Genomic DNA, 118,053 nt, shown 5'->3' on the forward strand with positions numbered 1-118,053 from the left:
CAATCAGGTAGATATTCATATTCTACAAATTTTCAATCAGGTAAATATTCGTATTCTACAACTTTTCACAATTTTGGTTCCTAATTTAGAAGTGTTATCTTCAGTACAGTACTGTTATGATAAACCTTATCTACAAATGGGAACCTCCAAACTGCTGGCTGTTTCCAACCCGTCGCGACCAAACCTAACAGATACGACAGTCCGTATCACGTTTGCTATTGAACCAAAGTGTTCTACTCTTTCTCTCTAGCGGAGAATATTTTGATATTTATTGAAAAAATGCCAAATGTTTATCATTTAGTATGGAAACTCAAGTCGTAAACTTTAATTTTGACAAAATTATTCAAAGTTATCCTTTCCCATCCAATATTTTTGGACGTGCATGGTAAGTTGGTTCAGTGTCGTCCTTATCAATAACATATGACTACCATCCCAGCGGGCTTCTCCCGTCAGATACAAAAACAGCTTGTTAGAATTCGCACTTTCTATTTATAAATATATACAGAAATTCAGTTTATGAATACAGAACTTGTACTTTTGTATTGTTGATCGAATGGGATTGCTTAATCAGGGAGACGTGATCGGAATGACTTACTTTTCAAATCGATAAATACAAAATTGAAAACGGTACGCTATGAACGCGTCTTGGTACCGAAATAAGCATGATATAGCATGAGAATATTTGGGTGGCCTGTTTAGTCGTTGTCAGTTAAATGAAAAAGGACAAAGTATTCCTTATTTTGAACAGTATGAGTCTGCCAACTTTTGATTTGATGTTTTTTGATGTTTATCAATGGGATATACACGTTTTTCACTCATTGTCTGCTGAACAGTAAACAAAGCAAAAACTATCCTTTATTTCTCAAAACAATTAAGGGTCACCAAATTTATTTGTATAATTGGGTTATCTTTTAGGGTCACCAAATTTATTTGTATAATTGGGTTATCTTTTATTTGATATGTTAACGATAAACATTGTCAATTATTAAAATGTCCATTGTATGTCATTATTATGACGTTTTAGGTCTGCCTATATAGTAGGATATATGAGAAAAGCAACAAATAATCTACCATCTGTCCTATCCTGGATTCCCTAGAGTTTCTGCTATACATTTCAAAGATAACACTTAAATAAGATCAAGGAAACATTATCAAGTCGGTTAAAAACCTTAAATGACCCTGGCTGTTAATAGGACATTAAACTAATCAAATCAAAGTTAAAAACAGTTCGGGTTATCAATCGAGAAGTCATTGATGATTATTCAACAAGGACTACTTAGACAACCCTTGCACCAATCATCTATATTGCCAAGTAAACCTTAATAATTCGGACAAAAGACGGACGAAGGAACTATCAATGTTTAAGTTTATTTCAGTAATGAAGGAAGATGTATGTTGTTTTCATAAATGTTCAGAGACTAGATAAATGGACAAGATATAATGTAGAGGGGTAGACGAAGGAAAACTACCATGATTATGTGGAAGTGTATTAATTTTCCTTGTATTTAGCAAACGGAGGAAATGTGATCAATGGAAGTGAAGGCATCAGGTCCTTCTATAGAACAGATGGAATGGAAGTGAAGGCATCAGGTCCTTCTATAGAACAGATAGAATGGAAGTGAAGGCATCAGGTCCTTCTATAGAACAGATAGAATGGAAGTGAAGGCATCAGGTCTTTCTATAGAACAGATGGAATGGAAGTGAAGGCATCAGGTCCTTCTATAGAACAGATGGAATGGAAGTGAAGGCATCAGGTCCTTCTATAGAACAGATAGAATGGAAGTGAAGGCATCAGGTCTTTCTATAGAACAGATGGAATGGAAGTGAAGGAATCAGGTCCTTCTATAGAACAGATGGAATGGAAGTGAAGGCATCAGGTCCTTCTATAGAACAGATAGAATGGAAGTGAAGGCATCAGGTCTTTCTATAGAACAGATGGAATGGAAGTGAAGGCATCAGGTCCTTCTATAGAACAGATGGAATGGAAGTGAAGGCATCAGCTATACAGTGAATGGAAGTGAAGGCATCAGGTCCTTCTATAGAACAGAGAATGGAAGTGAAGCAGGTCTTCTATAGAACAGATGGAATGGAAGTGAAGGCATCAGGTCTCTATAGAACAGATGGAATGGAAGTGAAGGCATCAGGTCCTTCTATAGAACAGATGGAATGGAAGTGAAGGCATCAGGTCCTTCTATAGAACAGATGAGGAATGGAAGTGAAGGCATCAGGTCCTTCTATAGAACAGATGGAATGGAAGTGAAGGCATCAGGTCCTCTCTATAGAACAGATGAATGGAAGTGAAGGCATCAGGTCCTTCTATAGAACAGATGGAATGGAAGTGAAGGCATCAGGTCCTTCTATAGAACAGATGGAATGGAAGTGAAGGCATCAGGTCTTTCTATAGAACAGATGGAATGGAAGTGAAGGCATCAGGTCCTTTTATAGAACAGATGGAATGGAAGTGAAGGCATCAGGTCCTTCTATAGAACAGATAGAATGGAAGTGAAGGCATCAGGTCTTTCTATAGAACAGATGGAATGGAAGTGAAGGCATCAGGTCCTTCTATAGAACAGATGGAATGGAAGTGAAGGCATCAGGTCCTTCTATAGAACAGATGGAATGGAAGTGAAGGCATCAGGTCCTTCTATAGAACAGATGGAATGGAAGTGAAGGCATCAGGTCCTTCTATAGAACAGATGGAATGGAAGTGAAAGCATCAGGTCCTTCTATAGAACAGATGGAATGGAAGTGAAGGCATCAGATCCTTCCATAGAACAGATGGATTAATCTCAATTACGTGGGAGAATTAAAAATGAAGCGAAAAGTATGTATAATTAATTAAAACCGAATGAAGCTGAAGCTATAGAATGATGATTTTCATTTCGAATCGAGATGACCAGGGAAGTAGTTTCTTTGATTAATCCATCTTAGAGATAATCTATAATGATTGATTTAATTGTTTATTTGATAGAACTGTACATCGATCAGCGGTTCTCCTACCATCTCTAGTTTCATTAGATACAAAGTAACATTACATCAATTATAAACGTTTCGATGGTTATTGGGTAATACATTTTCTCGTGACATTTTGTCGTCAGGAATGAGACTATATTCGCTATACTGGTCAGCCGTGGACGGACATTGGTCATCAATTCTATTGCTAGCCACATTCATTGTTATAAGCCTCTGTAAATGAGAACTCGCGGGGTTTGTTAAACGATTATTTTCCTGCTGTGTACGACGGAAACATCGCTGTATTATCGGCTCAGATTTGCGGATTGTCAGGAGTAAAGCAGACGGACCCTTTCCTGTTGGATGTGTAAGGAACAGAACCGGGGCAATCCCATTGGAGACGGACTAATTAACAGCACGAGGCTACAATCCATTCCATTTTCGCGCTTAAACTAAATAGCCTTTGATATAGAATCCAATTGTAGTTACTGAAGGAGACAGATTTGATAATATAAATCGACTTGCCAACAGAAGAACGTTTTACGACAGAAAATAAAAATCATTTCCATGGAAAGATAAGGACTGTGGAGGATGGGAGGAGTAGTTAGCTTGGTTATCGTGGTGATGCCTCTCATCGTGTGGCACTCCAGACTATAGGAGCCATGCTGATGGGATGAGATTGTTCCGTTATTATTACGTTTATCTGTGTCTGTTTACTTACCCGGGTCAACATCTCAGACTTTGTCAAACGTGATGGCGAAACTAACTAACAATGCATCTCAGATCCTAGACAACATCCATTGGACAATTGAAAAACCCGATAATCAGTAAAAGGAAGTAGTAATTACGTAACCAAATATCGTGTTTGTACAAAACTGAATAAGTCTTCATACATGTTCTACCGAAATGTTTTACACATTACATGGAGAGCGTATTCACTGCTGCGTGATATACATCTGAATCTTGCTATCTCGAACTCACATAATTTGAAGTGAAGGCCCTGTTTATCTTGTTATCTCGAACTCACATAATTTGAAGTGAAGGCCCTGTTCAATTTGTGTGTTGTTGGTCCATTCCTTTGTCTTCATTAATGTTCAAGATTAACACGAATTGATATACTGATAACTCTAAATGTTACAGTTGTCTCACGAGTTTACAAAGTTTAACCTGATATTATGTGGAATATTAAGTATTTACACTTTGGTACAAAAAAATGATCATTTTACAGTAGTAGACTTAATGACGGTAAAAGTTTACAATGTACCCACACATACGTTTTACATAGCAATGCCAAAGTAAAGCAACTGTATATATATTATCAGATAATACAAAATAATGTATTTAGCGACTATATGAATAAGAGCCGTTTACCACTACATCCATGACGTTAAGTAGGGTATCGATATTTTTGAGAAAATGTCGGCTTAAAATAACTTGATGAATCACAACACTGATTAACACAAACAGATTTGCTTCTGCTGAGGTTGAAATAAACTTGAATCATCGCCATATCTACGCAAGCGTTTTCAAACTCAGCAATTTGTATTCTGCTTTCAGTTTTCGCGAGCAGGGGCGGCATGCAGGGTATGCTTCTGTTTCCTTTATTTTCAAACCGTGTTACAGATAAAGGGTTCAAATTGAAATCAATGGTGTTACCGAAGTCAACAAAATCTGCAAAACACACGCATCGTCGGTATCTTTGTTTGTTTGAACTTAAACTAGTTATCGATCTTTAACGTTTTGAACTTCCGGTGTTCGCTTCCTGTTAGGTGATGTTTATCTTTTTACCATTGCTCCTGTTTGATAATGTACGCATACGATCGAGTTGCACAGATAAATATGCGGTTGTGTCATTTGGGGTAAAAACAACCCGTTACGGCTAATTAAAGAAACCATTTTATATCACTGCAAATTATCATAGAATTATCTACGGTTAATGCGGGAAACAGATCACTCTCTTCGTGAACGATTTTATAGATTTTTTTTCTGTGATTTCTGTGAATCTTTTCAAAGAGTACTATAAGCTTTAAATCTATACCTCACGGTATTTTTGTTTTTTTAAATGTTGATTTTGTATTTTGTATAGCTTCTTACTTTTAATGCCGATGCCCGTGTGTAACTAAGAGGAAGTGTTACCCGTCCTCAGACCTGCGTACCTCAATGAGATTCTTACCATGTTGTGTAGTGATATTGATGAAATGACTGATTACCATTTATTTATAACAGCCTGTATTTTCATTAGACTGCTGCTTGATGCAATGATATTTGAATGTGTACTTTAACTTCGAATAAATATTTCAATAGTGTATTTCATTCCATTCTCCTTTTACAGCATCAATATTATTCAGTAAATGAAAGTGTTTTACGCATTTTTTAAAATACAATATGTTTGTATTCAGTTCCACCTTTAGAATAAAAATGAACTATCTCCATGTGCATAGTTTGTTAATTCACGCTAAAATAAAACACTAATCGATATCCACCGTCACAAACCTTAAGTGTGGTGTTGGCTTTCTCCTCGTGATAATTTGTATTTTGTCTTCAATACGACATGTCCTCACGATCGCATTTTCCGACAAAAAAAGGTTAAAACGGTGATATTTGTTATATTGACCTATAATTCGACCAATACATCACCTAAATCATTTCTTTACGATTAAGTTATTTTCTTGTCAGAAATCCGTTTTACTTGACATCAGCTTACGCCTAAATTACACGCGAGTGTTAGAATAAGCGATCAGTCACACTTGCCCTCTTCCCGAGGTTAAACTCTGAAGCCAAATTATTGGTGACAGAAAATGGTTCGCCCTTTTTCTGTTGTAACACTTTCTTTTGTTTAACGAATAATTGTAATTAGGGGAATTTCAGGATTCTGAAATCCGTTCCATTTTTTGAACTCAATAACACCCTACAACACAGAGCTTTCAAGTAGAGACAGCAAACACACAGATGCTAAAGAATTGCGCCTATCAGTTCTAATATTTTCCTAAACTTTCAGAGACCGATTTTTACTGTCCATGCTGTTGTCTACAATAATGTTATAATTTTGAAGACATGTTGCCTATGTACATACTGTAAAACTATTCGTGGGTAGTATTTATGATTTGGATCTGCGGGTAGAATTAGTTATCGTTTAACTATGTTACAATGGTCCACTACAATATCTACCAAAGTTTCTAGCCGCTTTTCAATAGTTACCACGAAACAATTAAGTCTTCTACCCAAGCTCAGATCATACAGTACATGTTTGTGTAAGATTGGTGTTTTTTCAGGAAAATGACTTGCATTTTGTTTAGATAAGAATTTTCGACCGAGAATAAAGGGGTTGGGACGACTGGTTTGCCCGTTGTCAGTATTATGTCAGCGGTGAGTGGGCTTTGGCGGTGCCTTGGACGGAATGCGTCTGTGAAATAACACAAAACTTGCACTATTACAAGGAACCACGAATATACCGTGGCCTCACAATGGTGAATCAAGGAGAGTGGATACCCTCTGGTGTTGATGACTTACTGTAACTTGAGTGGCACCTTTTTAACATTGTACAGATACGTTATGTAATTTTTAATATTCACGTGTGTCATTTTTGTCTATAAAAACACATCTTGACAATCGCTAAATATATAAAAGAGAAATATTGACTAGTTTTCTTATTTTATATGGCTACAAACCTGTAAGAAACTTAAATCTAATTTCCTATTTACTGGTCTTGTCTTGTCTTTAGGGATCCTTTGATCAATTGAAGTAGAGCATTGATTGACATCCTGTTCTCAATTATTGATTGGCTAATTCGTAACAATGTGGAACTCTTCAGCTTGAAGTCCAAAACAAATGTCGGACTGAGTGACTCGTGCCAACACAACAGTTATTTCTAGAATATAATCTGATTTTAAGTCTCACGTGCCAATTAAAGTATTCGGGTTAAAGATCAATTATTCAGATACTGTAGTACTTGGTTAGGAATACATCGATATTTCATTAGAAAACTGACAAAGTCTCGTCGACTGCGAGACATTGCAGGCGACCTCCGTGACATTGAGCATACCCCTAATTTCCAACTCAATAATCTGAACCGAGTTCGGAAAGTAAATACAAAACATCTGCCAAATCTGCCAAAGTTCTTCGATGTTCTCTGTCGAGATAAACTGCCGATTCTAATTATTATAGTTCATGGAGAAGCATATAAATAGATACCAGGACTTGAATCGGGAAAATTAATCATATCTCATTTGAAATTAACAGATAATGTGAAATTGATAACCTTTAGCCATAAATAGCCTAACTGTTGCATGGACGTTCAACCAAGATAAGACAACAAAAGCAAAAACAATGTAGCATTAATACAATTTCTATCTCTCAAGCGACGATGACATTATATGTAGTTTTTCACTGACGTTTTGATAGATTCGACACCAACAATCAATACCACTTGCTATGTTTAAACATGTGTTTTTTAATATTAAGAAGCATAGTTTAACCCAATGAATGTGGCGTATCATATTAAAATACATGATAATATGATGGATGTATCTTTTCTGAAAATAGAGGCAAAGACCACTCACGATGTCTCTGTGTCATATTTTCATTAATACGATTTTCGTGAGTTTCGATGACATTGCCAATACTTAGTTCGACTTTTCGTCGTTTTTTTGTTTGTTATTTATGCCAATAGAAAAAGAAAACAATCATTATTTCCAAATCTGTAATATCAATTATTTCTGTCTCACACAACACGCAATCTGATTAAAATACAGATCCTTATAATTACTCCATTCAATATAGGATCTGACAACATGCCATCAAGGGTCATGTTCGGATGTCCTTTATATCAAGTGTACTTCAGATCAAATGTATTTCTACACCTTACTATATCAATTGAAAACGTCATTTCGTTCCAATATACTTATTGATTTAGCTTTGTTGTGCTGTTTGGGCGAGATGACTACATAAAAGAAAAAAAAATCTGACAGCTTTGTCAAACTAATTCGTCCCCGATCAAGAGATTCTGGCAGCTTGGTTATTAGTCATCAGAACGTGACTCCTAATGGGATGGTAATATAGGATCTGTATTCAGATTGGCACAACACTCTTAAGTAGTTGTTCCCATAAATTATTACCTTAGGATAAACTTTGTCCGAATGTCATATGAATCTCATTAATAAGAAGAAAGTATTCATAGACAGAAAACAATTATTGACGGAAATATCACTGAAAATAAGATTAAAATCTAGACAGAGTGTGAATATCGTTTTTATATTGAATTTGATAAAGTCGATTTAATGTTTCACACAACTATAGAGCAAAACCACATGATTGGTGATCATAAACAACAATATGCGTATGGTTTTCCTTGATCTTGACACAAAACAGAATAATTTCCCTCAGTTCTGGCATGTCAGGCTTGAGTTTGAGTGTAAGTTAAAGAGTTATCTTCTTTTATCTATGTTGATTTCAGTGTATTAATGTATTGCAAACTGTTGACAAAATAAAAAATATAATATATAGACGTCAGCAGTGTATACCTCCTGTTCTATAACTGATCACACCACAGAAACAGATAGATCCAGATTCCTACCCGAAAACTTCACCGTGACATGTATTCCATATATATCTGTCAGTAACCAACATGACACGAGGAATAGTGATAAACACATAACGAAGAACATGCAATATTAGTTTTTATGAATACATATGCATGCCGCTCTTAATTCTCAATATTCCTACGTAAACTTTAATAACCTTTGGGACTTCTCAATGTATGGCCATTTGGCGCCATTTTGAATTATTACGTTATAACTGCCTCGTATGTTTGTACCTACTTTCAAACATGCATTTTACATTTTGACATTTCCTGCATAGAAATGATCGAATTCTACTTTGAGTAACACTTCATAATAGATAGAAAAGTCACTTATTCACCAATCACGTGCACGCACGCGCTTCATCACGCGATTTTGCTCTAACCTATTACCTATATATTTTAGTTATGTCATCTCGAAAGTTTCAGAGCTCTTTAATCATGATAAAAACGTCTTTGAAATTGACAAGCTTTGTGATAAAACACCTAATATACTACGTCCTTACGGGATGTTTAATGATGAAGTATGCACAATCCTTATTTCTAATCTGAAATAGGTTTATTTATATTCAGAATTAACCACACAATGGAGGTGTGGACTGTATTCACTCAATGCAATAGTGATCCCTGTATTGCAGTCTGATGTACTGTTTCACTCAATGCAATAGTAATCCCTGTATTGCAGTCTGATGTACTATATTTTAGGAAATATGTTGACCTTGTCGGTGCATGCAATGATTACGTTTAAAAAGGGGGATACAAGGAAGATGATATATCACAAAACTTCATGTCGTCGCAGACCTTAGTTAAAGAAAGAAGAAAGGAAGAAAAAATAGAAGATAGCAGATAGAAAGACTCCTACAATATCAGATTTGATAACCCTGTCTAGGAGTACGTCGAGTGCACGGTATTATAATTAATGGTGTATACGTCGAGTGCACGGTATCATAATTAATGGTGTATACGTCGAGTGCACGGTATCATAATTAATGGTGTATACGTCGAGTGCACGGTATTATAATTAATGGTGTATACGTCGAGTGCACGGTATTATAATTAATGGTGTATACGTCGAGTACACGGTATTATAATTAATGGTGTATACGTCGAGTGCACGGTATTATAATTAATGGTGTATACGTCGAGTGCACGGTATCATAATTAATGGTGTATACGTCGAGTGCACGGTATTATAATTAATGGTGTATGTTTTATAGAATAATGGTTGGTAATATTGCGAATCGGTCTTGTCTTATACATAAAATCGATACACTATATATAGCTACTAACCAATATATTCTGGTAAATTGCCATCCCGTCAACAGTATATTAAAGGTAAAATAAGTATTTCCTTTTTATTTTAGTGGAGCTACATACCTCACTTGTAAAAAAAATTGAACAATGTTCTCAAAGTTTTGAAGACATAAAGTGTGATTATGTATATTATCTTATTGTGGTGACACAGGCTTTATTTTACCGTAAAATCAATATTTGTGAACTTTTCAGTAAAATTTCTACTTAAGTAAGAACCAAATAATTTTAAAATATATTTCACGTTATTTTTTTAATTGGCACAACATGTGTGGAATTAAATTAGTAAGCAGAAAATAGTTAAAGAGGGGTGAAAAGGTATCATGACAGATTGAAGTATATGTACTAGTATCAATAAAGTCAGAGACGTAAAAAATGGAACATTCCTTGATTCTTGATGAATAGCCGTAATATTTCATCTGGTGAGGTGGAAACTTTAATATTCTATCTGGTGAGGAGGGAACTTTAATATTCCATCTGGTGAGGTGGAAACTTTAATATTTCATCTGGTGAGGTGGAAACTTTCATATTTCATCTGTTGAGGTGGAAACTTTGATATTCCATCTCGAGATGGGAAACTTTTATATTTTATCTCGTGAGATAGAAACTTTATTATTTCATCCCGTGAGGTGGAAAATTTTATATTTCATCCCGTGAGATGGATTTTTTTTTTATTTCATTTCATGAGGTAGCAGCTTTAATATTTCATCCCGTGAGGTGGAAAATTTTATATATCATCCTATGAGATGGAAAATTTTATATTTCATCTCATGAGGTGGAAACTTTTATATTTCATCGGGTTAAATGGAATTTTTTATATTTCATCTGGTGAAGTAGAAACTTTTATATTTCATCTCGTGAGGTGGAAAAATTTATATTTCATCTGGTGAGGTGGAAAATATTATATTTCATCCCATGAGAAGGAAAATTTTATACTTCATCTCTTGAGGTAAACAATTTTATATTTTATCTCGTGAGATGAAAGATTTATATTTTTATCCGTTTGTCACTCGTAAAAATATCAAACTCTCCACCCCACTAAGTGAAAAATAACTGTTATTCATGAAGAAACAAGGAATATCCTCTATATATCCCACCCTTTTACACACCACTTGTTTTGAAGTTATACTTCCACGTGTTTCTAGCGAACATGAATGATATTTAGTTATATCAAAGATAAATCAATTTTGTTCAATTAATTCATTACGTTCCAAAATAAATGTCGCAAAAAATATGTTTAATGATATTTGATAAAATTGGTTAAAATAGGTTCCAAGTGAAAGCATTTTAATTGCAACAGAAAAGAACTCAATATCTTGCGTGGATCACACACCTTATTTCGGAAAGAATATGCACGGACGAAGTTGTATACCATGAACACCTTTACAACAGATAGGGTCAGACAAAAGCCACGTATACACACAGTTAATACCTGTACGTAAAAATATAGGGTTTTGTTAAACACTTCCTGATAGAATTTAGATTGATTCACCTGGAAATACGAAAACAATATCAATAAGACTTTATAACAATATAATTTAGATTCACCTGGAATTTAGAAAACAATATCAATAAAATTTTATAACAATATAATTTAGATTCACCTGGAATTAAGAAAACAATATCAATAAGACTTTATAACAATATAATTTAGATTCACCTGGAAATAAGAAAACAATATCAATAAAACTTTATAACAATATAATTTAGATTCACCTGGAAATAAGATAACAATATCAATAAGACTTTATAACAATATAATTTAGATTCACCTGGAAATAAGAAAACAATATCAATAAGACTTTATAACAATATAATTTAGATTCACCTGGAAATAAGAAAACAATGTCAATAAGACTTTATAACAAAATAATTTAGATTCACCTGGAATTAAGAAAACAATATCAATAAGACTTTATAACAAAATAATTTAGATTCACCTGGAAATAAGATAACAATATCAATAAAACTTTATAACAATATAATTTAGATTCACCTGGAAATAAGATAACAATATCAATAAAACTTTATAACAATATAATTTAGATTCACCTGGAAATAAGATAACAATATCAATAAGACTTTATAACAATATAATTTAGATTCACCTGGAAATAAGAAAACAATGTCAATAAGACTTTATAACAATATAATTTAGATTCACCTGGAAATAAGAAACAATATCAATAAATTTATAAATAATTTAGATTCACCTGGAAATAAGTAAATTACAAATTTAGAATAAGATAACAATATCAATAAAACTTTATAACAATATAATTTAGATTCACCTGGAATTAAGAAAACAATATCAATAAAATTTTATAACAATATAATTTAGATTCACCTAGAAATAAGATAACAATATCAATAAAACTTTATAACAATATAATTTAAATTCACCTGGAAATAAGAAAACAATATCAATAAAATTTTATAACAATATAATTTAGATTCACCTGGAATTAAGAAAACAATGTCAATAAAATTTTATAACAATATAATTTAGATTCACCTGGAATTAAGAAAACAATGTCAATAAGACTTTATAACAATATTATTTATATGGTATATAATTAAGGATTAACTTGAATAGATTGTTTATGTTATAGATATATAACACAAAGATATGAGCGTACTCTAAATAAACCACGAAGCGGTTTATGATGAGAGTGCGCTCAGATTTTTGTGTTATATCTCCATAACATAAAAAATCTATTCAAATTAATCCTTATACATTCTGTAATTCAATTTACTAAGAATAAATTCTTCAATACTCAAAATTCATTTTGGGACTCTTTTTGTCTATGAAATAATTACGCCGTCATCTCAGCCAATCAGAAGCAACGTCACAAACGGCGACGCCATTTTTCCTTTAAGGCTCATAAAGTAAATTTTTAAGCCAATGAAAATGTTTGTAACAAGCAAAATTGAATTATTGAGTAATAAAAGGAAACTGTTGCTGCATTTTCTCAGTGGCTGTATCTGTAAATACCGTAATAAATGTGTAGTATTTACGTGGACGGTAGGAGTTATTCTGACTATATATCCATAATTATGTGTAAAACAACAGAACCAATGACTTTTAATAAGCCTGACTTTCCTATTGAAGGAGTCAGCAATTCTCTTTTCGTGAAATTTTAATTCTGCTTTGCTTGCCTGACCTTTGTTTATCAAACAGATTTAAATTATACTTACTACGCAGTGTTTAGTACAGTTTATTGCCCCCTCGTGAGTTGTTCAGAACAAGACCACGTGCCCGTTATGGCGGAACCGTTGAATAATACATGTCAAATCAAAGATGGCCGTGCCAGTCTCTATATTTCACCTGATGTAACAAGTAATGATTGTTAGAAGGATTGTGTTATAAGAACAGACAATCAATGACGCCCGAGGCAGATGGAAACAAAGATTTTATCGCTTTTCTGTTTTGTCTCAGTTCGTAAAGTTATTTCCAACTTAATTACAGGTTGTGAGCTTTTATTTTATTGACATTTATGTACGTTTACAAATTATTGCTAAATACTGATTTGCTTCTATTTAATTCCAGATTAGCTTCTTGAGTAATTCGTGTTCAAGTTAGAATACAAATCAGCGTGTGCATTTATCTGTGGACAAACTAGCCCCATGTATATTACACATGATCACAGTCCATTGAGTAAATGTTTAATATCTCGAGCTTAAAAAGGATATAGTGAAACAAGGACTTTGTAAAGACTGTCAGATTGTTTCTACAATAATGTTGGTGTAGTCCTTTTACACCAGATAGTGATTAATTTCGGTTCGAGAGTGTATAGATGGATGCTGCGCATCACGACATAAGACGTATTCCTATTCAACAATAAGCGTTTAATTACTTTTATTATCTTAGCGTGGTTATTCCATAAAAGTATTTATAAGGTAACAATATTGTAATCCATGTTCCACTTCCACTTCTTTCCATAGGTAGTTATTGAAAGAATCATCAACCTCCATTGTCCACTTCTGACCATAGTTTGGCTTACTTTGTTGTCGGTCGCTAGGAATTCATCAAATATCAAATATCGAATGGAGCGGGACTTTAGTTTGTCACGGCGCGGAAGTGACGGGAATGTGATTACGAGTATCGTAAACGGATACGTTTTCTTTTTCCTTGGGGTGTCCGATAATTAATTTTGGACCAGACACTATTAAACCCCAGTTTTGAAAACTCATCGTACAGTACTGTGACCAGTAGGGGACAATCTTTAACATGAAGTGATAAAAACTCTATCTAATTGTCTCACTCCTGCGTCTTTAGCTGTAGAGGATACGTGTGACGAGTTTGACCGTTTTCGTTATCATTTTGGTTTCGGTGTCTCGAAATCTTAGCTTGACGAGAAATCGTCCAAAATCAGGGAGACATGCTGAATTCCCTGATTTTACACTTCAAGATTAAAGCGTAATTTGATTATGTAATGACTGGATAAAATCGATAGGGAATAGCGATGCTTAAATCGGCAGGGATTCCTTTATATATTTTTTCCACACATAAAATTTACAAGAAATCACTTCTTTTCCTAATGATCAACGGTATGACGTCTTCTGAACGCTTTTTACTCTCTGAGAAAGTTCTGCCAAGGTTACCACGCGCTGACAAGGTCATCAATCACTCGCCATCTTTAACAGATGGAGTTGGTGAAATAAATTCGACAGCCAAACAAAGATTGAAAGATTTATCCGACAACGACTGGATTTTTTGCTTCTGATGCTTCCCCTCTAATGGGAAATGCTTCAGATGCTGAGAACTCCTTGTATTGCTGGGAATATTTTCCCCTCCCCATGGGGTTTCAATTCCGAGAGTCGCCTGCGATTGAACATCAGACCAAAACAGCATTGCCACCATTTTGGACCTGCGGAATCTCTCTGTATTTATCACTTGAGCGGTACATAAAAGTGTGTCATTATTTGATATTTATGGTTGTTATATAGTAATACATCTTCTTTAGAATGCGTTTTGGTGACATGTGTTCGAGAATGTGGCAAAAGCAGTCAACAGTCCATGACAGGTAATGTGAAAACACGACCCAGCTCGATCTGAATTATAACGCCATAACTTTCAACAGGGAGCGTTGTCAATGATTAATAAACGATACATCAAAGTCGCATATACTCTAAAATCTAGATATATGTATAACAAAGACTTCATTATAATCTGAGAAGATTGTGGGTAATTTAGAAATATTTCAAACGAGTTTCGAAGATTAGTAGATGAGATATCCATGTTGATATAATATATTAACAATCTCTAGATGTCCTTATTATGAAACTAGACAAGATGACGCCCGTCAACATGCCCCCTCCCAAACGAAGGAAACAAATGTGTCACCCTGGTAACAGAGGGTTTCGAGCATTCCCCTAACCCATTTCTATTAATCAGTAATATAACATATTACTTTGTCCCTATTAATCAGTGATATAATTTATTACTTTGACCCCTTTGGAGACCATAGTGACCACTATGGGTTGTCATACCTCTTCAATGTTAATGTTAGTCAGCGATGCAGCACACTCATGCACACTCAATGTATATGGCAATCAGACGGGTTTTATTTCGACCGCTTTATGGGTCACGCTGAGCATCTTGAATAGTCGGGGAAAATCAAACATCTATTGCATATCTACATTCCATCATCTCTTACCGTGTGCAACTCCAAATCATTAGGCCTATTGATTTTGGAGGAAACTCAGGAAACCAAATGTAGACGGACAGACAGACGGATACGATGATTATTACAATGTTCCCACACCCAATGTAGACGGACAGACATACGAATACGATGATTATTACTGTGTTCCCAAACCCAATGTAGACGGACAGACATACGGATAGGATAATTATTACAGTGTTCCCACACCAAATGTAGACGGACAGACATTCAGATACGATGATTATTACTGTGTTCCCAAACCCAATGTAGACGGACAGACAGACGGATACAATGATTATTAAAGTGTTCCCACACCAAAGGTAGACGGACAGACAGACGGATACGATGATTATTACAGTATTCCCACACCAAATGTAGACGGACAGACAGACGGATACGATGATTATTACTGTGTTCCCAAACCCAATGTAGACGGACAGACAGACAGATACGATGAATATTACAGTGTTCCCATACCAAATGTAGACGGACAGACATTCAGATACGATGATTATTACTGTGTTCCCAAACCCAATGTAGACGGACAGACATACGAATACGATGATTATTACAGTGTTCCCACACCAAATGTAGACGGACAGACACACGGATACGATGATTATTACAGTGTTCCCAAACCAAATGTAGACGGACAGACAGACGGATACGATGATTATTACAGTGTTCCAACACCAAATGTAGACGGACACACAGACGGATACGATGATTATTACAGTGTTCCCACACCAAATGTAGACGGACACACAGACGGATACGATGATTATTACAGTGTTCCCACACCAAATGCAGACGGACAGAAATACGGATACGATGATTATTACTGTGTTCCCAAACCAAATGTAGACGGACAGACACACGGATACGATGATTATTACAGTGTTCCCACACCAAATGTAGACGGACAGACATACAGATACGATGATTATTACAGTGTTCCCACACCAAATGTAGACGGACAGACACACGGATACGATGATTATTACAGTGTTCCCAAACCCAATGTAGACGGATAGACATACAGATACGATGATTATTACAGTGTTCCCACACCAAATGTAGACGGACAGACATACAGATACGATGATTATTACAGTGTTCCCACACCAAATGTAGACGGAAGACATACAGATCGATGATTATTACAGTGTTCCCAACCAATGTAGACGGAAGACATACAGATACGATGATTATTACAGTGTTCCCACACCAAATGTAGACGGATAGACATACAGATACGATGATTATTACAGTGTTCCCACACCAAATGTAGACGGACAGACATACAGATACGATGATTATTACAGTGTTCCCACACCAAATGTAGACGGACAGACATACAGATACGATGATTATTACAGTGTTCCCACACCAAATGTAGACGGACAGACATACAGATACGATGATTATTACAGTGTTCCCACACCAAATGTAGACGGACAGACATACAGATACGATGATTATTACAGTGTTCCCACACCCAATGTAGACGGACAGACATACAGATACGATGATTATTATTACGGACAGACATACAGATACGATGATTATTACAGTGTTCCCACACCCAATGTAGACGGATAGACATACAGATACGATGAATATTACAGTGTTCCCACACCAAATGTAGACGGACAGACATTCAGATACGATAATTATTACTGTGTTCCCAAACCCAATGTAGACGGACAGACATACAGATGCGATGATTATAACTGTGTTCCCAAACCAAATGTAGACGGACAGACCTACGGATACGATAATTATTACAGTGTTCCCACACCAAATGTAGACGGACAGACATACAGATACTATGATTATTACTGTGTTCCCAAACTCAATGTAGACAGACAGACAGTCGGATACAATGATTATTACAGTGTTCCCACACCAAATGTAGACGGACAGACATTCAGATACGATAATTATTACTGTGTTCCCAAACCCAATGTAGACGGACACACAGACGGATACAATGATTATTACAGTGTTCCCACACCAAAGGTAGACGGACAGACATACGGATACGATGATTATTACAGTGTTCCCACACCAAATGTAGACGGACAGACAGACGGATACGATGATTATTACTGTGTTCCCAAACCCAATGTAGACGGACAGACAGACAGATACGATGATTATAACTGTGTTCCCAAACCAAATGTAGATGGACAGACCTACAGATACGATGAATATTACAGTGTTCCCACACCAAATGTAGACGGACAGACATTCAGATACGATGATTATTACTGTGTTCCCAAACCAAATGTAGACGGAGAGACATACAGATGCGATGATTATTTCAGTGTTCCCACACCAAATGTAAACGGACAGACATACAGATACGATGAATATTACAGTGTTCCCACACCAAATGTAGACGGACAGACATACAGATACGATGATTATTACTGTGTTCCCAAACCAAATGTAGACGGACAGATAGACGGATACGATGATTATTACAGTGTTCCCACACCAAATTTAAAGGACAGACATACAGATACGATGATTATTACTGTGTTCCCAAACCAAATTTAAACGGACAAACAGACGGATACGATGATTATTACAGTGTTCCCACACCTCCGAATCTAGACCCTTAAAACAATCAGAATATTTTTTATAATTGGATAATGTACGTACCACGTGATACCTGATAACGTTTGTACGAGACTATTGTTTCTATTGGTGATGGAATGACGCTCAATGGTGGTAACGTCATTTCAGCGGGAAGATTGCAAATAGTTACGTTCCATCACCACTTAAGATTCTAGACCAGCACAAACGTTATCGGGTAGCATGTGGTACATGAATTTGTCTTTAATATTAATCTTGAACCATGACTTTTTTGGACGTTTGTTGGACATTTGCCAGCTTGCTGATGTCTCCCTATCATTTTAGAGTCTCTAAAACGTAGATACTAATTCTATGAAAACCTCATCGGTTTTTTTTGGCAGATAAATCACCAGGACCCAGTTGTTCAAATGGTATCGGGCTAATCACAGTTTAATGACAATTTTCAAATCAAGATAAAATAATTTCTGCCTATGCAAAATTTTACAAACTAAACTCCATTCCTACTTACTTGATTACTTAAGTGAAGAAGATATAGATATAATTACACATTTGTCGATGAAAAATTTACTAATCATATGATTAAGCTAATCATCCTTTAAACAACCGGACCCATCAGGTGATGGTATAATGTGACCGGTTTATAAAATAACATCAGGTATGTAAATAAAAATATACTTATTATATACCATATATACCATGACAAAGGTTCGATATCAACATCAGTTTGAATGCAATGGAAAGCATTGTGTTACTATTAAAAAATAAAAAAAAAATGAAAACATATGGAATAAATGGATTAAAAACGCTAAAGTTATTTTGGAACTATATTTTATTTACTCCCGGAACTTGACATATTTTCCCGCCAAATTGGAGCCAGCTGTTTCGCGATTCCATCAATTACTCAGCTGTTCTATCAATCGTATAGCGTTGAAAAAACGAAGGTTTATTTCACAGGAACACTGAATTTAAATGAAATGGTCGGTCGAAATGTAAATATAAGGAATGTTTTTAATTTTTGTTGTTTACTGGTGTGTAAACTGCCTTTTTTGTACAGATATTTCAACATGACGCGCTGACGCGCGTCATTTAAAATATCTATACAAAAAATGCAGTTTACACCCCAGTAAACAACAAAAAATAAAAATCATTCCTTAAATACCCTACACTCTAGAAAGGCCGTTAATAATGTTGCCGTATGGACAACTCTACTTTATGACTTAGAACGAGAAACCCTAATGGTCAGTGTACTGACCAGACGACTTAGCATGGTCTATCCCAACCCTAATGATTAGTGTACTAACCAGACGACTTAGCATGGTCTATCCCGACTCTCTCTAATTGACGACGTAACCATCGCTCCAGTACATTTGATATTTTAGCTTTTTGGAAATTAACACCATTGTTTAAACCGAAATCTCGAAATTCTATTGATTTGCAGAAGTCAGTGTTTCCGGTTACAATTATCAAATGGGTTACGGAGGCTGGAAGTGAAAACCAACGCCAGCAGTGTCGCCACCGATGTTGAGTTATGTAAAAAGTAATTACATATAATGAGCGCATGTCAAAAACCCCAGAAAAACTAACCGGTTATAGGATTGCGAAGCGCGCATGGGCAAACAACGACATGTATTAAGAAAGTGAATAACAAAATGGTTAAAAATTTTAAAACTGTGTTGGCACTACTATTTAATTTTGGTGACATCGTTTCTCCCGGGATGCCAGAGAGTTGTTAATGAGGTATCCCAAGAGATTTAATAACAGGATGCCATCATTTCCTTGCAGAATATTCATCTTGCAGAACTTGGGCATGCTCAGTGAGAAATCATGCGTACTACCCATAATTAACTAATTGTAGCTCATCGACACAACCCAATGTAGCACCAGGACCACTTCCTCCTCGTGAAAATCAATTTTATCAAAGTTGAAAGTTCATGTGCATCAATTCCATGACCGTATTCTTAATTTTCATTTCATATTTAACTGAATTGTTGCATGGAAAACAAATTAGTTAATATTTGTCAATATATGATTTTGAAAATTTATTTCTAAGTGGCGCCATTTCAGGTTAGAATCTCTCCTGACGAAATGATTAAAATGGAAAGTTCTTTGGCCATCGCTTTGTTTTTTACTATCAAAGATTTATATTCCTCTACTTTAATTGTATTTGTTTCTAATCCTTCAAAAATTATATTGATATTCCAGTAGGGTATTAATTTCACCATGAATAAAGCTCATTCTTTTGATAACAAAAATAACAAAACAAATTACTTTATTTATATTATCACGAAATCGGCATCACATGTTTTAATAACTTGATAATATTAACAGTTTTTGTGAGTGTGTAACTGTTGGTAGGATGTTAGATAGGGTACAGTTCCCGAGTTGTTGTTTGTACAGTAGATTGATGATGTTTTTGTAACAGATAAGTAAACATCAAAAAGTTTGGTTCGTTGAATAGGCTTTATCGCTCTAATATCTTTGCTGTACTCATCATTTTATACTAACACAAAGAAGCTATTTCCTTGTGTAACATAGGGTATTTCACACTGTTGCCGGATGGTACGGTAGTAAGGGATAAATTCTATTTCAGATAAACAATTAATTACTCCTTGTTTTACCTAATTTATTGGGAACTGTTAGTATGAGTTGACATTAAAATCACGAATAATCCATTATCGGACATTGCTGATACCATTTCCAAACTTTGGAGTTGAAGACACTGCTGATCAGTTTATGACAAGTCAAGTGTTTTAGCGTTTGTCATGGTGATCTCTCTGATACCTCGTATTTGCCATGGACTTCGTGTCTCAAGATGCTGAGATGTTTACAGTGAAAGTTGATACGATAATCAATGTTTTGGAAACAAATGCTCGTTGCTATGACAACACCACGTGTGACTGTCATGACTACGTATGTTATGAGCTTTCCGTCAATGGTTTCCAATACCTCAATGATCCAATCCCCTTCCTTCCTACAAAAATGATCCGACACTGAAGAGTCTACGTAAACCATAGTTACCTGCCTTTCTTTAATGTGTTTTTCATTAAAGTCGGTGTCAATGGAAAGCTTTTCGTTGTAGAAGAATTCGTTTCGCGTGACTTTTTTCTCCAATAGGTTCGGTGCGTGACACCATAGTGATCTCATGTCAAGCGATATTCAGATCTGTCAGGATTTCCTTGCCCCCAATCCAATCATCGATAATGATCCCGACGGTGCGGACATCCGCGTAGAGAGTTTGAGAAAAAAGGCGTGGCGCGTTAATTAGACAAATAAGTATGAATACATGAATTATAGTTCTAGTGGGTTATTAATCGATAATCAATAAATCAAAACCTGCGGCATTTGTATCCGTAATTATTTCAGAAATATCCCAATATAGATATTAAAACTATAGAATAACCCACCTGCCTTTTATCATTGCGGTGCTTGATTAATCAATGAAATCAAATGATCCGATTAACTCTAATTAAACAAATGAGCATCAATGCTAGCACTTCTAGCCGAACTTGTAAAGTACTGTGAGTCTGACAGACAATAAGTGTGTGTACAGGTCCTGGAGACTTGGTGGCACTGTAGACTGTTACAACGGGACAGCATACCTCGGCAATATCCCAAGTATTGAAAAGTACTGGGATGGTTTCCTACTGGAGTAAGTTGCTCCGTGAGATTGTGGGGCTACTTATCGGCTTGTGTACCTTTCAATAAGCCACACATGCCTATTGGACAACCACGTGGTCATATACGCGTATTGGACATTCACCAATTTGGGAAACATAGTCCTGTGCCGGAGACACGCGCGGATACATTGTTGGAAATTTGTTTCCAGTCTAAGTATTGGACTTGTAGTAGATTAACTTGTTGCAGTGTGAAGTTGTATAGAGAAGGGGCTGAGCAAGATGTGATTAAAATCATTGACGCTGGGCGGGCCATTGCCGTGCGTTAAGGTAAGAGGTTTTGTACTGGAACCAAAGCTAATAAAACTTTTAATCTAATTTATAGAAATTTTGTGAAAATTGGGATTTACAGGGAAAATTGAGTTAGGCTAATACAACAGTTGAATTGACTAGTTTGTCGTTGCTCCGTATTGATTTTTCAGTATATTCAAAATTCGGGTTGTCGGAGCTTCCTAAAGTTTTTTAATGTGTAATGGTGGGTTACAAGAGAAGGCTGAGAGTGTTCTGTGTGTAATCGTGGAGTTAGCAGGCATAGTCACTTCTGTCAAGGTCGCTGTCGAAATGTCATCTGACAAACGTGCTAAGAAACGCTAGTATCTAAATCAAACGTGCCTTCTCCGTATTCTGGGACCTCCAACTGAGCATTTGGTGTATTTATGGGGATTTGATTTTCTTCTAATATGATTTCAAGCGTCCCCCAACAGTACAAAAGTGTGACAATTACGCTGTTATACTCATTAATCAATATAAACTGGATTTTGAATGTATTTTTCAGAGTTCTCGGGAATAGAGTAATCCATTATTTAGTTAGCGGCAGGTTCATTTGGAGCGAATTGCAGTGCTAGTCCTGATACTATACGAGTTTAAACAATCTTCATTGACACATGCTATAAACTATGTAATAATTAAACAATAACAACGAATCAAGTTATATTGATTCATATGAAATCATCTGCCTAACCCTCTGACTATCATTACCGGTGAACACTGGTGTGTTGCATGCGTACTTCTTATTTCTTTATTGTTCATTTGAAATATTTTGCATGGTGTACTTTACAAGGCGTTTATCTCCTCCAGGTACATATTACATGTTTATTGTACAAGCACCTGAGTAAGGAATGTTACATCTCTCCTGATGTGTCGTTAGTAAAATAGGTATTCCTAAATGTTGAAGACGTCAGTAGAAAATGAAATATCCACAATTAAAGTTAAAATGACTCGAAGATTACTAAACTACATCCAAGTCTAGCATCATGGTCAGACAGAAGGACTTTATTCCTTAATTGAAAATTGATGTCATTGGGTTTGTGTAAGAACAGTACTTGAGTACAAATCGCTTTATTATTTTATATAGACATCAACTGATTGTTGATGAATGAAAAATAACAAAATAGAATCTGATATGGCTTAAAGATGTTATGACAACAGTTGTACTCCAGCTAACACTGGATCTTACCAATGTGTGTTTGAAGGATACAAATAATCCAAGTTGTGTGAAGGCAGTCCGCCACTTTCATCAAGACACACGGAAAAAAACCAAATAAGTTCACATAAATAAATATAAACAGCAGACAGAAAAAAAATATAAAGGATGGAAGGAAGGAATTAATTCTGAATGAATGAATGACAGTATTAATCAAGAATTAATTAAGCTCTTCTTGCTCTGTCCAAAAAAGCACTGGATATTTACCTTCTTGTATACGTATAACGACAGTACCAATTTTAGTATATGTATATAATATTGAAGATAATTATAAGCGGTGACTAAACCTGGCGTTATATAATCCCGAGATGAGTAAGTGGTTGGTGCAGTCATTGATCACGTGCTGTTCAACAAATTAGAGGGATTATTCTTTATTGACCTAGTATCTGACCAAACTTTGACCACTGTTTGTTATTACCGATAATTAAGGCCGACACTGCGACTTAGATTGTGCGAGCCCTGGACTGGCCACAATTTTAATTGACAATTTTATGTAGATAAGTCTGAATATATTAAGTGATATCGAACCCCAGACATGGCGATATGACCGCCAAGTGAACATTCAGGTAGATGTTGCCATTAGTAGGCTTTGGCACGAGCCAGCTCAAAGTGTTCTCTTTTGCTTAATGAGTGCTTGCTATACCTGGTTTAATTATACTGCTCTGTACACGCACCTGCTTTCCATACTAACACGATGAATATTTGATATCGGTATCCTCCTTTCCTGAGATAGCATCTCTTACAGCTTTCTCCACAGCCAACCAGACAATATAAAGCGTAGGTACGAGGTTCCGCTACCACATTTACTTTTAACAGCATATTTATGTTCCGTAGTAATTACGCCATGTACATTAAACATTGTAATTAATTTAATATTCGATATACATAGAAGCATGTTGATAGAATATTAGGGTGGTATAGGGCATCATATTTTAGTATTACCTGTCATCAGGTACACAAGAAAAAATCCCTTGTAAACTCTTAAACCTTTAGTGTCTTCTTTATGTAGGGTTCCTACTGAATCTAAACAGTCACGAGATCAAAACGGAACACACTGCATCCAACAGTTGTCGACATTCTTTACATTAACCAACAGACAAACATGCTTATAGTCCGACATATCGCGATGTTAACCACCACTGAATTGATGAAAAGATAAAACAAGAAATTCCAAGTATGAAGTAAACTCAATATATATAATTGTTGTTGGTTTACATAAATTCCACCTTGAACTTGGTGAAAACGGAAACCGGAAGTGACGTCATCACCTAATAGTTTTATTATCGACATCGGTAATTTTGCGTTACTACAATGTAATAATAATGTTACGTGGAAGTAGTTCTAGGGAATGACAATGGTGCTTATACTACAAAACATAACCTCGTCTGCTTAATCAATAGTATCCTAGCTCTTCGTGAGTTCAGACATTTTAAAGTCATAATAAAAGTTGAAAGTAAAATTTTAATTGGCTGTTTCCAATAGCAGATCACTCCTTAAATGTGCCAATTCCGATGTTAAATTCGCATGGAAACGTACATGTAACATGGCACCTACAACTTTAATTGAATACAGTTCCCGACCGGCAGTATGCCAAATCCTTGAAACTTACAGCATGCCTCTTGAACATTGGTTCGATAGAATTCTGTAGTTTTGTCTCCGGAATTTTTACTCTGTGTGGAGGATTCTGCTGCTGTAATGACTTTATGTGTGTCCTGCTACGTTTACTGTCAAGATGCTGTAGTGTAAATATTTAATGACAATTATAGCTAAGAAATGCCACTACGTCAGTTCGTAGACACCAATACAAAGACACATCCGGATCGTGTGACGAAAAATGACGTCACGATGATGTTTGACACTCACCTCGCTTCCTTTTGGACACATGATATAAATGTTCCTAACAAGATCAACAGTATGACATTGTAAAGCATATTATAATTGGCTGACCAAACACAACCCAAGGCCATCTTGGACATTTTAAGTAGTTTTCAATGACTTCTTCATACAAAAGAAAAGTTAATTGATGTTAATGAGTCAGGCATGTTGTTTTACACCCTGTGTTGCTGTTTTACACCCCGTGTTGCTGTTTTACACCCTGTGTTGCTGTTTTACACCCTGTGTTGCTGTTTTACACCCTGTGTTGCTGTTTTCATGACTTCTTTCTTGTTCTTTTCAGATAGAGAAAAACTTTGACACAGCAATGCATAGCCTGATATTTTTTTTTATGTCCATTGATTCTAACATTTGACTGCTCGCAACATTGAAACTTTGAGTCCGAGTATAGGAGAAAGGATTATAATTATAGTCTTAGTTGTTAATCCAGGAAGTGTTCATTTAAATACTTAGCAAAGCCAGAAAGCAAGCAGAATTAGTAAATGGAATTTCAGACTGCTTTAAAGGATTTAAATTCTCAACGTTTCGTTGGTATTGCCAAAGCTCTATAACAAATTGATGTAAACAATTACGGACACTCAGATTACGGCGAAATTACAAAAATGGCTAAACTCCACATACTCTACTGATAACCTACATGTAATAACAATATCTATTATCACCTTCAGATTTTTGTATCCAACTTATCGCCATTATCTTCATTATTATAGCGATTAACACCACGCTATACACATGTACTGTGTAACGACCCAGAGGGGATGGGTGGACAAGGAAAAGCACTTCGTTCTGTAACTTCTGGTATATAATTATGTAAAACGCTGCCTGTCATTTAGGAACCAGCAGTTTCACATAGTTTAAATATCGTTAATTTCGATATTCAAGTTGTGTCTTGCACGACATGATGCAGAATTAGCAATTCGGTTTGATATAATTTCTTACAAAAATACAAATCGTGAGTGTGAATGACTGACATAAAGAGAAACTAAAATCCCTTTATTAAGATCAATAAACATTTGTGTAAAATACAGATCGTGGGCTTGACTGTATGCACGTCATTATCCTTACCTCAGTATGGGAGTGTCCGGTGGTGCTTCTGACCAATATAACTTTTCCACTAATCGTGTTGAAATCGCTTTGTATCCCCGGGGATACATAGCTTCAACCCCATAGTTCCGTGTTTGCGCAAGTTTAAAACACGTTTTACAGTTTCTTTGAGTAGGAAGTGCGCTTCACACACGATATAAGTGCTCAAATATCCAACTTCTTGTTCATTACCATTGCCTCGAGATAAAAAACTACAAATGTATACATCTGTATGGTCAGACTAGGGTAGGGGTTTATACATTATTCATGACCTATAGTCTGTGATTCTCGGGAGGAAAACAAATAATACAGGTTTTAGTACAGTCAGATTTGTGGCAACAAACCGATATTTTTTATTCGCAATAACCGTATTCACGCCCACAATACCCATATTGATAATAAGTTTCGTCCTTTTTCTTGTTGTCGGAAACTTTATAGGAAATCTTCCCTATGATTGACCTTTGAAACAATAGCCTGAAGTTTTATAATTAAAACCTTAACAGTAATGTTCATAAAATTCCACCTTTCTACTATATTGGTAACTGGTCAGATCTGCCACTGAGACTGAGGACGTAGTGTAGTTCATAGAAAATGGTTTGTATGGCAGAATAAGTATTGACTATACATTATTTCATGGTCTGAACATTTTAAATAAACGAATAATATCTTCTATACACTGTACGGTTTTTTCGCAAGTTCTTGTTTCAGTCTTTGCAGCTTAAATATCATTTTTATGATTGTGGTTTGTAATTTTTGACGATAATAATTTAATAAATGTAGTTTGTAATTTTTGACGATAATAATTTAATAAATGATGAAAATACGTTGTTTTTTCATGTTTGCAAAAAATTATTTTTCGCTCTAGAAATATTTGAAAGGTGTTCTATAAGATCGTCTGGTTATTCTAACATCAGTAACATATTCTTACACTGAGTATATCTTGTTACTTCATTATAACATTTCTGAGCACTTTCTCTTCCTTCCTTACCAACCCCACACTAACTGTGTAACACTTTCTCTTCCTTCCTTACCAACCCCACACTAACTGTGTAACACTTTCTCTTCCTTCCTTACCAACCCCACACTAACTGTGTAACACTTTCTCTTCCTTCCTTACCAACCCCACACTAACTGTGTAACACTTTCTCTTCCTTCCTTACCAACCCCACACTAACTGTGTAACACTTTCTCTTCCTTCCTTACCAACCCCACCTAACTGTGTAACACTTTCTCTTCCTTCCTTACCAACCCCACACTAACTGTGTAACACTTTCTCTTCCTTCCTTACCAACCCCACACTAACTGTGTAACACTTTCTCTTCCTTCCTTACCAACCCCACACTAACTGTGTAACACTTTCTCTTCCTTCCTTACCAACCCCACACTAACTGTGTAACACTTTCTCTTCCTTCCTTACCTACCCCCACACTAACTGTGTAACACTTTCTCTTCTTCTTACCAACCCCCCTAACTGTGTAACACTTTCTCTTCCTTCCTTACCAACCCCACACTAACTGTGTAACACTTTCTCTTCCTTCCTTACCAACCCCACACTAACTGTGTAACACTTTCTCTTCCTTCCTTACCAACCCCACACTAACTGTGTAACACTTTCTCTTCCTTCCTTACCAACCCCACACTAACTGTGTAACACTTTCTCTTCCTTCCTTACCAACCCCACACTAACTGTGTAACACTTTCTCTTCCTTCCTTACCAACCCCCACACTAACTGTGTAACACTTTCTCTTCCTTCCTTACCAACCCCACACTAACTGTGTAACACTTTCTCTTCCTTCCTTACCAACCCCAACTACACCCACACTAACTGTGTAACACTTTCTCTTCCTTCCTTACCAACCCCACACTAACTGTGTAACACTTTCTCTTCCTTCCTTACCTACCCACACTAACTGTGTAACACTTTCTCTTCCTTCCTTACCAACCCCACACTAACTGTGTAACACTTTCTCTTCCTTCCTTACCAACCCCACACTAACTGTGTAACACTTTCTCTTCCTTCCTTACCAACCCCACACTAACTGTGTAACACTTTCTCTTCCTTCCTTACCAACCCCACACTAACTGTGTAACACTTTCTCTTCCTTCCTTACCAACCCCACACTAACTGTGTAACACTTTCTCTTCCTTCCTTACCAACTTCTCTTCCTTCCCCACCCACTAACTGTGTAACACTTTCTCTTCCTTCCTTACCAACCCCACACTAACTGTGTAACACTTTCTCTTCCTTCCTTACCAACCCCACACTAACTGTGTAACACTTTCTCTTCCTTCCTTACCAACCCCACACTAACTGTGTAACACTTTCTCTTCCTTCCTTACCAACCCCACACTAACTGTGTAACACTTTCTCTTCCTTCCTTACCAACCCCACACTAACTGTGTAACACTTTCTCTTCCTTCCTTACCAACCCCACACTAACTGTGTAACACTTTCTCTTCCTTCCTTACCAACCCCACACTAACTGTGTAACACTTTCTCTTCCTTCCTTACCAACCCCACACTAACTGTGTAACACTTTCTCTTCCTTCCTTACCAACCCCACACTAACTGTGTAACATTTTCTCTTCCTTCCTTCCTTACCAACCCCACACTAACTGTGTAACACTTTCTCTTCCTTCCTTACCAACCCCATCCTAACTGTGTAACACTTTCTCTTCCTTCCTTACCAACCCCACACTAACTGTGTAACACTTTCTCTTCCTTCCTTACCAACCCCACACTAACTGTGTAACACTTTCTCTTCCTTCCTTACCAACCCCACACTAACTGTGTAACACTTTCTCTTCCTTCCTTCCTTCCTTACCAACCCCACACTAACTGTGTAACACTTTCTCTTCCTTCCTTACCAACCCCACACTAACTGTGTAACACTTTCTCTTCCTTCCTTACCAACCCCACACTAACTGTGTAACACTTTCTCTTCCTTCCTTACCAACCAACCCACACTAACTGTGTAACACTTTCTCTTCCTTCCTTACCAACCCCACACTAACTGTGTAACACTTTCTCTTCCTTCCTTACCAACCCCACACTAACTGTGTAACACTTTCTCTTCCTTCCTTACCAACCCCACACTAACTGTGTAACACTTTCTCTTCCTTCCTTACCAACCCCATCCTAACTGTGTAACACTTTCTCTTCCTTCCTTACCAACCCCACACTAACTGTGTAACACTTTCTCTTCCTTCCTTACCAACCCCACACTAACTGTGTAACACTTTCTCTTCCTTCCTTACCAACCCCACCACTAACTGTGTAACACTTTCTCTTCCTTCCTCCTTACCAACCCCACACTAACTGTGTAACACTTTCTCTTCCTTCCTTACCAACCCCACACTAACTGTGTAACACTTTCTCTTCCTTCCTTACCAACCCCACACTAACTGTGTAACACTTTCTCTTCCTTCCTTACCAACCCCACACTAACTGTGTAACACTTTCTCTTCCTTCCTTACCAACCCCACACTAACTGTGTAACACTTTCTCTTCCTTCCTTACCAACCCCACACTAACTGTGTAACACTTTCTCTTATCATTTTTATATATTACATATTAGTTTAATTCTCAATTACTGACGCATTTCTTTTTCTACATATTATTACTTCCAAGGTCGATTCCAAATATATTTTTCTTTTTGTTGATACTTGACGCTAATATTACAATTATTGTATATAAAAAGGCAAAAAGGACCTGAAATCCACTCGTTATTTTCATTAAAGCTACCTTAACAAAAATTCTTTACAAATAATTTACATAACATGTATTTCATTCATACTTCTTTTGAGTAGAACGTGTGCTTTATATTAAAGCCACTTAGTTAAGATCTTAAACGACAACAATTAAAAAAGACACATTTTTCAAAAAGCGAAACATTGCTCTTGTTGATCTAACTCCATTCCGTTAATTCTATACTACCATTGACATTATCTCTAGACATTCTCTGACTGTGAATACAATCAGTAACATGCCAAATGCTTGAAGCAAACCCAAAATCACAGTTGTGGTCACACTGATCGGAAAATACCTTTATAAATGGACAACAATAAGGAAAGAAGCCTGCTTCGTTAGCTTTAATCAAAAATATGTTGAAATGATAAGGTCTTCTTGCCACATAGCACGGGTACTGTTAGAAAAGATCATGTTTATGTCAAGTGTGCTTTTGTTGGAGAAGTTAAAGGTGTAATGTGTTGTAATGTAAACATGAAAATGCTAAAATGAAGTGACAATTTGCTTAATCGGCAAAACGATCATTCACATTTCTAATATCCGTATCTTATTGCCATTTTAATGACTAAACATGGGCACCTGGACTACACTTGTGAAAGTTGCAAAGCATCATAAAACAATCGCGCCTACAAACATTGTAGGATTTACGACCAGCTTCATAACTTATTTGCATCGCCCGTCAAATCACAGTTTTATGCCAGCTAATAATGGCTTGTCAAATCACACGAGAAAACACGAGAGACAGATCGTGCCATTTCCCGCCAAATTCACTTTTTATACAAAAGTAGACAGAAATCATGGTAATACCCGTATATTTCCATATATGACAAAATCACGTCTACACTTTTCGTAAATGTTTTGACATTTTGGACATATTTGGAAGCTAATTTTGTATGCAAGTTTAAAAACGTGATATTTCAAACGGTTTTACGTCAAAGTAACAGCACGTAACTGGTTTGATATACAAATGATAGGTATGGATGTGGTTTAGGAACGCAGATCATGTCTGTATGATCTCAATATCAGGCATGGATCCAGAGAAAGTTGGTCAGAGTGTAAAATAAAAATAAAACGCTATAAACTGAGTTATATCTGTTGACAAGGATTAAGTGAGTGACACCAGAGTGTCTTTGAAGCTAGATATTAACTGTTAGGTTACTGTTGGTGTGAGTGTCTTTGAAGCTGTAGAGCGGGTGTCCTTATTTCGTCATTTTTTACTTGATTTTAGCGGAGTAGATTTTTATTCTATGTACAAATCTCAAATATAACGTATACATGAATTTGGTTTTCATCCGCTTTTACAAAATTATTAGTTCATCTAAAACATGGCTATAGAAGAGGGTAGACACTGCAGGTAAATAACGACCTAGATAACACATCGATGTACCATACAGTGACCTGTCAATCATTTTGTGTCACTAATCCTGAACACTCGTCAACACCGGGTCGCGCGGTGTCGGAGTGGTAACTCGGGTTTTGAGCCGGTGTCAGCCGGTGTTTCATCCGAGATTCAACCGACTGATTGGGTGGAAGGGATTAGACCGTGACACTGTGGCTAACAAACCACCTGACTCGTACTGTATATGAACTATAACAACAATTGATCACTCGTTTTTAATTAATTATCCCTACTTCCAGCATTTTCCCGTTCTGTTCTACGCGTTTTTGATACTTTACATATGCTGCTCGGCAAAAGGCGACTATATTTAGGACTTTGCTTCTTTGCACACACACCGAGGAGATAGGCGACTAAATTTTCATCCTGTACCAATGACACTATATATAAATTTCGCCACAAATTTGACGTCACACATGGCACGCTTTCCAGTCAACGCTCATATTTTAGCGTTCTGCCGAACAGCATGGATACATTTTGGTAGATCCGGCCTTCGGCTGCCACTTGCCGAAGGGTAAATTGCGCTCCATTGTGTTGTATAGTTAAATATTTGTCTACTTTGTCCCGCATTACTGTTCGTATCCTATTATGTAATAGTGTTCGTTTTGTATGTCTTGATAAAGGGGCAGATCGCCTAGAAAATTTGACATTTTTTTTGTCCACATGGTTGGAATTACATGTACTTCCTTGTCCCATATATGAACTATACTAAACAGTGTATATATAAAAGTCTCTTAAAAATCTTAGAAAATATAATTCCGTACAGATTTTTAATATTTTTGTATGTATAGGGTAACAATACCACACGATTTTTCCGCAGTGTCCATACACAAGACGATACAAATATCACAATATCATTAGGTAAATCTATTGTCAATGGATTCATGAATAATCAGACACGATGAACCACATTTTCTAACAAGTCAATCTCTTTGATCTCCCACAGGAAGTTGTCGCCCTTCCTTAGAATCGTGCCAGAATAAGGGTCTGACTGCCGATGCGAATTGTTTGAATATTGTTATAAGATTATCTCAGTTTCTTACTGATACTTAACGTCATGGTTACTTAAATGTAAATTGTTATCAAAAAAATGACGAAATTTGAGCCACTGACTGTGCGTTTGAGATGGATTGATTGAGTAACACACATAGGATGTGATCGCCTCTCAACTATAGTTTACGGCACCAAAAGCGTTCATTTGTTGTGTGAAAAAGAAACCAAACTTTGTTTCTATATGACTTTTAAAGCAAAATAAAAATGTTCGCGTGTGCAAAATTGTAGTTAATTCGACATTGAAGATTATTGAAATAAATGATGTTCGTATTATCACTGTGGTCTACTCTGAAATCATAACGGAGAAGTGTTCGATAGCAAGGAAGTAAATTTATCATGTTCACCATTTCAGAAAACTCGGTAATTCAGAGTAAACTAAAAAGAAACGTGAAAACAATCGCGGAAAGATTTGACGGACCGAAATTGTTTAATATTGCATTTCAAACTTAATCCTGAAATTAATTTTGAAACCTTATTTTTCTATATTTATGAATAGTTGTGTGAGTCTTACTGAAAACGTTGATTTTGGCAACTTCCACAAACTGTCCAATAGCACTCTTACACTAACAGTGGCCAAACGTTTGTATTATTAATCCCGCCTGACACCGTAAGTCAGACATATTTAACAAATGTCATATTTTAATGTCATCCATCACTATCGTGTGCCATCCAACTGTTCAGGTCAAAGGTCTACTTTGAATGTTTACTTCCTGAGGTTGTACCTACCGAAAATAATGAGTTTATAAATACCAACATTATCATTCCTTACCGTAATTGGTAGATTTTACTCCTAGATTCGAGGATCAATCATTTCCGCTTCAACGTAAGTGCCTCCGGTTTACTGAACTACGGCCGGATGCGATAGTCAGGATAAACGGTTTAAGAATAAAACATGAACTTATTTCCAGAAGACACTTTTTCAACTTAAACATGTCAATCATTAAGCATTCAAAGTTTTATTGTTAATACTTTTGGTAATTCAATAGCCATTTGTATTCGAATTAACATTTTGAACAGTGAAAAATGAATCATCATGCTTTACATATCATAGACACCTTTAAATCCATAGAGAATAAAAAACCAATGCTTCCGATCTTAAAATTACTTAAATTGTTTAGATTTCCGTGTGTTCAATCCCTAGGATTGATATGTCTATTATCTCCCTTGGATTGGTAATTCTATCATCCCCCTGCGGTTGATAAATTTTATTTTCCCCTTGGATTGGTAATTTTTATTTTCCCCTTGGATTGATAATTTTATTATCACTCTTGGATTGGTAATTTTATTTCCCCCTTGGATTTATTATTCTATTATCCCCCTATGATTGGTAAATTTTATTTTCTCCCTTTGGATTGGTTATTTTATTTTTCCCTTCGATTGATAATTTTATTATCCCCCTTGGATTGATAATTTTATTATCCCCCTTGGATTGATAATTTCATTATCCCCCTTAATTTGATAATTTTATTATCCCCCTTGGATTGATAATTTTATTATCCCAATTGGATTGATAATTTTATTATCCCAATTGGATTGATAATTTTAATATCCCAATTGGATTGATAATTTTATTATCCCCCTTCGATTGATAATTTTATTACCTCCCTTGGATTGATAATTTTATTATCCCCCTTGGATTGATAATTTCATTATCCCCTTTAATTTGATAATTTTATTATCCCCCTTGGATTGATAATTTTATTATCCCAATTGGATTGATAATTTTATTATCCCAGCTGGATTGATAATTTTATTATCCCCCTTAGATTGATAATTTTATCATCCCCCTTGAATTGATAACTTTATTATCCCCCTTGGATTGATAATTTCATTATCCCCCTTAGATTGGTAATTTTATTATCCCCCTTGGATTGATAATTTTATTATCCCCCTTGGATTGATAATTTCATTATCCCCTTTAATTTGATAATTTTATTATCCCCCTTGGATTGATAATTTTATTATCCCAATTGGATTGATAATTTTATTATCCCAGCTGGATTGATAATTTTATTATCCCCCTTAGATTGATAATTTTATCATCCCCCTTGAATTGATAACTTTATTATCCCCCTTGGATTGATAATTTCATTATCCCCCTTAGATTGGTAATTTTATTATCCCCCTTGGATTGATAATTTTATTATCCCCCTTGGATTGGTAATTTTATTATCCCCCTTAATTTGACAATTTTATTATCCCCCTTGGATTGATAATTTTATTATCCCCCTTGGATTGATAATTTTATTATCCCCATTGGATTGATAATTTTATTATCCCCCTTAGATTGATAATTTTATTATCTCCCTTAATTTGATAATTTTGTTATCCCCCTTGGATTGATAATTTTATTTCCCCCATTGGATTGATTATTTTATTATCCCCCTTGGATTGATAATTTTATAATCCCCCTTAGATTGATAATTTTATTATCCCAATTGGATTGATAATTTTATTATCCCCCTTGGATTGATAATTTCATTATCCCCCTTAATTTGACAATTTTATTATCCCCTTTGGATTGATAATTTTATTATCCCAATTGGATTGATAATTTTATTATCCCCCTTTGATTGATAATTTTATTATCCCCTTAGATTGATAATTTTATTATCCCCCTTCATTTGATAATTTTATTATCCCCCTTGGATTGATAATTTTATTATCCCGATTGGATTGATAATTTTATTATCCCAATTGGATTGATAATTTTATCATCCCCCTTAGATTGATAATTTTATTATCCCAATTGGATTGATAATTTTATTATCCCCCTTGGATTGATAATTTTATTATCCCCCTTGGATTGATAATTTTATTATCCCTCTGAGATTGATAATTTTATTATCCCCCTTGGATTGATACTTTTATTATCCCCCTTGGATTTATAATTTTATTATCCCCCTTGGATTGATAATTTTATGATCCCCCTTGGATTGACAATTTTATTATCCCGATTGGATTGATAATTTTGTTATCCCCTTGGATTGATAATTTTATTATCCCCCTTGGATTGATAATTTTATTATCCCCCTTGGATTGATAATTTTATTATCCCCCTTGGATTGATAATTTTATTATCCCCCTTGGATTGATAATTTTATTATCCCCCTTGGATTGATAATTTTATTATCACCCTTGGATTGATAATTTTATTATCCCCCTTGGATTGATAATTTTATTATCCCCCTTGGATTGATAATTTTATTATCCGCCTTGGATTGATAATTTTATCATCCCCCTTAGATTGATAATTTTATTATCCCCCTTGGATTGATAATTTTAATATCCCCCTTGGATTGATAATTTTATTATCCCCCTTGGATTGATAATTTTATTATCCCCTTGGATTGATAATTTTATGATCCCCCTTGGATTGATAATTTTATTATCCCCCTTGGTAATGTTGGTTTGGTTCATTATATTTACATCCTATTACCAGTATTATATGATGTGTTTTTGTATAGTGGAACTCTTGTCCTTTTTATAGTGCTATATCACTGAAGCATGCCGCCGAAGACACCAAGCAACAAACTCTAACGGTCACATTATACTGTCAATGGGTAAACCAGTCGTCCCACTCCCTTTATGACTGTGTTTGCTAACTTTTAAAAGTATCACCTTTTTGAATGTTGACTTCATTATTCCCAGTTGGTAGGCATTTTTTATAACTTATGAATGGGATACTTACCCTCCCTTTGTTGGTAGCTAACTCGCTTCTCAGTGATTACCATTATCCACAATATATGGATAGATCGGTTATCTATAATGGATGGGGACTTATGGTTATAATATTTTCGATTCCCTTATACAGTTATAACCTTGTTGATTCCCTTATACAGTTATAACCTTGTTGACATGTTACATCGCCTGTTATAACTTTGTTGATTTCCTTACACAATTATAACCTTGTTGACATGTTACATCGCCTGTTATAACCCTGTTGATTCCCTTACACAGTTGTTACCTTGTTGACATGTTATATCGCCATTTATAACCTCGTTGATTCCCTTACACAGTTATAACATTGTTGACATGTTACATCGCCTGTTATAACCTTGTTGATTCCCTTACACAGTTATAACCTTGTTGACATGTTACATCGCCTGTTATAACATTGTTGATTCCCTTACATAATTATAACCTTGTTGACATGTTACATCGCCTGTTATAACATTGTTGATTCCCTTTCACAGTTGTTACCTTGTTGACATGTTACATCGCCTATTAAAACCTTGTTGATTCCCTTACTTAATTATAACCTTGTTGACATGTTTCATCGCCTGTTATAACCTTGTTGATTCCCTTACACAATTATAACCTTGTTGACATGTTACATCGCCGGTTATAACCTTGTTGATTCCCTTACACAATTATAACCTTGTTGACATGTTACATCGCCGGTTATAACCTTGTTGATTCCCTTACACAATTATAACCTTGTTGACATGTTACATCGCCGGTTGTAACCTTGTTGATTCCCTTACACAGTTGTTACCTTGTTGACATGTTACATCGCCTGTTAAAACCTTGTTGATTCCCTTACTCAATTATAACCTTGTTGACATGTTTCATCGCCTGTTATAACCGTGTTGATTCCCTTTCACAGTTGTTACCTTGTTGACATGTTACATCGCCTATTAAAACCTTGTTGATTCCCTTACACAATTATAACCTTGTTGACATGTTTCATCGCCTGTTATAGCCTTGTTGATTCCCTTACACAATTATAACCTTGTTGAAATGTTACATCGCCTATTAAAACCTTGTTGATTCCCTTACACAATTATATGGCCCTGCAGGTAGGGCGTTAGAATTGTACCTGCTGCCCCTATTGCATGATCGTAAAAGGCGACTAAATTTAGGATCTTATCTTTTCTCTTCTTCCAAACTGACTTTATCTTTCCTAATGCCTCCCTTGGCACCGCCTCACTTTTGGCTTTGAGTTGAGCGTTCGCCCCTGTGAGGAAGGCTCTGGGTTCTGCCCCCTGGCTGAGACACACCAAAGTCTGTAAAAGTGGGTTTCTGCTCCTGCTTAGCGTTCAGCATACAGGGAGTGGGACGACTGGTTCGCCCGTTGTCAGTATAATGTGACCGCGTGGGGTATGTTGCTTGGTGTCTTCGGCGGCATGCTTCAGTGATATAGCACTATAAAAAGGGCAACAGTTCCACTATACAAGAGGACACAACACGAACATACCGCAGTCTCCCAGTACACTCACCTCACACAACATACACGCAACACACCGCATACATGGGAGGCCGTCCTTACATGACCATAGCTGTTAATAGGACGTTAATAAATCAAACAAACAAACAAAAATTATAACCTTGTTGACATGTTACATCGCCGGTTGTAACCTTGTTGATTCCCTTACACAGTTGTTACCTTGTTGACATGTTACATCGCCGGTTATAACCTTGTTGATTCCCTTACACAGTTGGTACCTTGTTGACATGTTACATCGCCGGTTATAACCTTGTTGATTCCCTTACACAATTATAACCTTGTTGACATGTTACATCGCCTGTTATAACCTTGTTGATTCCCTTTCACAGTTGTTACCTTGTTGACATGTTACATCGCCTATTAAAACCTTGTTGATTCCCTTACACAATTATAACCTTGTTGACATGTTTCATCGCCTGTTATAACCTTGTTGATTCCCTTACACAATTATAACTTTGTTGACATGTTACATCGCCGGTTATAACCTTGTTGATTCCCTTACACAGTTGTTACCTTGTTGACATGTTACATCGCCTGTTATAACCTTGTTGATTCCCTTACACAATTATAACCTTGTTGACATGTTACATCGCCTGTTATAACCTTGTTGATTCCCTTACATAGTTGTAACTTTGTTGACATGTTACATCGCCGGTTATAACCTTGTTGATTCCCTTACACAGTTGTTACCTTGTTGACATGTTACATCGCCTGTTATAACCTTGTTGATTCCCTTACACAATTATAACCTTGTTGACATGTTACATCGCCTGTTATAACCTTGTTGATTCCCTTACATAGTTGTAACTTTGTTGACATGTTACATCGCCGGTTATAACCTTGTTGATTCCCTTACACACGTGTTACCTTGTTTACATGTTACATCGCCGGTTATAACCTTGTTGATTCCCTTACACAGTTGGTAACTTGTTGACATGTTACATCGCCGGTTATAACCTTGTTGATTCCCTTACACAGTTGTTACCTTGTTGACATGTTATATCGCCTGTTATAACCTTGTTGATTCCCTTACACAGTTATAACTTTGTTGGCATGTTACATCGCCGGTTATAACCTTGTTGATTCCCTTACACAATTATAACCTTGTTGACATGTTACATCGCCGGTTATAACCTTGTTGATTCCCTTACACAGTTGTAACCTTGTTGACATGTTATATCGCCGGTTATAACCTTGTTGATTCCCTTACACAATTATAACCTTGTTGACATGTTTCATCTCCGGTTATAACCTTGTTGATTCCCTTACACAATTATAACCTTGTTGACATGTTTCATCTCCGGTTATAACCTTGTTGATTCCCTTACACAATTATAACCTTGTTGACATGTTTCATCGCCTGTTATAACCTTGTTGATTCCCTTACACAGTTATAACCTTGTTGACATGTTTCATCGCAGGTTATAACCCTGTTGATTCCCTTACACAGTTGTAACCTTGTTGACATGTTATATCGCCGGTTATAACCTTGTTGATTCCCTTACACAGTTATAACCTTGTTGACATGTTACATCGCCTGTTATAACCTTGTTGTTTCCCTTACACAGTTATAACCTTGTTGACATGTTACATCGCCTGTTATAACATTGTTGATTCCCTTACACAATTATAACCTTGTTGACATGTTACATCGCCGGTTATAACCTGGTTGATTCCCTTACACAATTATAACCTTGTTGACATGTTTCATCGCCTGTTATAACCTTGTTGATTCCCTTACACAATTATAACCTTGTTGACATGTTACATCGCCTGTAACCTTGTTGACATGTTATATTGCCGGTTATAACCTTGCTGATTCCCTTACACAATTATAACCTTGTTGACATGTTTCATCTCCGGTTATAACCTTGTTGATTCCCTTACACAATTATAACCTTGTTGACATGTTATATCGCCTGTTATAACCTTGTTGATTCCCTTACACAGTTATAAACTTATTAACATGTTATATCGCCGACATACCCTTTACTACTAATGATAGCTTAGTTGTATGCTGCCTAGGTGTCCAGAGATATAGTGTCATAGAATTATCTCCTTTATTAGTTTACTCCAATGGAGAAATTATGCTTTTGATATTGCTAATAATACGAAAAGTGAGAGGCGCATCTCTTTTGTAAAACGAGCTCACAATAGCTGGTATATATATTGCAGGTTAGCTATATACGGTAACGATTATGAACCTACAAAAGACCTTATATCAAAAGTACATGTGGGTATTATTTCAAATGACGAAAAAGGGGACTTATAGCGTAGTTAGACGACTGTTTATTATTGAAATGTTCAACTCGTTTGCCTGCATTCAGTTCAATAAAACGGTTTAAGTTAATGTTGGATTTTTCTATCTGAAATGCCTGTCTTGGTAACATCCCCATTTTTGTAGTATGTTTCAGTAGTTCTGCCCTGCCGTAGCCTTTATACATCTGTCTTGTATCCACAGTTATTAGAACACCCGAACAGCTGTACGTAGGATAATTACTCCAATAAAACTGCTATACCCGATCAATATCATGTAAACACATAGAATCTCTAACTGGCCAGAACTGCAATGTTAAATATAGGTAAACACAACGCCAATTACCATGGCCAGAACTGCAATGTTAAATATAGGTAAACACAACGCCAATTACCATGTCACAAGCATTTATTTGATGACTTACTAAAGTGTGTGTCATTCTAATAAATATTAAAACGTTTAAACAAATAGTCATTTGTTCATGATTTTAAATAAGCTTCGCAAACATTGAGGGCCATATTCAATAATTGTTTGAGTGGATTCCCGATACAGTTAACAGACATATTGATTATGACCTGCTGAATACCAGTCTGCACCTGTTGTAGTCTTTATTTATCTTACTGTAATTACAGATATATCTGGTCACAACGCGCCACATAAGAACGCGGGGGTATGGTGGTTGGATGGGAATGGTGGCATATTAACATGTTGTTTCCCAGGACATCGATCAAGAGTAACAAAAGCCATCTTAGTCCATTCATGACATTATCTTTTCGGAGTTTTTCCTTTTTTTCAATTTGAAGCCTCAGTAAATGTTAATATAAATAAAAGAGAGATATCTCAAGTAAAATAACGTACAACCACAATATGTCCATTTTCCAAGAACATTGAAGTTGGTTTCATCCAAATTCGCAAAAATTAATATCTTGCTAAATTCATCAGAATAATCTTTTCATATATCAGAGACTGTCATGTAAATGACGATTTGAAAGGCTGTCAATTTAATTCGTGAACATAAGCCCCCGCAAAAAAAGCTCCAATCAGTAAATCGCGAAAGTTTTCACTCCGTCGTTCTCCTGTTCTTCACCTTTGTTATTCTTTAAGTGTAAGTGATCAGAATAAGTGATGAGAATTAGAAATGAGGATAAGCAATAATAATAGGTAATAAAGATATGTAATAAAAATAAGTGATAACAATAAACGATAAGAATGTGTAAAAAAACAAATAAATTTGACCCTCATAAATTTCGAAATCTTAATCTATTAAACAGTCCTATTCGACGTCATATCCGGTTATACGGACGTGTTGAAATGTAATGGCGTCTCTGTCGTGGTAACATAAACATGTTATATAACACACAGTATTCATTTGTCTTAGTCATGTTAGTTACTACACCATGTATTATATCTCATCTTGTGTTTTATTAAACAATCTTGTCAAATGATTACGTAACCTTCTCAAATGAGATTGGTGATTAGCTGATATTGAAGGTCAAAGTTCAGTTCAGTGTTGGGAATGGTTGTTGTACACCCATATATGGCATGTTGTAATATCAGTCGTTTTTATACACAAAGTGGTAACTGGTATTCGTCTGTGGACTTGCGTGCATGAATAAAACCCTTCATTTACGTGAAAACAAGCACTTAACTCGAGAAAATGGATCATAGATGTATGCGTCCATGTTTATTAGTACCCTCTAGCGATTGCCTTTCTGGAACACGTGGTAATGTGAGAATCCCGAATATTCTAAACTACTATCGCCGTTACATACATCAATTCACAATAACTATTTTGTTGTAACACCTGTTGACTATCCGGTCCAAGGCTGTGCTCCATGGAGTCATTTGGTATTTTTCTTTTTCTAAATGCGGATGTTTTAAGATACTAAAATTTTACTTTTGAAAACACAGTTTAATTGTTGGAGGCACTTTGTAAACGTATGGCATAATTGATGTTGCAAGTCATATCTGCAAAACAGTTTCAAATTTTAAAGTAATAAAAAGATACAAAAATTACTTATATCATGGGAAACAATATTATGTTGATATATAATATCTTCTATTATTTTTACGCATGGCTTGGTGCATATCCGATATTTATCAATTTAGTGTGAATATCTGTATATATTAGAGCAGAACCAATTTACCGCCAGATCTATTATTACATAGAGCCAAAACATAAGTACATCATATGAAAATACATGCTGTATATAAACGTTGAATGGAAATTCTTCACAAAGCTGAATGAGACATAAAAGTATTAGCACGAAAAGACATCGTTTACATCGGTTACTCCTTCCTCTTTTAAGATGGTATTCCTTTGGTCACTCTCGTATATTTGGTTTGTTTATTTTTACGTCCTATTACAGAACGTCAAACTCCTGTGGCCAGGGTCATGTAAGGACGTGCCAGGTTTGTTGGTGAAGGAAAGCCGGAGTACCCGGAGAAAAACCACCGATCAGCGGTCAGTACCTAGCAACTGCTCCACATGGGATTCGATCCCGCTTCCCAGAGGTTGAGGGATTGTGGTAATATGTCGGGACATCTTAACCACTCGGCCACCGCGGCCCCAACTCTCGTATATACACCATGATGAAATGATGGAATTAAAGATTTATTCTACCAAGTATACATGTTTTCTGCTCGTTGTTTGTTTTTAAGACTGCAGTATGGTAAGAACTACCAGCTATTTTGTAGCGCCACCCGACTAAAGCACTGCCAAATGTGTCCAGCTCTGTAGGAAGTTTACCTGCTTCACTCATTGACTGATGTAACTGATGTAAAAGGCAAGTTGATTTGTAATCTTTTCTTTTCTCGTCTTCAAAAAAAATTGTCTTCTTCTTAGCGATTGAAATGACATAATCTCACTTTTGATTGAACGTTCGTCGAATAGACCAGATTTTAGGGAGTTTTCAGCTGATTACCAGTACACTGTGACCGACAGGCTGGGTGTGCTGATCGGGATCTTTAGCGGTATGTTTTAGTGAACTGATACTATACTGTCGGAAAGCGTACCGATGATCTCCATAATACATATTGCATACAGATGATATCGTTCTTAAACTTAGCTGTTAAAAGGACATACGCAAATTAAAACTAGAATCAAAGCGAGGCCACGAGCAGTATACTCCATAGGGTCACATCAGACTAACGAAATAAATAACATTATCTGTATTCCGAGCGATTAGAAGGACCTGCAGATATCATGTTTGATTATGATATAACATACCCAGGGGACAGAAACCATGGACCTATTCACATGGGTACAGATTACACCACAAGCAGCCATTGTGATGTCACCTGAAACCTATTTAAGAAGAAGGGAGATCAATCCCAAATTAAGTCTTTGTTTCGACTTACAATAGGGTAGTTGGTTGATGGTTGATCCTATTTACAGCTACTGCCTTTTGAGGACGTCTCCTGTCCTGCAGGTAGGGCGTCAGTATTGTTCCTATTGCATGATCGTAAAAGGCGACTAAATTTAGGATCTTAACTTTTCTCTTCTTCCTAACTGACTTTGTTTCCTAATGCCTCCCTTGGCATCGCCTCACTTTTGGCCTCGAGTTGAGCGTTCGCCCCTGTGAGGAAGGCTCTGGGTTCTGTCCCCTGGCTGAGACACGCCAAAGTCTATAATAGTGGTAGTTTCTGCTCCTGCTTAGCGCTTAGCAAACAGGGAGTGGGACGACTGGTTCGCCCGTTGTCAGTATAATGTGACCGGGTGGAGTGTGTTGCTTGGTGTCTTTGGCGGCATGCTTCAGTGATATAGCACTTTAAAAAGGGCAACAGTTCCACTATACAAGAAGACACAACACGAATATACCGCAGTCTCCGAAAACACGCACTTCGCACTTCACACACACTACACACTCTATACATGAGAGGCCGTCCTTACATGGCCCAGCTGTTAATAGGACGTTAAAATAATCAAACAAACAAACAAACCCCCAGAGAAAATTATTCCCAATTTTAGTCACATTTTACAATCATACTTTTTTTTTATTTTACGACATATCCGACAGTGAAAACGTCCTAGGAACCACACAACAGTTCTATAAGAAAACGTTTAACTTTTTACCCAGAGAAGATAATAACAATATGCTCAGTAAACATATACTAACAAGCTCCAATCTGTGTGTACTTACGTTGACATGCGTGTCACGGCTCTATAACATGTAGCGTGATGCATGCTCAGTTAGGAAGCTTACTTAAATTTCGCCAAATTTCGGTCATTTCCGGTAAACAAATGGATATCAAAGGGAATATTACGTTGGATACAAAATGGACGCTCGTGTGACCTGAAAACGAACATTTACAGTCTTGAGTTCAGAGGGAAGAGGTAAATACTTGCTTTAAACCCATTATTCGTCAAGCTTTCATCTTGTTTTGAGCTCTATCCGATTCCATGTCTGTGTTGTATCCGACTCCGAGTAACTCTCTCCCAGTCTGTCGGATCAAAAGTCGAGACCGGCACGTCATCCGTACTCTGGGAAATAATGCATTTTATAGATTTATGATTTCATACTTCGATGTTCTACTTGTTCTGTGATACTTTTATTCATATCAACTGCTCTGAGTTTACTATTGGTGTTACTTTGTATAGTACATTTGTATTGGCCGATCACACGACACTGATCGAATGCAATTAATTGGAACCTTTGGAATAAACGTATGTGCGATCTAATTACCTGCTACATGAAAATCAGGATAAATGACACTTTACAAATGCTTTAATGAGATTTTGATATTTTTATGCTTGGCATGCGTCGTGGAAGGAAAGATGTATCAATTGTGATCGAAACCTTTGTTGATTTGCTCAGAGTTTTATAACGGTAACATTGTATATTTTTATTGTAAATTTGTAAAGCATTGTAGATGATATGTATGGTGAGATGTTGGAGGTTAAATACATATTGATTATGTATTAGGTGCCCAGTCCTTACTTAGTACACAGCCACACCAGACACCTGAGGTATGGCAAAAACTAACAAGATCAATACACAAAGCTCCCCAGGTCCTCGTATCCGGGGTGTTGGTATACATTTATATATATAAATGAGTAATACATCTTTACTTTCTCTTGAATGGTAGTCAGGTAAATAGAAGAATTGGCCAATCTTATAATATTCACCTTTTCAAATAATTTTGTATTCTAAAATTCCCGGATTTCAATAATCTAGACATTTGACCATAAAATTACATCTTATAGGCGACATAAGAAGGTACGTAGTCTATAAATAGAATGGTTAATTGTCGGCACTGTGTACAGCCTCGGCTACCGGTGAATACGAACGTTAATTACAGCACGTTACCTGAACAATACCAGGTAATTACCTGTCTGAACTCTAATGGCAGCAGTCGGTCACTGTTTCCAATATTCTCTACAAGGCGCGTCAGTTCTACTGAACCATGGGTCTTTGATTGTGGTTTGGTGTCGTAGAATTAGGTAAGATGGGGAAATTGTTTGGTGGTTTGAAGAGCTGGTGGAGTGGTTAGGTGGTCCGATAATGTTGAAAGTTGTCAAGTATTTTGGTAAGATGATGCTAACATTGGCTTGGGGTAGCAGTACCATTCCAATGCCTTATCTCCAAGACAGTAAAATATACCAAACCCATACAGGAGGTGGTTTAGTTGGGGTTAGTCCCATATACACAAAAGTGATTTATTCTATCAAAAGTAGACTCGAGCAATTAACCAAACAAGAGGAAATAAGTGATTATCTATGTGTAATAATATATATGTTATATTACCTTTTCCATACAAGGTACATCTGGTATAGAACAGCTGAGAAACACAGTATCATGAACCAAATCATGTAGTTTTAACTGGATATAGGTTACACCGTCAAATGTCAGCCAACTTTCGGGTTTTACAATATAGAAATATTACATCGGAGAATACTCAGAAGAAAATGAGAAAAGTGTCACTTATTTACGATTGTTAAATTTCAGCAGCACAGTTGCTAATGTTTTAATGTGTTAAAGTGAAATTGATATATACGTTAACTCTAGGTATTGGCATAACTCTCGACGGTAGCTTTATCGCTGCATGTAGATCAAACATCTCGTCAATTCCATATAAAACAACGCCGCTCGCACATTCTTTTAATCATTATTATGAAAATAAAGTTCGGAAAATATGCCGGTGTGATCTAGCAATGATAATTTTACGCAGAAATGAGTTGAATGTCTTACATATAAATGCAAATTATAACTGTTTTATCCTACCCTGAATACCAACTTTACATTTTGAAAGATAATTATTACAATGCAATTTTCCAAATATAGATATTCAGGTAATGTTTCTTGGTTTCATCCCAATTACTAGCTAGAAAAAAGATCAGTAAATCGCTCCCCATTACAATCATCGGCCTTTCATTAAAACTACAACAACATGAACATTTTATAATGGATATTATATTCTTTACGAGTTTTGCCAACAATATGACCAATTTGGGTTCCAGTTTAATTCCAAATATCATGGTATAACGTAGGTTTCCGTGAATTTACACAAAATGTCGTTGCATATCAAGCGGAAGGTAATTTTCTAGATTAGCATGCGTACCAGGCCTTATCAGCTTCACCCATTTCGTGGTAAAACGAAAAAACTTCTAGGCGTCACAGCGTTATTGATATTTCAATTTTATAATTATATTATATTAGTATATGTATTCATATTAATGCAACTGCGTTTGTTTCGGAGATATATATTATAGAAATGTAACAACGAGGAATTCTTACCGACATATTTTATATAGAATTATTGGGAAGCTAACCATACGTTTACAATCGTACTGCTGGTCGTAAAACCTGGCGGCAGCGGCGGCCTTTCTGTAATTTACACATAATATGAGGCAATTTTGATGACGCTTTGTATAATAACGACTTTATCGAATTATATTTCAGCAGCTGAACAGAGTGGTGAATTTCTACGCTGAAACCTTCAACTTTATACAAACATTGAGGTACCGGAAGTGCGAAACTTCTCTGTTTAAAAATGTTTTATGATTGTATTAGGGAAAAAATATTTTAGAAAACAGCGGATGTTAGAAGGTTACAGTGCTGACATTGAACAAACAAGGAGCTGTGTTATCGAATCTGGGTAGTGAATAGGGGAGTATCGGGCCCTAACAAAGGATACCCGGGATACGCGGCCCATAATGGGACAACACTCCCCAAACTAACGGAATATTCGATTTCTTTGTTGTGGAGATTTAAAAATCGTTACTCTGGAGATCTTAACCTTGTGTCATCTTATGCTACAAAGCACGTCAGTGCATTCCATGAGTTTAGCATGTCTTATGAAATAAAACTTAAATGTTGATCTTTAAATGCGTTGGACACGTGTAAAGTTTTGGACACACGTGTGGAAATCGAAATTTTCGTCGTTTGTTGTGAATGTGTCTACAAGTGCCCGATCTAACACATGTCCACATGGAGTCGACATCTGATATGTCAGCTCCCAAGGTTTCAGCTCCACAGGCGGACGGCTCTACGAAGGCAAGAGATTAAACCTAAACAGGTCACGTCTCGGCTGCAGTGGTTGGTTAGACCATTGATAAAGTAGTGAAAGTGAAGTTTATCCTTTATTTACGTCGGACGCCGTGAGTGGTCACAAGTTTTCCTCTGGATATAAATATACAGAACTCAGTAAGCTTGGATTTATTTGTGGCAAAACAAGTGGTTAGGGAGTGAAAACAGCGCGTGAATTGTCTGATCATTTCTTGTGAAATTTCTATAAATTGTGACGACATCCTAATTGTGTATCCGGATTATATCTAGTAATGTATCCCAGGACCCCAGTACTCCACTTCTGTTCACATTGAACACACCACTAATATGGAGCCTTCTAAAATGCCAGAACTTATTGAAGTGAGTATACTTATTCATAAATTTCTGTTAATAATATTATGACACAAGGTTTTCTTACTGGTCTCGAGCTATGGGACGTCTAGAATTCCACATATGGTTTCAATAACTTGGTAAGTATGACGTCTGTGTAGAAATTGGAACTTGTTTATGTACATTTTCACAACTTGTAATAATAATTTCTCCTTTTAGTATTTCAGTTAATTTTCGTGCGAATTTAAGGGTAATGAAAAGATAAATAAACAAATATAAAAGTTTTAATTTGTTTTGAACTGCATTTCTAGGCCTAATTATGTGAAATTGTCTAATGTCTATATATTAAACTTAACATAATGTATATCCTATCTAATTTGACATTATTATATTTTAAAATGAATGTAAATAATGTCCTTTTGACGTCAAATGTAAATAAATTTTTTGACGTCGAATGTAAATAATGTCTTTGACGTCGAATGCAAATAATATCTTTTTGACGTCGAATGTTAATATCTTTTTGACGTCGAATGTAAATAATATCTTTTTGATGTCGAATGTAAATAATATCTTTTTGATGTCGAATGTAAATAATATCTTTTTGACGTCGAATGTAAATAATGTCTTTTTGACGTCGAATGCAAATAATATCTTTTTGACGTCGAATGTAAATAATATCTTTTTGATGTCGAATGTAAATAATGTCTTGTCTGACACCATGCTGACATCTTAACCAGTACATGTAAAGGTTGAGACTTGATACAGAACAGAAGGGCTCTCAGTTGCTTTGTTTTCAATATGGGGGCTCATTAAAGACGTTCGTATATATTTTAACTTGACAAGTACTATACCTATATAATAAATATATTATTTTGTATGTGTAATAATACATACAAGATGTTTTTAAATTTACATGTGATTTATAAAAGCAATGTCACAGTGGGAAAAAACGTAACATTCTTACGTCATTTTTGTAAACAAAACATGTCGGCCATATTTTAGGGGATGGACATTGTACTGTTAGTACAGCGCCCTAACAAACACCAGCCCCTCGTGATCAAATTACCATCTAATGAGGCGTTGATACACTTGTACAAGTGGCAGTTGAACATTGTACATGTGTGTCTACATGTGTGGCTAGCATGACGTGACTACAAGAGTGTAAATAACGCACACAAGTAAGCGGTTTATGAATGAGTAAAATAGAGTCATTTTGATGTGTTACCCTACATCCTCCATAATTCTGAGACCAATTTCATTCATTTCAAAACTGCCAAGTTGATTACATTTTAGTTGTATTTAATCGAGAAATATATATATATATTTAGTTTTATTAATGAGATGAATAGGATAGTATAGATCGTATTACACCATGAGAATATACGCCCTCCTCTCAGCACCCGTCTGTCATTATATAACCATGTCTCTTGAGGCTAAACATGTACAGGGACATTTCTGGACTGAAATAAGAGAAATGATAAAAATGCTGTCTTTTTGAAAAAATGATATTGTGCAATCTCGGGACGGAAATGATATTTGATAATCCCATACGACCGTCATCACGTGGAATGTTACAGGAGTGTTTGATCCTCCCAAACCTAAATCGATTGTTAAGGCATTAAGGAGGGGTTTATTACACGTTCCGATACAGGTATAAATTCTCCGTCCGCGATTTTTATTGTCATTTAAAGTTAAAGCGGACTGCTCAGCTGTCAGGATTTCAGGTATTATAAATTCATGTAGCAGAGAAAACGATTGGAGGAGTGAGGAAAAAATAAAGAAAATATATCAATTTTGAATGTGAAAATTCTTTAGAATTAAAAATCATGGTGTGATTTTATCTAGTTAATGTATCTAGTATGTTTACAATAATATTAGTTTCACAGAACCTCGCGATATTTGAATGAAATACACTAAAATTGTAAAAAGTGAAACATGTTTAAATGTCAACAGAATTAATAAACTTGTAATGTTTATAAAGAATAAACTTGTCATGCTTATGTGTGGTGCAAGGATTTTTAAGTGAGTCCTTGGTGTCTCCGTCTATTGCCATATGGTGTACTTTGTCAATTAGAATAAAGATGACGTCACAGTTGACTACATCTCACCTGTGCCAGCTGTAATGAGGTCTATTTTTAGCTCTCTTATACCTTTACCGGGATAAGAAAAATCAATATTAGCATTCAGGTCATGATCGTTTCCGATTATTTTCCTTTAAATGGAGGAAACCACTGGACCATGAGAATAAATTATCTTATTCTACACCTTGAGGATATCATAACTTTACAATGGCTAACTTGGAATGAGGATGACACTTAAACTTATTAACCTAATGATAAATAAGTAACTGACAAGTTAATATACAGTAATGATGTTTGACGGTGTCGTATATTTCATTTAAAAAAGAGTGCAGTGTTAATAGACAATCTTATTAACCTTCTAAGTAACATATAAATTCCGATAAGGAGTTGCTGAAATTAGCCTAAATATCTTATTTCACAGTTGGTGTCGTGTTGTCTAATGAAATGAGGTTGATGGGTAAACCGCTCTTTGGTGTTGAATAGACCAGAGAAAGGACCCTTAGACATAGGATGTTTTCTCTGGCCCATTCTACACCAACGAGTGGTTTAACCAAAGTAAAAACAAATCCACACCCTTTTGAACCACCATTGGATAGTTGAATATATATATAGAACTTATAAACACATACGGGTAAAGTTTTTCATTTGGCTTATCACAGTTACATTACAGGGTCATCAGAATGGATTTACATGCAGTTTATTGTGATAATCACTCATTAGTTAACGATCCCAAAATGTTTCTGTGAATTATATTCTTGTGGATATCAAAGGAAGATTTAACATCGATATTTTATGATGAGGAAATTATAAATTCCAAGGAAGCAAAAGTGTTCTTGGAATCCAATTCATGATTGGGAACTAAACACGCATTTAAAGAAGAGTTGCAAAAGATAAGTAAAATTGGATATGATTTGACACCTTTAGATCCAACCCACTAATGGAGAGGTGTGGTGTCCTGCACACACAAAAGAAATTTTAAAAAGAATTTAAAATCTGGATTCATTGTGTTCATTCTGCTTGAAGAATGATTTTAAAAAAAAATTATGGGACAAAGGAATATTTGTTAATTAATTGATTTTTTTAAAAAGTTAATTTTGTTTTTTTTCTAACGCAATATCTATAAGTACATGTACAAGTATTGTATATTCTACTTACATTTCTATCACAGTAAAATGATCCTTTGTTTCAAAGTGGTTTTTGTTCTCAATGCTTAAAAAATCATGCCAATTTATCTCCAGAATGGAACTGTTGGATATTGACTATCCCATGGTAATACTGCTGGATATTGACTATCACACGGTAATACTCTTGGATATTGACTACCCCACGGTAATACTCTTGGATATTGACTATCCCACGGTAATACTGTTGGATATTGACTATCCCACGGTAATACTGCTGGATATTGACTATCACACGGTAATACTGTTGGATATTGACTATTCCACGGTAATACTGTTGGATATTGACTATCCCAGGGTAATACTGTTGGATATTGACTATCCCACGGTAATACTGCTGGATATTGACTATCACTGTGATGACTTCACACGGTAATACTGCTGGATATTGACTTTCCCACGGTAATACTGCTGGATATTGAGTATCCCACTGTAATACTGTTGGATATTGACTATCCCACGGTAATACTGTTAGATATTGACTATCCCACGGTAAAACTGTTGGATATTGACTATCCCACGGTAATACTGTTGGATATTGACTATACTACGGTAAAACTGTTGGATATTGACGACCCCACTGTAATACTGTTGGATATTGACTATCCCACGGTAATACCGTTGGATATTGACTATACCATGGTAATACTGTTAGATATTGACTATCCCACGGTAATACTGCTGGATATTGACTATCACACGGTAATACTCTTGCATATTGACTATCCCACGGTAATACCGTTGGATATTGACTATCCCACGGTAATACTGTTGGGTATTGACTATCCCACGGTAATACTGTTTGATATTGACTATCCCACGGTAATACTGTTTGATATTGACTATCCTACGATACCGTTGGATATTGACAATCCCACGGTAATGCTGTTGGGTATTGACTATACCATGGTAATACTGTTGGGTATTGACTATCCCACGGTAATACCGTTGAATATTGACAATCCCACGGTAATACTGTTGGGAATTGACTATACCATGGTAATACTGTTGGGTATTGACTATCCCACGGTAATACCGTTGGATATTGACAATCCCACGGTAATACTGTTGGATATTGACAATCCCACGGTAATACTGTTGGGTATTGACTATACCACGGTAATACTGTTGGGTATTGACTATCCCACGGTAATACCGTTGGATATTGACAATCCCACGGTAATACTGTTGGGTATTGACTATACCATGGTAATACTGTTGGGTATTGACTATCCCACGGTAATACTGCTGGATATTGACTATTCCACGGTAATACTGTTGGATATTGACTATACCACGGTAATACTGTTTGATATTGACTATCCCACGGTAATACTGTTGGATATTGACTACCCAACGGTAATACTGTTGGATAGTAAACTATTATATGAATAGGCCTACTACCTGCATTAGAGGGTGACAGTGCCTTTGCATTATAAAAAAAGAATACTCACAATAAGCATTTGGTGAACATTGATGTTGTCTTGTTTCCTGCGTTTGTTAAAATCTTAACGTTTTTGTAAATCTCAAAGAATTTTGGTTTCGTCCCGTCGTCTGTTTACAACATAAGCAACGTCACGAAGACGCTTGAAATCGCATGTCTTCCGTTTACCTATTCACCGACAGGTTCTTAAAAACCAACATATAGCGCTGGACGGTAAGTGAAAAGGTGTAAACGGAAAGCTCCGTCCTTAATTTAATAAAAAATTTATAGATAAATAGACTAACTTGGCAAAACTATTACTAAATTGCTCTAGATAAATTTTAAAGCGTCGCTTCAAAAAAACAAAGATGGCGTCGATAAAAGAAACGAGTGCGCATATTTTTCGGGCGGTTAATATTTTGCACTGTCAAACATACACTATCACCCGTTGCTAGGGGGTTGCTACGAACATGTCTATTGTTTCCTATTGTGCTAATGTTACCTACCGTGTGATAGTGTAAAATACCAAATATCTCTCGACCAATCAAAATGCAGGATTCTCACTTGAGGTATAATAAAGTAAACTATCCAACTGACCATCATTGGTTAGTGAAACTATACATCTGTTGTACACAATGGACGACGTCACAGGAATTTTTTGAAATCTTAGATTGTTTCATATCCCACCAATACATCTGGCAGGTATTTCCTATTGTCATCTGTCAGATATTTCCTATTGTTATCAAATATATTGAGTGTTTTATTTGTATTGTCAGAGTGATCCAAGTCCAAGTAATCATAGATCAATGGCCAATAACTTCGAGGAAAGCAACTCCTTACCGAGGAAGCCGGATGCTCAGTGGGTAAGTAATTTGTTGTGGTTTATTACGTTAGTGATCACTGTTACACCTGTTGGTGGCCCCTACTACCCACCTGGGGTCTCTCTATAACTATCTGAGTCTCACTGTTACACCTGTTGGTGGCCCCTACTACCCACCTCGGACCTCTCTATAACTACTGAGTTTCCCTATCTAACCCCCGTAACACCCCACCTTGAGTTGAACCTCCCTAAAGCTATCTGACCCCCTATACACCCACCTGGAGACTCCCTATCTGACCCTCTATACACCCACCAGGAGCCTCCCTATATCTGACCGCCACAACGGCCTCCCTATTTGGCCCCTTCACCCCATCCCTATGTTAACACTCCCAATCCCCTACTGTTCCCTCCTACCACCACCAGAGATGTGCCACTCGGTGCGTTCTCCCCTAACCCGTGTAGGGCCGCTAACACCAAACAGTTGTTGTTGTACATGACAAACGAGACAAGCATTATCATTGTGGCAGGTCGGTATTGTTATGTAACATGAAAGCAGTTATTCAAAATGTCTGGAATGTTGCGACAAGTCTGCTTATATTTAATGACAATAGAAAAGAAAGCTAGCGTGAATTTCTGTCCAAATTAGTCCCGTACATATCATTTATGGATAATGAATGCATGCAATCTAACATGGGATTCGACAGTCTTATTTGGAAAACCATATTTGCTTCATTCCTTGACGTACTGAAGACAGATTATATATATTCTAATCTAATTCTAATCTGAATATGTAAAAAGTAACCACATACTTGAATATGATGTCAAGTCAATGTCCCGTGAAATCGCGAAAAAAAACCTCTACGAACATAATTTTAAATGTATTCCTTGAAATAGGCGATGGCTATGGTTTAACTAGATATATACTAAGGGGCGGAGAACATCTCCGCTTATTAAACGAGTCATACAACAAACATAGTTATGATAAAGTGAACATGTAGGCGACTCCGACAACAGAATCCCACGCTTCTAAAGGCTGTGTATTGTAAAGGACAAGCTTAGTAAAGCTGGGGACATGTTACATACATGTACGACTACATGTATAATGTACGAGTACTGTATATGAATGCAGATTTTGTTCTCATAGCGTTAAACAATAATTGCTTGTTTTGTATGATGGCCGTATATTGTTATATATGGTTATGGAAATACATATCATAATTAATGGCAATAAAGGGATAATAAGGGCATTATTTTAGGGTTTTCATTAGTTTTCCATAATAATAACTTACAATATTATCTGAATTATGAAGAGAACGGAGCACGACCCCTGTTTGAAGGTCGACAAATTTGAGTACATGTAACTCTAAATTTAATATGGACAGAATAGTGCTACCTTTTCTTTCACAATCTAATCTTCCCATAGAAAGTCATGCACTCATTCGAAGTTTCGAACTCACAATCCTTACAACGGGTTTTACTGAGAAACGATTTTTTTTTTCTGCGAGTGTGTATCTTGTCTCACTCAAAACAAGATGTCGGAGGCAAGACCGGAAGTAGTTATTAAATATACAGGAAATTACATATCTGTAAAGAGAAACCGGAAATAGGTTTCGTTTCTTAATACATATTCCAAGTCATAATTCAAGAGACATCAATTAAAGACGTGTTAGCATCAACACTATCCAATATTTGCAACCATAACACATATTTTCGGGTACTATTAATAATAATGGCGAAGTGGAAGGTTTCCAGCTGAAACCTGACAATGAGTTTTAGCGACATACATCAGCCGAATCACACACAAACTTACACAATCGGACCCTACTATGGCAGTGTTTACCCCGTGGGATGTGTGATAGCCACGTTCTAATTCGAACGAGAGTGATATCGTTTCCTCACGGGTGTGGCTATTAAATTTTCTGCATGTCAAATTGTAGTATATTGTCAAATTAACTGTGATTAGATACTATAGAACAGGCGATATGCATGTAACTGGCGTACGACTTGGATAGCTCGGGCACAGAGATACACGCCAATGTACCGTGGTCTATGTTTCATTGGCCGAGATTTAATTAAGGTGGATCAAGTAATTGGTTAACATATATATATTGGCATTTTGTAACAGTGGAAAAAGCAATAGAATTGGTACAATTCGATTTATTTACAATAAAAAACACAATGTGCTATCTGTTTGACAGCGCTGGGACGGAAAACATTGTTTCTACATTTACGCCTTCGTTAAATTATTGAAAATTCAATTTTTGAAAATGGTATAGAAAAACGTAATAGACAACATGACAATGATACTTCGTCGCTGTTCATATTGAATGACCGAAACAGGCACAACTAGGCAAGGAACAACACACACACTATCAAATTATCATCGAGGCTGAGCTATGGCTTCTCGGAACGAAACGCGCCGTAATTGGCAATTAATTTTTATTAAATGTGATTTAGATAAAACACCAGTAATTGCACGAGAAGTGAACGTTCTGGGGAGGTCGTGACGTATCGAGGACTATCACGCCATCAGAAACACTTCATATTTGTCGTACGCAGTGTTCTTGGTACACATGATCGACAGTTGGTATTCACGCGAAATAAGATTACGACAGAATTTTGTCAGAATTGACCCCTTGGGATTCAGCACATTTTTCAAATTGTCAGTTCACATCGAGACTTAGGGCATTATTGAAGAGAGGTTCGATATTCTTGTTACCGCTAGTACAACAGCCTTCAGTGACTACACCCAACTATCTAGGTAGCAATTATCCCGACATTTATCAGGATGCTATTGATGAACACACAGTCAAGTCTCAGTTTATATCATTTCAAATGCATTCATCTGACCTGATCTCTTTTTCAAATCATTAAACTTATAAAATGTATGCGACCGCAACCAGTTTTCCCACCTGAATAATAATTTACCAGTAAGATTTGACACTAGATGAAGATTGAAATACAATTTGTAAGGGTAACTCCAGTGCTGTATCGATTCCAATGATAATTCAGCATTAGATGTATATGATGAAATATCTTAAGACTGGTAGCTCTGGATTAAATGTATATGGTGAAATAGCTTAAGACTGGTAGCTCTGGATTAAATGTATATGGTGAAATAGCTTAAGACTGGTAGCTCTGGATTAAATGTATATGGTGAAATAGCTTAAGACTGGTAGCTCTGGATTAAATGTATATGGTGAAGTATCTTATGTAAAACGACCACCATGTTGTACCTGAATCTGTTCACACATTAAACCACGGTTTTATCATTTCTTTAAATATGAAGCTTCCTTATACATTCATCACTGTTTATCAAAATGTCAGTTTTCTAAAACATATCTTGAAATTTCAAAATGTGTGATTATTGTTACCATGTTGTATTGTTGTACTCTTTTTCTCTAGATCATAATTACTCGCCTTTAGTTTTATCTTATATTTGTTAAGTTTAAACTTCTAGGTTTTATCGACTTAGAAATAAAAGCAGAAGTTTTAAAATATTTTACTGTGATTGGAGAAAACACAGAACAAAAGTGGAGCTGGACCCAGCAAAGCCGAATACAATGGCAGATCTGAGATAACATCAGCAGCTTCAGTTACAGGTTTTAATTAAAGCATGCCCTGTCATCAATAACTTCAAAAGCTCAGTTATTGATAATATAGGTGGGTGAGGCCGGAGATGTTTATTTGCTACTCTGCGTGATGGTTATCTGTAATAGTATTGTTTAGAGAAATCTAACCCACACAGTGACAAAGATATAACAGTATTGTTTAGAGAAATCTAACCCACACAGTGACAAAGATATAACAGTATTGTTTAGAGAAATCCAACCCACACAGTAACAAACATATAACAGTATTGTTTAGAGAAATCCAACCCACAGACTGACAAAGATATGAAGATCAGCATAAGTCAGGGGTTATTAAACTGGAAAAATACAAATGTTCCAAATAAATGACCCTTTATGCCAGGAATGCAGACCCTGGACAATAAAACTACCAACTCCTGAAAGAGTAACTACGTACTCTAATGTGGAGAGTGGTGTCCTGACACATGACCCAAGAGTGAAACTTCAACAATAACAGTCTATTTAGATCAATTACATCTACATATGGACTCTGTTCAGCCATTCACCTGATATGGTGGCTCCTACAGTACCATTCAGCTCTATGATAATCTATTTTAGAGATGAACAAGTGCTGTTTTTAATGAACACTACAAAGGTAGAGCTATTTTTCATCACTGCAAAATTTAAGTATGTCTTAATTGCCTCTCTAAAACGCTTTACCTTTGCGATGTCTTTTTAAAAGTTCTGAATCGTCAATATCAGTCCCAATAATGACAATATCCCTACATGTACTGAGATTATCAGATGAGGGCTGATCGTCAATATCAGTCCCAATAATGATAATATCCCTACATGTACTGAGATTATCAGATGAGGGCTGATCGTCAATATCAGTCCCAATAATGACAATATCCCTACATGTACTGAGAATATCCATGTACTGAGATTTTCAGATGAGGGCTGATCGTCAATATCAGTCCTAATAATGATAATATCCCTACATGTACTGAGAATATCCATGTACTGAGATTTTCAGATGAGGGCTGATCGTCAATATCAGTCCCAATAATGATAATATCCCTACGTGTACTGAGAATATCCATGTACTGAGGTTATCAGATGAGGGCTGATCGTCAATATCAGTCCCAATAATGATAATATCCCTACGTGTACTGAGAATATCCATGTACTGAGATTATCAGATGAGGGCTGATCGTCAATATCAGTCCCAATAATGATAATATCCCTACGTGTACTGAGAATATCCATGTACTGAGATTATCAGATGAGGGCTGATCGTAAATATCAGTCCCAATAATGATAATATCCCTACATGTACTGAGATTATCAGATGAGGGCTGATCGTCAATATCAGTCCCAATAATGACAATATCCCTACATGTACTGAGATTATCAGATGAGGGCTGATCGTCAATATCAGTCCCAATAATGATAATATCCCTACATGTACTGAGAATATCCATGTACTGAGATTATCAAATGAGGGCTGATCGTCAATATCAGTCCCAATAATGATAATATCCCTACATGTACTGAGAATATCCATGTACTGAGATTATCAGATGAGGGCTGATCGTCAATATCAGTCCCAATAATGATAATATCCCTACATGTACTGAGAATATCCATGTACTGAGATTATCAGATGAGGGCTGATCGTCAATATCAGTCCCAATAATGATAATATCCCTACATGTACTGAGAATATCCATGTACTGAGATTATCAGATGAGGGCTGATCGTCAATATCAGTCCCAATAATGATAATATCCCTACATGTACTGAGATTATCAGATGAGGGCTGATCGTAGTATTGTTTTACTAAACAAGACAAATAAATATCACGCCATGAAAACAGCTCATATGAAAATGCTTAATGGCCTGTTAAACTGATGACAACACTTGAAGATGCTTTAGCCATCTGTGCACCACAGGATAAACTGTAACTGGACGTGCTATATATGGCGACTCTGATCTGGATGGTGTTAAAGGTTGTCTTTAGACTTTGTTGTTGTAATGAGGTAAAAACGGTTTAAAGCTAGTATATTAATAATCCGAAATAAAAGGCCAAAATAAATTCAAAGTAAAATCAAAATCATTTCTATGGAATCTTCAGTCCAAAATAACACTAACACAACGTGTCTGATGTTTTGTTATTTGATATTGTCATGTAAACAATGATAAGTAGATAATTTACGTTTAGCAGAAAACGTTAATTGTTGTCATCTTAATAGAAAATCATTGAGAAGCGGTCAGTAGCTTTAGCGGAAGTGGCAGTGCAAACAGTAGCGTTATTAACGCCATTAAACTAACTACTGGTTATCCTGATATAAGTGGATATTAAACAAATATTTGTTAAGATAATGTATTCCATAAATACCAGTTTGGTGTATGTTTTTGTCCCGTAATACACCATTGTACCGGAAACAGGATTGTAATATTCCCTGTGGAATGTCTGGTTACGATGCTGACCTCTATGCTAATGTATCTGTATATAAAACTGATATAGAAGTGACCCCACGACGAAGTTAAGCATAACACATATAATCATTCATCATATAGAAGACCTTATATCTGATTCAAGCAATTTTATTTTAAATGAACGTAATAAATCTATTTAAGGTACATGTGTATGTTTCCTTGCGTTTATCTTACCAGACAAAAGAGAACAAAATCATCTCTAGTTGCGAGCATTCTACACAATTTAGATTATAAGATGGTTATAAACTCCATTCTCACGGACCCCCAGAATGTTCTAAAGCAAGAGAAAACATGAACCTTTCCTCAGATTTTATCATGATGTTACAAGGGAAGCGTTTTATGTAAACATCAGTTAAAGTGCTTTTGTAAAAACAGCGTGTCACACTATTGAAATAAGCGCTACATTTAGCTTTCAAATAGCCGGAAGTAAATTGTTTGAAGATATAGGCGGCTTTTAAAACATATTCATTTGTGAAACTGTAATTAAAACCCAGGGGAAATTCTAATTTATACATCTCAAATGTTGACATAAAACTTAAGACAGAGTAGCAACATTGATTTTTTTCAGATTGGTTGGGTGTTTTTAGATATCGACAACTAAAGCGATATCTTTGAAACACTGTTCAATATATTTGTTCGTCAAAAGGCTTTCGTCTGTATATGTGAACCCCGTTGTTCATTATCGTATGACCGTGTTAGACTTGTTTTTTTTAATTATACCTAAGTCATTAGTATTTTATTAGTATGGGCGTGACTGTAAGGTCTGGCAGTTTTAAATATGGATCAAATTAGTTGTATATGCGCTTGTGAAGTTTTATCTTAATTTCCAATTACTTTCCCTTAGATATGTCAGTGTACTTACAATACCCCTCTCTATTACGATGTAAAGTACTCTGAGTGTTCTGATCGTATAAGGACCTCTGAACAAGCAACTTTGACATAAGAGTATTTCTTCTTATTTACATTATTTTTCATAAAGTGATTTCATATTTACCTTATTTCTACGAGAAAATATTTCGTCATATTTACATTATTTCGATATAACTAATTTCTGATTTATTTGAGGGTTATCTAGATATGTAATTAGAAATCACTTTTCGAAGTTGCGTGTACAGTTTCTTATCAATGTATGGACTTTCGAAAGTTAAGTCATGGAATGTTTAATACGATGTATTTTGTTTTTACATAGGAATAAGTGTTCTTCTTTTCTAAAGCAGACATAGTTTGTGAATGAATAATATCTGAAATTTAATTTTGCTTGTATTAAGCATTTTCATATGTTATCCCATAACGTCGAAAATGACAAATGACGTCGCCTTTTATAACGTGGCATTTGATTGGTTGATATGACAGCGTAATAATTTCTGAGAGAAAAGAGTGCTTCAAATCTTAGTGTATTATCATATTTATTTACAGAATACTCGGACTTATGTGTTATATATCCATAACATAAAATATGTATTCAAGGTAATTCCTAAGTAATTGTTTTTGGTTTTTATTATGGATAGAAAATATCAACAAATATGTCTAAGTGACACACACAACACGTTTAAGGTGTAATCATCGTTCTGGTGTTGATCGTTTGAAGTATGCCATGTTGTCTATTCAGTTCGAAGTTTTATTGTTTTTACACGTGGATCGTTGGTTTTCTAAACAATGTTAATCTGCACGCTGTTGTTGAAGGATGTCCGTTGTAAGATTACTTATTCATGTTTTGTTTTTGATCTGCCAGACAAAAGACTGGGTATCACGATAGTACGTGAACCCTCCCATCTTTTCGATACCTCCTTTACCTTCACCTACGTCACAATGCTCACACCTGGCACACTTTTACAGACTCACCACAAGTGCTAGTGTTTGCTGTCATTGATCTTCATCACTTGCATTTTGAAATAAATGTAACGTTGAAAAACGTCAATCCGTCCTATTCAGTATTGAGTATTCAGTATTGAATTTTAGGCGAATACATATCAGTTGATGTGGTCATTTTTTTCCTTTTCGTTGTCAAAATAAGTATTTCAAAAACAAATTCTTTACTCAACATTAGACTTTCCGATCAGCTTTCAAAAAAACACACGAATCAAGATTTTAGAGTGGTTTGGTGTTCTGAAACCATTTTACCTTAAAAGTTGTAAATTACTCATATAATAATTGCATTTTATATCCAATGAATTTGAACGGTTCATGACAGAAATAGATTACCTTATTTTGTTCATATTTTTAAAAAAAAAAGTCATAAGCATAGAAGGATCCGAGAGATACCGTTGAAGTGTGTTAATGCTGTCCATGTTTCTACGTGAATGCGTAATGCCTTATACTTGGATTAACACAACCCCATCCCCACGGTTGATATCTCTTTGATGCAACTAGAATGATAACGTCAATTAGTCAGTTTATCTTTAATGTCTCTTTACTTCGCTATTCTTAAACACCACCATTGTTAGTACACACGACGAAAATATCAATTCTGTTGTCGAATTAAAAAATGTATTTTAACAAAGAAACAACTTTTTAGATAGACGTTTACATCCCCAAGCTGATCTCACTTCTATACCTCAACGCCATTGTCTCTGGCGAACGTCCAAAATTCCTGCGTACGTTAAATTTCTGCATATGCAAAAATGGGTACAAAGTTTATTGAATCATGTACAAATATCAATAAGATGTATGTAAATTTGTTACATTTTATTCTATAAAAGTTTAGGAAAAGCCGATCTCTGATATTATCAAAGAGTCTATGAAAATAGAGATAAATCTTCATTTGTTGGCAGTTTGTCCCGACACTGAACGCTGTCCGATTGTGGCCTCGCCGATCCATCCATTGCGCCGTCTCACACAGTTATTTACAGAAGTAATAAGTACTCGAGAGCTAGTTTAACCTTCGGTGACATTTGTAAATGGATCCTGGCCAGCCAATCAATCGTAGCTTGGCGGAGTGGTGCTACCGAAGCACTTCTTCAATCACGACAATACAATTACACACGTCCAAGAGTCCAAACTGTGGACACTGGTCAACGACTGGACACCCCATCTCCCTCCCCAGTCTCCTGTTATTACCTAAAACTTCCGAGATATGACACAGTGGTAACACGGTTTCAACACTATTACTTGATTTTTGTTCCTTAATCTTAGTTATTTACAGTGGCACAATACTGTGAAATGTCCTTGCGAATTGACAAAGGCCAATCCATTACCATTATTAAAAGCCGTCTGCAATTCTTTAAGTTCGATTTGCTAGATTGTCCAAGCCTGAAATTCCTTTAATCAAAGTATTTGTAAGTACGCATTACTCTTAAGGTCATGCTGATTAAACTATATAGATATATGTGAAATTGGACGAGATCAGTTGACCTTAACTTAATAAGGTCAAGGTTAAATTACTCTAATTGAATGGAGTTGTGATTAGCGGACGCCTTGTAGGTACTGTTAACAGTCCATTGGTATTCCCAAGGAAACATGTGCTATATCTATATAGCGTTTTGTTGTTTATCAAAGCATTTTAGGTTTAGAATGATCCTTCGGTCAGGATGACCTATTGTCATCGTGATTCGTCCGTCGTCGTGCGCCATCCGCCGTGCGCCATGCGTAGTGCATCGTGCGTAAGACTATTTATACAAAAACCTACTCCTCCTTAACCCTTGAATGGATTGCATCCATATTCAGTGTGAAACGTTATTGGGGAAGGACAATCATATTTTATATGAACGAGTGAGGTCCGACACAATTTTCTTATTTTAGCTTTAAAATCCTACTCCTCCTTCATCCTTTGATGGATGACAACCAAATTTATTTTAAAACATTGTTTGGAAAGGGAAATCATATTTTATATAAATGAGCCTGCTCCGACCTCTAGGGGCTGAGGGGTGGGGCCCCAAAAGGGGAAAATTTCCTAATTTTAGCTTTAAAATCCTACTCCTCCTTCATCCTTTGATGGATGACAACCAAATTTATTTTAAAACATTGTTTGGAAAGGGAAATCATATTTTATATAAATGAGCCTGCTCCGACCTCTAGGGGCTGAGGGGTGGGGCCCCAAAAGGGGAAAATTTCCTAATTTTAGCTTTAAGATCCTACTCCTCCTTAATCCTTGGATGTATTTCATCCATATTTGGTGTGAAACATCATTGGCAAAGGACAATCCAAATTTATGTAAATAAGCCTGGTCCAACCCCTAGGGGCTGAGGGGTTTTGATCTAAAAGTGATAATTTTCTTAATTTTATATTTAAAATCCTACTCCACCTTAATCCTTCAGTAGATTTCATCCATATTTGGTGTGGAACATCATTCGGAAATGACAATTATATTTTATATAAACGAGTTAAATCCAACTACTGGGGACAGAGGGGCGGGGCTCAGAAGTGGGAACTTTGATGACATGATGCTTTGAAATCCTACTCCTTCTTAACCCGTGACGGGATTGCATCAATATTTGGTGTGAAACATCATTGGGGAAGGACAATCATATTTTATATAAACGAATTAGGTTCGACTTCTTGGGACAATGGCACGGGGCTCAGAAGGGAGATCTTTGACGAGATTTGACCATATAGTCCCTATAGCTTGGTATCTATTTGTGCTGCCTTTTTGATGTTCTGCCAAGCCTAATGTTTTCTATAGCTATAGCTTGGTATCTCTCTCTACTGTCTTGTTGCTGTTCTACCAAGCCTCCTGTTCCCTATAGCTATAGCTTGGTATATCTCTGTGTTGACTTATGGATGTTCTACCAAGCCTCCTGTTCCCTATATCTCTGTGTTGACTTATGGATGTTCTACCAAGCCTCCTGTTCCCTATAGCTATAGCTTGGTACATGTATCTTTCTATTTTGATTTATGGATGTTCTACCAAGCCTCCTGTTCCCTATAGCTATAGCTTGGTATCTCTCTGTGCTACTTTGTTGGTGTTCTACCAAGCCTGCTGTTCCCTATAACTATAGCTTGGTATATCTCTGTGTTGACTTATGAATCTTCTACCAAGCCTCATGTTCCCTATAGCAATAGTTTGGTATCACTCTCTGTGCTGCCTTGTTAATGTTCTACCAAGCCTCCTGTTCCCTATAGATATAGCTTGGTATCTCTCTGTTCTGACTTATGAATGTTCTACCAAGCCTCCTGTTTCCTATGATATAGCTTGGTTCTCTCTGTTCTGACTTATTGATGTTCTACCAAGCCTACTGTTTCCTATAGATATAGCTTGGTATCTCTCTGTATCTTTATGTTCTACAAGCCTTTGTCATTTATGGTATCCTCTGTCTGACTTATATGCACAAGCCTCCTGTTCCCTATAGCTATAGCTTGGATATCTCTCTGTGACTTATGGATGTTCTACCAAGCCTCTGTTCCTATCTAAGCTTGGTATATCTCTGTGTTGACTTATGATCTTCTACCAAGCCTCTGTTCCCTATAGCTATAGTTGGTATACTCTTGTTGCCTTGTTATGTTCTACCAAGCCTCCTGTTCCCTATAGATATAGCTTGGTATCTCTCTGTTCTGACTTTGATGTTCTACCAAGCCTCCTGTTTCCCTATAGCTATAGCTTGGTATCTCTCTCTACTGCCTTGTTGATGTTCTACCAAGCCTCTGTTTCCTATAATATAGCTTGGTATCTCTCTGTTGCTTTGATTTACCAAGCCTCATGTTCCTATAGCAATAGTTGGTATCCTCTGTGCTGCTTGTGATGTTCTACCAAGCCTCTGTTCCTATGTATAGCTTGGTTCTCTCTGTTCTGACTGATGTTCTACCAAGCCTACTGTTCCTATAGTATATATAGCTTGGTATCTCTTGTTCTGACTTATGGATGTTCTACCAAGCCTCCTGTTTGCTATAGCTACAGCTTGGTATCTCTCTCTACTGCCTTGTTGATGTTCTACCAAGCCTCCTGTTCCCTATAGCTATAGCTTGGTATCTCTCTCTACTGCCTTGTTGATGTTCTACCAAGCCTCCTGTTTGCTATAGCCACAGCTTGGTATCTCTCTCTACTGCCTTGTTGATGTTCTACCAAGCCTCCTGTTTCCTATAGATATAGCTTGGTATCTCTCTGCTCTGCCTTATTGGTATTCTACCAAGCCTCCTGTTTCCTATAGCTATAGCTTGGTATCTCTCTCTACTGCTTGTTGATGTTCTACCAAGCCTCCTGTTTCCTATAGATATAGCTTGGTATCTCTCTGTTCTGACTTATGGATGTTCTACCAAGCCTCCTGTTTCCTATAGCTATAGCTTGGTATCTCTCTGTACTGACTTGTTGATGTTCTACCAAGCCTCCTGTTCCCTATAGCTATAGCTTGGTATCTCTCTGTGCTGCCTTGTTAATGTTCTACCAAGCCTCCTGTTCCCTATAGATATAGCTTGGTATCTCTCTGTTCTGACTTATTGATGTTCTACCAAGCCTCCTGTTCCCTATAGATATAGCTTGGTATCACTCTCTGTGCTGCCTTGTTAATGTTCTACCAAGCCTCCTGTTCCCTATAGATATAGCTTGGTATCTCTCTCTACTGCCTTGTTGATGTTCTACCAAGCCTCCTGTTTCCTATAGCTATAGCTTGGTATCTCTCTCTACTGCCTTGTTGATGTTCTACCAAGCCTACTGTTTCCTATAGATATAGCTTGGTATCTCTCTGTTCTGACTTATTGATGTTCTACCAAGCCTCCTGTTTCCTATAGATATAGCTTGGTATCTCTCTGTGCTGCCTTGTTGATGTTCTACCAAGCCTCCTGTTTCCTATAGCTATAGCTTGGTATCTCTCTCTACTGCCTTGTTGATGTTCTACCAAGCCTCCTGTTTCCTATAGATATAGCTTGGTATCTCTCTGTGCTGCCTTGTTGATGTTCTACCAAGCCTCCTGTTTCCTATAGATATAGCTTGGTATCTCTCTGTTCTGACTTATGGATGTTCTACCAAGCCTCCTGTTTCCTATAGCTATAGCTTGGTATCTCTCTCTACTGCCTTGTTGATGTTCTACCAAGCCTCCTGTTTCCTATAGCTATAGCTTGGTATCTCTCTCTACTGCTTGTTGATGTTCTACCAAGCCTCCTGTTTCCTATAGCTATAGCTTGGTTATCTCTCTCTTGCTTGTTGATGTTTACCAAGCCTCCTGTTTCCTATAGATATAGCTTGGTATCTCTCTGTTCTGACTTATTGATGTTCTACCAAGCCTCCTGTTTCCTATAGCTATAGCTTGGTATCTCTCTCTACTGCCTTGTTGATGTTCTACCAAGCCTCCTGTTTCCTATAGATATAGCTTGGATATCTCTCTCTGACTTTTGATGTTCTACCAAGCCTACTGTTTTCCTATAGATATAGCTTGGTATCTCTCTGTGCTGCCTTGTTGATGTTCTACCAAGCCTCCTGTTTCCTATAGATATAGCTTGGTATATCTCTCTCTACTGCCTTGTTGATGTTCTACCAAGCCTCCTGTTTCCTATAGATATAGCTTGGTATCTCTCTGTGCTGACTTATGGATGTTCTACCAAGCCTCCTGTTTGCTATAGATATAGCTTGGTATCTCTCTCTCTACTGTCTTGTTGATGTTCTACCAAGCCTACTGTTCCCTATAGCTATAGCTTGGTATCACTCTCTGTGCTGCCTTGTTAATGTTCTACCAAGCCTCCTGTTCCCTGTAGATATAGCTTGGTATCTCTCTCTACTGCCTTGTCGATGTTCTACCAAGCCTCCTGTTCCCTATAGCAATAGCTTGGTATCTCTCTCTCTGTACTGACTTATGGATGTTCTACCAAGCCTCCTGTTTCCTATAGATATAGCTTGGTATCTCTCTGTGCTGCCTTGTTGATGTTCTACCAAGCCTCCTGTTTCCTATAGATATAGCTTGGTATCTCTCTCTGTGCTGCCTTGTTGATGTTCTACCAAGCCTCCTGTTTCCTATAGATATAGCTTGGTATCTCTCTGCTTGTTATGTTCTACCAGCTCTGTTCCTATAGTAAGCTTGGTATTCTTCGCTTTGATGTTCTACCAAGCCTCTGTTTCCTATAGATATAGCTTGGTATCTCTCTGTCTGCTTTTGATGTTCTACCAAGCCTCTGTTTCCTATAGATATAGCTTGGTATTCTCTGTGCCTGCCTTGTTGATGTTCTACCAAGCCTACTGTTTCCTATAGATATAGCTTGGTATTCTCTGTGCTGCTTGTTGATGTTCTACCAAGCCTCCTGTTTCCTATAGATATAGCTTGGTATCTCTCTGTCCTGCCTTGTTGATGTTCTACCAAGCCTCTGTTTCCTATAGATATAGCTTGGTATCTCTCTGTCTGATTATGGATGTTCTACCAGCTCTGTTTCCATGTATAGTGGTATTCTCTGTCGCTTGTGATGTTCTACCAAGCCTCTGTTTCCTATAGATATAGCTTGGTTCTCTCTCTTCTGTTTTGATGTTCTACCAAGCCTCTGTTTCCTATAGTATAGCTTGGTATCTCTCTGTCTGACTTATGGATGTTCTACCAAGCCTACTGTTTCCTATAGCTATAGCTTGGTATCTCTCTGTCCTGACTTATGGATGTTCTACCAAGCCTCTGTTCCTATAGCTATAGCTTGGTATCTACCTCTGTGCGCCTTGATTATGATGTTCTACCAAGCCTCCTGTTTCCTATAGATATAGCTTGGTATCTCTCTGTGCTGCCTTGTTGATGTTCTACCAAGCCTCCTGTTTCCTATAGATATAGCTTGGTATATCTCTGTGCCGCCTTGTTGATGTTCTACCAAGCCTACTGTTTCCTATAGTATAGCTTGTATATCTTCTGTTTCTGTTATGGTTCTCGCCTCTGTGCTTTGATATATAGCTTGGTATCTCTCTGTCCTGACTTATGAATGTTCTACCAAGCCTCCTGTTTCCTATAGCTATAGCTTGGTATATCTCTGTGCTGCCTTGTTGATGTTCTACCAAGCCTCCTGTTTCCTATAGATATAGCTTGGTATATCTCTGTGCCGCCTTGTTGATGTTCTACCAAGCCTACTGTTTCCTATAGATATAGCTTGGTATATCTCTGTGCTGCCTTGTGGATGTTCTACCAAGCCTCCTGTTTCCTATAGATATAGCTTGGTATATCTCTGTGCTGACTTATGAATGTTCTACCAAGCCTCCTTTTTCCTATAGATATAGCTTGGTATATCTCTGTGCCGCCTTGTTGATGTTCTACCAAGCCTACTGTTTCCTATAGCTATAGCTTGGTATCTTTCTTTTCTGATTTATGGATGTTCTACCAAGCCTACTGTTTCCTATAGATATAGCTTGGTATCTCTCTGTTCTGACTTATGGATGTTCTACCAAGCCTACTGTTTCCTATAGCTATAGCTTGGTATCTCTCTGTTCTGACTTGATGTTCTACCAAGCCTCCTGTTTACTATAGATATAGCTTGGTATCTCTCTCTCTACTGTCTTGTTGATGTTCTACCAAGCCTACTGTTTCCTATAGCTATAGCTTGGTATCTCTCTGTGCTGACTTATGGATGTTCTACCAAGCCTCCTGTTTACTATAGCTACAGCTTGGTATCTTTCTGTTCTGACTTATGGATGTTCTACCAAGATACGCGAATAGTAAGAATCACGTACTTACCATGAACTGTAGTGTTAATGATGAGTGATGTCTGTATATTTCTGACCAAGAGTTCAGATATGGCCGTGAATCGCCTAAACGACTGCAACAAATCAAAAGGGTTTCACTAGCATTACATCTTATTCAATTAAATGCTTGAACGATTCGGAGTTATCGATGCCTACAGAATTCGCTAATCCCCCGTATAAAACTCGCCTAATTATAGTCACATAAAGTAATGGTTAAGATGTCTTTTTCCAATTATTCCCAATTAGTCTGTGATGGATCAAGGATTCGTGGATACAGAGGTTTTTCTTCAATGGTTGCCGGGCACTCGATATTGGACAATTTTGACGTGTGTGACGTCACCAAACAATATAGAATTACGTCACGATCAGACTGCTGACATTATGATTTGCAGCGCGAAATATACTCGTATGATGACAAATACCTGTAATGATGACCGAACTAGTGAAGATAGTTTCTGTCAGAAACCTTCAGCATTCTCTACCTTGAAATTCTTAAATGATGATTTATGGTAGTAACATTTTATATTATTTTCTACCCACAAGTCATGCTCCAATTGAACAAAGTTGTTGAACACTTTACTGTTCACCAAATGGAAGCTAAGTTAATGTCCTTGACTATTTTTGCTGGCATAGTACATGTACCAAACCTGCCAACACGTGGACGAACGTGTCTGTCTGACTGGCATGCAATAAGAAGATACACAGCCAATTAGGCGTAAAATTGGACTGGGGATCTCAAACAAACTTCCCTGTATCATAAGATTGTGAAAGTGGACCAAAGGTCAAGTAGGCTCAGTCATTAAGTTCTCCTCAAGTAGCTATATTGTGGTGAGAAAGTGGAGGCAGGAGCGGAAATGACGACACGGGACGTACAAGTACAAATTATAATAATGTAGATTTTACATATGATACAGCGATAGGTTCTCTATGAATAAATATGAACTATTTAGTTACATATTAACATTTACTTTAGTAATCCCAGTATAGATATGGAGTGTTTGTGGGACAGTATCGCATCCTTCGTTTTCTTTCATTAAATTCCTCATGTAATCCTGAGGCAGCCTCTCTATATGCTGTAGCCTGAAGCGCCTTTAATTTCAGTCTGATTTCATAACAAACTTATGTCCTGGTGCATGAAGATTAATAAGTTATAAATGTTTCAACAATAATAAAATTTCATGAAAGTATTAAAATGATCATAAATCTTCAACTATCGATGAAGTCACAAAATGAACAAAATGTATTTGTATTCGGCCATTCCTTGTGTAAATGAAACATTCCTCTTAGCCATCATACACAATTAGTTACAACCAGAATGGTAATTTTAAACATTTACGTCCTTCTCACAAAATCTTCTGCTGCGTTCAGCACGCTGTTACAGAACACTTTACACAAGTATTAAACAATAAACCCCTCGTTATTGACAATCTCACTTGTCCTGTATTTTTTAAGTTAGCGAGAATAATTAAAGCCTGACAATTGCGACTATAATATAACTCTATCGGAATCTGTTCGCCCTGGCTCTTCCATTAGCTCCATACAACCTCTGCGATAAACTGGCTAGTTCATGATCAGTCGTTATTGACATTTTAAGGTTTTCTTCCACAAAACCAATTTGCTAGTTCCAAATCAATGTGAACTTAAAAAGCTTCCATTAGCTGGTCGGGCAGCATTGTCATACTTGGAATAACCTTCCCAAAATGTTCCGGGCCATTTCCGGACTCCACGTCCGGTTAACATATCCGGTTTTTAGACTACGCCTTCAACCCTCCCCATAAGGATTGTGTGTAGGTATTGAATATCCTTTTCAAATGGTAGTCTCCTTGTCGTGCTTTCCTAGTGTTTAGATTAACCTTTCGTGGAAACGGCAGCAAATCGACTGAGTGTTTTCTTTGACATAAAAGCATTACGCCGACAGAAATTAGAACTTGTTGTTTGTTTATCTTCCACCTATGATATATATTGTGATTGTTAATGATTGAATAACTCAACGTTTGATATCCATTCTCATTCTATATTTATGAATAAGACAGTAAATATAGAGAAAATATCAAGTCTGATAAATAAATGTTCGTTTAGGATAAATGCCGTGCCTAGTTTTACACTAAATCGTTCATCCAGTGCATTCCTTTATATCGAATGCGGCGTTTACCATTGTACCTTAGAACAGAGTCCGAGGTCTGATAGTGCTTGTCTCCTTGGGATAGGGCGGTTGTGATGTCAACATTATATTGCTCTATCATTGAAATGTACTGAATATACTGACTAGGCAAAGTAGAACACCGCCTGACCACTGACATCAGGACGTAATACAAAAGTAATCAACAACTGAGTTTAACGGTAATCTAACAATTCATGCTAACACGACCTTATAAAACCCTCCCCAACACCATCCTTCGTAAGAGGGTATTTCCTGGCCATATTCAAACAGAGCCATCTAGAGGATTCCAGATAACACCCAACATTTATTTTAAGGTCTCACACATGCAATCTTACTAGGCGAGAAGTATAAATAGACATAATACTTTCAGACTTTTACGTTTGTGTTGAAGCCATGCCAAGTGAATGACATCGCTGTCTGATGTTCTGGTCATGGCAATCCATTTAGCAAATGCAGACTCCAATCCTCAATGTAAAATAAATTAGTGATTATATATAGAGTTATATTTACATAATAAAACCTTGTGTAGCTTGTGGAAATAAACATTAATACATAACTTTTACAGCAATGCATAAAGAAAACTTCTTTAAAATCACTCGATGATGTGTTAATTGTAATGGCTATTATCACCCACATTCAAGATGTAACACCTACTTTTTTCTCTGTACCGTAAGTCCTTTTGTTCTTGTTATACCGGATGTATTATATATAAAGTAAATTCATTCATATTTGTCCATGGTCACCAGAAGCCAAATCAAAAGTTTCCCTTGATGTTTGAAGGAAATAAAACAAAACTGTGAATTAATGCCTTGAGTTACTGATCACGCAGAATGCGTTAATAGTGATACGTATACATCATTCAACAGAGGTTAATCGTTAGGTATACTGCCAAGTTTACCAGCGAACATCATTCAACTTTCTTTGGCGTCCTATTAACTCGCTATTGTTAATATTAAAAGTAAGATGTCTTGCTGCAATGCGCCATGTTGATATAACCTACTCTGAATGATCACGTTGTATTTACGTGTGGGTGGGTGTACAACGAAATTACATATTATTTCCTCTAACTAAGACTGCATCCGACAAATTCCGCATGAATATTTATTTCATTTAAACTAAAAATTTATAATACAGTGTCTAGGAAATTTGTCAAAAATTTTTCAACATGGAAATAATGAAAATGATTTTCCTTTTATTACAAAAGATAACAATGTATTGTTTCGTTCATGTACTTTTGAAACTTTAAATATTGGTTTTGTTAGATTACCAGTTATATTTTTTAGACCTAACTTAAAACGTTACCCTAAGCACATAAATAACTGGTTATATTGTTTAGACGCAACTCAAAAGTTAAGTTGAGCACCTAACTCAACAGTGATATTGTTTAGACCTAACTTAAAACGTTATAAAACGTTATTAAGCTGAGCACATGAATCACCAGTTATATTGTTTATACCTAACTTAAAACGTTCAGTTGAGCACCTAACTCAACAGTGATATTGTTTAGACCTAACTTAAAACGTTATAAAACGTTATTAAGCTGAGCACATGAATCACCAGTTATATTGTTTATACCTAACTTAAAACGTTCAGCTGAGCACCTGACTCAACAGTGATATTGTTTGGACCTAACTTTAAAACGTTATTAAGCTGAGCACCTGACTCAACAGTGATATTGTTTAGACCTAACTTACAACGTTAAGCTGAGTACATGTGTTTGTTTGTTTGATTAATTAACGTCCTATTAACAGCTATGGTCATGTAAGGACGGCCTCCCATGTATGCCGTTGGTTGCGTGTATGTTGTGCGAGGATGCGTGTTTTGGGAGACTGTGGTATATTCATGTAGTGTCTTCTTGTATAGTGGAACTGTAGCCCTTTTTATAGTGCTATATCACTGAAGCATGCCGCCGAAGACACCAAGCAACATACCCCACCCGGTCACATTATACTGACAACGGGCGAACCAGTCATCCCGCTCCCTGTATGCTTAGCGCTAAGCAGGAGCAGAAACTACCACTTTTATAGACTTTGGTGTGTCTCGGCCAGGGGACAGAACCCAGAGCCTTCCTCGCAGGGGCGAACGCTCAACTCAAGGCCAAAAGTGATGCGGTGCAAAGGGAGGCATTAGGAAAGATAAAGTCAGCAAGGAAGAAGAGAAAAGATAATATCCTAAATTTAGTCGCCTTTTACGATCATGCTATATGGGCCGCAGAGTTATATTATTTAGACCTAACTTAAACGAGTTTCATTTCTGACGTGGTTCTATTGATTACGTAACCGGTATTAAATGTGTCTGAATCCACTTTTCTCTACAGTTGTCAGTTTGTAGTTATACCAATCCACTTTTCTCTACAGTTGTCAGTTTGTAGTTATACCAATCCACTTTTCTATACAGTTGTCAGTTTGTAGTTCTACCAATCCACTTTTCCCTACAGTTGTCAGTTTGTAGTTCTACCAATCCACTTTTCCCTACAGTTGTCAGTTTGTAGTTATACCAATCCACTTTACTCTAGAGTTGTCAGTTTGTAGTTATACCAATCCACTTTTCTCTACAGTTGACAATTTGTAGTTATACATGTACCAATCCACTTTTCTCTACAGTTGTCAGTTTGTAGTTATACATGTACCAGTACACTTTTCCCTACAGTTGCCAGTTTGTAGTTATACCAACCCACTTTTCTCTACAGTTGTCAGTTTGTAGTTATACCAATCCACTTTTCTATACAGTTGTCAGTTTGTAGTTATACCGATCCACTTTTCTCTACAGTTGTCAGTTTGTAGTTATACCAATCCACCGTTCTATACAGTTGTCAGTTTGTAGTTATACCAATCCACTTTTCTCTACAGTTGTCAGTTTGTAGTTATACCAATCCACTTTTCTCTACAGTTGTCAGTTTTACTACCAACCACTGAGATAGCACAGAATATCTAATGGAATATAACCACGTAATTCTATCGAATTTACCTGTCATAGGAGATTATTAATTGCTAGAGATGATCTCTAAACTGCACTGATTGTTCTGAACGTTCGCAGCGTCCGTCTACATTTAAATGACGGGATACGTCCCCTAAGGCCCTCACATAAACCTATCACTGTGAACATGTTGGAATGGTGCGATTACTGCATGTGATTCGATGGTTTTATCACAACTGACTGTTTGTAAGATAATTGAAATATAGCACGTCTGTCAAAAACGGAAATACAGATTTCTATTTATCATATCATCTGGATATAATTCAGTATAATTTATTTCAATGTTGCGCTATGAACACATTTTATCGGTGCTAGTGTTAGCGCTGGTTTGATGTGATACCATTGTAACATGTAGATGTTTGAGTGACACTTTCAGAGCACTGTAATTCTCTAATTAAAACAATATGTAAAAACATGTAAGAATTGTTGGAATGTTTTTGATGTATATGATCTGATGAACTTATAATTAACTACTCATATTTATGTAAATATTATTGTTATATAATCCGGTCATGTTGTAGAGCTGTTCTAAGAGCCATGACCAATTGTGATATATACATTCAGTTATTCACAAAAATTTCGAAAATCGACTGCTCTTTTTAATACGGATGATATCTCCGGAACATATTTTATTGAAGAGAAAAAAATGTTTGGTATAATTCCCCTATGTTTCATCCAAATCTGACCTAGATTTGACTCAGATTGGTCTAAATGTCCGAGGCTTGACCTACATGCAGGTCTCGTTCAGATTTAATCTAAAATTAACCTTTTGACACGGATTTGACCCAAATTTGTCAAATGTTTGACCAAGACTTGATCCAGGTTTGTATAGTAGGTGTTATCTTCCAAAACGCCTGGTCTCAGTCTTGTATTTACCGATGTTCCCAAATAGATTTGCCGTACTTTTCCAAAGGATTTCGATTTGAGATTCATGATGTGTTATTTTTGACAGGGTGACAGCACCGCTTCTAAACAACCATCGGACGAACCGCCTTATTATCGGGAGCCACATCGAGGCCGATACCAAGACACGTCGCGGAGCATCAGACATGCGCATCATTCTGAAATGGACATCATGGGTAATGGAACACATGTACGTATATTATATCAAGGACACATGTACGTGTATTTTATCAATTAAAGGTGTTCAAGGTGCTAGTACCGTAGTTGTCATTAGAACAAGTAAAACACATTAGGTAGCTAGGAGAGTGATGGAATGAAAGCCTTTACATAGACATCTAATATTTCATTTTATGATAAAAAGATGATTTTACAGTCAAAATATGTAACATTAGCACATCCAAGAATGTATTCCTTTAAACCTTCTCGTATCCGATATCTGTTTCAATAATTACTTTCAAATATCAGAAATTATGATGTCTCATTAAAACCGATAAAAACTGTTGGGTTTATGTCATAAATCCTTGTATAAATCCTATTAACTCACTCTAATAACCACATGAATCCTATCTATACTGAACTATCGGAGTTTGTAGGCTTCACTCAACAGATTATACCCCCATTCGTCTTCGTTAAGACCATTATAGTCTCGCTAATACGTGAACACCTGCAGCTACATGCTGAAATATGATTCCGTGTGTGGTACTAGATAAAGACAGAATATACAAACTTTCTGATTTATCAGTCTATCGACACTTTGGTAAATCATAAGCAGTGGAACATTCTGTATGATAATGTTATGGTATTTGATGACATAACTCACAGTACCTAAGCCTTGTTGTTAGTAGAAAGTAAAACAAACAAACAAGCCTAGCTTCTTATTCTGGTGTATTCCTACATAATACGTACTTCCGGGGGTGATGTCGAGATATTACTGATAGTCTCCGTGCTTTCAGTAATTATTAAGAAAGTATATTACTAATATCTATTTGTTAACCACAACTTTTAAAACGTAATTAAATCGGACCATGGCACGCGTTCCGATATCAGTTGTGAAAGTTTAAAGTGACACTTCTCTTAACTTTCTCGATATTAATAGGACATGTGTACTTCTATTGAGTTCGAGGTTAACATGAACATCTGTTAATCGGAGATTTTTCATAAATTATATCAGAGATAAGTACATATCCATTAGAGAGAGACGATTTCCAGAATATATATACATTTTTGTAGGTCGCCTCTATTAAATAATCATTAGGAGTGTTAATTTCTCTAATTCCAATATCGCTCTTAATATGTAGCATGCTTTTACAGTAAGAGGATAGTATTCTTCATATTGGATAGGATCGTTTATTTGGCCAAGGAGTAATATCAATGGCTATTAAACAAAGTGTTTTACATTTACTATCAACAAGGACGCTCAACATCAACATTTCTTACCATCTCGTCACTCTAACATTACATATATCTTACCATCTCGTCACTCTAACATTACATATATCTTACCATCTCGTCACTCTAACATTACATATATCTTACCATCTCGTCACTCTAACATTACATATATCTTACCATCTCGTCACTCTAACATTACATATATCTTACCATCTCGTCACTCTAACATTACATATTTCTTACCATCTCGTCACTCTAACATTTCATATTTCTTACCATCTCGTCACTCTAACATTACATATTTCTTACCATCTCATCACCATGTTGCCCTCTAACACTACATACAGATTACATATTTCTAACATCTCGTATACAAAAACGTATGAGACATTTCACTAGGAAAATTGAATAAAGTAAAATATGTATACATTTACATGTGTATAGCTTACTTTTTAAAGTTAATCCTATGTTCATTCGTAATATTTTTGGTACAGACAAAGGTGGCAAAGAAAATGTCAGACAATTACGTGTGTATACTCTCATTATCGTTAACTTTCGATTAGTGCCATGTATAACAAGTACAGTCATATTCGGGGATAGTTATAACATAAAGGGACATAACTCCATGGTCCATTATAGTCTACTCTCTGCAAAGGTAAGAAAGGCTAAATCTGAAAAGAAAACAAGAATATGCTGTTTTTATTTGTGAACGGAAGTTTATCTCTTGTCAAATAATGGATTTATCAATCAAACATGATTTTCAAACTTACTTTGTACTACATACTTATCAACAATGTAAACTGGATTCCGGACCCCGGAATAGTCCTATTCACTATAATGGGTGTGTGTACTTCACCTTTACGGGTCCCTGTGAACATCTACCTGTAAACGGTCAGCCGTGGCTACTACCCCCGGGACATGTACATGTTACCTACTCACACCTGGTATAACTAGGGTCCAGGTAAACACCTCCGGCCATTCTGACGTAATGCTTGTCTATACGATTTGATGAACGATAACAGACTAGCATTCATTACCACAGTAAGGCTTTATTAGGAGAGAACACGTATTAAAAAGGGAAATCTATTGAGGCCGCTTTTGCTATCGATCTTTTCCAATAGCTTTGCTTGTACCCATCTTCACAACGGACAATCATTCTATACTAAGAACGAGTGTAGCTCAACCTGACTGTGGGATCTCGCGGCAGTATTTACCGGTACGGCAAAAGAGAACAACTTTTCGCTTCATCAAAATAAGGAACAAGTGGTATTAACAGACAATTGAATTCCGAAGCCAGCATCGTCAACACCAACTCAACGAACTCCAGAACTTAAGTGGCTGACCGAAATTTTATGTCCAAATAAGGAAAATGTGATACACGGAAAAGTTATTATTAAATATCTCAAGATATGTTTGTGAAGTGGATTACTTACTCCCTGTATAAGTCGGCCTCAAGAATAACTAATGCGTGAGTCGTCAGGCTATTCCGGAAAAGGATACTACAGTTAAAGAAAGGAGTGCATGGATTGTAGAATACAGCTTAGTCCATTCATAATGACATGACATTTTATTGTTTAGTCTGCTCACCATTGGATGTTTGTGATTTTTGAGTGCTTTGACAGTTTTTCTTAAAACAAAAGGACCGTCATGTTTACTAAATCAGGACTATATCGACTCCCCGGGCTAGCGGATGATTCGAAAAAAGAGGTAAACCGTATATACTTATACATAACAATTTTACAATACCAATTATATATTATAGATAGTATATACTACCTGAGTCCTTAGTACAACGTTCAGATTGGTTTTGTAATCATTAACATTCCTCCGTGTTTTAGAGAAAATATTTAGTATAATGCGCCATGGAATTTGTCTTGTTACAATTTTCTTTCCTCAACATGCATGGATATAGGAACATATATATCTGGCAATGGTATACTGAGTCAATGTATTATATTACGCAATGTGTCCATCTATTACACAACATACCCTTCAATGCCTTTTGGTAAAATCTTTATATGTATGTACATATAGGTAAGTACTGGTCACACACAATACACACTATTTTGTGTCGTTTTCCGTGACTTTTCAAATGATACCCACTTTGAGTACCCGGACAGGATTGCGTCGGCAATTTTTATTGGATAAACAACATGCGGATATCTATGACAGGTGATTACTGATTGGTCTAATTTTGTAAAACTTTATCTTTATTTTGTAACACCCCTACCTTTCCGACATAGGGTGTAAAATTATATTCGTCTCAAGAAAGTATTCTCTCTCATTCGTTCTTTACATTGCTGAAATAAAAAGACTTTGGGTATGTAAGGGGGGATTTTAATTCTCTCATCTTCAGATGGGTAGTTTTCTAATCAATATTATCCATTTGGAACTCAGAATTGGATTTCAACTTTTTCAATTTTAATGTGTAAAGAGTCTGTAGTGAATTTTATGAGCATGACCTTATAACTGGCACGTGGCATTTAGACTTTCTTTATAACAAGGACGTTTCGGGATGATGGATTTACAGAGATCGCATTGAATTGAATTATTTTAAATTTAAACCCACTGTTCTAATCGATATGGTTTAACGAAAAATCCCCGTACATGATGATATGAATTTGAAAACATCAAGAAAATTTATAAAAAAAAATATGTACAAAAAATATGCAATAAAACTGGTTACACATCTTGCATTTTCACACCCAGCTGTATTACACATCCATGATGAATTTGTGTGGTAGGCCGTTTATTGAAGGACACCTAAAACGGCTTTAATTAAAAAACAAAACATCGAAATAAAAATACTGGAGCCTCCGACAAAGATGTTTAAAGTTGTTTCAGCCAATAAAGCCCGTTTTGGTTGTCCTTACCCGTCACACATAGATAACTAGTCACGCCCAGGAAAAGTTTGTCTGATTTATAAGGATTGTCGACATTTTTAACAGACTGATCTATGATGTTGAACACTGATGTTTTCTCATTTTTCTTCGTTTTTTGTTGTTTTTGCTGCATGTCAAATATGTTTATAATTTCTTATTTTCCATCCTATTGATAACAATATATTAGAATGGCGCTTATCGACGGAATGTCGTGTGGAGTATCGTGGTTACATTAGTTTCCATGATTTTTTCTGATTTAAGTTGATTGTCATGATTACCCTGATCTCAGCCGCTTGATGTACAAAATGATTCTTATCTAAAGATTTACTGTATATTTAAAAATTGTATGGATTGCCTTGTTCTATTTAAAACTAATGATTGTGTAAATTGTCTTGTTCTATTTATATTTAATGATTATGTGGATTGTCTTGTTCTATCTATAGCTAATGATAATGTGGATTGTCTTGTTCTATTTATAGCTAATGATAATGTGGATTGCCGTGTTCTATTTATATCTAATGATTGTGTGGACTGTCTTGTTCTATTTATAGCTAATGATTATGTGGATTGTCGTGTTCTATTTATAGCTAATGATAATGTGGATTGTCTTGTTCTATTTATAGCTAATGATAATGTGGATTGTCTTGTTCTATTTATATTTAATGATTATGTGGATTGTCTTGTTCTATCTATAGCTAATGATAATGTGGATTGTCTTGTTCTATTTATAGCTAATGATAATGTGGATTGTCTTGTTCAATTTATAGCTTATGATCATGTGGATTGCCGTGTTCTATTTGCATCTAATGATTGTGTGGACTGTCTTGTTCTATTTATAGCTAATGATCATGTGGATTGCCGTGTTCTATTTATATCTAATGATTGTGTGGACTGTCTTGTTCTATTTATAGCTAATGATTATGTGGATTGTCGTGTTCTATTTATATCTAATGATTGTGTGGACTGTCTTGTTCTATTTATAGCTAATGATTATGTGGATTGTCGTGTTCTATTTATATCTTATGATCATGTGGTTGTCGTGTTCTATTTATATCTAATGATTGTGTGGACTGTCTTGTTCTATTTATAGCTAATGATTATGTGGATTGTCATGTTCTACTTATAGCTACTGATAATGTAGTTTGTCTTGTTCTATTTATAGCTAATGATTATGTGGATTGTCGTGTTCTATTTATATCTAATGATTGTGTGGACTGTCTTGTTCTATTTATAGCTAATGATTATGTGGATTGTCGTGTTCTATTTATATCTTATGATCATGTGGTTGTCGTGTTCTATTTATATCTAATGATTGTGTGGATTGTCTTTTTCTATTTATAGCTAATGATTATGTGGATTGTCGTGTTCTATTTATAACTAATGATTATGTGGATTGTCTTGTTCTATTTATAGCTAATGATTATGTGGATTGTCGTGTTCTATTTATAGCTAATGATTATGTGGATTATCTTGTTCTATTTATATTGTCACTGGAAGTATAGTACCCGTAATTATGACACTTGCATCGATTGCAGTAACGAAATACATTGCTGATGTTGTATATAAACTTAGATGCTTACGTCAAAGTTCCTCTATACATGAACCAATAGTTAGATAATATGGACTCTTGTACAACTCTTAAACTTTGAAATCAAACAACTATTATGTTGTTCTATAGTTCGTTGCGGTGACATTGTATCATTGTTCCGTCACCGACCTTTTACACTTGAAAAGGAAACCGTTATTCCGAAAGTCTGTATCACTCGAATAGGGATTTCAATTGTTCTTGACCTGTGTTGGGTTTAAATGTCGATGTTTAAATATCAAAGGAGAGATAATGTGTACGACTTGTACTTTGACCTCGTCATCGCCAGATCATAAGTGAAGGAACAAGATGTGTTCCTTTAGTCCCAAGCATCAGTATAGTACAATGGCGAACGTTATATAACAAAACGGCGAACATTAGAACAAAAATTACAAACTGACGAACAGTATAATAAACTGACGACCATTATAACAAACTGACGACCAGTATAACAAACTGACGACCAGTATAACAAACTCACGACCAGTATATAACAAACTGACGACCAGTATATAACAAACTGACGACCAGTATATAACAAACTGACGACCAGTATAACAAACTCACGACCAGTATAACAAACTCACGACCAGTATATAACAAACTGACGACCAGTATATAACAAACTGACGACCAGTATATAACAAACTGACGACCAGTATATAACAAACTCACGACCAGTATATAACAAACTGACGACCAGTATAACTAACAAACTCACGACCAGTATAACAAACTGACGACCAGTATATAACAAACTGACGACCAGTATATAACAAACTGACGACCAGTATAACAAACTGACGACCAGTATAACAAACTCACGACCAGTATAACAAACTGACGACCAGTATATAACAAACTGACGACCAGTATATAACAAACTACGACCAGTATATAACAAAACTGACGACCAGTATATAACAAACTGACGACCAGCATAACAAACTCACGACCAGTATAACAAACTGACAACCAGTATATAACAAACTCACGAACAGTATACAACTGACGACCAGTATAACAAACTGACGACCAGTATAACAAACTACACCAGTATAACAAACTGACGACCAGTATAACAAACTGACGACCAGTATAACAAACTCACGACCAGTATATAACAAACTCACGACCAGTATATAACAAACTGACGACCAGTATATAACAAACTGACGACCAGTATATAACAAACTCACGACCAGTATATAACAAACTGACGACCAGTATATAACAAACTGACGACCAGTATAACAAACTCACGACCAGTATATAACAAACTGACGACCAGTATATAACAAACTGACGACCAGTATATAACAAATTCACGACCAGTATATAACAAACTGACGACCAGTATATAACAAACTCACGACCAGTATAACAAACTGACGACCAGTATATAACAAACTCACGACCAGTATATAACAAACTCACGACCAGTATAACAAACTGACGACCAGTATATAACAAACTGACGACCAGTATATAACAAACTCACGACCAGTATATAACAAACTCACGACCAGTATATAACAAACTCACGACCAGTATAACAAACTCACGACCAGTATATAACAAACTGACGACCAGTATATAACAAACTGACGACCAGTATATAACAAACTGACGACCAGTATATAACAAACTGACGACCAGTATATAACAAACTGACGACCAGTATATAACAAACTGACGACCAGTATATAACAAACTGACGACCAGTATATAACAAACTGACGACCAGTATATAACAAACTCACGACCAGTATATAACAAACTGACGACCAGTATATAAAAAACGACCAGTATATAACAATGACGACCAGTATAACAAACTGACGACCAGTATATAACAAACTGACGACCAGTATATATAACAAACTGACGACCAGTATATAACAAACTGACGACCAGTATATAACAAACTCACGACCAGTATATAACAAACTCGACCAGTATAACAAACTGACGACCAGTATATAACAAACTGACGACCAGTATAACAAATTCACGACCAGTATATAACAAACTGACGACCAGTATATAACAAACTGACGACCAGTATAACAAACTGACGACCAGTATATAACAAACTGACGACCAGTATATAACAAACTGACGACCAGTATATAACAAACTGACGACCAGTATATAACAAACTGACGACCAGTATAACAAACTCACGACCAGTATAACAAACTCACGACCAGTATATAACAAACTGACGACCAGTATAACAAACTGACGACCAGTATAACAAACTCACGACCAGTATATAACAAACTGACGACCAGTATAACAAACTGACGACCAGTATAACAAACTGACGACCAGTATAACAAACTCACGACCAGTATAACAAACTCACGACCAGTATATAACAAACTGACGACCAGTATAACAAACTGAAGACCAGTATAACAAACTCACGACCAGTATAATAAACTGACGACCAGTATAACAAACTCACGACCAGTATATAACAAACTCACGACCAGTATATAACAAACTGACGACCAGTATATAACAAACTGACGACCAGTATAACAAACTGACGACCAGTATATAACAAACTGACGACCAGTATAACAAACTGACGACCAGTATATAACAAACTCACGAACAAACTGAAGACCAGTATAATAAACTGACGACCAGTATAATAAACTGACGACCAGTATAACAAACTGACGACCAGTATAACAAACTGACGACCAGTATATAACAAACTGACGACCAGTATAACAAACTGAAGACCAGTATAACAAACTGATGACCAGTATAACAAACTCACGACCATTATAACAAACTGAAGACCAGTATAACAAACTGACGACCAGTATAACAAACTGACGAACAGTATAACAAACTGACGACCAGTATATAACAAACTGACGACCAGTATAATAAACTGACGACCAGTATAACAAACTGACGACCAGTATAACAAACTGGAGACCAGTATAACAAATTAATGACCATTATAACAAACTCATGACCATTATAACAAATTGACGACCAGTGTAACAAACTGAAGACCAGTATAACACAATGACAAAATTTAATACACTACGCATTGACAAGGGAGAGACTCAGACAAAACTGATACGGTACTATAGACAGGAGCAAGATAAATGTTTCTCTCGTGACAAGTACCATATGACGATTTTGTGGAATACCAAAGGAGATATATATCAGAATTGTTAAGTGTCCGATCGCTAACAAAATTTAAAAAATGACACAGTTATCGGTATACTGTGAAGAGAAATAACACAATAAATTTAAAACTAATAAAATTGCGCAACTCCATAATCTGACATCAGGTCTACGACATAGCCCAGTACACCCGATCATGAGCTCGGTGTTATATGCTTCGTACAACTACAGTACTTCCGCCTCTGGCATTTCTACGTTATTACCAAAAACTGATCAACTCTTCTAATACTTGAACAGGTCACTGTTTACTTTTTGTATTATGGTGTTAAATGGCGTCCCCGCTGAAGACAACCTCCTTTAAACCTGAGTAGCCTTTTTGTTATTTTTCTCTCTCAAAATAACCACATACGATATACATGGTGCGAGCAATTAGGGGCCATTATTGGCATATTATCGTTCGCCAGGTCTTACACGTAATTGCCTTTTGATACTGAAGCGTAACCTTCCAACATTTTGTAGTCTACATTTGGTCCTTTTTAGTCATAATTACGCGACAATTGTATCTCGTAAACGTAATGATAATTCTGTCTCGGTTCTGCATTGCGGTATGCGATATCTGAAGTACAATGACGTCTGTAGACCTTTTGTAACTCATTTTATTTGTCCTCGGATCAGTTTCCACGACTGCTCCTTTAAAAACGCCATTGTTTTTATGTCGGGAACAATGGCCAACACTGAGGATACCTACTGTTACGTCTTTGGTGACATCCTGGCAGCACTTCCGGTGCGTTTGATTTGTAATTCTGTTTGTGTGGGCCAATTTTTTGTTTGTTTTTATGTCACATGCTTCCTTGAAGACAATTGATGATACGATGTTCTTGTATCCATATGGCCATTTCGTGTCTACGTCTTGTCCAGTGGAGATACGTTTTGATTAACCCCGTTCTGTCTGATCGCTTAATGCATGGAATGTAAGACACGATTTAGGTAGGTTCGACCATGAATCTCTAAAATAATCGAAATTATGGCCATTACGGGTACTTAACGGGGTTATTTACAGCTTGATATGATGACACCTTGCGAACCCTCAACACTTTTCGTGTATCAGATTTATTCGTTCATTCTTTTAAATCTTTGTTGCTAAACATGTTTACAAAGACCATAGATATCAATGGTAGTTTGTTGACACGTTAAATGATAGTTACCGTTTATTATTTGCACGTCCATTTGTACAACGTTAATTGCTCTGAATTTTTCAACAAGGTTATTTATATTAAAAGTTCCACGGTACTGCTTTACTGTAGTTAAACTGTGTTTGTAGAATGAATTGTACGTACTTTCCAGCTAACAGTATACACATGTGTCAAGTATGTTTTTCTTTGGGATCGACATTTGAGTGACCACTGGTCAGTTCTTACCATTGTGATCGACATTACCACCATTTATTATGCCCTTATTAGATTGTCGAGGAGGTTTCTGGCAGAAGAACTGGTAAAGAGTTGATATCTCAAAACAAAATAAGTAACAACTACCAACAGGAAATTCGTTATTCACGTAATATCGTAGTGTTGTAATTTTACAATTTTATTGTGATTCAAAAGAAGAAGTGAGATGAGACAGACTATTATATCTTTGACTGTGGTATAGTGTTCGGATGTGTGTAGAGATGAGACAGACTATTATATCTTTGACTGTGGTATAGTGTTCGGATGTGTGTAGAGATGAGACAGACTATTATATCTTTGACTGTGGTATAGTGTTCGGATTGTGTGTAGAGATGAGACAGACTATTATATCTTTGACTGTGGTATAGTGTTCGGATGTGTGTAGAGATGAGACAGACTATTATATCTTTGACTGTGGTATAGTGTTCGGATGTGTGTAGAGATGAGACAGACTATTATATCTTTGACTGTGGTATAGTGTTCGGATGTGTGTAGAGATGAGACAGACTATTATATCTTTGACTGTGGTATAGTGTTCGGATGTGTGTAGAGATGAGACAGACTATTATATCTTTGACTGTGGTATACACCTGGAGATTACACACTATTCCGGACATTTGTCTGTGTTAGAATAGTACATGTATTTTACTGGAGATTACACACTATTCCGGACTTTTGTCTGTGTTAGAATAGTACATGTATTTTACTGGATATTACACACTATTCCGGACTTTTGTCTGTGTTAGAATAGTACATGTATTTTACTGGATATTACACACTATTCCGGACTTTTGTCTGTGTTAGAATAGTAAATGTATTTTACTGGATATTACACACTATTCCGGACTTTTGTCTGTGTTAGAATAGTACATGTATTTTACTGGAGATTACACACTATTCCGGACTTTTGTCTGTGTTAGAATAGTACATGTATTTTACTGGATATTACACACTATTCCGGACTTTTGTCTGTGTTAGAATAGTAAATGTATTTTACTGGATATTACACACTATTCCGGACTTTTGTCTGTGTTAGAATAGTACATGTATTTTACTGGAGATTACACACTATTCCGGACTTTTGTCTGTGTTAGAATACTACATGTAATTTACTGGAGATTACACACTATTCCGGACGTTTGTCTGTAATGGAATAGTATTATCAGTGACGTCATTAGGATAAATCTACAGTACCAAGGAAGGGATGTAAACTATTGGTATTTTTCACCATTCTTATCCATCTCTTTTTATTCCATGTGTATTTCTATGAATGGTCCTGTATGAATACTGAATACGGGACAACACTATTTTGTAGTTTACCTGGACAGGTACTTTACCTGGACAGGTAGTTTACCTGGACAGGTGATGGGTTTAGATTATTATTAGATCACAGAAAACTGGTTTTATCCTGTGTTTATCGGTTCCATAATTACGGTTGAACACTTAATACTCGTATGATCAATGGTAATATGATGATTAGTATATTTGCGTCTCGATTTTTGTAAACTGGATGTCTCTGACATTTTTATCTGACTATTTACCCTTCTGGAACATTCAAAACAAGAATTTTGTATGAATCCTATCGACATGTTCAAAACCTTCCTTCCTACCTAGACAGTTGTGGGTTATTTGTGATCGAAATGGCGTACTACTTTGTGAATAATTGCTCTGGATGTATTGTTCTAGCGTCAAAGTGACGATCTTACTTCACTTTCGATTTTAAAGACGAGGACAACTTAAACTGTTTGTTGATAGTTTAATTTCGAGTATGCCATACTAACCGTGTTGATTTTGTTTCAGCCCCTAAGTCGAGGAACGTCGTCTAGGAAACACTCCAACAATTACCATAACAACCACACTCACCGAGGCTACATGGAGCAACAGAGGCACCAGAAAATCCGCCTAAAAAGGGAGCCCACACGGAACTGTGTCTCTTATCTCACGGGGATTTTACACTGTTATAACGTGTTTCTACTGGTATGTAACATTTACATGTACACGACCTTCAAATTCCATCAATTAGCAGTATCTTTAGTCGTGTCCTATTTACATCAGGATTAGCCCTTCGCCTCGACAGAATTAATACCTGTCTTGATTTTTTGACTATTTGCCAAGCTGCTATAATGGTTATTTTGGCTCTCTATAGAGCTTGTATATTTGTCATTTAATAGGTCTAAAGTCTAAAGAAGCATACGCGAAGTTTTATTTCTTGAAAGTAAAAATAAAAAATGAAGTATTTGAGAATTAGTGGGAGTAGCTAATGTATAAGAATAACCCTAGTCCGCTTAACTTGCCTATTATAGCATAATTTATGTATCAGAAAAAAACCACCTAATAATTAAGGCAGGTTTTGCGGACTATAGTAACACATGTTCGATCTAGTCGTTTGCTGTGAGATTGTCCTGAAACCGAAATTAAAAAAAAATATAAAACACTCGAGTACTAGTATTACAGTTGTACTAATAATTTTAATAACTTTCTAAAACAAGGGACATTCACAATCATGTGCTGAACAAGAGAATTTTTACAATGCTCATTTATCAAAATTCAATATATAGTATACAAAGTAGATACAACATTGTACAAACATTGATTATCATGGAGAGATAGGCGTAGTTATAAACATTCCTTCTTTCCGTGTAGTAAAGATACGTGATATCCCCCCATCTCTTGTACAAGAACTGTCCGCGATAAAGATCTCGGCGAAACATGCATCATGTCGATAATAAAACATATTGAGACGTCGAAGTAGCGGAAAAGGTCAGAAAAATGACATCAGTAAATTAAAACTATATATGTGGTTACTCTAAATTTACAAATGGCGTGTGTGTATTTGATCGATGCAGCCGGTGTTAAAGGTACATAGTCCATTGTCTATATCTACAGGGCCTCGCCATGTATTCCATCATGACATCTATTACCAAAATACAATTGAGTTATTACATTTCACGTGAACAACACAAGCATCTCAAATTATATTCCTGCTATTTTGATTGATTTTCAATCATAAAGACATTTGACGGCCATCTTTAAACGTTTTCATCTCCGGTTACACCCGCGCGCCAAGCGCGAATATTTATAGGTGGCTACATTGTAGCTATAGGTCGGGCGGGAAAAGGTTTTTGATCCAGATCCAAGTAAAATAATAAATATTAGCGACTTCCAAAGCTGATCAAGTACTATGTACAATAAATAAGAAAGTTGTAGTAACGTTTGTGTGAAAAGCGATGAAATAATAATGAGTGAGCTGCATACTTGGAACACGAAATCAGACGTAAGGTAGTCGAGTTACCCGTAGAGATATTGTGTGTGTAAACAAAGTGGGGGAACATTCAGACAATGTTACTAGAAACGCAAGGCGTGTGAACAAAGTGGGGGAACACTCGGGCAATGTTACTAGAAACACAAGGCGTGTGAACAAAGTGGGGGAACACTCGGGCAATGTTACTAGAAACACAAGGCGTGTGAACAAAGTGGGGGAACACTCGGGCAATGTTACTAGAAACACAAGGCGTGTGAACAAAGTGGGGGAACAGTCAGGCAATGTTACTAGAAACACAAGGCGTGGAAACAAATTTGGGGGGGGGGGGGGGGCATTCAGGCAATGTTACTAGAAACACGAGGCGTGGAAACAAAGTGGGGGGAACATTCAGGCAATGTTACTAGAAACACGAGGCGTAGTAACAAAGTGGGGGAATATTCAGGCAATGTTACTAGAAACACGTGGCGTGGAAACAAAGTGGGGGGAATATTCAGGCAATGTTACTAGAAACACGTGGCGTGGAAACAAAAGTGGGGGGAACATTCAGGCAATGTTACTCAGCAATGTTACTAGAAACACGAGGCGTGTAGAAACAAAGTGGGGGAACATTCAGGCAATGTTACTAGAAACACGAGGCGTAGTAACAAAGTGGGGGAATAATCAGGCAATGTTACTAGAAACACGAGGCGTAGTAACAAAGTGGGGGAATATTCAGGCAATGTTACTAGAAACACGAGGCGTAGTAACAAAGTGGGGGAATATTCAGGCAATGTTACTAGAAACACGAGGCGTGTAAAAAGTGGGGGAATATTCAGGCAATGTTACTAGAAACACGAGGCGTAGTAACAAAGATGGGGGAACATTCAGGCAATGTTACTAGAAACACGAGGCGTGGAAACAAAATGGGGGAACATTCAGGCAATGTTACTAGAAACACGAGGCGTGGAAACAAAGTGGGGGAACATTCAGGCAATGTTACTAGAAACACGAGGCGTGGAAACAAAATGGGGGAACATTCAGGCAATGTTACTAGAAACACGAGGCGTGGTAACAAAGTGGGGGAACAGTCAGGCAATGTTACTAGAAACACGAGGCGTGTGAACAAAGTGGGGGAACATTCAGGCAATGTTACTAGAAACACGAGGCGTGGAAACAAAGTGGGGGAACATTCAGGCAATGTTACTAGAAACACGAGGCGTGTGAACAAAGTGGGGGAACAGTCAGGCAATGTTACTAGAAACACGAGGCGTGAAACAAAGGGGGGGAACATTCAGGCAATGTTACTAGAAACACGAGGCGTGTGAAACAAAGTGGGGGGAACATTCAGGCAATGTTACTAGAAACACGAGGCGTGGAAACAAAGTGGGGGGAACATTCAGGCAATGTTACTAGAAACACGAGGCGTGGAAACAAATTGGGGGGAACATTCAGGCAATGTTACTAGAAACACGAGGCGTGGAAACAAAGTGGGGGGAACATTCAGGCAATGTTACTAGAAACACGAGGCGTGGTAAACAAAGTGGGGGAACATTCAGGCAATGTTACTAGAAACACGAGGCGTGGAAACAAAGTGGGGGAACATTCAGGCAATGTTACTAGAAACACGAGGCGTGGAAACAAAGTGGGGGAACATTCAGGCAATGTTACTAGAAACACGAGGCGTGAAACAAAGTGGGGGGAACATTCAGGCAATGTTACTAGAAACACGAGGCGTGTGAAACAAAAATGGGGGAACAGTCAGGCAATGTTACTAGAAACACGAGGCGTGGAAACAAAATGGGGGAACAGTCAGGCAATGTTACTAGAAACACGTGGCGTGTGAACAAAGTGGGGGAACAGTCAGGCAATGTTACTAGAAACACGTGGCGTGTGAACAAAGTGGGGGAACATTCAGGCAATGTTACTAGAAACACGAGGCGTGGGGGAACTCACAATGTTACTAGAAAAAGGCGTGGAACAAATGGGGGAACATTCAGGCAATGTTACTAGAAACACGAGGCGTGGAAACAAAGTGGGGGAACATTCAGGCAATGTTACTAGAAACACGAGGCGTGGAAACAAAATGGGGGAACATTCAGGCAATGTTACTAGAAACACGAGGGCGTGGAAACAAAGTGGGGGAACATTCAGGCAATGTTACTAGAAACACGAGGCGTGGAAACAAAGTGGGGGAACATTCAGGCAATGTTACTAGAAACACGAGGCGTGTGAAACAAAGTGGGGGAACAGTCAGGCAATGTTACTAGAAACACGAGGCGTGTGAAACAAAGTGGGGGAACAGTCAGGCAATGTTACTAGAAACACGAGGCGTGGAAACAAAGTGGGGGGAACAGTCAGGCAATGTTACTAGAAACACGTGGCGTGTGTGAAACAAAAGGGGGGAACAGTCAGGCAATGTTACTAGAAACACGAGGCGTGTGAACAAAGTGGGGGGAACATTCAGGCAAATTTACTAGAAATACGAGGCGTGTGGAAACAAAGTGGGGGAACATTCAGGCAATGTTACTAGAAACACGAGGCGTGGAAACAAAGTGGGGGAACAGTCAGGCAATGTTACTAGAAACACGAGGCGTGTGAACAAAGTGGGGGAACAGTCAGGCAATGTTACTAGAAAACACGAACAATGGGGGGCGTGAACAAAGTGGGGGAACATTCAGGCAATGTTACTAGAAAGTACGGGCGTGTGAACAAAGTGGGGGAACAGTCAGGCAATGTTACTAGAAGTACTGGGCGTGTGAACAAAGTGGGGGAACAGTCAGGCAATGTTACTAGAAGTACTGGGCGTGTGAACAAAGTGGGGGAACAGTCAGGCAATGTTACTAGAAGTACTGGGCGTGTGAACAAAGTGGGGGAACAGTCAGGCAATGTTACTAGAAGTACTGGGCGTGTGAACAAAGTGGGGGAACAGTCAGGCAATGTTACTAGAAGTACTGGGCGTGTGAACAAAGTGGGGGAACAGTCAGGCAATGTTACTAGAAGTACTGGGCGTGTGAACAAAGTGGGGGAACAGTCAGGCAATGTTACTAGAAGTACTGGGCGTGTGAACAAAGTGGGGGAACAGTCAGGCAATGTTACTAGAAGTACTGGGCGTGTGAACAAAGTGGGGGAACAGTCAGACAATGTTACTAGAAGTACTGGGCGTGTGAACAAAGTGGGGGAACAGTCAGGCAATGTTACTAGAAGTACTGGGCGTGTGAACAAAGTGGGGGATCAGTCAGGACAATGTTACTAGAAGTACTGGGCGTGTGAACAAAGTGGGGGAACAGTCAGACAATGTTACTAGAAGTACTGGGCGTGTGAACAAAGTGGGGGATCAGTCAGACAATGTTACTAGAAGTACTGGGCGTGTGAACAAAGTGGGGGATCAGTCAGACAATGTTACTAGAAATACTGGGCGTGTGAACAAAGTGGGGGAACAGTCAGACAATGTTACTAGAAGTACTGGGCGTGTGAACAAAGTGGGGGATCAGTCAGACAATGTTACTAGAAGTACTGGCGTGTGAACAAAGTGGGGGAACAGTCAGACAATGTTACTAGAAGTACTGGGCGTGTGAACAAAGTGGGGGAACAGTCAGACAATGTTACTAGAAGTACTGGGGCGTGTGAACAAAGTGGGGGGAACAGTCAGACAATGTTACTAGAAGTACTGGGCGTGTGAACAAAGTGGGGGGAACAGTCAGGCAATGTTACTAGAAGTACTGGGCGTGTGAACAAAGTGGGGGAACAGTCAGACAATGTTACTAGAAGTACTGGGCGTGTGAACAAAGTGGGGGATCAGTCAGACAATGTTACTAGAAGTACTGGCGTGTGAACAAAGTGGGGGAACAGTCAGGCAATGTTACTAGAAGTACTGGGGGTGTGAACAAAGTGGGGGAACAGTCAGACAATGTTACTAGAAGTACTGGGCGTGTGAACAAAGTGGGGGAACAGTCAGGCAATGTTACTAGAAGTACTGGGCGTGTGAACAAAGTGGGGGAACAGTCAGACAATGTTACTAGAAGTACTGGGCGTGTGAACAAAGTGGGGGAACAGTCAGACAATGTTACTAGAAGTACTGGGCGTGTGAACAAAGTGGGGGAACAGTCAGACAATGTTACTAGAAGTACTGGGCGTGTGAACAAAGTGGGGGAACAGTCAGACAATGTTACTAGAAGTACTGGGCGTGTGGCGCAATGTTACTAGAAGACGGGCGTGTGAACAAAGTGGGGGAACAGTCAGACAATGTTACTAGAAGTACTGGGCGTGTGAACAAAGTGGGGGAACAGTCAGACAATGTTACTAGAAGTACTGGGCGTGTGAACAAAGTGGGGGAACAGTCAGACAATGTTACTAGAAGTACTGGGCGTGTGAACAAAGTGGGGGATCAGTCAGACAATGTTACTAGAAGTACTGGGCGTGTGAACAAAGTGGGGGAACAGTCAGACAATGTTACTAGAAGTACTGGGCGTGTGAACAAAGTGGGGGAACAGTCAGACAATGTTACTAGAAGTACTGGGCGTGTGAACAAAGTGGGGGAACAGTCAGACAATGTTACTAGAAGTACTGGGCGTGTGAACAAAGTGGGGGAACAGTCAGACAATGTTACTAGAAGTACTGGGCGTGTGAACAAAGTGGGGGAACAGTCAGACAATGTTACTAGAAGTACTGGGCGTGTGAACAAAGTGGGGGAACAGTCAGACAATGTTACTAGAAGTACTGGGCGTGTGAACAAAGTGGGGGAACAGTCAGGCAATGTTACTAGAAGTACTGGGCGTGTGAACAAAGTGGGGGAACAGTCAGACAATGTTACTAGAAGTACTGGGCGTGTGAACAAAGTGGGGGAACAGTCAGACAATGTTACTAGAAGTACTGGGCGTGTGAACAAAGTGGGGGAACAGTCAGACAATGTTACTAGAAGTACTGGGCGTGTGAACAAAGTGGGGGAACAGTCAGACAATGTTACTAGAAGTACTGGCGTGTGAACAAAGTGGGGGAACAGTCAGGCAATGTTACTAGAAGTACTGGGCGTGTGAACAAAGTGGGGGAACAGTCAGACAATGTTACTAGAAGTACTGGGCGTGTGAACAAAGTGGGGGAACAGTCAGACAATGTTACTAGAAGTACTGGGGGTGTGAACAAAGTGGGGGAACAGTCAGACAATGTTACTAGAAGTACTGGGCGTGTGAACAAAGTGGGGGAACAGTCAGACAATGTTACTAGAAGTACTGGGCGTGTGAACAAAGTGGGGGATCAGTCAGACAATGTTACTAGAAACACGTGGCGTGTGAACAAAGTGGGGGATCAGTCAGGCAATGTTACTAGAAGTACTGGGCGTGTGAACAAAGTGGGGGATCAGTCAGACAATGTTACTAGAAGTACTGGGCGTGTGAACAAAGTGGGGGAACAGTCAGACAATGTTACTAGAAGTACTGGGCGTGTGAACAAAGTGGGGGATCAGTCAGACAATGTTACTAGAAGTACTGGGCGTGTGAACAAAGTGGGGGATCAGTCAGACAATGTTACTAGAAGTACTGGGCGTGTGAACAAAGTGGGGGAACAGTCAGACAATGTTACTAGAAGTACTGGGCGTGTGAACAAAGTGGGGGAACAGTCAGACAATGTTACTAGAAGTACTGGGCGTGTGAACAAAGTGGGGGAACAGTCAGACAATGTTACTAGAAAGTACTGGGCGTGTGAACAAAGTGGGGGAACAGTCAGACAATGTTACTAGAAGTACTGGGCGTGTGAACAAAGTGGGGGGAACAGTCAGACAATGTTACTAGAAGTACTGGGCGTGTGAACAAAGTGGGGGAACAGTCAGACAATGTTACTAGAAGTACTGGGCGTGTGAACAAAGTGGGGGAACAGTCAGACAATGTTACTAGAAGTACTGGGCGTGTGAACAAAGTGGGGGAACAGTCAGACAATGTTACTAGAAACACGTGGCGTGTGAACAAAGTGGGGGAACAGTCAGGCAATGTTACTAGAAGTACTGGGCGTGTGAACAAAGTGGGGGAACAGTCAGACAATGTTACTAGAAGTACTGGGCGTGTGAACAAAGTGGGGGAACAGTCAGACAATGTTACTAGAAGTACTGGGCGTGTGAACAAAGTGGGGGAACAGTCAGACAATGTTACTAGAAGTACTGGCGTGTGAACAAAGTGGGGGATCAGTCAGACAATGTTACTAGAAGTACTGGGCGTGTGAACAAAGTGGGGGATCAGTCAGACAATGTTACTAGAAGTACTGGGCGTGTGAACAAAGTGGGGGAACAGTCAGACAATGTTACTAGACGGGCGTGTGAACAAAGTGGGGACAGTCAGGCAATGTTACGTGTGAACAAAGTGGGGGAACAGTCAGACAATGTTACTAGAAGTACTGGGCGTGTGAACAAAGTGGGGGATCAGTCAGACAATGTTACTAGAAGTACTGGGCGTGTGAACAAAGTGGGGGATCAGTCAGACAATGTTACTAGAAGTACTGGGCGTGTGAACAAAGTGGGGGAACAGTCAGACAATGTTACTAGAAGTACTGGGCGTGTGAACAAAGTGGGGGAACAGTCAGACAATGTTACTAGAAGTACTGGGCGTGTGAACAAAGTGGGGGAACAGTCAGACAATGTTACTAGAAGTACTGGGCGTGTGAACAAAGTGGGGGAACAGTCAGGCAATGTTACTAGAAGTACTGGGCGTGTGAACAAAGTGGGGGATCAGTCAGACAATGTTACTAGAAGTACTGGGCGTGTGAACAAAGTGGGGGAACAGTCAGACAATGTTACTAGAAGTACTGGGCGTGTGAACAAAGTGGGGGAACAGTCAGGCAATGTTACTAGAAGTACTGGGCGTGTGAACAAAGTGGGGGAACAGTCAGACAATGTTACTAGAAGTACTGGGCGTGTGAACAAAGTGGGGGATCAGTCAGACAATGTTACTAGAAGTACTGGGCGTGTGAACAAAGTGGGGGAACAGTCAGACAATGTTACTAGAAGTACTGGGCGTGTGAACAAAGTGGGGGAACAGTCAGACAATGTTACTAGAAGTACTGGGCGTGTGAACAAAGTGGGGGAACAGTCAGACAATGTTACTAGAAGTACTGGGCGTGTGAACAAAGTGGGGGAACAGTCAGACAATGTTACTAGAAGTACTGGGCGTGTGAACAAAGTGGGGGAACAGTCAGTACACGGTGAACAATGTTACTAGAATGTTACTGGGCGTGTGAACAAAGTGGGGGAACAGTCAGACAATGTTACTAGAAGTACTGGGCGTGTGAACAAAGTGGGGGATCAGTCAGACAATGTTACTAGAAGTACTGGGCGTGTGAACAAAGTGGGGGATCAGTCAGACAATGTTACTAGAAGTACTGGGCGTGTGAACAAAGTGGGGGAACAGTCAGACAATGTTACTAGAAGTACTGGGCGTGTGAACAAAGTGGGGGAACAGTCAGACAATGTTACTAGAAGTACTGGGCGTGTGAACAAAGTGGGGGAACAGTCAGACAATGTTACTAGAAGTACTGGGCGTGTGAACAAAGTGGGGGAACAGTCAGACAATGTTACTAGAAGTACTGGGCGTGTGAACAAATGTGGGAACAGTCAGCAATGTTACTAGAAATGGGCGTGTGAACAAAGTGGGGAACAGTCAACAATGTTACTAGAAGTACTGGGCGTGTGAACAAAGTGGGGGAACAGTCAGACAATGTTACTAGAAGTACTGGGCGTGTGAACAAAGTGGGGGATCAGTCAGACAATGTTACTAGAAGTACTGGGCGTGTGAACAAAGTGGGGGATCAGTCAGACAATGTTACTAGAAGTACTGGGCGTGTGAACAAAGTGGGGGAACAGTCAGACAATGTTACTAGAAGTACTGGGCGTGTGAACAAAGTGGGGGAACAGTCAGACAATGTTACTAGAAGTACTGGGCGTGTAAGGTCATCATCTTAATGGCATCATATAAATATCATAATAATATAATAAAGTAAGTCCTTAAATAGTACAAACCTCATCAGATCATTTAAAGCATACACGTATACGTTATACATTGTATCCTAAACGACACAAATAACGATTAATAACATAGCATTTACATACGAAATTAGCGAATCTATAAACAGTATAAAAAGTACTTTATATACAACGTGGATGTGGACTAGCGATATTGGACTAACCGTTCTTTTTCTAAAACCTCCTTGCGAAGCAGTAACCTTACAGTGCTTGCATGACATTTCTTTGCATTATAAAATGCATGTAGTCTCGTAATTGGTTTATTTTATGACCAAAATTGACAGAATGAGTGCAAAACTGAATATAGTTTTAATAGGTGTTGAGAGTTGATAACACGACTCACGCTGCCTTTTACAACTCTTTATAAACTGATATTGGCATCACCCGGTTCCTTGTCCACTTTATAGTTCACCAGCCCCGCCTTTCTAAAGTCATCCGTCATCAACCAAAATACTGTAATAAATCGGAAATTGTTACGACTTTAAGACACAGAAACATTGCTTGTGGATATAGTTTCATCAGAAAGTCTGATTGAAGAAGTCCTGAAATCCTGTTCTATCGATCTATGAACGTAAGAGAGTTTATTGTACTCGCTGAGTCGAGTCGAACATTTTCTTTTTATTGTCTTTATCTGGGTTTTGGACAAGTGACGGTCTGACGTCCCCATCGATATTCTTACCTAGACTGGGTGTGTAGCAATCCGTCGATAGGCGCAGATTGAAGTAGGGCTGCATCAAGCGTAAAGGAGAACTGACAACCATTTGACAATGCTTGGAACGCTTGCTTTGGGAATTTTACGTGAATTGATGCCAAGTTTTTCAAAATGTTCGTCACTTGTCGAGATCAAGCGTTAGATACAGAGAATTGTTTGGCGATTTTACTCACCGTTCCGCGATATCGTATTGATATAAAAAATGCCGTCCTTGTAAAAATATAACGATAAGATGTGCACATACTGTCTTCCAATACAAGTAATAGCCCATATATGTTTCAATACAAGAATCCAATGTGAAATTTATTCTATCAAAAACTGAAGCTGATATAAGGAGATAAATATATCCATGATATTTCGGGTGCACATCACAATGCTAACGTTACAGCAACAGTATGACCAATGATTGTAGTACCAAATGAGCATTATCTTTATAGATATAATACTATTAACTATTGCGTTTTCTATGACACGTTCAATATCATAATAAAAAGTCTATTTAATGAAATAAGAATATAGGGCGTATTTTACAAATAGTTTTAGTTAACCTCCGTGTTGCTGTTAGAAGTGACACACTGTTGCCCTTTTACAGATACCTTTCTATGAGCCTGTCTGTTAGTGATGGACCTTGTTACTATAGTACATGTAGATACAGGACGTACAAGCATTGGGGACCTCGTTATCGACACTTGACAAAATACACTTGTTAAAATCCTACCGACGTATTTCATTCCAATTAAAACGTGTCGGAGATACTCTTACATTACAGATAACCTCAGTAAGTGGAGTTTCTGGGCGAAAACTTCACGCGTTATATTCAAACTCCGATTGTTGTTTTACTGTAAAATTGGTCAAACCGATCAAGGTACGTACACGATAGCGGAGAATAATTGTATGTATTCGTGCGGAACTATTGCAATGTTCTGTCGGTGCTGCTCCAAGGATGACGAATCCTTCGTTGGTTTTAATCACCACATTTCCTCGGACGAACCAAGCACGTTGTCATTGCCATTAGGTGTAAGACGACTCCTTGTCGATGATGGATCTGCTAGTCTAACGAAAGGAACGCAACGCCATGATCGAACACGTGATCACAGATTTTCTAATCAACAACGAGGTAACGGATCCGGATATTGCTGCCGCTCTGCCAACACACACGATTACGGATTGAACAGCTTACTCACTTTTCCTATCTCTCAATTCTTTGATAACCGTAGAGGATGTCTATAAATTGACCTGGAGACACAAAAACACTTGAGATATGTTTCTTTCTGTCGTTGAAGCAGTATTCTAGAAAACGGAAACGATTATTTTGGCAAGATCTATCAAATAAATGACCCGCCATCTAACAATATATGTTTGCTGTGAACAATGACCGAAAATATTGTAACAAATGGAATTCTCACATTTGTTTGACATATTGTCTGTTAAGGGCATATCTAGCACGGTTGCTTTGTATCAAGATTTAAGTTATCATTAAATTACCCAACTCAATGGTGATTTTGGCAAACGTAAGGCACAAGACGTTTAAGTTATTAAAAAGAATAAATATTTGTGGAAACAGTTCCGAAATGTTAATTCCATTGCTGGCTGCTGACAGACCTTTGGTCTGATCGTGTGTAGAAGTCAGGGGGTGCCAGCACGAGATGGCACTATATTGTCCAACGTATGTTTTAAGTACTTATCTATTATTCATGACCAACGCTACGAGACATTTTCCTGTAGGGGTACTGTCAAAATTAACGGCAGCTTCAATTTCTCCAGGGAACTAAAATTAGATTCTTCCTGTGTCGGACCGTATAGGATTTTTATTTTTAGCGACGTTTAAATTTATATTTTAACTACCAATCGCCGTACAATCTGTGAAGAACAATACTGGCGCTTGCTCCTTAATCAGAGTTTAACTGTGGAAGGTGGCTAATTTAGTACAACACGCAAAACCTGTTATGTCGGTATACATATAAATGTGGATTGTGTTCCTATTCTCTCCATAAGTCAAAGCCTATAGACTCGCGTCCGTGACCAGGCAACTTTATCCCCTAGTACCACGGACAATGCTAACTTGTCTCCTGTGCATTTGGCATTACTACAGTACAACTGACAAAATTGACTAGAATCAGTCCAGAGATATTCTATGGACAATTAACAATGATTAATAGAAAAGAATTCATCTAAGGCGACTGTTGAACTTGTCAAGGAATAAAATGAGCACAAACCCAAATACGATCAATGTTGATATTTACACGTATTTAGGTTACATGTACCTGAGAAAAGTGACATATTCTAATCGTATTTTGTCTTTTGTGTCATCCTTCGTACATGTACGTCCGTAAATATTTTCAATTTCCTTCTCCAAAAACTATTGAAGCAAATTAATTGAAAGAGAGCTGTATTTCATGTTCAAAAGATTTTTTCCAAATTTCCAGACAATAGCATCCAATACTATGTTCTTTTCACAGATCGAAAGGTGTTGCAGTTTCTTTACAAATTGTGAAGTTCATGGCTCCAGTGTCACTTCGGCTTGGATTTGTTAGTTTTCCGAATAAAATTTATTTACCAACTCTTTCTATGATTTTACAGTCGATTGTATCTATCACAAAATGATACTGTAAAGTTGGTATGGTTTAGCAGATAGCACAAATTCCATTTAAAGAAGTAGTGCATTTGAATCTGCTCATACATTGTATTTGTGTCACTTATGATCACTGTACCTTATATATTTGATATGTTAATGACATGCTTAGCGCTAAAGTCATGATGCGAAAAACATAGTCCGCTAAACCTACCTATATTATTAGGTTTTTAAAAAAAATTTGCCTAACATATATTAGGCAAAATTGTTGTTAAAAAAGCCTATATATATAGGCAGGTTTAGCGGACTACGAAAAACACAAAAGTAAGTTCACCGCTAAAATGTCATGTTTACACTATCATAGCTCTCAGAAATGGATTAGATTTTATAATTATATAACAAATAAAATGGACCGTAGCATTTGGTCTTAATTGTATTATAACAACATGTTATTTCATAAAAAATGTATGCCATCCTTTTAGTTGAAAATAAGACGGACAAACTGCAACGGTTTCGATTTATTCTTATAATAGTTAACATGATATTGAGGTGTTTGATTTATATTTCACAGGTTCTAGGATCTGGTGTTCTAGCTGTTGGAGTATGGCTGCTTGTGAAAGACTACAACTCTCGAGAGATCTCGGCAATTGTGGGATCTCGTCTATTCGAATATTTAACCTACGGTTTGACTGCAGGTGGCGGTGCCGTTGCCATTCTTGCCTTTTGTGGTTGCTGCGGGACCATGCGCCAAGATAAATTCGTCTTAGGCTTTGTAAGAATATTGTCTTGAATTAAAATTCCTGTAATATCTATATATGACAGTTGGTATAAAATTATTTAAGTAAAATTCAATATTATGTTGTAAAATGGATTTTCTGGCGTAAATATTGCCCATTGTAAAAACTATCCAATCAAACGAACTCCACACTATATTTCCAATTTTACCATATGATGCATGATTAAATATGACAGTTGATAATATTATATTTGCCATGTTTTACAGTATGGTTCCGAGTTGTTATTATTATATTTGCCATGTTTTTACAGTATGGTTCCGAGTTGTTATTATTATATTTGCTATATTTTTACAGTATGGTTCCGAGTTGTTATTATTATATTTGCCATGTTTTTACAGTATGGTTCCGAGTTGTTATTATTATATTTGCCATGTTTTTACAGTATGGTTCCGTTCTCACTATTGTGATATTGATGCTGTTCACCGGATTTGCGCTGGGGATAATGTTCAGATCGGAGGTAATTGTTTGCTAATTATTATTGTCTAGGTAATAAACATTTATGTTAATTTTGAGGGCTAATAACTGTGATAATGGTCCTGATTGAGGGCTTGCAAGGTTCTACGAGCCTGGCCAGTACGGAAATCGATGGAGAGATTTACTTGTAGGCGTCGTTAGGGAAATTACGGGGGCTTGTTACAGACTTCATTACATACAATGTACACATGCAAAAATAATAATCCATCATTCCTATAAACAAACTGCTCATCGACTGATTTCTCTCTGTCTTGATAGAAGATGCTTGTTTGATTACGTTCAATAATTCTACGAAACTACATTATTAATAATAATGGAACTCCATGTTTGCATAGTTTTAATTTTATGATAAATAAGACCCCCTGTGATTGTAGCCATTTTCTAAAAGACGGATTGTTTAGAGACAGCTTTGCATATAAAATGCCTTATCTGGGTAGCGTCTGAACAGCATGCATGGGGACATTATGTCTACATCCTTATATTTTCGTACTTACGTGTTTGTTTTATTATTTCATTTTTAATGTGTATCATAAAAACAAATACTTAAGAAGTAAACACAGTGTTGTCCTTGCCATTAATAAATTGTTTAAGGAAATGAGGATAAAACACAACAACAGGACACAGAATAAGCATTCTAATTCAAAATGTATCCACTATAATATAACACCGATTTGTTTGTATGTTATATAGAATATGTCCGTTGATCACCAGTCCGCTATGTGAGTGACTACGTATCGGTATAACGGAAATAGTTCCCGAACAGAGTTGGGGATATTGGCAGCATATTGTCAATAAGGTTTCAATTGAACCTTCAATATTCCCCACTGCATCAAACTCATACTTTAGCTGCTCCAATCAACCTTGTGAGCTGTCGTATGCCAGCGAACTTGTTTCAAGCCAAACGCTGCGTACTTCATTGGACACATCAGGCTTCCTGTGTGAGCTTTACTGTCCCCTTCAACGACTCCATTGTGTGGTCGACCGGCGTGCTGTATTCACGTACGAATTTAATTAGGAGCACATTGCCGACTTTTAATCTTAGGCCTCCTTCACGCAATAAATAAATTCGTACATTTCCCTTTTATTTGTTCTTTTTTAAGTTACAAGAGGATCTTACAGAACATTTCAAGACATCGATTATCAAACACTACGGAGTTGACGTGGAACGAAATTCCTTTAACCGACTGGTAACAGACGCCTGGGACGCGATGCAGAGAACGGTGAGATCAAATTAATTAATGAAACAGTCTTTCAATTCGCAATATTTCCGTATCATTAAGAACGATATTAAATTGAGTACACATAATAATGGATATAGGATCATCTAAGTTTGATATCCGGTGCAATAGCACAACCTGCAAAACCCTTGTATGGGCTTTTTGGTTACTGTTGAGTACATAAAATGTTACTATATTATCTAATGAGGGATATAATACTGTAGTTCAAAAGTAATTAGTACATATGATGTCATCTCCAAATAGTTGGCCTGCTACATTGTGCTTCCTGACCACACTGAAGTATACTGCCAGTCCCCTCGTGGCACCTTATCATGGTTATACTGTAACCGAGTCTTTGTCCTTAATGGTAAACATTGTATTACGTCTTGACAAGGTATCAGATCCCAAAGCTTGTATCAATCAGTCGAACTCTCATCAAAATGCAAGAGCGAGGAATTGTTAAGGGAGACATTGAAACAATAACAGTACAGAGCGATAGAAAGTTGGGAAACCGTTTTCTGACTACCAAAACTAACAATTACTGAGAACTAATATCCAATATTCACTAAGATATGGCGAATTGAAGACAACAACGTTTGTAAAAGTGTAATTCATAGACTATTTTAGTATTACCAGTTTTTGATGTGGTAGAATTGAAGACAAATAGACTCTTAGAAGGGAGGAAGGGTACAGACTATTCCACCATCAGGTTGATCCATGTAGGCTTTCCTCAAAGGTATCCTCCGATTAGAGACACACAGTAAGAGTTACATAAAGGTCACCACACTAATACGATTGCTGGAAAAGCAATTGTATTAATTACGAGATTTGAATCCGATTATGGAGAAGATTGCTATAAATTTTCAGTGTAAAAAAGGTAGCGTGTTAAGGGTATACTAGTCACTTACGTAATGCAATCTACTTATTGAATTTAAAGTTTAATGTCTTGCAATTTGTTCGTCTCTTAGGGTCTTCATGTTTATTTAACTTGAAGTGATCGTTCTGTTATTATTTCCTTAGTGCGTCCCCTTGGTACCTAGCCCAAATTTTCCCTAGTATTTCTATATTATTATATCCTACCTATAGATTTACCCTCGCAATGCTATAGTTCACATAGTTAGTTCCACTTGTCTGTTTGAGGGAGTGCACATTGAACAAGAGATTGGCACTTCAACGCTTAATCAAGGAATAAGCGGCAGTTTATCTGCCAATTTAGTAATGTGTTTTGCCAGGGGAAAGGTGGGGCCTACAGCCAGACATCTAAGCGCCGTACCATCGTTGTTTTTAAAACAGTAACTTAAAACTGTGATATTGTAACATTACTATTACTTAATCTTCATTGGCCTGACTAACCCTTCGCTGTGATATTGTAGCATTACTATTACTTAATCTCCATTGGTCTGACTAACCCTTCGCTGTGATATTGTAACATTACTATTACTTAATCTCCATTGGCCTGACTAACCCTTCGCTGTGATATTGTAACATTACTATTACTATCTCCATTGGCCTGACTAACCCTTCGCTGTGATATTGTAACATTACTATTACTTATCTCCATTGGCCTGACTAACCCTTCGCTGTGATATTGTAACATTACTATTACATAATCTCCATTGGCCTGACTAACCCTTCGCTGTGATATTGTAACATTACTATTACATAATCTCCATTGGCCTGACTAACCCTTCGCTGTGATATTGTAACATTTCTATCTCCATTGGCCTGACTAACCCTTCGTTGTGATATTGTAACATTACTATCTCCATTGGCCTGACTAACCCTTCGCGGTGACATTGTAACATTACTATCTCCATTGACCTGACTAACCCTTCGCTGTGATATTGTAACATTACTATCTCCATTGGTCTGACTAACCCTTCGCTGTGATATTGTAACATTACTATCTCCATTGGTCTGACTAGTCCTTCGCTGTGATATTGTAACATTACTATTACTTAATCTCCATTGGTCCGACTAACCCTTCGCTGTGATATTGTAACATTACTATTACTTAATCTCCATTGGCCTGACTAACCCTTCGCTGTGATATTGTAACATTGCTATTACTTAATCTCCATTGGCCTGACTAACCCTTCGCTGTGATATTGTAGCATTACTATTACTTAATCTCCATTGGCCTGACTAACCCTTCGCTGTGATATTGTAACATTACTATTACATAATCTCCATTGGCCTGACTAACCCTTCGCTGTGATATTGTAACATTACTATCTCCATTGGCCTGACTAACCCTTCGCTGTGATATTGTAACATTACTATTACTTTATCTCCATTGGCCTGACTAACCCTTCTCTGTGATATTGTAACATTACTATTACTTAATCTCCATTGGTCTGACTAACCCTTCGCTGTGATATTGTAACATTACTATTACTTAATCTCCATTGGCCTGACTAACCCTTCGCTGTGATATTGTAACATTACTATTACTTAATCTCCATTGGCCTGACTAACCCTTCGCTGTGATATTGTAACATTACTATTACTTAATCTCCATTGGTCTGACTAACCCTTCGCTGTGATATTGTAACATTACTATTACTTAATCTCCATTGGCCTGACTAACCCTTCGCTGTGATATTGTAACATTACTATTACTTAATCTCCATTGGCCTGACTAACCCTTCGCTGTGATATTGTAACATTACTATTACTTAATCTCCATTGGCCTGACTAACCCTTCGCTGTGATATTGTAACATTACTATTACTTTATCTCCATTGGCCTGACTAACCCTTCGCTGTATTACAAGTATGAATTATGCGGTGTTATATCAATTTAGTCCAAACAAATTCATTTCTTATTTTTACTAATTCAGTTCCAATGCTGCGGAGCCGTTGGAGATGAAGATTCGCTCTTTAGCTGGGCTATTTTCAAACTACACAGTGACTGGTATGCAGTAGAAATGCGGGACAAACGTAAGTTGCTTAATGATCTGTACAACGTTCTTACTAGCGTTTGAAAAATTGTCTTTGATGCAATATACAGTTGTATAAAGTTGATCACGAGTATAAAGGTAGTAAGGAGTGCGGTATATTTCTGACCAACCTCACCTGTGTTAACGTTTTATCCTACGTCCTCACCACGATCTAAAATAGCAACAAGTGAAAGTTAGATATGTATTTAAATCTCCAACAATATAATTACAATATAATGTATACGTTATGTTTTTTATACATAAATTTTAAAAATTTCTTTTTTTTATAACTAACCTATTGAACCTAACATAATGATATCTATAATACGATACTGATATGTCCACAGGATTCCATCACGGCGTTCACTCCCGTCCTCTGATGTATATATGGTGTTGGTATGATTAGTATTAGGTTACCCCTTGTGAAGACATTACATAGCTGCTAAGACCAGGTGATGGGTACTCTTTAGAGTAGCTCGATTGATCATATAGCATTATAACATCCGACATGTATGTATAGTGATGATAGGCTATAGATAAGGTCAAACTTCCCCAATGTAGTGTGGTCGATGGTCTCTTTAAATAATGCAACGCATCTTGTCTTATCGGGAAAATCCAGATTCCATGTTGTTGTGTCCTGATACAACCTTCATCCCGTGGCAGCAGTATAGTTATGTATAATTGATATAAGGCGATGGGGGAAGTATTAGCGAGAACATGGCGTTCTATGAGAAGTTTTTGTCTTTGGTATTAATTGATTCCGCCCCTATGTAAGGGTACGACACTGCAATACGACTTGTAGCTCTTTTGATTATTGGCCAGTTCCTTAATCTGAAATTGATCTCTAAAGAACATGCGGGTCACTTAGATGGTAGAGATAAAGACAGAAATAGACAGTTACAACACCTTTGGTTATGATAGTTGTGGATCCCTGTATCATTTTGGGAATAAAATCAATACATATTCCCACGGTATCGTACAATTATTGTTGAGTTTCGATGTATCCCGTAATAAAAACACGTTTGTTGATGAATTCCTGTAAACTGGGGTCCACTATAGACTATGTTGCAAGTAGCGTTTTTCTCAGCGAACATGAATAAAATGTCGCCATCCTGGACACACGTGTGAACAGAATAATGGCGAGTCCATTAGAAGCTGCCATGTTGTATCAGTGAAGAAATTTGGTGAATATGTATTCTGACAGTATGACGAGGGAACAGTTGGAGGAGTATACACTTATGGAGAGTAAAATAATATCATTATTTACAGAAGTGTGGTGTGAATCAGTGAGATGTTGTGTGGTGTGAATCAGTGAGATATTGTGTGGTGTGAATCAGTGAGATGTTGTGTGGTGTGAATAAGTGAGATGTTGTGCGGTGTGAATCAGTGAGATGTTGTGTGGTGTGAATCAGTGAGATGTTGTGCGGTGTGAATCAGTGATATTTTGTGTGGTGTGAATCAGTGAAATGTTGTGTGGTGTGAATAAGTGAGATGTTGTGTGGTGTGAATAAGTGAGATGTTGTGTGGTGTGAATAAGTGAGATGTTGTGTGGTGTGAATCAGTGAGATGTTGTGTGGTGTGAATCAGTGAGATGTTGTGTGGTGTGACTCAGTGAGATGATGTGTGGTGTGAATCAGTGAGATGTTGTGTGGTGTGAATAAGTGGGGATGTTGTGTGGTGTGAATCAGTGAGATGTTGTGTGGTGTGAATCAGTGAGATGTTGTGTGGTGTGAATCAGTGAGATGTGTGGTGTGAATTAGTGAGATGTTGTGTGGTGCTACTCAGTGAGATGTGTGGTGTGAATCAGTGAGATGTTGTGTGGTGTGAATCAGTGAGATGTGGTGTGGTGTGAATCAGTGAGATGTTGTGTGGTGTGAATAAGTGAGATGTTGTGCGGTGTGAATCAGTGAGATGTTGTGTGGTGTGAATCAGTGAGATGTTGTGCGGTGTGAATCAGTGATATTTTGTGTGGTGTGAATCAGTGAAATGTTGTGTGGTGTGAATCAGTGAGATGTTGTGTAGTGTGAATCAGTGAGATGTGTGGTGTGACTCAGTGAGATGATGTGTGGTGTGAATCAGTGAGATGTTGTGTGGTGTGAATAAGTGGGGATGTTGTGTGGTGTGAATCAGTGAGATGTTGTGTGGTGTGAATCAGTGAGATGTTGTGTGGTGTGAATCAGTGAGATGTGTGGTGTGAATTAGTGAGATGTTGTGTGGTGCTACTCAGTGAGATGATGTGTGGTGTGAATCAATGAGATGTTGTGTGGTGTGAATCAGTGAGATGTGGTGTGGTGTGAATTAGTGAGATGTTGTGTGGTGTGAATCAGTGAGATGGTGTGTGGTGTGAATCAGTGAGATGTTGTGTGGTGTGAATAAGTGAGATGTTGTGTGGTGTGAATAAGTGATATTTTGTGTGGTGTGAATCAGTGAGATGTTGTGTGGTGTGAATAAGTCAGATGTTGTGTAGTGTGAATCAGTGATATTTTGTGTGGTGTGACTCAGTGAGATGATGTGTGGTGTGAATCAGTGAGATGTTGTGTGGTGTGAATAAGTGGGGATTATGTGTGGCGTGAATCAGTGAGATGTTGTGTGGTGTGTATCAGTGCGATGTTGTGTGGCGTGAATCAGTGCGATGTTTGTGGCGTGAATCAGTGAGATGTTGTGTGGTGTTAATCAGTGAGATGTTTTGTGGTGTGAATCAGTGAGATGATGTGTGTGATGTACAAGATTTAAAGCGTGATGTTCGACGTGAAATATCGAAGAAAAGTATTGAAAAAATATTGCACCCAAATTATTATTTTGGATCCATATGCAATGATACATACACAGTAGTTTTACCTAGATAGGTTGTGGTTTATAAAAAGAATCATGTACATACATAAAAATTGAAACAATGGTGTAATTTTATCAATATACATTTACTGGTGGAAACATGGTTACAAGGACATATCAAAGTTATACCCATCGCACGTGTTAGCGAGCTGTTGTCATGAAAACAGAAAAAGGATAAGATACTTATTACATTTAATGATAACCTAACGATAACATGTACCACAGTATTGTCAGAGGGTATAACACGAGCCTTTTATCAACAGAAAACAGACCCTATGTCCCTGAGAGCTGTTGCGTGACTGGCATGTCAAAGTTGGACTGCCAAGGACTCGGCAAGATCCGGAGGGGATTTCCTGTGAAGGGGCCGGGACAGAGCTATGTCTCCGAGGCCAATGATGCCCTTTTGAAAAAGGTAAGAATTTCTCCAGCCAGAGTTAAAATCACAACTGTCCGTCTAAGGTAATGACATATAACCATTGAACAGACATTCCTTTATTAGTGTTTCCGTCTAAGGTAACGATATTTAACCATTGAACAGGCATTCCTTTATTAGTGTTTCCGTGTAAGGTAACGATATTTAACCATTGAACAGACATTCCTTTATTAGTGTTTCCGTCTAAGGTAACGATATAACGATATTTAACCATTGAACAGACATTCCTTTATTAGTGTTTTTGTGTAAGGTAACTATATTTAACCATTGAACAGACATTCCTTTATTAGTGTTTCCGTCTAAGGTAACGATATTTAACCATTGAACAGACATTCCTTTATTAGTGTTTCCGTGTAAGGTAACGATATTTAACCATTGAACAGACATTCCTTTATTAGTGTTTCCGTCTAAGGTAACGATATTTAACCATTGAACAGACATTCCTTTATTAGTGTTTCCGTCTAAGGTAACGATATTTAACCATTGAACAGACATTCCTTTATTAGTGTTTCCGTCTAAGGTAACGATATTTAACCATTGAACAGACATTCCTTTATTATGTTTCCGTGTAAGGTAACGATATTTAACCATTGAACAGACATTCCTTTTTTTCGTGTAGGTACGATATTAACCATTGACAGACATTCCTTTATTAGTGTTTCCGTGTAAGGTAACGATATTTAACCATTGAACAGACATTCCTTTATTAGTGTTTCGTGTAAGGTAACGATATTTAACCATTGAACAGACATTCCTTTATTAGTGTTTCCGTCTAAGGTAACGATATTTAACCATTGAACAGACATTCCTTTATTAGTGTTTTGTAAGGTAACGATATTTAACCATTGAACAGGCATTCCTTTATTAGTGTTTCCGTCTAAGGTAACGATATTTAACCATTGAACAGACATTCCTTTATTAGTGTTTCCGTCTAAGGTAACGATATTTAACCATTGAACAGACATTCCTTTATTAGTGTTTCCGTCTAAGGTAACGATATTTAACCATTGAACAGACATTCCTTTATTAGTGTTTCCGTGTAAGGTAACGATATTTAACCATTGAACAGACATTCCTTTATTAGTGTTTTGTGTAAGGTAACGATATTTAACCATTGAACAGACATTCCTTTATTAGTGTTTCCGTGTAAGGTAACGATATTTAACCATTGAACAGACATTCCTTTATTAGTGTTTCCGTGTAAGGTAACGATATTTAACCATTGAACAGACATTCCTTTATTAGTGTTTCCGTGTAAGGTAACGATATTTAACCATTGAACAGACATTCCTTTATTAGTGTTTCCGTGTAAGGTAACGATATTTAACCATTGAACAGACATTCCTTTATTAGTGTTTCCGTCTAAGGTAACGATATTTAACCATTGAACAGACATTCCTTTATTAGTGTTTCCGTGTAAGGTAACGATATTTAACCATTGAACAGGCATTCCTTTATTAGTGTTTCCGTCTAAGGTAACGATATTTAACCATTGAACAGACATTCCTTTATTAGTGTTTCCGTGTAAGGTAACGATATTTAACCATTGAACAGACATTCCTTTATTAGTGTTTCCGTGTAAGGTAACGATATTTAACCATTGAACAGACATTCCTTTATTAGTGTTTCCGTCTAAGGTAACGATATTTTAACCATTGAACAGACATTCCTTTATTAGTGTTTCCGTGTAAGGTAACGATATTTAACCATTGAACAGACATTCCTTTATTAGTGTTTCCGTGTAAGGTAACGATATTTAACCATTGAACAGACATTCCTTTATTAGTGTTTCCGTCTAAGGTAACGATATTTAACCATTGAACAGGCATTCCTTTATTAGTGTTTCCGTGTAAGGTAACGATATTTAACCATTGAACAGACATTCCTTTATTAGTGTTTCCGTCTAAGGTAACGATATTTAACCATTGAACAGACATTCCTTTATTAGTGTTTCCGTGTAAGGTAACGATATTTAACCATTGAACAGACATTCCTTTATTAGTGTTTCCGTGTAAGGTAACGATATTTAACCATTGAACAGACATTCCTTTATTAGTGTTTCCGTCTAAGGTAACGATATTTAACCATTGAACAGGCATTCCTTTATTAGTGTTTCCGTCTAAGGTAACGATATTTAACCATTGAACAGACATTCCTTTATTAGTGTTTCCGTCTAAGGTAACGATATTTAACCATTGAACAGACATTCCTTTATTAGTGTTTCCGTGTAAGGTAACGATATTTAACCATTGAACAGACATTCCTCTAAAGTAACGATATTTAACCATTGAACAGACATTCCTTTATTAGTGTTAAACACATCCTAGTTACATTAACTAACAAAACTAGTTGGAATCTTGTGGAACACATAACAAAAATATAAGATGAAACAACGCCTTGATTTAACACAATACACGGCTTTGAAGATGACCCGAATATCTCATTAAAGTATTATAGTATAATATTTCGGTATATTATCAGACGGGTATAACCTTGGTACATGATAGGTCGTTGACAGCCATGCTATATACGTATACAGATAGTGTCGACTATAGTATACACGTGGGATAATGGACTTTATACCTCGTTACATACAAAGTTACATAACGATTCCAGGAGACCTTTGTTAAAAGATGAAAGCACATCAAATTCAAAACCATAACTGACATATGGAATGATTCGTGATTGTGTTAAGAGTCGCTTGACTTCCATTACTTTGGAGATGATAAGTAACGATAGACTGCAGGAGTTAGTTCTGGGTCGTTTCAATGACGTCATCAGAGAGGACCGGTTTGCTGATATAAATGCCATTGGATGATGACCTCCTAGCGTTAGAGGTCAAAGGCACACATTGTTCTTAGTGTTCCAGCTGTTGTGTGGAATCCTCTCTATCTAAGATGACTACTGTGATGATAATTAATTATCTTTGAGGAAATAGGAGAGAAAGTACAATGCATGTACAAGGAAATCTGCTTTCAAAAGTACGCAGGAATTGATTAGGTGCTGACGGCACGTCAGACGGGTTCGTTTATTTATATGTAACGTTTGAAAGATAGCCGTGTCGACATGGCTCTTACTTGTTCCGATAGAGATGTCTCGTGTTCCTAAATGCACGTTACCAGAGAACGTGTCCCGACATTTATATTACAAATTAAAGGAAAAGTAAGTCACGATCGCATCTCTTTCCATTTAAATATTAGTCCGGCGCTAGTTTTTTTCTGACGATAATGGAGGCTTTGTTAAGAAGCATACTCTATCCATCGATCGACAGTAGTCGTACAGAAAGCCTGGTCGGCACGAAGTTTCCTTATGGAGATGACCAATTCTCCCATAGCGACCATTTTATATAATCACATTCATTATCACTAGTATTAACATCTCGTCCATTGAAAAAAAAGGGGCGGGTCGATACCTTACCTGAAAAATAAAGTTGTGTAAAATCTTGGAACTAAACTGAGCACATCCATCAGGAAGTAAAGAATACCGATAATTAGTTATTAATGTATTGCATGAGAAAAATAATTAAAGAATGACGTCTGTTTTTGGTTTGCTTCAAACGACTGTCCACAACATAATCCAATCTTATTTCGTTCATTCAATTCTTGTTGTGTCGCCTGCAATGCAAGGGCGACACTTACGTATCACTATGTCGGCGTCGGCGTCGGTGTCGGCGTCGGCGTCCGATAAACGGTTTCCTTGCGATAACTGAGGTATTTATCGTCCAATTTCAACCAAATTTGATATGTAGCTTTATATCGATGAGATCTTGGATGAGTTCGATAATGGTCAAAATCCGTCAATTTTGTCAAGAGTTAGTAGACTTTAAAATCGTCAAAACAGAAAAATCTATGGTTTCCGCTCGATAACTTAAATATTTATCATCCAATTTCAACCAAATTTTTAAATTTGTTTTATATCAATAAGATCTCGGATAAGTTAAAAAATGGTCAAAATCTGTCAATAATTGCAAGAGTTACGGGACTTCAAAATCGTCAAGACTGATAAATCCTTGGTTTCCGCTCGATAACTTTAGTATTTATTGTCCGATTTCAACCAAATTAGGTATGTTGCTTTATATTAATGAGATCTTAGATGGGTTCGATACTGGTCAAAATCTGTCAATATTTGCAAGAGTTACGGGACCTTGAAATAGTCGGAACATGGCTTCCGCTTGAAAACTTTAGTATTTATTGTCCGATTTCAACAATTTTTTGGTATATTGCTTTATATCAATGAGATCTTAGATGGATTCGGGGTACTTCTCAAAATCCATCAATATTTGCAAGAGTTATGGGACTTGATTACTTCACCTAAATTATTAACAATATTTTCAACTGTAAATAACCCTTTTTTGTGATGCTGTGCAGGCGACACATCCACTTCCGTGGAATTATTGTTATCACATTATTTTCACATATCCAGATATTAATTGTTTGTTCAAACGTTTAGTGAAAATGTCATATTAATGTTTAATTGTTCAGACGTTTATATTAGTGAGAATATCATATAAATGTTTATTTGTTCAGACGTTTATATTAGTGAGAATATCATATAAATGTTTATTTGTGCAGACGTTTAGTGAGAATATCATATTAATGTTTAATTTTTCAGACGTTTAGTGAGAATATCATATAAATGTTTATTTGTTCAGACGTTTATATTAGTGAGAATATCATATAAATGTTTATTTGTTCAGACGTTTAGTGAGAATATCATTTTGATGTTTAATTGTTCAGACGTTTAGTGAGAATGTCATATTAATGTTTAATTTGTCAGACGTTTAGTGAGAATATCATATAAATGTTTATTTGTTCAGACGTTTAGTGAGAATATCATTTTGATGTTTAATTGTTCAAACGTTTAGTAAGAATATCACATTGATGTTTATTTGTTTCAGGGGTGTTACGATAGAGCTTTAGACTACATAGAAAATAACAGTATGTACATAACTATAGTCGCTGGTGCTGTTCCTCTGTTACTGGTAAGTTCATTAAAATCTTTATTCTCTACTAATAATAGATATTAAGTATGACTACAATTAGCCATATATTGAGAGCACATAAAGACCGGTCTGTCTACCCGTTCTGTTGATACTTTGTCCACCGATTACTTAACAAACGTGCTTTGGATAGTCATATACCTTGTTTGGTAGTTCATAATGCATCATTGTTTGTCAATAGCTGTAACACATATTTGTAAAATCTATGTCGTAAGAGATTGTCTGATGTCTTTGTTCCAGATTGTGGGAATGATCATATCATTCTACCTCTGCTGTAAAGTGAAGAATGAAGACGATGATTTCGAGGATGGAGATGAGGTAGAGGTGTGACCTGTGACAACAACAACACGTTAACACATTCCGTCCGTCGGTGTTTATATACTCCATAGAAGGAGCAGTGCGGTTGTGTACCAGACCTGGTTAGCTGTACTTCCGGTACACGGAAGTCAAGGTCATCTGGGATTTGTGGATACCTAGATTATTGTCATCTTGGATTCTGGTTTGATGTCAATAGGAAAGTCGCTTGGTATAATATTCTTTTCCTCGACGTGGGACAAGACGGCTTAACCACCAAAAGTGCTTTGTCTTCCAGGTCAAAAGTATTTAGCCGTATGTTCACTCATTTCTGGTATCACGTCAGTTGACTGATGTCCTACTTCAAAAAGAGATTGGGGACCAGAGATCATTAATGCATATAATGCACAGTCGTAAGCACATTCCCTAATTCCGCCGAACTAGAACAAAGCTATGCATTAAAATAGTATAAGTCGGGGATATATTGCGAGCATGCGCACGAACAAACGAGGACTGTTGCTCAGGCAATGTTGCTGATACTATCTATTGTGCCTCATCATTTGGACAGGATTGTCACGTGGTATCACTGCCTACTTGTCTACTGTTGATGTCACTACGTCAATGCATAACTCCATTACGTCACTCATCACGTCATTTCTTCACTCCATTGTGTCAGATAGCAGATCGAGCGAAAAGAGATAGTTGGAAATCCAGGTGGTTTTTTCCATCACGCATGTGTTCTCATTCCCTTAAAAATGTGACTGATTCTTGTATGAGCATGGCTGTAATATCATGTTTAACCATATGTGATACGAAACTATTTGTGCTGAATTCTACGCAATCCAATCTGTTGAATCATGTTAACACTTTATATGAACGACCAATCTATATGTATAAATCATTCATAAATATAAGACAATGTTTGTCAAAGAGAAATAATTTTCCAACATCGTATGGTTTATGGGATTCAACGCTTAAGTGTACTATTCATCGTGATAGATGATATTTAAATGAAAATATACAACATTGCAAGGATGATCTTCCTTTTAATAAATGGAACGACTCCATTTTAGATTTTAATTAGACAATTGTGATATAATACCATGGTCTGTACTTGTGTCAAAATTCTTACAAATTGTATAATGTTACTTTAATTATTCGATGTTTTGAGTGAAAATAATGACGCCTTTTATCTATAAAAACGCAGATATCTTTGCTTAAATTTGTACCTTAAATACTGAGCTCTTATCAGTTTGAACAACTTAATTGTCGTTTTTATTAACATTGTTTATTTTATTTGTTATATTACTGTTATCATTTTATGTTAATATTGTTTTATTAATTTCACAATATCACGATTATACTTGAATATGTAAATTATAATGACTTATAAATACGTGTGTTAGTGACGCCTGAAATATGCCAGATTAGACAATGTTCACACAGTTATATGGGGTATAATGGTACAACTATATAAGGTAATTGTAAAGCGTCGAGTGTTACCTTGGTATTACTCTAGGGTAACAACTGTTATTGTGTTAAACAATGTATAGTCTGGGGGGAAAATGATCATGTACATATGTACATACAAGTAAGTATACGTCATAGTAGATCTTAGCATCTCGAGTGAGATCAATGTATAGACGAGGAAAATCTTTAATTCACCAGCATAATGTAAAGAAACGTAAAAGTGAAATATTTTGCATATATGTTTTATGATATATCGCACAATTTAAATTCATTTTTTCTGAATTCTGCCAGGAGAGGCGCAACATGGAGATATTGGTATGAGTGGATTAAAAGTATTTTTATTGGAATAATAATGCGTAAAAGGCTATCACACCACTTCTATTGTTGTATCCACGCGCTTGTGTAGTCCCAATAGACCCACTACATAGATAAGACCATATATGGAATTTGTCTTGGCCAAGGATAGAGATAAGTTGTCTTTGAAGATATTATCAATTATTGACTGGAACAGTGTTACTTACAGTATTGCGTAAGTGTACAATCGTCATCAGTCGATTGAACTTGATAGAAGATTCTAGTCTGAATACACTTTTTTCACTAGTCTTAGGTAATATTACAATGTAATTATGAAAGTATTTTGTATACTACAATCTCCCTCGTATAGTGGTCATATCCAGGATTTTGTGTTAGCTTAGCAACTTAAGAGGTACTACAATGAAGGATTATATCATAAGGTTATTATTACAATAGCGATTGATCAAGGACAGAGGCATTTTTTATCTAAACAATTTAAGCTCTGCGTTTGAAAATAAAATATCAAACTTTCTAATTTACATACACAATCAAAAATTTAATCTGTCTCGTTTGATCTGAATACAGAAAGTATTGGTTTTTATTAATTTTTATTTGCAGTTTACATTTTTTCACGTTTTCAGCATTATTTCGTTTATATTTAAATGTGGATGGTAATTTTATTTTAGATTTTCTTAAATACTCATGTGCATGTCATTCAAAATAATTCGTCGATTTGATGAATAATTAATTACGTTTTGTGTTTTAATACGTGCAATCAAACATTATCCTGTTTAACCACATTTGACCTTTAGAATGGATGACACGACTATCCAGTTTAATTCATCCGTTCAGATAGAAATTCTTTTTGATATCGGTCTATTGGTAGCATCACCACATGGCAAGATTGGCATGGTGAAATACACGAGTTTTATGAGGAGAATCAGACAGCATTTTCTTTGACTTTGAAACCTTCCTTGACAGAATCGGTTCAGACAAGTCTCTATATAAATGTTTTTTACAAATCGAACGAATCTCCTTCCACTTCGGTAGTAAAAGAACCTGAAGTTAAGTTTCATCATTTAGTGAATATACACAATATAATGACTATCTATACACTGTCACGTTGTATCCAGGATTAAGATTCTTTTTACAAAATTAAAATAACTTCAGGCTAACAAAATGCACATTGTAACTTTGTAATTAGAGAATCCATAAATAACTTCAGGCTACAAAATGCACATTGTGACTTTGTAATTAGAGAATCCATAAATAACTTCAGGCTAACAAAATGCACATAGTAACTTTGTAATTAGATAATCCATAAATAACTTCAGGCTAACAAAATGCACATAGTAACTTTGTAATTAGAGAATCCATAAATAACTTCAGGCTAACAAAATGCACATTGTGACTTTGTAATTAGAGAATCCATAAATAACTTCAGGCTAACAAAATGCACATTGTAACTTTGTAATTAGAGAATCCATAAATAACTTCAGGCTAACAAAATGCACATAGTAACTTTGTAATTAGATAATCCATAAATAACTTCAGGCTAACAAAATGCACATTGTGACTTTGTAATTAGAGAATCCATAAATAACTTCAGGCTAACAAAATGCACATAGTAACTTTGTAATTAGAGAATCCATAAATAACTTCAGGCTAACAAAATGCACATAGTAACTTTGTAATTAGAGAATCCATAAATAACTTCAGGCTAACAAAATGCACATTGTGACTTTGTAATTAGAGAATCCATAAATAACTTCAGGCTAACAAAATGCACATAGTGACTTTGTAATTAGAGAATCCATAAATAACTTCAGGCTAACAAAATGCACATGTGACTTTGTAATTAGAGCATAAAAAACTTCAGGCTAACAAAATGCACATTGTGACTTTGTAATTAGAGAATCCATAAATAACTTCAGGCTAACAAAATGCACATTGTACTTTGTAATTAGAGAATCCATAAATAACTTCAGGCTAACAAAAGCACATAATGTAAAGCACATTGTAATTAGAGAATCCATAAATAACTTCAGGCTAACAAAAAGCACATAGTAACTTTGTAATTAGATAATCCATAAATAACTTCAGGCTAACAAAATGCACATTGTAACTTTGTAATTAGAGAATCCATAAATAACTTCAGGCTAACAAAATGCACATAGTAACTTTGTAATTAGAGAATCCATAAATAACTTCAGGCTAACAAAATGCACATAGTAACTTTGTAATTAGATAATCCATAAATAACTTCAGGCTAACAAAATGCACATAGTAACTTTGTAATTAGAGAATCCATAAATAACTTCAGGCTAACAAAATGCACATTGTAACTTTGTAATTAGAGAATCCATA

The 118,053-nt window shown here is 36.9% G+C and overlaps 2 protein-coding genes across 3 annotated transcripts; both read left to right on the forward strand.

Moving 5' to 3' along the window:
• The first annotated feature begins 16,711 nt into the window (after nt 1-16,711).
• On the forward strand, nt 16,712-18,072 carry LOC138326570 (uncharacterized). The gene is made up of 2 exons (XM_069272668.1): nt 16,712-16,740; nt 17,136-18,072. Exons 1-2 carry the CDS (start codon nt 16,712-16,714, stop codon nt 18,070-18,072), a joined length of 966 nt encoding a protein of 321 aa, XP_069128769.1.
• A 29,147-nt stretch (nt 18,073-47,219) lies between these two features.
• LOC138326092 (tetraspanin-18B-like) lies at nt 47,220-117,524 on the forward strand. 2 transcript variants are annotated; one of them, XM_069272232.1, is made up of 11 exons: nt 47,220-47,797; nt 53,229-53,315; nt 74,998-75,138; nt 87,212-87,388; nt 100,507-100,707; nt 101,115-101,189; nt 102,307-102,426; nt 105,266-105,365; nt 108,460-108,608; nt 113,527-113,610; nt 113,869-117,524. In XM_069272232.1, the coding sequence occupies exons 1-11, from the start codon at nt 47,765-47,767 to the stop codon at nt 113,956-113,958; spliced, it is 1,257 nt and encodes a 418-aa protein (XP_069128333.1). In that variant the 5' UTR covers nt 47,220-47,764; the 3' UTR covers nt 113,959-117,524. The 2 variants fall into 2 exon arrangements, with proteins under 2 accessions (XP_069128333.1, XP_069128334.1); XM_069272233.1 differs by lacking the exons at nt 47,220-47,797; nt 53,229-53,315; nt 74,998-75,138 and adding an exon at nt 77,226-78,047.
• The last annotated feature ends 529 nt before the right edge of the window (nt 117,525-118,053 follow it).

Source organism: Argopecten irradians, chromosome 6, assembly GCF_041381155.1.
Source record: "Argopecten irradians isolate NY chromosome 6, Ai_NY, whole genome shotgun sequence".
NCBI classification, from domain to species: Eukaryota; Metazoa; Mollusca; class Bivalvia; order Pectinida; family Pectinidae; genus Argopecten; species Argopecten irradians.

Coding starts and splice junctions, on each gene's coding strand:
- LOC138326570 (XM_069272668.1), top strand. CDS start 16,712: ATGATTATTACAGTGTTCCCACACCAAAT. Junction 16,741..17,135: donor ACAGTGTTCCCACACCAAAT/GTAGACGGATAG, acceptor TGAATATTACAG/TGTTCCCACACCAAATGTAG.
- LOC138326092 (XM_069272232.1), top strand. CDS start 47,765: ATGGAGCCTTCTAAAATGCCAGAACTTATTGAA. Junction 87,389..100,506: donor GTTATAACGTGTTTCTACTG/GTATGTAACATT, acceptor TATATTTCACAG/GTTCTAGGATCTGGTGTTCT. Junction 105,366..108,459: donor AGTAGAAATGCGGGACAAAC/GTAAGTTGCTTA, acceptor TTTTATCAACAG/AAAACAGACCCTATGTCCCT.